This window comes from Gopherus evgoodei, chromosome 1, assembly GCF_007399415.2.
Source record: "Gopherus evgoodei ecotype Sinaloan lineage chromosome 1, rGopEvg1_v1.p, whole genome shotgun sequence".
In the NCBI taxonomy this organism is placed as follows: Eukaryota; Metazoa; Chordata; order Testudines; family Testudinidae; genus Gopherus; species Gopherus evgoodei.
This window is the reverse complement of record NC_044322.1, coordinates 33,017,043-33,141,785: the sequence shown is the minus strand read 5'-3', so window position 1 is coordinate 33,141,785 and position 124,743 is coordinate 33,017,043. Positions and strand designations below refer to the sequence as shown.

The following is a 124,743-nucleotide window of genomic DNA, read 5'->3' as shown; positions in this document are numbered from 1 at the left end:
GGGAAGATTGAAAAAAATGGGTTTGTTTAGTCTGGGAAAGAGAAGACTGAGAGGGGACATGATAACAATTTTCAAGTACATAAAAGGTTGTTACAAGGAAGAGGCAGAAAAATTGTTCTTTTTAACCCCTGAGGATAGGACAAGAAGCAATGGACTTAACTTGCAGCAAGAGAGGTTTAGTTTGGACATTAGGAAAAACTTCCTAACTGTGAGGGTGGTTAAGCACTGAAATAAATTTCTTATGGTGGTTGTGGAATCTCTCCATCATTAGAGATTTTTAAGAGCAGGTTAGCCAAACACCTGCCAGGGATGGTCTAGATCGGGGTGGCCAACCTGAGCCTAAGAAGGAGGCAGAATTTACCAATATACATTTCCAAAGAGCCACAGTAATATGTCAGCAGCCCACTCATCAGCAATCTCCTCCGCTCCCAGAGTCACCCACCCCTCCCAGCCCTGCTGATCAGCGCCTCCCCCTCCGTTCCCACACCTCCTGATCAGCTGTCTCCTGGCGTGCAGGAGGCTCTTCGGGGGTGGCAGGCTCAGGGAAGGGGGCGGGAAGGGATGGAGTGGGGACAGTACCTGTGGCAGAGCCAGGGGCTGAGCAGTGAGCACCCCCCCCGGCACATTGGAAAGTTGGCATCTTTAGTTCCAGTCCTAGAGTCGGTGCCTATACAAGGAGCTGCATATTAACTTCTGAAGAGCCACATGTGGCTTCAGAGCCACAGGTTGGCCACCGCTAGTCTAGACAATGCTTTAGCCCTGCCATGAGTGCAGGGGACTGGACTAGATGACCTCTTGGGGTCACTTCCAGTCCTATGATTCTATGATGACCTCTGAGGATGCTGCTAAAATAGTTTGGATCAGGGTAAATCCTACTTGATAACATATTTTTCTATGGCAGTAACCCTCCTTAACTGTTCAGTTTATAACCTGTATAGTTTTTTATTGCAATTTGAACATAATGGTATAACAAACTCAAATAATGATGTTGCAGTTGTGTACGTGAATCCTGGGATAATTAAATTCTGGTAGTCACAGTAAGTTGCATTTGAAGGGGTAGCAGCTGTATAGTAGGGTAAGACTAATTGTTTACCCTAATATTTTGGACTGATCTATTCCAATATCTTAGGGGCAAATTCTATTGTGGATATATGAGAGTGTGTGTGTGTGTGTGTGTGTGCGCGCAGTTCTAAAGTGAAGCAAATGGAATCTTACCCTCAATATTAATTCAAATTGGCTTGGATCTGAAAAATGACGTTGCTGAAAACTGGCTGAAGAACCATAAATAGAGGGTAGATAATACTTTGTGTGAAGTGTCTAAAGGATCTGTGTCAGGCTCTGTCTTACTCAGTATTTTCACTGATGATTTAGAAGAGGGCATAACTAGCATGTTGCTGAAATTTTCAGATGATGCTTTGGATGAACTGCAAATGCAAGCAAGGACATAAGAAATAATTGAAATGGATCTAGAGAGACTAGAAATATTGCCACCAAAATGAGATTTAACTTGGAACAATGTAAATGATGCAAGCAATCTGAAGAAAATCCTTGAAAACAGTAATGCAGACAGTGATATAAGCAACAGGGGACAGAAAATTAGATATTGGTTTATACTGGAATAATGCTATACAAGTACCATAGTTTCTTATATAGAATTATGTGACATCAAATATCCATGAACTGTCTATTTGTCTTTAAATAATACCTCATGTACACCTGTGTGTTTTACATACACAGGACCTGATCCTCAGCTGTACATCAGTGTAGCTCCATGGCTTCACTATAGCAATGTTGATTTACACCACCTAAGAATCTGGCCTGTATTATTTGTTTAATTGACTAAAAACAGTTCTGCAAAATAAACAAATGATTAAAAAAGGCAACTGTAATTTTGGATTACGTAAGAAGTGGCATCATATAAGGGAGAGAATAGTTTCTATCTTTTGGTACAATCATAAGTCAAATAAATCTTTCATTTTCAGATCTCGTTATTAAAGAGAACCTGATAAACTTGAGGGAGTTCAGAAAACAGCAAAAGAGGTGGGTTGGAGAAAACACATGAGGAAAGATTTTTTAAAAAATGATTTAGATGGGTATAGCTTGATTAAGTGACAGTTAAGGAGGGCAGATATGTGTGGAAATACTGTCTACAAATATTTGAAGAGGTTTAAACTTAAGGACAGCAATTATTTAGAGTAGTGTATTACATGAAAGTATAATTATGAGTGATGAGATAAAATTAAGAAGTAGGAAATTGAGGCTGAAAATCAGGAAAAATCTTCCTAGCACTAAGATCTATTAGGCTGTTGAACAGTCACTCCAAAAAAAGTCATGGAAGACCCCAGACTTGAGATTTTTAAAACTAGACTGAGCAAACACTAGAAAAATACACTTTGGGGAACATTCCAGCATTGGCTGGGAAATGAACTATGACCCAGATCCTCAAAGTTATTTAGGTGCCTAACTCTATTCAACTCAATGGGAGTTAGTCTCCTAAATACCTTTGAGGAGCTGGGCCTCAGTGACTTAGTAGATGCATTTTATCTCTGACTTCAGTGGTGCTCATTCACACTATCCTCTAACATGTAGTGATGAAAGTGCATGGACTAGATGATGCACATTAGGTCTTTCAGCTATAGATTCTATGAAACCATATGAAAGGGCAGAATTTGGTCCTTACTAATATTAAGGGAAAATCTTTCAGTATTTTTCAATGGTATTAAATTTATTTCTCAACTCACTCTGTCCTGCCCAATCTTAAAGGAAAAGAGCTTAATTACATCTCAGACATTCTTCTTGTGCCACCACTGTCTGACCACCATCACAATAATTATGAACAGCATGATGCAGTTCATAAGCAAAACACCCATTGACATCACTAGCAATGTGCAAATAAGTGCTACAATATCAGACCTAAAAGAAGTTTATTGTAAAAGAGAAAATAAAATATATAGTATTTCCCTCTTACTAGATTATTATATTAGAGTCATGATATCACAAAGATTTGCAAAGTGTGAATCAAACCAAGTTTAGGAGAGTTACTAAACTTGAGTCTAAAAATCATTTAGAAAAAACAATGTTATATTTATTCTCTGCTCCATATAAACCAGTTACAGGTTATGAAACCTATGAACCATTTGCACTTTTGCTAATTATAGTAAAACATTCTATCTTCAAAAAAAACAAACAAAAACAACCCCCACCCCCAGATAAACAATGTTAACTAAAGGATATCAGATTATTGAAAGGACTGCTATCATTTCAGATCTGCAACAAGAGAGTTTGTATCAAAGCTATCAATAATACATTTGTAATCTTCATACAACACTTTTCAACAAAAAGGCAGGGTTTTTTTTGACAAAGTTGATCTTTGTTGAACAGAACATATTCAAATAAATCTTAATAAGTCTCTGCCTGTTCAATAGATTAAATAAGGCTACAGCAGATATTAAACCGGAACCAGATGGCTTTGATCCTGAATTCTATAATTACAAAGCCCACAAAATAATTCTATATTCTACAACAGTTTCCTGTTGAAAATGAGATTGCTCTGTCAGAAAATCATGCAGCAAACTGACCCTCCAAAGAATAATAATTTCACACTCTTTTGTTTTAATTGAGAGTATATTGTTGAATGTAGATTCTAAAATGCTTATTGAAATTATGACTTCTCATTTAGAGGAATCCTTCTGTAGGTTAATTAATCCTGATTAAACTAGCTTTAATGAAGGAGGAAATTGTTTACTTCAGACGTGATTTTAGATTAAACTGAGTAATTAGGTTAAAAAATAAGTCCCTGACAGTCATTCGAAATGAAAGCAATGATAAGATATTATTCACTGGACAACTGTTTCTGAAAATAAATTAGAGACTATATGAATCAAATCAAACTGTATTTTTAGAGTGATGCTCATTTTAGAGTGATGCTTATTTAGCCATCAGTTTCTTTCTGATTTTGATCTCACTGATTTTTACTAAAATGAAAGAAACTTTCCAAACTAAAGCTTTACCTTTATCTAATTTAGAAAGAGAATTATTTTTATTCCCAGCCCAAGATATAACACGAATATATATATATATAACCGGATATAACACGAATTCAGATATAAAGCGGTAAAGCACTGCTCCTGGGGGCGCAGGGCTGCGCACTCCAGTGGATCAAAGCAAGTTCGATATAACACGTTTTCACCTCTAATGCAGTAAGATTTTTTAGCTCCCAAGGACAGTGTTATATTGAGGTAGAGGTGTATATTATAATGGAGTTAAATATGAGAGTACATATCAATCAATTAAAAAATTACAGGGATGGTATAATTATTCCAAAACCATGTTTTACAAAGCATAATGCATTAATATAATATCCTGGCTTTGTAATGCATAGTTTTGGGATAATTACAACATCTATGCAATGTTTTTACCCTTAAGCTACTGATATACACTCTCAACCTTATGTGCATCAAAATGTAGTTTTCAGTCTTGGAATTTCCATGGTATTTAAAAGTTATTAAAAATTTCAAACAACATTAAACAAGAAACCTAAAGCAAAATTGACCATGTGAAATTTCTAATGATTTGATGATATGTAATATTAACCGTAAATAATTTAAAAAAATGACCTTTTATGGGCAAATTCACTGGTACATTAGTGCAGAGCAAAACAGCCAGAGTGCACTAGCCAGTTAAGATAGCTGTACAGCTGCTTTGCATCAGAGCAGTGCAAACCAGTCAAACTTCACAGATGACTCTGACCCTTAATTTCTTATTGATGTATGAGTTAGAGGATGGTCTTAATGAGACAGGCAAAATATGAGAGTAGGTTTGGGGAGCCCAGTGCCAGAATCCCAATGACTCTGGGGTTTAAGGGCTCCCCATGCACTCCTCCCTCAGTTTCCCCAGAAGGTCTGGCTTGATGCTTTAGTGGAGCTGAGGCAGCAGTGCTATGGGGAGACTTTCACACAGAGATGCCCAAGCTAGTATGCAGGCAAAGAAACTTTAGGGAGCAGTGATAATTGGGTCAAATAATCAACCAATGAAAATTCTTGACACACTGTCCAGTCTGCTTCATACCACTGGCTCATTACAGCCAATAGACTTATTGCATGCAAATTAGCTGTAGGAGAAGGGTGGTAATTGGTTGATTTACCTCTGTAGTCACAATGGCCCCACTTAAAAGTTACCTGAGCCCGTCTGTAGTCTATATAATCATAATAATTAAATACAACAATCGTGAATAACTTAGTTTAATTTCAATCTATTTTTTTTTCAAATATAGCTTATGCGCAAGATTACAATTCATTTTAATTATATGGAAAGTTGAAGAGTCTGTGTTATTCCATTATTAAGATAATTCAGAATAAAGAAAAGATTGACACTTGCTAAATTTCTTAAAGGACTCAGTTTTTAATTAATTTGAACTCAAACTGATTTACGGATTTACTTATATGTGAATGGAAAATTCATTCTTTACTCATAGAGGCAGTGCTGTGAGTTTGGGGACGATAATCTATTTTGACCCTAACTGCGGAGCCTTTACCGTTACCTCCATAACAAAGGTATAGCCTTTCACACAATTTATATTTAATCTATATTAAAAACTCCATGTATAATTGTAAACATCTGAAAAACTAAGAGCAACAAGGCAAGCTAAATTCAAGTTCAATCTCTGTCTTTAATTCACCCCATGGCATGTATGTCTGCAGCTCATTACATAAGAGTAATCAACGTGGGTTAGCGCCAGGGACGGCTGAAAAAATAATTTAAAGTCCACACTACCTACTCACTACTGAACCAGGCAGGTAATAAGCACTACCCAGTCAAACTGGCAACCAATCCATTCTCTCTTCAATTCTGTCCTGACATTGCCAACGGCAAATTATTTGTTCCTATGAGGTACCTTTGCATTCAGTCATACATAGGAAAAAAACAAATGTGTTAACATGTGAGAAGGTCATGTGAAAAAACTATCCAGTCTGGATTCATGTGAGTTTCACATACAGATTGTTCAAAGTTTCCTCTCACTTAACCTGGAAGTTTATTTTTTTGCTTTAATGTGTAGACAAATATACTACGGTACAGTGTCACTTCAATGAGAACTGAGATTGTTCATCTTCTTTGAAAACCAGGCCATGGTTTTAGTACTTAAAAATGGATTCAGGAGCCTGACTAACTTCAGTCACTCATGTTTGCAAATTTTGTGCAAATAATAAGATCGGCTCCCAATTCAGAATCACATTCTGACTCACCTGTTGGATCTGCTTACCTAAAATCTCCTTCCATAACCAACTTCCTCTCTAGAAGCTCCATGTTGCAGAAACAGAATGCAGAGCTATGAAGAATGTGATAGGAACACGGGGTATGCCATACTGGATTACATCAGTGGTCCATTAGTCTAGTTCCTATCTCTGACGATAGCCAGTATGAGATGCTTCAAAGAAAGGTGCAAGAAACTCTGTGATGGACAACTATGGAAAAAATCTGCCTAGAGGGGAAGTTTTTCCTAACCTGTGTCAATTAGAAGTTAATTTATGAGTTGAAGCATGAAGCTTATATCCTTTATAATGTTTTATCCTATCTGATATTACTATGGATGTTCTTATTAGCCATGTAAATGTCTAATACTTTAAAAAATCTTACCAAGGGCTTGTTTATACAGTTGAAGTGTCCTTAATGTGGACACAGTTATACTGGTAAATGGTGCTAACATTGATATAGCTTATTTGTGTAGGGACGAATAACAAACTATACTGATGTAAGACACCTTTATATCAAAATAGCTTCATCTACACTATGATTTGTACTGATTTAACTAATTTGATTAAAAATATACACCTCTAATCAAAGTACGGTAGTTAAATCAGTACAAAAACTGTTTGCTCACCAAGCCTAAGCACTTGGCTTCAGTGATATCTTGTGACAGTGAGCTACACAGGTTAATTATGCACTGTGTAAAAAAGTATTTATTTTATCAGTTTTAAATGTGACATCTTACAATCTAATTTAATAGCCCTTTGTTCTTGTATTATAAGAGAGTAAATAGGAGTGCCAAATTTACATTCTATTATATAAAGACCATCAAGCCTTGGTGTCTTGTTACTTTTTATCAATATGTCTTAGTGTCTCCTCTTTGACACCTGGATCTCTGTCAGTACCTCTTCTTTATACCTGAAATAAGTAAATCTGGGATGTGTGTCTGTGTCGAAAGAAGAATGCTAACATTAATAAAATGTTCAAAAACCTTCATAAGAGATTAACTATACGAGGGAACTCTGACATCACATTCTACAGGCCATTATCCTCTGATTCCACTGAGGGTTACCAAAATAAACTACACTATCTGCTCAAGAAACTCCCTGAAGAAACACAGGAACAAATCTACACAGACACACCCCTAGAGCCCCGACCAGGAGTATTCTATTTGCTACCCAAGATACATAAACCTGGGAATCCTGGATGCACCATCATCTCAGGCACTGGCATCCTGACAGCAGGTTTGTCTGGCTGTGTAGACTCTCTCCTCAGGCCCTACCCTACCAGCACTCCCAGCTATCTTTAAGACATCACTGACTTCCTGAGGAAACTGTGATGTTGCACCCCGTAATGCTTTACAGAAATATGCTTATGAATGTAAATATGACATAAATGGAATATGTTTTATGCTAAATATGCCACGTAACATATCTTTGCAAAGGTTTTGTTCTACTGAATGTATTCATCCTATTCATATGCATGTATCATTTTTATATCTGAAGTTATGAGTGTTGGCTCTATGCTTGTATTTAAAGTGTTTGCTGTAGGAAGCAACTAAATCTGGTCATATAGTGGGAAGGCGTTATTCAAGTAATTGGGAGTACTTGACTAACAAGGGACCTTGATAGACGCCAATCCACATCTGAGCTTTCCTGGGGACATTCAAACTAGCATGTGGACAATGACATCAGCCTGTAAAGAACTGAGTCATGCATGGATATGTGACTTGCCAATGTGACTCCAAAACTCCATTTTGTAGCTGTAATTCTACCCAGGGGGGAGAGGGGTTTCCACCCACAAGACAGAGGCTATATAAGCCCCTGGGAACCTCCTTCATTTTGTCTTCAGCTGGCTCAAGACATAGCCTCTCCACCCCCAAAGGAAACCTGAAAGAAACTGGAACAAAGGACAGTAACTGCAGGGGTGTGAATGATTGCTGGACCCAGATTAGAAGGAGGCTAGTCTGTCATAGAACCTTATTGGAACATCTCTGAGGGTGAGATTTACCTGCATTTAGTTTCCTACTGTTAGGTTAGACTTGCATGTTTTATTTTATTTTGTTTGGTAATTTACTTTGTTCTGTCTGTTATTACTTGGAAGCACTTAAATCCCACTTTTTGTATTTAATAAAATTACTTTTTACTTGTTAATTAACCCAGAGTAAGTATTAATACCTGTGGGGAGGGCGAACAGCTGTGCATCTCTCTCTATCAGTGTTATAGAGGGCGAACAATTTATGAGTTTACCCTGTATAAGCTTTATACAGGGTAGAATGGATTTATTTAGGGTTTGGACCCCATTAGCAGCTGGGTATCTGAGTGCAGGAGACAGGAGCACTTCTTAAGCTGTTTTCAGTAAGCCTGCAGCTTGTGGGTGACATGGTTCAGACTTGGGTCTGTGTTTGCAGCAGGCAAGTGTGTCTGGCTCAAACAAGGGAAAGTACTGAAGTCCCAAGTTGACAGGGAAAATGGGCTCAGAGGTAGTCTAGGCACATCAGGTGGCAGTCCCAAAGGGGTTTCTGTGATCCAGCCTGTTACAGAAACTACAATCCTTTCATGATTTTCCAGAAAACACCATCCTAGCCACAATGGATGTAGATGCTCTCTACACCAACATTCCACACAAAGATGGACTACAAGCCATCAGAAACAGTATCCCCGATAACGTCACGCCAAACCTGGTGGCTGAACTTTGTGACTTTGTCCTCACCCACAACTATTTCAGATTTGGGGACAATTTATACCTTCAAGTCAGTGGGACTGCTATGGGTACCCGCAGGGCCCCACAGTAGGCTAACATTTTTATGGCTGACTTAGAATTTTTATGGCTGACTCAGCTCTCATCCCCTAATGCCCCTACTCTACCTGCGTTACATTGATGACATCTTCATCATCTGGACCCATGGGAAAGAAGCCCTTGAGGAATTCCACCAGGATTTTAACGATTTCCACCCCAACATCAACCTCAGCCTGGACCAGTCCACCCAAGAGATCCACTTCCTAGACACTACAGTGCTAATAAGCGATGGTCACTTAAACACCAATCTATACCAGAAACCTACTGACCGCTATACTTACCTACATGCCTCCAGCTTCCATTCAGACCATATCATATGATCCATTGTCTACAGCCAAGCTTCAAGGTACAACCGCATTTGCTCCAATCTCTCAGACAGACACAAACACCTACAGAATCTCAATCAAGCGTTCTTAGAACTATAATACCCACCTGGTGAAGTGAAGAAACAGACTGACAGAGCCAGAAGGGTACCCAGAAGTTACGTACTACAGGACAGGCTCAACAAAGAAAGTAACAGAATGCCACTAGCCGCACCTACAGCCTCCAACTAAAACCTCTCCAGCACATCATCAAGGATCTACAACCTATCCTGAAGGATGATCCCTCACTTTCACAGACTTTGGGAGACAGGCCAATCCTCGCTTACAGACAGCACCCCCACCTGAAGCAAATACTTACCAGCAACTACACATCACACAACAAAAACACTAACCCAGGAACCAAACCCTGCAACAAACCACAGTGCCAACTGTTTGCATATTTATTCAAGGGACACCATCATAGGACCTAACCACATCAGCCAAACCATCAGGGGCTCGTTCACCTGCACATGTACCAATGTGATATATGCCATCATGTGCTAGCAATGCTCCTCTGCCATGTACATTGGCCAAAACAGACAGTCTCTACGCAAAAGAATAAATGGACATAAATCTGACATCAGGAATTATAACATTCAAAAACCAGTAGGAGAACACTTCAATCTCCCTGGATACTCAATAACAGATTTAAAAGTGGCAATTCTTCAACAACAAAAACATCAAAAACAGACTCCAATGAGAAACTGCAGAACTTAGAATTAATCTGCAAACTGGACACCATCAAATTAGGCCTGAATAAAGACTGGGAGTGGATGGGTCACTACAAAAACTAATTTTCCCCTGCTGATACTCACACTTTCTAGTCAACTGATTGAAATGGGCCACCTTGCTTACATTGGCCTCATTAGCACTACAAAAGTGATTCCCACCCCTTCTTGTCAATTGTTGAGAACAGTCCACTTTTACCTTAATTGAATTGGCTCGTTAGCACTGGCCCCCCACTTGGTAAGTCAACTCCCATCTTTTCATGTGCTGTGTATTTATATCTCCCTACTGTATGTTCCACTCCATGCATCTGATGAAGTGGGTCTTAGCCCACAAAAGCTTATGACCAAATAAATTTGTTAGTCTATAAGGTGCCACAAGGACTTCTCGTTGTTTTTGCTGATACAGACTAACATGGCTATCACTCTGAAACCTATAAAAGATATGCATTTCAAAAGCTGAGCCAGTGGAGTTCTGGAAGAATAAATGAGGCCAAGGAGAATATGGTTGCCTTTCAGAATCCATAGTCTTCATGTGGCTGTGAACATACTATTCCAAAGCAGTATGACCATTCTGGAACATTAGCACCATTGATCTGAGGTTGTAAACCCCCATTATAAAAAGCACCACCCCTAACAAATCTGGTTTCTCATAGCTTCATCTAGCTCACCAAAAACACGCTACAGAAGTGGAGTCGGTATGGATGGGCATAGGCAAAAAAATTCTGAGAACTGCAGTTACTGGTAAGTAACCCTTTTTCCTCTATCATAAAATTGTCTCTGCAGATCCCTGACATAGTAAATTAGCCCTCCTATTGCAGTTATCTGCTAACGCTTGCTGGTGAATACTTAATTAAATAAAGACAGTAGCAGTGCTCTCTGATCTGGGCATAAGCTGGAGTCTCAGAACCAAGAATAATTTTGTGAATAAACTGAGCAACAAATGGCAGTACCAGAAATCGAAACACTTTATAGGGAAGCTATTGATGTTAACACTCCGGTAGAATGAGCTTTAAAACATCCCACAGTCTCTCTGGTACAAACAATTTGTCATAACAAGCTTGACTATAGGCCATGCTAAATCCCCTTGGATGACCTTTGAGCATAGATCATCTCTCCTTGGACTTTTTCTGAGTCCACGAACAGACTTTCTTAAGCTAGTTTCCCTGGCATAGTGTGAGGCTTAGGCAAAAAGGTAGGCAAAGAAATGAACTAATTTAGGTGAAATCTTATCCTATCTTGGTCAGAAATACACGGTGAATAACCACTTTATATTCATTAAATATAGTCTATCTAGGTTCTTGTCCCACTAGATTGTAAACGCCATAAGGTAGAGATCTTTTTGTTCTCTTTGGACAGCACCTGGCATAACGGGGTCCTGGTCCATGATTGCAGCCCCTTGGTACTACCACAATACAAACAAATTAATAATAATAAAACTGTATCCATCACTGTATTATCTGATCTCAGTATAAGGAGCCATCTAGTGCTTACCCACTTTGCAGAGGTAGTAAAAACCATGCCACTTTAACTGAAAAGTAATACACTCCTCAGCAATGTAAATGGTGTTTACATGAGCCTACTTAGAATCCGATCCCAATCCCAAGACACCAGTGGCAGATACACCCCCAGCCCTCCCCTTTCTCAGAAGTTTTACCATAGGATGTAGAAGAAAGAAAGAGATTTGAAAAGGGTGTCGTGGCAAGTACACCATCAAAACGTACTTTTCTCTGGGGATGTCCCCTAGCCTTGGGACCAGCAGTGGGCTGGCATACAACTACTACGGATTCCCCTCACATAGGGAAATCCTCTGGGAGTGTATTAAGCCAGGCTCAATGTAGCTTTGCACCAGTGGGACACTGCAAAGGAGCTGGAGCAGACTTGAAAAACAGACCTATACACTGCTTGGTCATTTTTATTGTTACAAGAAAAGCATCCTAGTAAGTTAAGAAGACCTTTTGGCATCTTCTAATCTCCCAAAGGTTATAGCTTGATTATGATCTACATTTTTCTTCATTTAACAGAGGACAAATATACAAGTTTCCAACATACTGTTTATATTTTAGTAATCTATTTATAACATGCTTGAATAGATTTAAAAGGCTAAGCACAACAATTGCATTCATAATTTCTATGTATGCCATCTGTCAAGACATGTCTATTAACAAACAAAACACATTTAACAGTATTTCCTCTGGTATCTGCTGGGTATTGGAGAACACATACACTAGTGGGTAAATGTCAAAGCAACGGCATACATGACTCACCATTGGATATCCCCTGAGCATCATCATGTTAAATGATGGCTATTATTTGATTTCAGATGGTATTTTATTCACATCCCTTTGAGTCAACTAACAGTCTTGATTGGATATGTTGGCCCTTTGTCAGCAAAATCAAAACAGAGTGACTACTAGTTATTAGACCTGTATTTATATTTTACATTTGTTTGTAGGAAAACACTAAGAAGCTGAAAAATATTAAGAGGCTGTTGTTATCAGCAGTGAATTCAGCACTAATCTTGGAGAGGCCTGACTCTGCAAAAATATATTTATGCCCTTCCGACTCATGCAAGCCCAGGAAAGTTGCTGGTTAATCTCCAGGGTTGCAGGTTTGTATGATTTTTGGTGGTGCCCACAGGGCCAGTGCATGGAAGTTTCGCGCCCCAGGCGAAACTTCCACCTTGCGCCACCCCCCCAGCTAACCCCGCCCACCACCCCCCATGGCAGCTAACCATGCCCACCCACCCCTCCCACCTGAGACCCCCCCTCCGCAGCAGCTAACCCCACCCGCCGCGGCAGCTAACCCACCCGGGGAGCTCCCCCTCGCAGCAGCTACCCTCCCTTGAAAGCCCCCCCTCCATGGCAGCTAACCTGGCCTGGGGAGCCCCCCCTGCGGAAGCTAACCCCGCCCCCCTCCGCAGCAGCTAACCCTGCCCGCCGCGGCAGCTAGCCCCACCCAGGGAGCCCTCCCCAGCGCTCCTCTGCTGAGCATGCCAGCGCTGCTCTAATTTTCCTCCCCTCCCAGGCTTGCGGCATGAGGGGTTTGGGGTGTGGGAGGGGCTCAGGGCTAGGACAGAGGGTAGGGGTGTAGGGTGAGGGCTGTGGGGTGCAGGTTCTAGGTGGGGCAGGGCTGAGAATGAGGAGTTTGGGGTACAGGCAGGCTGCCTGGGGGCTTGGGCCAGACAGATGGACTCCATAGTCCCCCAGCCCTCTCCCTGCCAGCAGCAGCAAACTCTGAGGACGGGGCCTCCTTAGTCCCTCCAGAAGCACACTCACCCAGCACCATCACTGCATGTGCTCCTAAGGGACAGGCCCCTCTCAGGTCCAGGAAGCCCCCTTGCCTCCCCTGTGGAGGGTGCCAGGGGGGAGGGCTGCCATCACGTGTGCACCTCCTCCCTCCACAGGCAGCAGCTGTGCCGCCACCTCAGCCTGCCGCCCCTGCTGCTCCCTTTTGTAGCTGGCAGCAGCCAATGAAGGAGTGCAGCGTGGAGCGGCAAGGCAGCCGCCCGCAGCCCACGGTGTAGGTAGGGATGCTCCAGGGGAAGTTGTGCGGGGGCGGTAGGCTGGGCCAGGGACAGACTCGGCCTCGAACATTGGAGGATCTGGGCCCCTGGGCCCTGAACTTGTTGGATCACAGGCATCATGGGCCCATACAACTTGCCGCCTTGGTTACTCTGTCTCCCTGTCCAGGGAATAGATTGCCCTGTCAGCTGTAGAGGAACTGTTGATCTGCAAGGGAGGAAGATGGTGTGTGTAAATGAATCTCCTGCAAGGGTCCCTGTCACAATTTAACCCCACCAAGCTCAGGAACATGCTGGAAGCACAGTGGTCATCAAGAGTCTGGTTTAAGGGAGGAGAATGTGCTTTGGGGGAAAGAGAGATGCCTGGCTTTGCCTTCTCCAGAGGGAGGAGAGACAGGAGGGGGGTCTCAGTGGCTGGAATGAGAAGTGTGTGATGAAAGACAGGAGTATGGAGATTGGGGTGGAGGTGAGTTCCTATGGCTACAGGCAGTTCGGGGAGAGAGGGGACCCTAGAAAGCAGTGTCTAGGACGACAGTGTGGTCCCTGGAGTGATGCGGGGGAGTCTGCAGGGGAGGAGCAGCAGGAGGGTGGCCCAGGTGGGATCAGGGTGCGGCAGAGTGTGTCCAAGGTGAGTTGTGGAGACAGGAGGGTGATGGAGGGGTTCCAGGTGTGGGGCTGGTCCTGGGAAGGCACAGGAGTGATTGGGGAAGAGTAGGGGGCAGGCTGGCGGTCCCAGGTGTGGTGCTAGGGTGGCAGGGGGATGGGCGGCGAGGCAGGGGGTCCCAGGGCAGCGTGAGGAGGCAGGGGAGGGGTCCCAGGGCAGCACAGGGATGGGCAGGGAGGCAGGGGGTCCTGGGGCAGCACAGGGAACCAGGAGGGAGGGCCTGGGGCAGCACGGGGAGGGGCGTGGAGGCAGGATCGGGGTCCGGGCCGCGCGGGGATGGGCGGGGAGCCAGGGGGTCCGGACTGCAGGGGGATGGGCGGGGAGGCAGGAGCAGGGTCCAGGCAGCGCGGGGATGGGCGGGGAGGCAGGAGCCGGGTCCGGACCGCAGGGGGATGGGCGGGGAGGCAGGAGCCGGGTCCGGGCCGCGCGGGGATGGGCGGGGAGGCAGGAGCGGGGTCCGGGCCGCGCGGGGAAGGGCGGGGAGGCAGGAGCCGGGTCAGGACCGCAGGGGGATGGGCGGGGAGGCAGGAGCCGGGTCCGGACCGCAGGGGGATGGGCGGGGAGGCAGGAGCAGGGTCCGGGCCGCGCGGGGATGGGCGGGGAGCCAGGGGGTCCGGACCGCAGGGGGATGGGCGGGGAGGCAGGAGCGGGGTCCGGGCCGCGCGGGGATGGGCGGGGAGGCAGAGGCGCTGGGAGGAGGCCGGGAGCGAGACGAGCCGCCTGTACCTGAACCGCTCCTGCCCCGCCGTGTCCCACAGCTGCAGCTTGACCCGCTTGCCGGGCTCGATCTCCACCAGGCGGGAGAAGAAGTCCACCCCCACGGTGGGGTCGCAGTGCAGCGGCCCGGGGAAGCTGCCCTCGGTGAAGCGGTGCAGGAGGCAGGACTTGCCCACGGTGGAGTCGCCCAGCACGATCAGCCGGAACTGATAGATCCAGATCGCTGCGTCCATGGCGGCCCCGGCCTGGCCCGCCTCGGCCTCGGGGTCCTTCCTGGGGCTCCTCCTCGGCCGGTGCCTGCACCGCGCTCCCACTGCCCCTATCCCGGGCATCGGCGCTGCAGGCCGGCTGGGGGGAGGGGACGGCTCGGACCCGAGCAGCTGCACCCTGTGATGCCAGGGAGGGGCGGGGCCCCCGGCTCCCGGTGGCGATGGAGAAGGGCTGGGGTCCCGCCGATCCCCACAGGCAAAGGGCAGGGTTGGGGGTCTCACGGACCCTGTCATGCAGGGGAGAGGGCTGGGTCCCTGAGATCCTGGGGGACTGGAGGAGGTACAGGTGGGGGAGGGAGGGCGCTGTCCCTTCAGCACCTGTTCTGCTCAGGTTGAGCTGAACAGGTCAGCCTGAGCCATTGCATCACACAGCCCGTGCCTTCCCTGCAGGGTTAACTCATGCTCTTCTTGGGATGATGTCACCCCAGCACTCCTCCCATCTACACACACAACCCACTCACTCCAGTGTGGTGATGCTTTCAGTCGTGCTAACTGGCCCAGCTGGGGGTTTACCAAACCACTTTGCAGTGAGGAGGAAGGCTAAGCCACTCAGAGCCCACAGTCCTCCAGTGCCTTCCCACAATTCCCCCCATGTGCCAAAAAGGACTGACAAAATCTCCAGAATTCAGTGGGAAAGACTCATAGAGTGGCTTAGCTTACTGCAGTGTAACCAACTGTGGTATGTTCCCGCACAGGTCCTAGTGACACATATGGGAGCAGGGCCGGCCTTAAGCCGATTCATCCAATCCCCCAAAATCAGGCCCTGCGCCTAAGGGGCCCCCACTCCAGGGGTCTTTGGCAGCATTTTGATGGCTGGGGTACCGCTCCAGGGGTCTTAGGAGGCATTTTGGTGGCTGGGAGGGGGTGTCCTTTGGTGCTGCAGAAAACCTGGAGCAGATCCCCCACCGCCGAAGAGCCGCCAAAGCACTGGATCACCGCCGAATATTCCAATCAGTCTCCGCGGGTCATAAAGCCAGCCCTGCATGGGAGCCCAGCCACAAAGAGGACGTAGTGATTCAGATGTCTTGCTGCAGTGTGGCTGTTCATCCCGCAGCTAGGCTAGTCTGGGTGCTAAGACCTGGGTGCCAGTTACCCAGGCTAACTGCGGGGAAGACATTTCCTTGAAGCAAGAGTTTCCCCTCCATCCCCAACCTCCAATTCACACATGCTAGGCCCTACTCCCCTATTCAACAGCTTGTAACAACTCACAGCAGATCCAACAAGGGCTGCAAGATGGGTGGATAGGGGGGCAAATTGGAGAGGCAGTGGTGGGAGGTGTACAAGCTAGGCACTGAAAAGGATGAGCAGGGAATTGGGGTACAATGTGGGACAGACAATGGACTGTGGGACATGAGATGGGCAAGGGAAGGTGGGAGTAGAGCTGAGAAAAAAGGGGTGTTGCACGTAAGGGTGGCTGCAATAAAGGGTGATGGGCAAGGATGGTGGAAAAAAGATGAGCTATGAAGAGGAAGGGAGGGAGATGAGTAAGGAGTTGCAGAAGGGGTGGGAGTAGAGCTAGGTGACATTTTCTTGTCAAATAGTTTATTCACTGAAAAATGTAGTTTTGGGGCAATCAAAACTAGCTATGAATTTGGTTCCACTTTGGGGAATGGTTGTGATCAAAGAAATGAAAAAAATACATAATTGAAAGGCAAAGCCATTTGTTTTGACATTTTCAAAATGAAGTGCTTTGACCTTTTGCTTCAAAACAATGCTTTGTTTCAAAATTTAGATAGCTTGATTTAAATATTTTTTTAAGTGGTGATCACCCAAAAATGTAACAAATTAAAAAACTGAAAAAAATGTTTTGCATCGAATGTTTTGTTTGACCCAGAATTATTATTGCAATTAATTATTATTATTTATTCATTCTCGTGTTTCACTTTGGTGAGAAAACCTCAAAATTTCCATTTTGGTTTGTCCCAAGAAAATTGGGAAGGATTTTTCACTTCAGCCGCTGAAATTTGCTGAGCTCTAGGTGAGAGACAAACCAGGAAAGGCATGAGACTGATGTGGGGAGCTGTGAGTTGGGAGAGGAACACAAGACAGTCAAGGAGAAGCATGGGTGGGTAAGAGTGAAAGTTAATGAAGAATGGGACCTGGAAAGGGGGAAGGAAAGCATGGAAGAGTCAGATAAAGAGGGTCGGAGGAGAGACTCATGTAAGATGAGTTGAAAAAAGAGCAGTCCAATCCCCTGCTCAAAGCAGGACCAATCCCCAACTAAATCATCCCAGCCAGGGCTTTGTCAAGCCTGACCTTAAAAACCTCTAAGGAAGGAGATTCCATCACCTCCCTAGATAACCCATTCCAGTGCTTCACCACCCTCCTAGTGAAAAAGTTTTCCCTAATATCCAACCTAAACCTCCCCCACTGCAACTTGAGACCATTACTCCTTGTTCTGTCATCTGCTACCACTGAGAACAGTCTAGATCCATCCTCTTTGGAACCCCCTTTCAGGTAGTTCAAAGCAGCTATCAAATCTCCCCTCATTCTTCTCTCCTTCAGACTAAATAATCCCAGTTCCCTCAGCCTCTCCTCATAAATCGTGTGCTCCAGCCCCCTAATCATTTTTGTTGCCCTCTGCTGGATTCTCCAATTTGTCCACAGCTTCTCATCCACTGTAACCCCTAGGTCCTTTTCTGCAGAACTGCTGCCTGGCCATTCAGTCCCCAGCCTGTATCAGTGCATGGGATTCTTCCATCCTAATGCAGGACTCTGCACTTGTCCTTGTTGAACCTCATCAGATTTCTTTTGGCCCAATCCTCTACTTTGTCTAGGTCCCTCTGTATCCTATTCCTACCCTCCAGCATATCTAACACTCCTCCTAGTTTAGTGTCATCTGCAAACTTGCTGAGGATGCAGTCTACACCATCCTCCAGATCATTAATGAAGATATTGAACAAAACCGGCCCCAGGACTGACCCTTGGGGCACTCCGCTGGATACCGGCTGCCAACAAGACATGGAGCCATTGATCACTACCTGCTGAGCCAGCTTTCTATTCACCTTATAGTCCATTCATTCAGCCCATACTTCTTTAACTTGGCGGCAAGAATACTGTGGGAGACTGTACCAAAAGCTTTGCTAAAGTCAAGGAATAACATGTCCACTGCTTTCCCCTCATCCACAGAGCCAGTTATCTGGTCATAGAAGGCAGTTAGGTTAGTCAGGCATGACTTGCCCTTGGTGAATCCATGCTGACTGTTCTTGATCACTTTCCTCTAAGTGCTTCAGAATTGATACCTTGAGGACCTGCTCCATGATTTTTCCAGGGACTGAGGTGAGACTGACTGGCCTGTAGTTCCCTGGACCCTCCTTCTTCACTTTTTTAAAGATGGGCACTACATTAGCCTTTTTCCAGTCATGCGGGACCTCACCCAATCATCATGAGTTTTCAAAGATAATGGCCAATGGCTCTGCAATCACATCTGCCAACTCCTTTAGCACCCTCGGATGCAGCACATCCAGCCCCATGGACTTGTGCTCGTCCAGCTTTTCTAAATAGTCCTGAACCACTTCTTTCTCCACAGAGGGCTGGTCACCTCCTCTCCATGCTGTGCTGCCCTGTGCAGTAGTCTGGGAGCTGACCTGGTTCGTGAAGACAGAGACAAAAAAAGCATTGAGTACATTAGCTTTTTCCATATCCTCTGTCACTAGGTTGCCTCCTTTATTCACTAAGGGGCCCACACTTTCCTTGACCTTCTTCTTATTGCTAACATACCTGAAGAAAGCCTTCTTGTTACTCTTAAATCTCTTGCTAGCTGCAACTCCAAGTGTGATTTGACTTTCCTGATTTTGCTCCTGTATGCCAAAGTAATATTTTTATACTCCTCCCTGGTCCTTTGTCCAGTCTTCCACTTTGTGTAAGCTTCTTTTTTGTGTTTAAGATCAGCAAGGATTTCACTGTTAAGTCAAGCTGGTGACCTGCCATATTTACTATTCTTTCTACACATCAGGATGGTTTGTTCCTGCAACCTCAATAAGGATTCTTTAAAATACAGCCAGATCTCCTGGATTCCTTTCTCCCTCATGTTATTCTCCCAGGGAATCCTGCCCACCAGTTCCCCTAGGGAGTCAAAGTCTGCTTTTCTGAAGTCCAGAGTCTGTATTCTGCTGCTCTCCTTTCTTCTTTGTGTCAGGCTCCTGAACCTGACCATCTCATGGTCACTGCCTCCCAGGTTCCCATCCGCTTTTGCTTCCCCTAGTAATTCTTCCCTGTTTGTGAGAAGAGCTCTGCCCCTACTTGGTTCCTCCAGCACTTGCACCAGGAAATTGTCCCCTACACTTTCCAAAAACTTCCTGGATTGTCTGTGCACTGCTGTATTGCTCTTCCAGCAGATATCAGGGTGACTGAAGTCTCCCATGAGAACCAGGGCCTGTGATCTAGTAACTTCTGTTAGTTGCCTGAAGAAAGCCTCATCCACCTCATCCCACTGATCAGGTTGTCTATAGCAGACTCCCACCACGACATCATCCTTGTTGCGCACTCTTCTAAACTTAGTCTAGAGATTCTCAGGTTTTTCTTCAGTTTCATACTGAAGCCATGAGCAGTCATACTGTTCTCTTACATACAGTGCAACTCCCCCACCTTTTCTGCCCTGCCTTTCCTTCTTGAACAGTTTATATCTATCCATGACAGTACTCCAGTCATGTGAGTTATCCCACCAAGTCTCTATTATTCCAATCACATCATAATTCCTTGACTGTGCCAGGACTTCCAGGTCTCCCTGCTTGTTTCCCAGGCTTCTTGCATTTGTGTATAGGCACTTAAGATAACTCACTGATCGTCTTGCTTTCTCAGTATGAGGCAGGAGTCCTCACTTCTTATGCGCTCCTGCTCGTGCTTCCTCTCGCTATACTTCCCCACTTACCTCAGGGCTTTGATCTCCTTCACCCAGTAAACCTAGTTTAAAGCCCTCCTCACTAGGTTAGCCAGCCTGCTTGCGTAGATGCTCTTCCCTCTCTTTGTTAGGTGGAGCCCATCACTGCCCATCACTCCTCCTTCTTACAACACCATCCTATGGTCGAATCCAAAGCCTTCTCTCTGACACCACCTGCATAGCCATTCGTTGACTTCCGTGATTCAATGGACTTTTCCTTCCACAGGGAGGATGGATGAGAACACCACTTGCACCTCAAACTCCTTTATCCTTCATCCCAGAGCCATATAGTCTCCAGTGATCCACTCAAGGTCATTCTTGGCAGTATCATTGGTGCCCATGTGGAGAAGTAGGAAGGGGTAGTGATCCGAGGGCTTGATGAGTCTCAGCAGTCTCTCAGTCACATCGTGAATTCTAGCTCCTGGAAAGCAGCACGCTTCTTAGTTTTCCCGGTCAGGACGGCAGATAGATGAGATGCACTGTCCCCATGAGGAGGGAGACCCGACTACCATCACCCGCCTCCTTCTCTTGGGAGTGGTGGTCGTGGAACTTCCATCCTTAGGACAGTGCATCTCATGCCTTCCAATCAGTGGAGTCTCCTTCTGCTCCCTTCCCTCAGATGTATCATCTAGTCCACTCTCCGCATTAGTACCTGTGTTGAGAGAGCCAGATAAGGAAAATGTGGAGCTTGGGTGGCAGCTTAAAATAAAATGGTCACTTGAGAAGCAGCAGCTGGAGGATTTGGCTTTTGCAACTGAATGAGACTTCAGTGGCTCCTAGGTGGACCTAGGAGGTGTCATGTTCCATCCAGTGGTGGTTAAGAAAAGGTTGATGTTCTGTCCAAAGTTTCTTCTCTTTTTTCTTTTCACCTTACAGTTAGGCTTCCATCAGTTCTATGTCCATGGCATTTTCAATGGAATTAACCCCATGCTGCAGAAATAACTAGTCACTTTTAGAAGACATTATTGCCGGATTTGGGGCCAAACCTCATTTTGCGTGCAATTACTGCTATTCTCTCAATAAATATCTGTATACAATCCACCCCTTTCCAGAAAGTTAGGATGAAGAGCTTAGTCCTTATGGGAAGAAAACTGGGCTATGATAGGTCAACAATGTCACACTAATGTCTTCACCCGTTCCTTGCTCACTCTTAATAAAAATCATAAATATATTATACTGTTGGATTCCAGCAAAATTCTACTCAACTAAAGTACAGAGTGCAAAATGTTGGAGGTATCAACACTCCCTAGCTTCTCTATCACATATATTCTGGTCCTGTGATAAAATTATCCTAAGTTACTCTATGACACAGCCTCTACAGTGTTACTTATCAGGCTTTTATCATGCTCATTACACTATGGAATAAACTGTGTATATTAGACATAGGTGAAAACACCCCTATTTCAGCATGTCTTAAAAAAAATCACCAGTGATAACCCTCCTTAAAATAATTCCTTGATAATGATGGAAAGATGATAGAGCCCCATTTCTTTAAGCACATAAGTGTTGAAGGAAGTTCCTTCTCTCAACATGGATATTATCTTCTCAAGAAAACCTGGATATTTTTTTCTCCGCTTGAGAGCTTCAGTAAGGTATCATGTTGTGATCAACCCGCTGCACTACAGATTCTTTATTTTTCAAGCCCTAATAATAACTCAGTTGTACATAATTGGTCAACAGGAGAGAAGGCAAGCCTCAAACCAGTCTCCTGGCCAAAAGGTCCAAATGGATGGAAATCCTTAAAAGAGGGTTTGTTCTAGAAATGGAACTTGTTTAGATGGATCTTGCAGCAGCTGCTGCCACCCCAGAGCTGGGACAGGGAGGTGAGGAGCAGGCAGCATAAGAGCTGAAATGAATAGACTAGATGAGAACCAGAAAGCTGAGTTTGGAAGTAGCCAGTTGCTACTTTATTATTGTTTCTCTTATTCTAATAAAGTTCCTTGTTCGGTATTAAAAGAAAATTGATTTTTTTACCCTGTCACATGACACAGGGTAAACTGGAAGTGGAGGATAGCAGGGGAGGCAGAAACTGGAGAAAGGACAGAAGTGATGAGTTGTTGCAGAGTGTGGATGGGCATTAGGTTTGATAATAATAAGAAAAATAGGGTATTTGTGGAGGAGAGGAAGAGAGACTTGATGGAAGAAAAGAGCACAGAGGAGACCAAAAAAATGAAGAAAACACAGAAAAATATATAGGGAAAAAAGAATCTTGTGAGAAAGATATAATTGAAATATATATACAGATAGAATAGAGATAGAAATAGATACAACAGAAATAAAAATATACCGAAGGAAGGAAAATGTCCATTCTAAGGGACAGCTCCTCAATTTTATGAAGAAGGAAAGCAAAGAACTAACAAAAGGCAGGAGACATGGTACTTGTTTCATTTTCTTCAATGTTTCCTGTTTTACATATGCTACATTCATAACATTTATGAAAAATAGTAGTAATGGAAAGCATTTTTAGTTTCTTTTCCATATTATGAGTAAATTGGCACACCTTTGTACATTTTATCCACATTTTGTTATCTCCTGAGTAGAATGCTGGACACTGTCATAACCTCTAGCTTTTTGGAGACCACAGGCTGGTCTCCAATGAATGAGGCATCAGGGAAAAATGAATAAAGGCATCTGTTTATAGGACAGGAGTAGGCAACCTATGGCACGTGTGCCGAAGGCGGCGCATGAGCTGATTTTAAGTGGCACTCACAGTGTCCGGGTCCTGGCTACTGGTCCCCGGGGGCTCTGCATTTTAATTTAATTTTAAATGAAACTTCTTAAACATTTTAAAAACCTCATTTTTTAGACAATATATAACTTAAACAATAGTTTAGTTATATATTATAGACTTGTAGAAAGAGACATTTTAACATTTTAGAAGGTATTACTGGCACTCAAAACCTTAAATTGGAGTGACTAAATGAAGACTCAGCACACCACTGCTGAAAGGATGCCGACCCCTGTTATAGGATAATAAATACATAAATAATAATAATAAATAATAAAAGTTAGCTTAAGTTTGGTTAAGAAAGTAACATTTCCCTTTACACTTTGTGACCAATATGGAAAAGGCTCCAATTAGCAAGTAAATGAAGGCCATGAGAATAGTAAGTAGTGATACTTGTAGTATGAGGATGTATGGTTTTAAAAGTAACTGATAAAGTAAAAACAGCTGCAGTAACAAGACCAAGGGAAATTGTCTCAAAAGAAAAAAACCTAAACCTTCCCACTGTATTGCTGTGCAAGCAAGGATGGCAGGAAGCGGGGAGCAGGTGGGGAAGAAAATAAGGGAAGGTCTTGAAGAAAGAAAAGTAGCAGGGAGAAACTGCTTCAAACTAGCATTTGCTAAAGCTAGTAAATTATCTGAAGTCAATTCTTGGCAATGACATCACTTGTTTGTATAAAAAATAAACTCTTAAAGGGTTCATTACTAATACCTGCCTGATCACGTTGGAGCCAACCAGTATGGGTCTAAGCACCCCTGGTTTAGCCTATTTGTAAGTATACTGATCACATGCTTATAAATATTTTTACTGTATTGAATTTAGTAACTGCTTATTGTAATTGCAAAAATAAAAGTTCAACTCAGACATGGCTATCCAGTGAGAGACAATCACATAAAAGAGAAAATAAATTAGTAGTGTGCAGTTGGGAGCTAATTAATCAGTATAAATGTCTGATCCCTAGTGGTTGAATCTAATGACTGCAATGGATGTTGTGAGGTTGTTATTGGTCTCTTTGCTTATGTCCTTCCTGCTAAGGACACAGTGATCAGAACCTACTTCCTTTGCCATTATTCCCTTTATTCAGGAGCTGCAGCTACCTATTTATTAATTATTATTATTACTACTGCTACTACTATTTAATGACCGCACAAGACACAAAATGAAGACATTCCTAGCTCACAGTTTATAGTCTCAAAGAGACACACAGAAACAAGAGAACTCACTGGGAAGCTCAGAGGAGGGAATAACCTGGATTATTTTCCAGCTTTAACCTTACTGGCTGTAGGCATTCTGGAACAAGTGTGACTTTAGGGAGGGATTTGAATGCAGAAAGGCTGGCAGCTTGCTTTACTGGGAGAGGGAAGCACCTGGCAGCATGGAAAAAGATATGGAAATGGGACTGGGAGCAAATACTAAATATTTAGGGCTTGATCCAAGACCCATTAAGATCAATAGAAAGACTCCGATTACCTTTAATGGAAGTTGGATCACGCTCTTAGCCAGTAAACTCTTCAGGTTAGGGACTGTATCTTTCTGTAAGTATGTACATTGTCTAGCAGAGTGAGTCCCCAGTGCTAACTGGAGCCCCTCGGTGCCACTGTAATACAAAGGGATCATGTGCTTGATTCTTTTAGAGGCACTGTGCACTCATAACTGCAGCTGACGGAACCTGCAGGTGCTGAGCACCTCTGAAAAATTGGGCTCATTAATCATACATTGCAAGGCATCTGTCACCTGTGGTACCTAAGCATCATGTCTAGAAAGACCATTATCCAACTATTCTGTGAATGATCCAGCAAGAAACCTCCATCACTTTTAGATCTGCAGAAAGGGTCAGTGTCATTCTGGGATGCTTACCTAGGGTTCAACTTCTAGGCAAGAGTTAGCTTGACGTAAAACCACACCTCCGTTGCAGTTAAGACACTGCCCAAGAGATATCTTGTCACAGAGCACGGTGGGACAGGATCCTCTCTCAAGAGCCTGAGTGAGATGATATCTGGAAAAATATATATTCTGTCCGGTATCTCATTGTCAGAAAGATGTTGACTAACTGGAAGGAGTTCAATCAATCAGCAGCTGGAGGGATTTTCTTATGAGTAAAGATTGAAAATGTCAGCCTTAAAGGAACCTAAGGGAGTTGGGTGACCATTGAAAATCACAGTAACAGAGTATAAATACTTAAAGCATGCACACACCTAGGAGGCAGATGAATTATTTATCATTAGGGTGGCACATGGGGGTTAATAATTTAGGGAACATACAGCTAGCTCTGGCCCCACATACTATGCATCTTTACTGTTTATAAAAAGCTAGATATAAACAGAAGCAAGTAGTGGGTTCCTATCCGACAGGGAGACACAATGGGGGAAAAGGTTGAAATCATGCATTACACTATGCCCAGACAAAGTGTGATTTGATAGCAGATATTTGTATACATGAAGCACTTGCGCTTTTGAGTTCACTGACCCTATTGCTCATTCTGGTAATAGCTAACAAAATCTGGAAGGACAGTCTGCCTTTATGGCCAGCCTAAACATAGCTCCCTGAAATCCATTTTGTCCTGATAGTGGGATTTGACACTGCCTGACAAATGATAATCAAAAGAGCTGATGGGAAAATCTTGCATTTCTGAACCAGTCTGGCAGAGATTACTGTGAGAAAAAATCCTATGCTGTCTTCTAGAGACAGACATAACAAAGGCAGGAAGCACACAAAGCTTGGAACTACTTAACACACTTTGATTAATAAGAAAAAAATGATCTCCCCGCAGTTACCTTCCAAAATCCAAATGAGGCTGCTTTCTTAACCCTAAAAATATTTTGGCTCCTTCCTTCTGAGTCATACTCTCCTGTGGTTTCAGGGAATCACATATAACGCTCTGGTTTGGGAACATATAACTTACAACATGATCTCCTGTGCAGTTATACAACTTTCGCTGTTTGGGCTCAACACAGTATTGTTTTGGGGACTTTTTTCATTTGACTGCCCCAGTGAATAGTACCATGAAAATAACATTGGAGAAAATCTAGCAAAGCAACTAGAGTTGAAACCTAATGACACCATGATTTTGAAAAACTCCTCTGATAAAAGATGACATACTTAATCATCCAAAGACCTTCACCACACTCCTAAAATATATACAGCTGAGGAACTTACTAACAGAGCAATTTTGATCGAGCAACCAAAGAACACTCTTTTCCATACTTCCTTTTAACATTTCTCAAGAGTTTTGGTATATGTAATGCACCTGCAATGCAGATTTAGCTCTACCTATAGAATGTCTCCATTCCAGGAACAATACCTGGGGGACAGAGGGCACAGTAAGTGAGGCAGAGGCAGCCTGGGGAAAAATCTCATACTGCTACTGCCTTTTAAGGCCCAAGACCAACATTCCATAAACAGAGTGGACTGGAACTCTTCTTAGGGATTGCTGGGAAATGTAGTCTTAAAGGCAAACAGGATTGTAGTTTAGGTTCCTGGCAAGGCCTGGGAGGAAACAAGGGTGGGATATATAAAATGCATCCTTTTCACAGTCCAGAGACAGATCGGTATTTGGTAAGTAGCCATAACTGTCGAGTGTACTTCATTTTATTCCCAAAATCACAGTCACACATATTTGGTGTTCCCTGAGTTTTATTGCTGAAAAATTATTTACATCAGAAACAAAGAATGAATGCACTGCGGCCATTTACACTAATAGAATTAAACCCATAGCATATTAAGTTTCCAACAGGAATAATATTTTTGTGTCTTATTTTGAGCCTTTGTCACACATTGTGTTTCTAATAGAATCAGTCTAAATTTTTCCAACAAAAAGTTTAAGTTTTATTTTTTTACATTGCTGAGGGCCAGTTCCATTGCATGGTCTGTCTCTCCTGCTGCCATTCTGGCATCGCACCCTACCCTCATCCTTCGCCTTGTGGGTGGTGACCCCGCGAAATGGGTCCACATTGTCCTTTTGGGCTGGGTCCGGCTGGGTTATATGGGTAGCCTGACCACCAATGCTCACCTGACACCACCTCCCAGGGGTAGGTTCTGGTATCTCTAGTCCAGGCGAGTTCATGTGGTCATTTTGGGGCTTTCAAGAGGGTCTTGATGCAGATCATTTTTAGTTTAGAACCTCCCCCCAGACCTATTTGCCTAGACTGACCCTACCTGGAGCACTAGGCTCCAGATGATATAGTCCTGGGGTTTGTTGGAACACGCAAGCCCCTCCATCACAACAAGGTAAAAATCCTGAGAGAGTTGGTGTGGCGGCAGCAGTGATGCAGGCACTGTACCAATCCGTGGTGGTGAAGCGGAAGCTGAGTTCTCAGATGAAGCTCTCTGTTTACAGGTCACTCTATGTCCTCATCTTCACCTATGGTTATGAACTCTGGGTAATGATCGAAAGGACAAGATCGCAGGTACAAGCAGTGGAAATAAGGTTTCTCTGCAGGGTGACTGAGCTTACTCTTTGAGATAGGGTGAGGAGCTCGGCTATATGGGAGAGCCTCAGAGTAGAGCTGCTACTCCTCCGGATTGAGAGGCACCAGCTCAGGTGGTTTGGGTACCTGATAAGGATGTCCCCCTGGGAGGCTTCCTTTGGAACTATACTGGGCATGTCTCACTGGGCATAGGCCCTGAGACCGACCCAGGACATACTGGAGAGATTATATCTTATGGCTGGCCTGGGAACGCTGGGGAATCCCCCAGGAGGAGCTGGAACCTGTTGACGAGGAAAAGAAGGTCTGGTCCTCCCTACTCTCCATGCTGTCCTTGTGACCCTCCCCAGGAAAAGAGGCATAAAGGAAAAAGAAGAAGAAGTTTCAGTTTTATTAAAAACCCAATTTTTAAGTGAAAAATTGAAATGGCAAATTTGGAAAAAAATGAACACTTTTATTCTAAAATTGTGGGTCTACCCTCCCTTCACCCTGCTTTTCAAACACTTAGCAACTGTTTTACAATTGGCAAAAGTTGGGAAACCATCAGGAAACTGTGGAGAAAAAACTACTTTTCATGCATTTTTACTGTTTTAATGAAGATTTCCCCACTTTCTCACATTTTGACCTTTACCTCCCTTTTAGCAGAAAAAAGTGTGTGTGCGTGCAGGGGTTGGGAAAGAGAAGTGTAACAAAGAGAAAAAAGGAGGTGGAGGAAACCCAGAAAAGTTTTAAAAAGCCCACAATTTTTGGTCTAAAAACCAGACATTTGAACTAAAAACAAATAAAGTGGAAACTGAATTTTTTCAACTGAAAACTTGATATAAGGCTATTTTTACCCTTCAAAAATTCTGCAGGAAAATTCTACATATATGTACGTTAAACTAAACAAAACCAATTATCTTTATGGATAGCAATCCGGAGTTTCTCATGGAAAGAGAAATATGAATTAAGAAAAAAATGGCATAAATAATGTTTTCGGTTTGAGTTGAACAGCACCATAAACCAGGCGGAAGAGATGGATATTGAGACTCAGATGTCACAGAGACATGTATAGATCATGTGGAACCTCTAGTGGTGAAAATGGTCTCCATTTTACAAAATAATGAAAACCTGCTTCTATGTACTGTCATCATATAGTGTAATCTCTGTTCACATTCAGAAATTGACACTGCATTAATGGGATACAATCTTTCTTGTTTAAAGATAAGAACTGCAGAAAATCTGATCTGTGTTTTGATTGTGTTATATTAATAACATAATGCTATGCTTATGCTTGAGCTGGCAGTCCCATTTTAAGCTCCTATTTCAATTATTGTAACGGGCACCGCCAACGTAAAAATGAGACTTCTGCCTGAATATTGTATTGAGAGAAGCTGAATGGAAAAAAAAAGATTTCTCTTTTTCTCTCATCAAGTTTCTTTCTTTATGCATTTGATAGCACTTGGTGTGTGTAGCCAGTTTCACTGTTGCTCCTTTATTCATTTAGGGCCTCATTCAAAGCTGTTGAAGCTAACTGTTTTTTTTCCTTCTGCTCCTGAAACACTGATGTGAGTAACTTTATGCTAATGAAAATCAGTTTGATCTCAATCGGCCTATTCATGTGAAAAAAAGTTACTCATATTGTGATACAGCATGGCCAGAAGGCAGGAGGACAGTGATCCTATTGGGATCCAGGAAGTGAGTGGGTGCCCACTGCTAAAGGACCTCCCCGCAGCCTAAGGGGAGGATCCACAGGACCTGGAAGCCAAGCGATTATAGGAGATAACTAATGAAATAACAGGAAGAGTGATAGAAGGGAGATATGTAAGCCCCAGGATGATGAGAGCCTTATTTCCTATAGAGGGAAGAGAGGTTGCTATAGATTAATTAGAGCACCTGAAGTCCGTTAGAATGCCTGAAGCCAGTCACCTGATAACCCCCCATCCCCGCTTCAATCAGCCAGGGGAAGGAGTTGAAGCAGAGTGGTTTGGTGTTGGAGTAGAGCAGGGATAGGCAACCTATGGCACGGGTGCCGAAGGCGGCATGTAAGCTGATTTTCAGTGGCACTCACACTGCCTGGGTCCTGGCCACTGGTCTGGGGGGCTCTGCATTTTAATTTAATTTTACATGAAGCTTCTTAAACTTTTTAAAAACCTTATTTACTTTACATACAATAATTTAGTTATATATTATAGACTTATAGAGAGAGACCATCTAAAAAGGTTAAAATGTATTACTGGAGCGTGAAGCCTTAAATTAGAGTGAATAAATGAAGACTTGGCACACTGCTTCTGAAAGGTTGCCGGACCCTGGTGTAGAGAGCAGTTTGAAGGAACTGAAGCAGAGTGGTTTGCTGTTGGAGAAGAGAGCAGTTTGGAGGAAAACAGTTTGGAGAAGTGCTATGGCGGGACAGAAGACCAAGACCCTAGATAAAGGGAAACCCGGCTTGTGCAGAGCAGAGGGTCTCCACAAACACAAGGGGTTGGGAGAAACTTGGCCCAAGTGGAGAGAGGGCAGGAAGCCCCACAAGATGAAGGGTTGGAGAGGGAAGTGGCCCAGGGGAAAGAATTGCTAGTTCAAGTGATTTGCTGCTATCCCTAGGGCCCCTGGGCTGGGACCCTGAGTAGAGGGTGGGCCTGGGTCCCTCCCTCTTGAACTCCCTTCTCTGGGACACTAGTGAGACAGTTGATACCCCAGATCAGGGGCCAAAAAAAGGAGCCCTGAACCCCCCCCCCCGAGGAGAAAGTGCTGGACCCATCATAATGGTGCCGGCAATTTGCCACAATATGCATAAATATTTGAAGTATTAGAGCATGAGTCAGTTTTCCTTATTGTTTTGTGCAGCCTTTCACCCACCAACCAGGGAGGAAAAAATGTTAAAAGGAAAATACCATTGTAAATACACAAAAATTGGCACAGTTATGAAGAGCTGCACGTAAAGAGCTTCACATAAGAAGCCATTTGCAATGAACAACAATAAAAAGCTGTACTGGTCCTACAAAACCCATGAACTATGCTGCATATTCTAGATCACCACCTACTGGCATCTTATTTATCCATCTAGATATACACATAGACACCTCTCTTTTATAGAGCACTCATGTAACAATGGGGATTCAAGGGCAGGTGTCATTTTTTAATTTGCTTTCAACTTCTTTAAAAAAAAATGGCTAGATTTCAAGCTCCCCCTTTCAAACTCCTCCTACTACCCAAAAATGTTATCTTTTGGGCTGATATTTTTTGTTTATTCTCAGCCCTGAAGTAATTGGTTTTGGAAAATATAAGAAAAGCTCATCAGTCTAACTGTGATGTTTTTCAGCCATTATAATTGGTTTTCAACCTTTAAAAAAGAGTGCAGGATCTTGGCTCCTTTTCACTCAAATAGTTTGGATTTAAAACTTCAATTTCGGTATAAACCTAATTCTCGGAAAAGGTCACTAATACTTTGCTAAGATTAATAACTTCTTAACAATTTTTCCAAGTGTTGTTTTTTTCAATGTGTGCAGTGTTAAGTTTGCATTGTTCTAATTTTTTAATCAAAATATAGTGCAGTATCAAATCAAATGCCTCACAGAAGTCTGTTACATCAACACTATTACCTTTATTAATCAAACTTATAATCTCATCAAAAAAAGATACCATATAAGCTTGACAGGATCTATTTTCCATAAACCATGTTGATGGCATTAATTATATTACCTTCCCTTAGTTCTTTATTAATTGAATCACATATCAGCTGCTTTATTATCTTATCATTATGGAGAATGACAGGGCCACCCTGGGGGGGCAAGTGGGGCAATTTGCCCCAGGCCCCGGGCTCCGCAGGGGCCCCCAAGAGAATGGGTGAGGCTCCCACCTCGGCCCCAGCCCAACCCATCTCTGCCCCTCTCCTGGAGCCTCAGCGCATCCAGGAGCATCCCAGAACAGCTGCAGCGTGGCTCCGACGGGGCCCCTGAGCCTCTCTCCGCTCACAGCCGTGTGCTAAGGAGGCGGGGTTGCTAGCTCCAGGCTGAGCGGAGGGAGCTTAGCTCAGCCTGGAGCTCGCAGCCCCGCCCTCTTTCCACACGGCTCTGAGTGGGGAGGGGCTCAGGGGCCCTGCCAGAGCCACGCTGCCTCTGTCGAGGGAAGCTCCTGGAAGCTCTGAGGCTCCGGGTGAGGGGGGAGCCAGAGGTAAGGGGCCAGGGCCAGGGGGGTTGGATAAGGGGCAGGGAGTCCCGGGGACAGGGAGGGGGCAGAGGTTGAGGGGGGCGGTCAGGGGAGAGGGTTTGGGGGGATTGGATTGTGGGCGTTCCAGGGGTCTGTCAGGACTCAGTGGGGGGGTGGATAGGGGTCGGGGCAGTCAGGGCACCCACGAAAGCTCATGCTCCAAAACGTCTGTTAGTCTATAAGGTGCCACAGGACTCTTTGCTGCTTATGTAAATTAAGTTGTCATGGGATAAAAGGGAAGGTCCTTTCATGGATTGAGAACTGGTTAAAAGACAGGTACAAAGGGTAGGAATTAATGGTAAATTCTCAGTATGGAAAGGGATAACTAGTGGTGTTCCCCAAGGGTCAGTCCTCTGACCAATCCTATTCAACTTATTCATAAAAGATCTGGAGAAAAGGGTAAAAAGTGAGGTGGCAAAGTTTGCAGATGATACTAAACTGCTTAAGATAGTTAAGACCAAAGAAGACTGTGAAGAACTTCAAAAAGATCTCACAAAACTAAGTGATTGGGCAACAAAATGGCAACTGAAATTTAATGTGGATAAATGTAAAGTAATACACATTGGAGAAAATAACCCCAACTATACATACAATATGATAGGGGCTAATTTAGCTACAACAAATCAGGAAAAAGATCTTGGAGTCATCATGTATAATTCTCTGAAGATGTCCACGCAGTGTGCAGAGACAGTCAAAAAAGCAAACAGGATGTTAGAAATCATTAAAAAGGGGATAGAGAATAAGATGAAGAATATATTATTGCCCTTATATAAATCAATGGTACGCCCACATCTTGAATACTGTGTACAGATGTAGTCGCCTCATTTCAAAAATGGTATATAGTGGCACTAGAAAAGTTTCAGAGAAGGGCAACTAAAATGATTAGAGGTTTGGAGAGGGTCTCACATTAGGAGAAATTAAAGAGGCTAGGACTTTTCAGCTTGGAAAAGAGGAGACTAAGTGGGGATATGATAGCAGTATATAAAATTATGAGTGATGTGGAGAAGGTAGATAAGGAAAAGTTATTTACTTATTCCTATAATACAAGAACTAGGGGCCACAAAATGAAATTAATAGGCAGCAGGTTTAAAACAAATAAAAGGACATTCTTATTCACACAGCGCACAGTCAACTTGTGGAACTTCTTACCTGAGGAGGTTGTGAAGGCTAGAACTATAACAGCATTTAAAAGAGAACTGGATAAGTTCATAGAGGTTAAGTCCATTAATGGCTATTAGCCAGAATAGGTAAGGAACGGTGTCCCTAGCCTCTGTTTGTTTGTCAGAGGGTGGAGACGGATGGCAGGAGAGAGATGACTTGATCATTACCTGTTAGGTTCACTCCCTCTGGTACACCTGGCATTGGCCACTGTTGGTAGACAGGATACTGAGCTAGATGGACCTTTGGTCTGACCCAGTACGGCTGTTCTTATATTCGTATGTTCTTACGTCCTCCATTCACAGGAGTAATTGGATGAAGTAAGTGGAAAATAATGATTAGCTGTAGATCACTGTTGACTTATGTCCACACTGTGGAATAGTGTTGGCAATCCCGTTTCTGAAGAGTATACTATATGAATGGCAAAATTCTATTTTGGCATCCTACTCCCTAAAGGATGGACTAAATGGGCCTTACTGGTATTGGGTCTCTTCTAGCTTTAACTGCTATAATTCCATATTCTAAAAGAAAGTACTTACTTAATTGTGCTGGCCAATCTTTGGTGAGGGGCTCTCTATTATAGACCCCAATATTCAGGAAAGTATTGGGGACATTGTCACTCATCTTCCCATTCCCCTGCATAAAAGCATTGCTCCACTGGAATAGGACTTTGTCCCACACTGCTTTAGGTGGGTGCGGGGAACTAAGACCCTGACAACAAGCCAAATTGTGTGTCACTTTTTCCACTCCTCAGAAAACCATCCTTGCATAGTCATTGTATGAGGCATGATAAGGGGGCAGTGCAGTGTCTTGGGGCTTGTATTTCTGTTTCCTCGTTAGTGGCACCTACCGCTGTCAGAGAATCTAAATTTTAAATTGCTTGGACAATGAAAGGGGAGACCTGTACTGAGGTGAGCAGGAAGATAAGAATGGAGAGAAAATAGAGGATTGGTTCAAATTTGCCACTTTCATAATGTTTTCTGACATCCTTGGGGACCAGATCCTGCAAAGCACTGAGTGCCCTGACTTTCGGCTGAAGGACAGCACAGGTTTGGAGCCATGACAGTGCACCTAAATCTGACCCTGCAGTACCTTACATTATAGATTGCTTTTTTCATCGTGAAGAATCCACAAATGTTTCACAAACAAAAGCTGATCTACCCACATTGCATTTCATGAGTGAATGAAGCCAACTCTGAGATGAAGTACCCAGTAGCACAGAGATGTGTGTTTGTGTTCCTTACCCCGTGCTGCTGGAAATCACTAGCAACAGAACCTGTGTTCTGCCAGTGATCTGTGTACCTCAGTACAGACCTGTGTAAGTGGATACAGTTAACTGAGATCCTGGCAAAACTCACCCACAAACAGCAAGTGGCTGTCAGAGCATGGGGAATTGTAGGAGGACAAGGAGCATAAAATTCCAATGAGTCTCATTTGGAGGAACTTTCAATCCTGGCCAATGTGAGAGTCCCCAGACTAGAAACACCTGGTAGTTTCTATAATGTGACTGCTAGGTGGCACGTGTAGGCATTTCTCAAGCGGTAGAGCACCCCTGGGTTGCTCTTTGTATGTTTTGATATAAAAGAAGAAACTGTGCTTCCATGTCAAATGATTTATTTTAGATTTAAGAAAAACAACAGGAGTAAAAGCGATGTCTCCGTGAGAGGGCACAGTCCGTATTTCATCAGTTACAAGCTGAGAGTAAGATAGGTGCAGAATCTGTACACGGGACACATATTTGCTAACTCTATGGTTTTATCTATTTACTAACATTTAACCACATATAAAATAATACAATTTGTATTTTGCAGAAGTGGGCTATTTTGTGGCTAATGAGAGGAACCATAACTTTGTGCCTACTGACTTTTATTTGACTAAATTCTTAACCTTAGTGTTGCATTAACCTGGTGTGTGCAGTCATACAGTAATTTCATTCCAACTGCCTAAATGCTCCCCTTAATTTAGTCAAGCTACTCTAGTTTCCTTGTGAGTTATAAATCACTGTTGTTCTCAGGAAACAAATTAATTTACAGATGTTACACATGATAAGATTACCCGGTAGGGTTCCTTTTTTAACACATGCAGCTTATAAACTTTATTAAATGAAAATAATTTCTTCCACCAAGCACTTACATTAAGACAAATTAGAGAGAGTGTTAGCTTTATGCAGCGTTACAGGCTCCTTGCAACTGAATTTGTCAGAGCGCTATTGTGAATAATAAACAATGCTAGTGTATAAAATACACATTCACACCTGTATGTTTTTCAGTATTCACTGACTACTGTTCATGCATGCACAAGACACAAATGTGGTCACTAGAACATACAGGGGCTCTTTTGCAGTTGCTTAGCACTTTTGTCACTCTCACTTTCAGGGCTAACTTTCTAGTTCACTTTCAGCCTGAAGGTTTTTGGAAAACTTGAGCAAAAAGGGTTCCACTGCTTCTAGGATAAAAAGTGAAGAAATATTCTTAAATGCTATAGAATGCATCTGAGCAATTCTTTGCTCTGTGTTATGCAGATCAGATGAGGTGACCCTCCTGGCCTTAAAATCTATGATAAAGTGCACTCTTTACAAAGCCTAATAGCTTACAGAAAGATGGAAAAACTGCTAAAAGGCACAATAGCCTGGTAGTTAAGGAACTGCGCCAGGACTTTAGAACTAGAGGTCCAATGCTCTGATATAGATTTCCTCTGTGACATTAGGCAAGTTACTTAATTTCTCTTTGCTGTAAAATGGGGGTAATATATGCCATGTCTTGTCTACTCAGATTGTAAACTCTTTGGGTGGGGACAGTGTCTCACTGTATGGAGAGGGCCTAGCACAATGGGGCCCTGTTCCTGTCTGAGGCCTCAAGGTGTTGCAAAGAAATAATGATCCATTTAAAATACAAAACTGCTGCTTTAGGGCCTAGTCTTGTACTTCATCAGAATTCATGGCACTTTATGATCTTGCAGGATCAAATCCTTCAATGGCATTTGGGTGACACTGGGAATATTTTTGATGAAAGACTGATGAAATTCTAAAATCTTTAGTTTGACATTCTTCAGAAACTGTTTGTCCCACATTGTTCATAGATCAGCCATGTAGCCTTAGAGCAACTTTTCCTATCAGCAGCAAAGGGTCCTGTGGCACCTTATAGACTAACAGATGTATTGGAGCATTAGCTTTCTTGGGTGAATACCCACTTCATCGGATGCATGACTATCAGATTTCCCAAACTTATTTAAACAGATATTTGCAAGGTGGCAGAGAATTGCATAAACTCTCCAACAATATATAATGCATGCATAAACACCGCTGACAAGAACGGATGTGTTTGTCCTGAACATCACATCATGCAGAACTAAGTGTGTGTCTTATGAGTAAAGGTCATGATTCTTAAAATAGTTAATAGCCAATAGCTCTATTTTCTTCCTCAACTTCCAGTGGAGATAATGTCACACACTCAAACTCTGTTGCACTCACTTTTTTCAGACACATCACAACATTCTAATGCCAGCTAGATTTCTGATGTCTTTGAAACCAAACTCTGGAGTGAGGTAGGCTGTCACTCTCTTTGGTTTGGACACATAGATCCAATTCATCTGAAACATCTGAATTTCTTTCTTTTTTTTTTCAGTACAGTGTTTGCATGCTTAAAAAAGTCTGCCATGTAACTTCTCCCCCAGGCGCTGTATGCTCTTATATGTGATTCATTATCTTGACACTCATTTCCCCAGCAACAGTGAACGTGTGTCACTTGTGTTCTTAAGAGATGCACAAATCCAAGAGGCTCTAGACCTTATTGCTTTCTGATCTGTGCCTTTCCACCACAAAACAAGCCACTGGAAAGGGGAATTGATTGCAGCATTAAAGGGATAAGGAGCCCTTCACCTGTATGTCGCTCACTCAAAACCGGACCAGTCTAACTACACTTTGTGCTTGGACACGATTTATAGATCAGGGATCGGCAACCTCAGGCACGTGGCTCACCAGGGTAAGCACCCTGGTGGGCCGGGTCAGTTTGTTTACCTGCCGCGTTGACAGGTTTGGCGGACTACAGCTCCCAATGGCTGTGGTTTGCCGTCCCAGGCCAATGTGGGAGGCAGGAAGCCGCAGCCAGCACATCCTTGGCGAGCCGCGTGCCAGAGGTGCCGACCCCTGTTCTAGATATATCCTCTCTCACCTCACTGAACACCATAACAACAAAAAGCTATGAGAGGAAGGATGGCCCACTGGTTAGCATGCCTGGATGCTTAGCCTCCTTGTACCTCAGTTTTCCACCTATCAAGTGGGTAATAGCACCTCCTAGCTCATAAGGGTGTTGTGAGGCTAAATGCATTAAAAATTGTATGAGACACTCAGTTACTGCTAAAATGGATGCCTTAGAAGTTCCAAAGGTAAATAGATAGAAAAAAGCATGTAAATCAGTGATATTCAAACCTTGGTGGTTCAGAAGCCAAATTAGCAATCAACATTACCCAAAAGAGCCACAAGTAGTGTGAATTCATTGTTTCATTTACTATGTGTGTGTGTGTGTGTGTGTATACACACACACATACACACTAGAACCTCAGAGTTATGAGCACCTTGGGAATGGGGTTAGTTTGTTACTCTGGGGAATGGGGTTAGTTTGTTACTCTGAAATGTTTGTAACCGAACAAAACATGGTGGTTCTTTCAAAAGTTCACAACTGATCATGGACTTAATACAGTTTTCAAACTTCTCTATACCAAAGAAAAATGCTGCTTTTAACCATCTTAATTTAAATGCAACAAGCACAGAAACAGTTTCCTTACCTTGTCAAATCTCCTTTTAAACTTTCCCTCTATTTTTTAGTAATTTATATTTAACACAGTGCTGTAATGTATTTGCTTTTGTTTGTTTCTGCTGCCTGATTGCGTACTTCCGGTTCCAAATGAGGTGTGTGGTTGATCAGTCAGTTCGTAACTAACTCCGAGGTTCTATTGTGTGTGTATGTATGTGTGTATATATATATATATAATTATTATTCTCACAGCAAAATGAGTGACCAAGTATTATTATTTTATCAACTATAATTGCTTAATAACATAGCAAAATCATTCTGATTAATAAGTTAGAGTGGTTAATAATTAAATTCCAGTGTTTTAATATGTGCTGCAAAGAGCTGCAGGAGACACATTAAAAGGCCACTTGCAGTTCTCCAGTCTCAGTCTGAGTATCACTGATGTAAATAAAATAAGCACGCAGGGCACTGATTATTTTGTCATTTGTGATAAAATGTATAAATTTACTTTTCAATTACTTAGCATATTCTTTTTCATGGACTGAGAAATAAATAGCAGCCCAAACAGATAACAGAGAAAATTCTCAGGGAGCAGTCTCCCCAAACCTGGCAATTTGCAGGTTTAAAATAAAAATCCCAAACAATAATGGAAAAGCTAAATTATCACTGCACCTTCTTTGTTGCTCTGATTTTCACATTGATTCTCCACATCTGATAACAGAACTGGAGCAGAGAGCCTCTGGTTTTGCTGCTGTTTAAGGTTTGTTCACAACTATTGCAATGAACATGGGGCCAGATATGCAGCTGGTATAAACCGACATAGCTTATGTGAAACTATGGTGATTTACAGCAGCTCAGGATCTGACCCCCCAGGAACCTAACTCTGCCAGCATATGTGAAGTGGAATTGCCACAACAATATAGTCTCTGTTGCACTGTAAGTATACGATGACACACCACATCTGCAACTTGCTCATTTTATTTCATCCAAAGAGATGTATCGTTAGACCTGCTTAATCTTAACCAGTATGCAAACTCCATTATTGCACTCTGCTTTAAAAACTTCAGAATAATGAATCTCTTGTAGAAAAACAGCTTGGATGAGAGCCTTGAAGGGACTTAGTCATTGCAGTGCTGAGCATCACAGCACCAACTTTTAGGCGCCTAGAAAAATCACAGGAAAAACACTGCGACCCACAAAATGCAGTGCCCAAGATCCTGTACAATGAATGGGGAGACACAGGCACCTAAGTATGCAATCCACAAAAGCCGGCATGCTGGATGGGGAGCCTCCTGAGCTAGCCAATGGCAGATGGCCACAGGAGGGGTGTGTGCTAAACCCTGCCCCCTCATGAAAATAGGTACCTAGATCGCTTCAGCAATCCAGGAATGGGAACCCCACTGCCTGCAGTCCGGTAGCTCAGGCACCGAGGCTGCTTTTTGAGGGAATGTATTAGGCGCTTGCCTCGCTTCACACAAAATGGTAGGAGGAGGTGATCCCTTTACAAGTTATAGCCAAGTAGTTAAAGTACTTGTCAGGGGTGTGAGAGAGCCAGGTTCAATTCCCCACTTTCTGGGAAGGGGAAGGATTTGAACAGGACTCTTAAACCTTGCAGGAGAATGTGCTACCCACTGAGCTACAGAACATTCTGAGGTGGGGCTCCCATATTTGGCCCTCTTGGAGCTGTTGCAGTTTGGATAAATAATTAAAGAGTGTCTAGGGTAGGGGGACTGGACCCAGGGTCTCCCACTTTGGTGCCCTAACCAGTGGGCTACAGAGTCATTCTCTTACACATGCTCTCTGTCTGCCCAATGACTGTTTCATCCACAGGGAGTCAGAGAGTGAGACAGACAGCATGGGAACCACTCTGTAGTGCAGTGTTTAGGGTATGCACATGGGAGACTCTGCATCTAGTCCCCCACCACCATTTGCTCTTACATCATTTATCCAGAGTGCAACAGCTTCACAAGGAGGGAGGAATTGAACCTGGGCCTCCACATCCCAGGTAAGTGTTGTAACCACTGGACTAAAAGTTATAACATGGGCACCTCCTCTGGCTATCTTCTGAATGGGACCTGATCCAGTGGGCATGCTCACAGGTCACCTACTGGATCAGGTCCTGCATGTGACTTAGGCAGCTAACTCCTGCCTTCCCCAGGTTCATGAATTGCACTGAGGCTTAGGTGTCCAGATGCCTAGAGGGAGGCAGCAGTATGGGTGCCCATAGGCAGGAAGAGAGGTGTCTAGGGATCCTTTAATTTGAAACGTTTAGGTACCTATGGGGTCAGCAGGAGTTTTATGAATCTCAGTGGAGTCTAAAACTGGGACCTAATCCCAAAACCTAGGCACCTAATTCTGGGGTTCGGGCACTTTAATACCTTTTGTGGCTCCCAAAGGATTTGTGCCTGACTGTAATCTCACTCACACCAATTTTACACAGATTTAACTCCAGTAGCTACAAAGCAAATGAAGAGTAGCTGATATTGGGTCCCATCTACTTGCACTCTGAGCAGTAACTAATCTTATATAATATGCAAACAGACTTTTTAGACTTGGAAGCATTCCATTTTGAAGAGTGGCCAGAATTTGAATTTGTGCCCTTATCTGTATATATTCCCAGATAAATATCTACATTCAGATGGCATTAAGGTTGAGTGCATCTCAATAATTTAGGGTAAGTACATTACAGGACTATTGCAATTATCTCAAAAAGAAGCATAAGCCCAGGAAATTCAGATAAGGTTAAAACTAAAAGTAATCCAAGCATGTTAAGCTATGGAAATAAACAATAAATGCATCCTAACAACCTTAATGCTGCCCTGTCATGACACCATGTAATAACCATCTGATTATGATTAAGACATTTTAGTATTTGTTGGACCAGACTACCTGAAAGTCTTTAAAAGTCAGTTATTGTTTATTTCCCTCTTGATGTCAACACATGGCCAAGTTAAAGTTCTTTAATGTTGCCTACACACAACACTAGGTGGGTTTAAACTATAAGGCAAGATTGAAGCATTTGTGTTTACTCTGTAATAATCATTTGGGACAAATAAAACTGAACCAGAGTGCTAAATTTCTTAAAGGAAACATTTTAAAACTTTAATCCCTGGAAGCATTGTGATTTTGGGGAGAATACACTTCCCCTTGCCCCTGTCCCATCGTACATAACAAGTTGAATCCCAGCTTTAAGTGTAAGATTTAATTTAGCATTCACTTTGGAGGTGCAGCTAAAACCTCTACAATATGTAGGAACATTAAATGTTCTAGCTCACCTTTTTTAAGATTTATAGGCATTTCTAGGGTGTTTGCCACTGTAGGTGCATTTGCCTTCCTCACAAATAGGGATTAATTAAACTTCACAAGTGCCTGACAAGCTAGGTAAGTATTGTTATAGCAGGAGACATTAGAGGGCTTTCCTTTCACCCTCTCCTCTGGTTCTTGTCATGCAGACAGAAAGCAGAAGACCATAGAATCATAGACTTTAAGGTCAGAAGGGACCATTATGATCATCTAGTCTGACCTCCTGCACAATGCAGGCCACAGGCCACCAACCCACTCCTGTATCAAACGTGTGTTTGAGACATTGAAGTCCTCAAATCATGGTTTAAAGACTTCAAGAGGCAGAGAATCTTCCAGCAAATGACCCATGCCACACGCTGCAGAGGAAGGTGAAAAACCCCCAGGGCCTCTGCCAATCCGTCCTGGAGGAAAATTCCTTTCTGACCCCAAATATGGTGATTGGCTAAAACCTGAGCAGGTGGGCAAGACTCACCAGCCAGACACCCAGGAAAAAATTCTCTGTAGTAACTCAGATCCCACCTCATCTAACATTACATCACATGTCATTGGGCATATTTATCGCTATTAGTCAAAGACCAATTAATTGCCAAAATTAGGCTATCCCATTATACCATCCCCTCCATAAACTGATCAAGCTTAGTCTTGAAGCCAGATATGTCTTTTGCCCCCACTGCTCCCCTTGGAAACTGTTCCAGAACTTCACTCCTCTGATGGTTAGAAACCTTTGTCTAATTTCAAGTCTAAACTTCTTGATGGTTAGTTTATATCCATTTGTTCTTGTGTCCACATTGGTACTAAGCTTAAATAATTCCTCTCCCTTCCTGGTATTTATTTCTCTGATATATTTATAGAGGGCAATCATATCTCCTCTCAGCCTTCTTTTGGTTAGGCTAAACAAACCAAGCTCTTTGAATCTCCTTTCATAAGACAGGTTTTCCATTCCTTGGATCATCCTAGTAGCCCTTCTCTGTACCTGTTCCAGTTTGAATTCATCCTTCTTAAACATGGGAGACCAGAACTGCACACAGTATTCCAGATGAGGGCTCACCAGTGCCTTGTACAATGGTATTAACACCTCCTTATCTCTACTGGAAATACCTCGCCTGATGCATTCCAAGACCGCATTAGCTTTTTTAATGGCCAGATCACATTGGCGGCTCATAGTCATCCTGTGATCAACCAGTACTCTGAGGTCCTGCTCCTCCTCTGTTACTTCCAACTGATGCGTCCCCAGTTTATAACAATAATTCTTGTTATTAATCCCTAAATGCATGACCTTTCACTTTTCACTATTAAAGGAATCTTTCCCCAACCTCCCCACACTAACTGACAGCTGGAAGCAGAATGACATGGCTGGAGCTGGTGGAGTGTAGAGTGCTTCCTGCCACTGACTGCCTGTTAGGGGGCTGGGGAGTGGTGGATAGAGGTTGGAGCAGTCAGGGAACAGGGGGGTTGGGTAGGGGGTGGGGTCCTGCGGGTGATTAGGGATGGAGGTCTCTGGAGGGGGCAGTCAGGGAACAAGGGGGGGCAAAGCAAGTTTGATATATGGCGGTCTCACCTATAACACGGTGAGATTTTTTGTCTCCCAAGGACCGCGTTATATTGGGGTAAAGGTGTACTTTCTTTTCTTTGTTCTATGATTCAGTCACCACTTGGGTAAAGGAGCACACTATTCTTTTGTGTGTCCTGCTTTAACTAAAATGGCTGTAAGTAAAGACAAAAGAACAGTGCGCTCTTTTCCAAGCAGCACTGCATATGGTACATGTTAACACAGTATGGAATATGACAAACCATGTTGTTATGATATAAACTCTTAGTTTAGAGAATGGTTCTCGTCTCAATGCTCCATCTAGTGCCCACACAAAGTCAATACTAGTACAATATGCCCACGGTATGATGTTAGAGAGACAAGGTGGATGAGGTAATATCTTTTATTAGACCAACTGCCTTTGATGAGAGAAGCAAGCTTTGGAAGAGCTCTGTGTAGTTCAAAAGTGTGTCTTTTTCACAAGTGTGTCTTTTTCACCAACAGAAGTTGGTCCAATAAAATATATTACCTCCCCCACCACGTCTCTCTAATATCCTGGAACCAACATGGCTACAACACTGTAACAGTCTGATCTGTAACTAAGGAATTAGGTTCAGTGTTCTGTACCCTTCACCTATGAATCCTGAGCGGTAGTATTTTGCACTCGTTCTGCACTAGTGCAAATGGTAACACAAGGTGCAAGGCAGCAGAAAATTTGACCCAAAGCTTTTCCCAAAGCATCAGCAGTTCTTCTAATCATTGTCTGTATGGAGTATTCAATGTAAAGGCAATACTGAAGAATAGCCTCCTCACTATGTACTTAATATTTATTTTATGATCTCTAAAGAAAATTGGATAAACCATTTTGCTCAAATAAACTACAACTAACCTATACAAAAAACAATCACATCGTCATTTGATAACCAGTATATTCTAAAGAGGACCATTTACCATTTAAGACAAAACCTATTAGTTTAAAAAATAGTTTGGTCAGTAAAAATCAATACATACAGTCTTTAACAGAAAGTGAAATTCCAACAGGCAAAAACAGAGTGAGAGCCAGATCTTCAGCTGGTATCCACTGACACAGCTTCAGTGGAACTATGCAAATTTACAGCTACAAGTCTGGCCATAGAATGTCTAAACAATCTCAAAACCTCACTTTCATGTAGTGACAGATCAGTTTTAATCACAGATTAGAAATGAAAAAAATGGCACAAATAAAGACAAATGAATTACAAGTCTAGCAACAATACTTAACATTTTGGAGAGCCAGACATTTTTGCTACAAAGAATGGACTGACGTGGGGCGACAGCAGCATCCCCACCCATGTTCACTTAGCTACCTCTCTCCTTTTTAAAAAAAAAAATGTGGACTGCCACTTTTACATGTGGCTCCAGTGAAGGAATGAGGTCCTACATCACTTGGTAGATGTACCTAGGTATTATGAGAGAGAGAGAGTGAGAAGGGGGATGAGGAATATCTTTTATTGGACCAGTTTCTGTTAGTGGAAGGCACAAGCTTTCAAGCTTCACAAAGCGCTTCCTTCCTGAGACCTGAGGAAGCTTGTCCTTTTCACTAATAGAAGCTGGTCCAATAAAAAATATCTCACCCACCTTCTGTGTCTCATATCCTGGGACTAACACAGCTACAACACTGCAAACATATGTGTTATGGCACGTAGAGCTAGATCTTGAAAGGTGCTGAGTGCTCTCAAATCCCACTCATTCCAATGGGAGCAGAGGACACTCCCTTAGCACCTTGCAGGATTGGGCCCTTAATAATTAACACATAACAAAGGATTTCTGCTCCTGCTAGTGACCTGAGAGCTAGATTTGACTTCATCTTTATAAAGCATTTGCTCTTAAATTAATCAAACTTTCTGAACATAAGGTTCTGTCACTTCCCAGAGGCTTCCAAATATTTTTCTATTTCACCTTAAGAGACAGATCTTCATTTGGATTAGATTAACATAGCTTCATTGATTGAGGATCTGGCCTTATCAGCTAAGTGTTTATCCAGTGTACTAAAATAAATGCAGCATGATGTACACCTTTGGCAACAGAGTAGTTCTCCATATCGATACTGAGGGATAAATTTGGCAGTACAAAAGCTTCTTTTAAAATGCTGCTAGTTTTCTAACCCATGTTCACCCGCACATTTTCTTCTTTAGTAAACTGTACGGTAGCAGCCGGAGTTTCCTGGTGGTTCTCCTCAATTTTTAGTCCAAGGTTATCAAACCCAATGCTGGCTGGTTGTGGCAGACTGGTTGTGGCTTCTTCTGCAGTTCGAGTTGGAGTAGAACAGTACAAAACGAAGCCCACCATAATGACACCAAAAGACAGGAGGTAGAGACCTGAAAACTGACAAGGATATGGGGAGGGGAAGGGAAATAGATGTGGTTAGTAATCCTGTCTTATGATTGTGCCTTGCAGCAAGAGCATCCCTTACAGCTACACTCTCTTTATGTCTCAATATTTAGAGTGCATCCATCACCATAATATATGGGGCCCAAAAAACAAAACTCAGAAGTTTAGTCCACTGTCAGACTCAGACTACCTTAATGTTCTTCTCCACTTCCCCTTCTTAACACTTAATACAAGGAATTGTTTTCCTAAGTTTAGACACCCATCCTGACAGATGTGTCCAAGGATAACATGGTTCTAGATATGGTGATGGCAAAGGAATAATTGTTTATGCAAGTGAACACTAACGTAATGTACCACTGAGTGGTTTCAATTTTAAGTGCAACATGGTGAAATTCTGTGATGGATTTGCTCCAGACTTTCACCTGTGAGAAAGAATTTGTCCCGGTTATTGGAATTCTGCAAGTCATTCTATCATATCAAATGGTTCAAAGTGATGGGCTATATACGTGTTATTACTGGGCCAAACTGGTTTTCCTGTCTCCTGATATACAGCAGTTTAATTTCACAGAAGTTATACCAGTGTAAAGAGATAACTGAGACGACTAGGGTGGATCAGGCAAACAGGATTTGGTCCATTATTATCATCCAGTAAACTGTTACCATTCTAAAAAAGGAAGGATTATTACAAACCATCTTGATAGGAAAATAAGAGTCTACTTAAAGTGTTGACTTTATAAAATTGTATTTAAAATGTAAAAGGGTCAAATTACCCTCAGCTGGGAATAGTTTGTCAGCAGACACAAAAAGCTACAGATTTTCTTCCCAACACCATAATTACTGAAGCAGCTGGATGACTGAAATTAAAATATCCCTGCTCCCCAGTAATAATACAGGCATAACATTCTTTTGAGGCCTGATCCTGCTGTCAGTAGAAAGATTCCCATTGGTTTCAACTCATGCAGGATTGTTCCCTACATCTTTGTTATCTGTGCTTATTGTCTTAAGGCTGAGATTTTCAATGATGTCTTATGATTGTTGTCTAATACCATAAATTCTGGTGGAGGTTTGTATTGTTTGATTTATCTGTTAACACTTGTACTGACAGTTCTGATGTCAAGAGGATTCTCTTACCGAATACAATCAATGCTGACAAAGTCAGTGTTGAAAATTATTTTCAGCTGAATCAGAATTCAGTATAGCAACCCAGTTATAAACAAGTTCAGTTGCTTGGTGTATTGGCATTAATACTAGCCAGAACTTTTCAAACATTGTCCTCAATTTTGAAGAAAACAGGTAACTCTTCACAGTCACAAAATGAAGGAAAAATTGGGACTTCAGACTCAAGCCCCTTTGATAGTTGAGCACTTTGAAGGGCACCACATAATACTGCACGTGGAGAGGTGAGCTGGCTCAGAATGGACAGGGGCCTTAGGTTAATGAGGTCACACAGGTACAACTGAAGTTGAACTACTAAGGAAGGATAAATAGCTGCTACAATTCCAACTCCTCTTCAGCTTCTAAATTTAAAGATTTCAGAAATTATGTAAATTGGGCCAGATTCTGCTCTGTTACACTGATGTTAATCTGGAGTAACTCTTACCGGTAATGGAGTTACTCCAGGGTTACAAAAGTTTAAACTGGAGACAGAATTTTGCCCATGGATGTCTAAATTGTATTTATTATTTCCCATGAAGAGGGTCTGTTTTCACAGAGCCTTCGGTTTATGTCCATAGTTATCTTATAAACAGGCAGCTAAATTCTCATCAGGCACACAGACGTAGCAAAGCAGAGTGTACTGGTGCCCATAATCTCTAATAAGCATTCTCATGCACAGCTTCCCCTGCTATGCCTCACCTAAAAGGATTATTCTTCTTAGGATCTGTGGATAAGACTTTCAAAGTGACTGATTTGGGGGCGTGACTTTCAGAAAAAATGAGCACTCAAGCCCTGAAACTCAAGCCCTTTTTGGGATGCAGCCAAAACTTGAGGCACACAAAATAGTCACCTTTGAAAGTCTTAGCTTAGGTGCAGAGCCATTGGCACACAGCCATAAACATGAAGATCATACCTGGACCCACCCAGGAATGCCTCTGTCTCTCAAGGAGGGGTTGTAGGACAGTTTCTTCAGGGATTTAAAGGGAGATAATGAGAACAATGATTGCTCCCTTTTCCTTGTACTTTCACTGCTGAACATGGGATTTCTGGACATACAGCACCTGCTGTGACTTGGAATAAGACAGACAACTCTCATCTCCAATCTGCATTGTGGATTTCTGTGGCCTAACCTTGTACCATGCATGAATCTCCCACTGTCACTGATAGGAGGCCTGACTGCATAACGTACAACAGACAGCTACAATATGGACTGGAGAAAGTTTTGGCCACTGAATAGCTTGCAGCTGTGGCAAGGCACCTTCCTGGTCTCCCCAGCCTCCACTGCTTTTAGCCCTGGCAAGACAGGCTTGGGTAATATAGCCCCCTTGGGGCACAGGGGAATTCCATTCCTTCTCTTCCCCAGTCCTTTTTAGCTTATTTTTATCCCTTGTAGGAGGGAATGCAGCCTCTCCTACTGGTGAGGCTCATTGTCTTGCTGCTCCTAACCCCCTGGCAGCAGGACTCCTTCCCTCTCTCTTCTCTCCTCCTTTCCTTCCCCGACAGGCGAGGGTTTAAAAAGGTCTCAGGCAGCCCTTAGTTGGAATCAGCTGATCCTAATTAACCTCAGGTAGCTCCCTCTCAGCTGATTCTGATACTTTGGTAACCCTTTCTCAGCTGAATCTGATTGACCTGTAGTTACCCTCCAGTTGATAGGGAGGAGGGCCTTTTCATAGAATCATAGAATATCAGGGTTGGAAGGGACCTCAAGAGGTTATCTAGTCCAACCCCCTGCTCAAAGCAGGATCAATTCCCAACTAAATCATCCCAGCCAGGGCTTTGTCAAGCCTGACCTTAAAAACCTCTAAGGAAGGAGATTCCACCACCTCCCTAGGTAACCCATTCCAGTGCTTCAAACCACCTTCCTAGTGAAAAAGTTTTTCCTAATATCCAACCTAAACCTCCCCCACTGCAACTTGAGACCATTATTCCTTGTTCTGTCATCAGCTACCACTGAGAACAGTCTAGATCCATCCTCTTTGGAACTCCCTTTCAGGTAGTTGAAAGCAGCTATCAAATCCCCCCTCATCCTTCTCTTCTGCAGACTAATCAATCCCAGTTCCCTCAGCCTCTCCTCATAAGTCATGTGCTCCAGCCCCCTAATCATTTTTGCTGCCCTCCACTGGACTCTTTCCAATTTTTCCACATCCTTCTTGTAGTGTGGGACCCAAAACTCGACACAGTATTCCAGATGAGGCCTCATCAATGCCAAATAGAGGGGAATGATCACATCCCTCGATCTGCTGGCAATACCCCTACTTATACCGCCCAAAATGCCATTAGCCTTCTTGGCAACAAAGGCACACTGTAGACTCATATCCAGCTTCTCGTCCACTGTAACCACTAGGTCCTTTTCTGCAGAACTGCTGCCTAGCCATTCGGTCCCTAGTCTGTTAACAGTGAATGGGATTCTTCCATCCTAAGTGCAGGACTCTGCACTTGTCCTTGTTGAACCTCATCAGGTTTCTTTTGGCCCAGTCCTCTAACTTGTGTAGGTCCTTCTGTATCCTATCCCTACCCTCTAGCGTATCTACTACTCCTCCAAGTTTAGTGTCATCTGCAAGCTTGCTGAGAGTGCAGTCCACACTATCCTTCAGATCATTAATGAAGATTTTGAACAAAACCGGCCCCAGGACCAACCCTTGGGGCACTCCACTCGAAATCGGCTGCCAACTAGACATGGAGCCGTTGATCACTACCTGTTGAGCCCAATGATCTAGCCAGCTTTCTATCCACCTTATAGTCCAATCATCCAACCCATACTTCTTTAACTTGCTGGAAAGAATACTGTGGGATACCATGTCAAAAGCTTTGCTAAAGTCAAGGAATAACACATCCACTGCTTTCCCCTCATCCACAGAGCCACTTATCTCCTCATAGAAGGCAATTAGGTCAGTCAGGCATGACTTGCCCTTGGTGAATTCATGCTGACTGTTCCTGATCACTTTCTCCCCTCTAAGTGCTTCAGAATTGATTCCTTGAGGACCTGCTCCATGATTTTTCCAGGGACTGAGGTGAGGCTGACTGGCCTGTAGTTCCCCGGATTCTCCTTCTTCCCTTTTTTAAAGATGGGCACTACAGTAGCCTTTTTCCAGTCATCCAGGACCTCTCCCATTTGCCATGAGTTTTCAAAGATAATGGCCAATGGCTCTTTTAACCCTCTGAGACTGATTTCTACACCCCTCCCCTTGCAGCTCTCTGTCCTTGGTTTATCACACGGCATAGGAACTGCACGTAAGCAAAAGGGGTGATTGGAGCCCATCTGTGAGTACCCACAAAATGACTGTTGAAACTTACATTCATCCTGTAATTAGAGATGATGGTTCCCTAAGCTTTCCAATCATATTTATGTTTTACCTAATTTTTTCACTGATGTCTTGTACTGACACCAATTATTCCAGAATATTTACCAGTCACTTTAATGCAAATTCCACTAGGATTTTTTTTCAATAGAATACTGCCAACTGCTTTTGGGGCAGTCTCTCTCTAGAGGTCTTAGCTTCCTCCTAACCTGTCCCCCTCTATTCTTCACATTAGCCCACTCAATCAACTTAGCATAAAACGAGTCACGCAGCCCTTAAACTCTGGTGTGCAGACTTCCTTTGTCTCCCTATCATTTTCTTAGGCCATGTATATACTACTAAATTATGTCAATCTAAATTATGTCAGCAAACAGCTGCTGCAGTAATTTCTTTAACTGTGCATGCCTACACTTTGCTCATGTCAGCAGTGCACATCCTCAACAGAATGGCTTGACTCAATTGTACTGACAGTGTGCAGCATTGTGGGACGGCTTCTGAAAGCCTGTAACGTTTGACCTAAGTAGCATAGTGTCTACACTGACATTACATTGACCTTAGTTCTATGCCTCTTGTGGCAGTGGAGTTATTAAATAGGTGTAGCAGGGTGGTTATGTCAGCAGGAGCAACATTTAAGTGTAGACACTTCCATAGTTAGGTCATCATAAGCTGCTCTGAATCAACTCAACTCTGTAGTGTAGACCAGGCCTTAGAGGTAGCTGGGCATGGTGCTGTTATCCCTACACTCTCCCAAACCTTTCTGCCTCCCCAGCCCTCTCCGTTTTCCTTCCTTCCTTTATATCTGGGCTTGTTTTCCTTTATTGGTCCCAGCTGTGGTGCATGCCTCCATGATTGGCAGTTCCAGCACCTGTGCTAGGGTGTGATCAGCCTGGTCGCCTATAAACCAAGAAAAGTATCCTCCCACTTCTGCCTATGCTCAGTATGGGATTTGCACCATAGACACAGAATCATTTTAGATGCAGGCAACTTAACTTTTTAGAAATGAGTAATTAGGAAAATTAAAAGTGGATTTTCTGATACATAAGTTACCCTAACCATTAGAGCATGTGCTTGAGAATAATAAGGCATGTATCTTAAGCACCAAGGCAGAGATACTTTTCCTGAAATAATAGAATAAAGGCTAAATCCTGGCTCTGAGTACAGGGGGCGTGCAAGGGGGAGGCGGCTCCATCGTGGCTGGAGTCATTCTTCCTGTGTGTAAATCTCAATGCCTGCACAGATAGCACAGCATTAGTTAGCTAGATGGATGGCTGCGGAAGTTGAGAGGAAAGCACTAAAGCAGCATTTGTCAAAAGCTACAGCCAGCATTCCTCCAGCACCGTCCTACTAGCTCTGTGGGGAGAGGTGTAAAGCCAGGGCTACACACCCACCCTGCTTACACAAATGCCTCCTGAAGCATTCCATGCTAAGACTACTGCTGGCTGGCCTCCCTCACTTATGCTCTGAAGGCCAATCTGAATCTGTGTAGACAAAGGCAGTCTTTACAGTGACAGCGATGGGAATCAGACTGGGCCCTAATAACCGAAGTAGCCACACCATGTTTGCTTCCTGCACTGGGGCAGGAAAGGGTCTCCCATTTTCCCTCCCACCACAGACTCATAGGCAGAGACATGTAATTTAACCCTTCCGGTACACGCTGGACTGGGTTCAATTTCTAGCTCTGTCACAGACGTTCCTATGTGACATTAGGCAACTTATTTCACTTATCTGGCCTTCAGATTCTCTATCTGTAAAATGATGATCAAAATCCTTCCTGACCTTGCAGGGATGGTGTGGGGCTAAATGTTTGGAAGAGTGCTCGGATACGATGGGGATGGGGCCAGATAAGTATGGGGGATGGGATTAAAGTAGACAGAAATGCTGCTCAGTAATTTGGTGTCACTAGAACTCATTTGGGTTGAACTCATTAAACTTGGGGGTGGGGAGAAATGTGTGACACTGACTGCAGCCCTTTCCCTTTGGAACTGAAACTGAAAGGGGGTTATTCATCAGACACAAAGTAAGACATTGTTCCATTCTTTGACACTTTTTGCCTTGGTAGCTTCACAGCTCCAGGGTGTTTTATGCCTCACACTGGTGAAGAAATAAACTTGAGTTTTCTCGCATTGTTTTGCTTGCCCTCTGGCTGCTTTGAGGGGAGAAATTTTGTTTCCCCTTCCACCAGGACACCCTCAGCATGTCTTTTAGGCTACTATATGTGGGAACAGGGCTGAGTTCAGAGGACGAAAAGCCCCACTCAAGAACAAGTTTTTATTTATTTATGTTCAGTTTTTTCCTCTGTTCTAAACAGTCAGGCTTTGTTGCACCAATTTAAATCACATAGAAACTAATTTTCGTTAAATCTGTACAATTTTTGTATTTAGACAAGGCACCATCCAGTACCAAGTCTAAGTCTGCTATCAATGTGATTGGTAGTCCGGTAACTCCACCTAGTGCCCAGATTTGCAACAGACTCTTTCCTAGACGTTTATACAACAGAAGCACATTCAGGCCATGTCTACATCTAAAATTTTGCAGCGCTGGTTGTTACAGCTGTATTAGTACAGCTGTATAGGGCCAGCGCTGCAGAGTGGCCACACTTACAGCAACCAGCGCTGCAAGTGGTGTTAGATGTGGCCACACTGCAGCGCTGTTGGGCGGCTTCAAGGGGGGTTCCGGGAGGAGAGAGCAAACCGGGAAAGGAAACCAGCTTCCCCCCGGTTTGCTCTCTCGGTCCCGGAGCCACCCAGCAAACCGCAGGGAAGGAGACCTGCTTGCTCGGGGTTCCGGGACCGAGAGAGCAAACCGGGAACGCCGCGGTTTGCTCTCTCGGTCCCGGAGCCAGCCAGCAAACCGCAGGGAAGGAGACCTGCTTGCTCGGGGTTCCGGGACAGAGAGAGCAAACCGGGAACGCCGCGGTTTGCTCTCTCGGTCCCGGAGCCAGCCAGCAAACCGCAGGGAAGGAGACCTGCTTGCTCGGGGTTCCGGGACAGAGAGAGCAAACCGGGAACGCCGCGGTTTGCTCTCTCGGTCCCGGAGCCAGCCAGCAAACCGCAGGGAAGGAGACCTGCTTGTTCGGGGTTCCGGGACCGAGAGAGCAAACCGGGAACGCCGCGGTTTGCTCTCTCGGTCCCGGAGCCAGCCAGCAAACCGCAGGGAAGGAGACCTGCTTGTTCGGGGTTCCGGGACCGAGAGAGCAAACCGGGAACGCCGCGGTTTGCTCTCTCGGTCCCGGAGCCAGCCAGCAAACCGCAGGGAAGGAGACCTGCTTGCTCGGGGTTCCGGGACCGAGAGAGCAAACTGGGAAAGGAAACCAGCTTCGCCGCGGTTTGCTCTCTCGGTCCCGGAACCCCGAGCAAGCAGGTCTCCTTCCCCGCGGTTTGCTGGCTGGCTCCGGGACCGAGAGAGCAAACCGCGGCGTTCCCGGTTTGCTCTCTCGGTCCCGGAACCCCGAGCAAGCAGGTCTCCTTCCCCGCGGTTTGCTGGCTGGCTCCGGGACCGAGAGAGCAAACCGCGGCGTTCCCGGTTTGCTCTCTCGGTCCCGGAACCCCGAGCAAGCAGGTCTCCTTCCCTGCGGTTTGCTGGCTGGCTCCGGGACCGAGAGAGCAAACCGGGAAAGGAAACCAGCTTGATTACCAGAGGCTTCCTCCTTCCACGGAGGTCAAGAAAAGCGCTGGTGAGTGTCTACATTGCATTACCAGCGCTGGATCACCAGCGCTGGATCCTCTACACCCGAGACAAAACGGGAGTACGGCCAGCGCTGCAAACAGGGAGTTGCAGCGCTGGTGATGCCCTGCAGATGTGGACACTCTCAAAGTTGCAGCGCTGTAACTCCCTCACCAGCGCTGCAACTTTCTGATGTAGACAAGCCCTCAGAAAATATTTGTAGCAAGCAAACTCCCTCCTGTTCAGTCTTTGGAGAGCTCCTGGGGTTTTGGTTTGTTTGATATTTGGCATTGTATTTCAGATCTCAGCTGCAGCTGCATGTAAGACAATGACAGAAGGGGTGAAAATGTAATTCTGAAAGGGAGCGTTGGCCATATGAAGGCCCTCTATGGGCCTCATCCTGTAAGGGGCCAAGTGTCCTCATTCCTATTGATTCCAGTGGTAGGCAAAGGCTCACAGCACCATGCAGGAATAGGAATGGGAACTTTCTCCACCCCAGATACCATTCTGTGATGAGCTTATTCCAAGTGGCAATAATGGCAAAGCTTAACAAAACCATCATGTACTAGAAGACCACAAACAGGAACCCCTGGGGTTAGCAGAAATCAGAAAAGTATAGTAGAATAAAGGCACCCTGTGGCATAAAGCTAAGATGAAGAAAGAGATACTCTAACTTCACCTGCAACAGCCTCGGAGGCAGGGCCAGCTCCAGGCACCAGCATTCCAAGCTGATGCTTGGGGCGGCAATCTGCAAGGGGTGGCAGTCCCTGTTGTTTTGCCCCCAAGCAGTGGTCGAATTGCTGCCGCGGACGGCTTCAGCTAAACATAGAAGCTGCCGCCGAATTGCCGCAGCCGCGGAAACGTGCCTGCCGCCCTAAGGGCACATGGACTGCCCTCGCCGCCCGCGGCGGCAATTCGGTGGGCTGCTTGGGGCAGCGAAAACTGTAGAGCTGGCCATGCTCTGAGAGGCCTTATATGGAATATTATTTGGTGACAAGAGAAAAACTCTTCTTCTTCAGTAAGATGAGGGGTTCCTTGCATTTTTTGTAGTATATTCAATTCCCTATGCCTTTATAATCCATGAAACATCCTTCCTGGTGTCTTTGCGCAACAGCAAAGGAAAGATAACATAACTCTGCTGCTGTTAAATATGCAAAAATTGTGTGTAGTTACCTAGTTCTCCCCTTAGACCTGCTTGTAACTGTAGGCACTGCATTAGTATTGCTCCATTCTCTTGCTGCCTCCCCTTGGCTGTTTTAAATTACTTATAGAAGCGCTCTGATTGTGGAGTTGTCATTCTCCAGACAATTTCATTCCTTGATCATTGTAGGGAGGGGCCCTGGCTCCCCGCTGCGCCTGAGAGGGACGAGCCAGAGCAGGTGCCTCAGTGGGTGGAGTCACTGTCACCTGTCCCCAGCCCCCGGAAGTCAAGGGGCGGGACAGGAAGTATAAAAGCCCGGCCCCAGCGCTCAGTTGGCTGCAGGCTGTCGGAGAGGACAGATGCTGGTGCCCGAGTTCCCGCTGGGCCCAGCCTGCCCCGTGCTCACTACCCAGAGGAGTGCTGGCCTGACCTGCCTCGTGCCCGGTATCTGGAGGAGCGCTCACTACCTGGAGGAGCACTGGCCTGACCTGCCTCGTGCCCGGTATCCGGAGGAGCGCTGGCCTGACCTGCCCTGCGCTCACTACCCGGAGGAGCGCTGGCCTGACCTGCCTCGGGCCCGGTATCCAGAGGAGCTGCCGGAGCTTCCCACCGCCCAGTGTCCAGAGGAACCCATGGTCTGGGACCTGCCGGACAACGCCAGCGGAGGACAGGTACCTAGAGAGGGGGAGACTGGAAGTGGCCCGGGGGTAACCGACCCCAGTCTGGCTCCAGGGGACCCTGTACCAACGTCAGTGTGTTGCGGCCAGGATCCCCACTGACTGCAGCGAACCCTTGCCGCTGCTAGGGCCCCGGGCTGGGACGCAGTGGAGTGGGAGGGCCTGCGTCCCCCCTGCCACCCTTCCAAGAGTGGCAGACTTCCCCCTCTCCCAGGCCTGAGGAGGCCTTCTGTATAGACTTACAGTTTAAACTGCTGCTCAGCCCCTGCCTAAGAGTCTGAGCCTGAACTGCTTACTGCCCCGCCCTGCCCCAGGGCCGGGCTTATAGACTTTGTGTTTGCTCAGCCTGCTGAAAGGCCTGAGCCTGACTGCCTCCTGCCCGCCCTGCCCAAGGTCCTGGGCTTATAAACTTTGTGTGTACCCAACCCTGCTGAAGGGCCGGGATTCTGCCTTGTTTACAGACCCTCTATTCCCTCCGCCCCTGCTGAGGGGTTTGGCCTACACGGACTGCTGCCTGTAGGGAGGCGCCCTGGCTCCACGCCGCGCCTGAGAGGGACGAGCCCCAGCACCGGACCCTTACACGTGGTACCAGAAGTGGGGAGTTCCGCCCAGGATGTGGGCGCGGACTCTTAACTCCGGTGAATGGGGGCCTGCGGGAGAGAGAGCTCCCTCCCCCGAGATGGACATGTCACAACTTGTCGCCGTCCTGACAGAGAACCAGGAGCGGCAGCAAGCGACTTAGTCACAGCAGCAAGAGGAGCAGCAGGTCACCCAGCTCCAGCAGCAGCAGCAGCTCGTCGAGCAGCTGGGGACTCAACAGCACCAGCTGATCCAGGACTTGGTCAAGCAGCAGCAGCAGGAGTTTCAGCTGAAATGCTTCCAGCACCTCGCGGCGGAGCGTGCCCCACGAGATGGGGCCCAATCGGGAGGCCCACCGGCGACGACCCCGAGGCCTTCCTTGTCACCTTCGAGCGGGTGGTGGCCGTTGCGGGGTGGAGCCCAGACCAATGGGCCTCCATCCTGGCCCCATACCTGACAGGAATGGCTCAGGCGGTCTACCGAGGCCTGTCCGCTGAGGCCGCCCGGGACTATAGTCAGGTGAAATCTGCTATCCTGGACGCCCTCGATGTGAGTCCAGAGACTTTCCGGCAGTGGTTCTGGAGCCTGACGTACCCCGCCGGGGCCTGGCCTCGTATGGTGGCCCAGGAACTCCGGGAGACCTGCTGGCGGTGGTTGCAGCCCGAACATCGAACGTCAGAAGACTAGCAGAGCAGGTGATCCTGGAACAGTTCACCCACATCCTTCCATCACGAGGAAGGGCCTGTGTCCTCTGTCATCGACTGGCAACTCTGGCCGCCGCTGTCACCCTGATGGAGGACTTCCTAGCAGCGGAAGCCCCGGTGGGCCCAATTGGTCGAGCAACCCCACCAGGACTGGAACGCCCAAGCCCTGAGAAGAAGGCGACGCCCACCCGGGCTGCAAAACCACCTGCGCGGCTGGCCCAAGCCCCAACTCCCACATCCCGGAAGATGCGCTGGAGCCCTTCTAGGGACTTCCCTAGTATCCGGCCCCGATCGGAACGAACCGAACTGGGGCCTTGTTTCTCTTGTGCCAAAACATGACATCTCCAGAGAGACTGCCCCCGAATGGAGTGCACCTTTGGCCAAGTCTGCTCCGGGGAGGCTCGTGCCTGTCGCCCACAGCCAGCCAAGATTACTGTGCCCGTGGTGGTTGAGGGGTACCTGACTGTGGCCCTCCTCGACTCAGGCTGCGGGCAGACATTGATCTGCGACCACTTACGTCCCCAGGCGGATGCACGCCTGGGGGAAATCCGCCTGCAGTGCATCCATGGTGACATCCAGCCTTATCCCAGCGCCCGGGCCCAACTGACAATCGATGGGGTGACCCGACGGATGGTAGTAGGTCTCGCACCCAGGCTGGCATATCCGGTGATCCTGGGCTGGGACTGGCCCGAGTTCCCGGCCGTCCTATGCCAACATACTGGAGGGGGAGACCCCAGAAGTGAAGGAAGATGAGCGGGAGGTCCCAGAAACAGAGGAGGATGAGCAGGACCCACCCGAGCCCCCCGCTGAGATAAAAGATGGGGAGGATGCTTCCCCGGGGGAGGCAGGGGATCCCTCGGCCCCCACGGACTTCTGCCAAGATCAATGAGCGGACCCCGCCCTCAGCGGGGCATATGAGCAGCTGGCCGCAGTGGATGGGACCATCCTCAATCTGGGTCGAGCAGCCCGGTGGCCGCACTTTGAATTGCGACAGGACCACTTGTATCAGGTCGAGAGGGACCCGCATACCAGGGAGCCCCAAACTCAACTCCTCGTGCCCCGATGCCATCGACGGGCGGTCATGAAACTGGCCCATGATGTCCCGGCTGCCGGACATCTGGGTCTCGAGAAGACCCTAGCCAGAATATTGGGACGCTTCTATTGGCCAGGTATACACCGGGAGGTGACGGACTATTGTACCTCCTGTCTGTATTGCCAGTTGACCGCCCCGGCAAGAACGCCCAAGGCGCCGCTGGTCCCGATGCCACTAATAGAGACCCCTTTCGAGCGTGTGGCCATGGATCTGGTGGGACCCCTCCCTAAGAGTGTTGCGGGGTTCCAGTACATCCTAGTGATGCTGGACTATGCCACCCGGTTCCCCAAAGCGATCCCGCTCCATAACGTTACCGCCTGCACCATCGCAGGCAAACTGGTCAAGGTCTTCGCCCGTGTCGGCTTGCCCCGGGAGATCCTCACAGATCAGGGGACCAACTTCACCTCGCGGTTGTTGCAGCAGGTGTACGGGCTCCTGGGGATCAAGCAACTGCGGACATCGGTGTATCATCCCCAAACCGATGGGTTGGTAGAGAGGTTCAATCGAACCCTGAAGGACATGTTACGGAAGTTTTCCCCGGAGGACCTCCGCCGGTGGGACCAGCTACTCCCGCCCTTGCTCTTGGCGGTGCGAGAGGTCCCCCAGTCATCAACCAAGTTCTCGCCTTTTGAACTACTGTATGGCCGCCGACCCCGGGGCCTCTTGGACCTAATGAGGGAAACCTGGGAGCAAACCCCATCACCCGCCCAGGGTCTCCTAAAATATGTGATCCAGCTCCAGGTGCGTCTCAAACAGGCTGGGACCCTGGTGCGAGCAAATTTGAAAGCCGCCCAAGAAATGCAGGCCCAGACATACAACCGGGATGTGCGCACCCGCGACTTCCAACCTGGAGACCGGGTCTTACTCCTCCTCCCCTCCAGTGAGTCCAAGATCCTGGCTCGATGGCAGAGCCCTTAAGAGGTGGTTCGAAAGGTGGGCCCTGTTACTTATGAGATTCGTCAGCCTGACCGGCGGAAAGAGCTCCAGCGGTATCACGTCAACCTCCTCAAGCCCTGGCGAGAACGAAAGGTTTGTGTATTAATCCCTATCCACCGGAACCCGAGCTAGGGCTCCAGGTACACCCCAATGAAGACTCCGAGGGACCCCAGCTTGGGGAGACGCTGACGGAAGAACAGCTCGAGCAAACCCACTGCCTCCTTCAAGCATTGCCCCGTACTTTTACGGCCCAGCCGGGATACACCTCCATGGTATATCATCGAATTCAGACGGAGCCGGGGGTGGTGATCCGGGCCGCGACCAGACCCCTGCCGTATCACCGAAAGCTTATCATTGACGACGAAGTGCGGGCTATGCTAGACCTAGGAGTAATCGAACCTTCGCAAAGTGAGTGGCGTAGTCCAGTCGTCTTGGTGCCAAAGCCCGATGGCTGCCAGCGATTTTGTATTGACTTTAGGCGCATTAACGCTATCTCCAAGTTTGACGCCTACCCCATGCCCTGAATAGATGAGCTGCTGGCCTGGTTAGGAGAGGCCTGCTATATCACTACCCTGGACTTAAGCAAGGATATTGGCAGATCCCCCTGGAACTGGCCTCCAGGGAGAAGACCGCGTTCGCCACTCCGACCGGCCTGTATCAATTCACGCGGATGCCCTTCAGCCTTCATGGGGCACCCGCCACGTTCCAGTGTTTGATGGACCACCTCCTCCAACCGCATCAGGACTACGCCGCAGCCTATCTAGATGATGTAGTCGTCTACAGTCGGCAGTGGGAAACCCACCTAGAAAAGGTCGCCGCTGTCCTAAGGTCCTTGCGGGCGGCCGGGTTAACGGCCAACCCTAAGAAGTGCCGCATCGGCTGGCGTGTATACCGTCGGAAATGGGCAAATGAAACTTCTCGTGAATAAGGTTCAGGCCATCGCAGCCTGTCCTCCGCCGACCACGAAACGCCAAGTCCGCCAGTTCTTGGGGCTGGCGGGATATTATTGACGGTTCATTCCCCAGTTTGTGGCGATGGCCGCCCCTGACAGGGCTCCTCACCAAGGATAGCCCGCAACAAGTATGCTGGACCTCCGAATGTGACGAGGCTTTCCAGTCACTTAAGGCAAGCCTCTGTAGGTCTTGTTTAGCCCTGACTTCCATCGACCAATCGTCCTGCAGACTGACGTGTCAGAAGTAGGGCTCGGGGCTGTCCTCTCACAGGAGGGGGATGGGGAGGAGCATCTGGTCCTCTACGTCAGCCGGAAGCTGTTCCCCAGAGAGCAAAACTATGCAGTGGTCGAAAAGGAAGTCCTCGCAGCGAAGTGGGCCTGCGATGCCCTGCGTTACTACCTCCTTGGGGCCCCGTTCACCTTGGTCACTGACCACTCTGCCCTTCAATGGTTGTGCCGCATGAAGGATCACAACATGTGACTCCAACGGTGGTACTTGGCTATGCAGCCCTATGCCTTCACCGTCCGTCACAGGGCTGGAAAGGACCACGCCAACGCGGACTTCCTTTCCCGCTTGGGAGGTATGGACGAGCCTGGCCCCATTGCCCAGGAGCCAGCCTTGGAGGTGTGTGTGTGTGTAGGGAGGTGCCCTGGCTCCCCGCCGCGCCTGAGAGGGACGAGCCAGAGCAGGTGCCTCAGTGGGCGGAGTCACTGCCGCCTGTCCCCGCTCCCTGAAAGTCAAGGGGCGGGACAGCCCCTTCCTAAGAGTCTGAGCCTGAACTGCTTACTGCCCCGCCCTGCCCCAGGGCCGGGCTTATAGACTTTGTGTTTGCTCAGTCTGCTGACAGGCCTGAGCCTGAACTGCTTACTGCCCCGCCCTGCCCCAGGGCCGGGATTGCTCAATCTGCTGACAGGCCTGAGCCTGAACTGCTTACTGCCCCGCCCTGCCCCAGGGCCGGGCTTATAGACTTTGTGTTTGCTCAGCCTCCTGACAGGCCTGAGCCTGAACTGTTTACTGCCCCGCCCTGCCCCAGGGCCGGGCTTATAGACCTTGTGTTTGCTCAGCCTGCTGACAGGCCTGAGCCTGAACTGCTTACTGCCCCGCCTTGCCCCAGGGCTGGGTTTATAAACTTTGTGTTTGCTCAGCCTGCTGACAGGCCTGAGCCTGACTGCCTCCTGCCCGCCCTGCCCAAGGGCCTGGGCTTATAAACTTTGTGTGTACCCGACCCTGCTGAAGGGCCGGGATTCTGCTTTGTTTACAGACCCTCTATTCCCTCCGCCCCTGCTGAGGGGTTCGGCCTACACGGACTGCTGCCTGTAGGGAGGCACCCTGGCTCCCCGCCGCGCCTGAGAGGGACGAGCCCCAGCACTGGACCCTTACAATCATTCATAGTGTAATCCAGAGTATGTTACTGCTCCTTTTGCCCAGGAAAAATGTCTGATGGCTTCAAACACCACTCACTCCACCTTGCTTTGCGAAGACACTAGCAAAGAATTAATTTAACCTTCAATAAATTAGTCTTGCCATCTCCTCCACTTCCTATCGTGTCCTTCACTCTTATTTTTATATTGCCTGAAATTCTCTTATAATTTACCCCCAATGCCTTCTGAAATTCACCTTTTTTTTTTTTTTTTTTTAAACCAACATTGGCTGGTACCAGATGCTTCAGAAAGAGATGCAAGAAACTCTGCAGTGGGCAATTATGGGACAATCTGCCTCTAGGGAAAGCTTCCTCCCAACATCCAAAGTAACAAGTTGTCTTAAAGCCTCATGCTTCAGGGTTTATATATGTCCCTTCCAAAATTCTTACTTATTTTAAAAAAATATTTACTATTAGCCATATAAATGTCTAATCCCTTCTTGAATTACGCCATTAGCTGTTTGGTGCCAAGACACATCATTGATAGGTGACTTAGAAATGGATGCAGTAACTGAGCTGCCGATTACAATGCACAGTGCAGACATTTTCAGTCTCTCATATTTACTTAATTTTTAAAATGAACACTGTTGAGCAAGTTAGATCCAAAATTTATTAATGCTCAAAACTGTTGTAATCTGGTGGGAAATGTCAATTGCTAAATATCTCTTCAAAAGGAAACTCTAGCCATTGTGTGTGCTTGACACTACAATACTTCTGCTCTTATGCTTCAGAACTAAAATAAATCATCCTTCACCTTTAGAACCAAATTTGACATAAAAGCTTTTGATTTCTGTATGGCTGAGGGCAAGTGACCTCCTGGAGTAATACAGCTAAGCCTCTTAAGCAAAGTTCTCAAGCTTCTCACTAAGCTTTTCCATCCACTGAGAGGGTCAGTGAATAAAAAGGTGATAGTGAGCTTGGGAATAACTCTGGATACAAAGGATCAATTAGAGTGGAAGGGTTGGTTTTAATAGGACCAGACAGCTACAACAGAATGCAAAAGAAACAAGTCTTACAGAAGCAGTTCCACAGAATGTCCTAGTCAGAGTGTAGAACAGACACATTTGTCTTCATTCTGTTCAGAGCTATAACTGTATAGGCTTGATTCTTCTCTCACAGATGTCTCTAGTAACTAATTAAACATGCAGAAAACATTTACTTTTGAGATCAGTCCAAACCATTGCTTCAGATGTAGACACGCTTGAACTTTTGGATCTGAACTTTTTAATAGCCTTTGAGGGCTGACCAGATCTGAACACTCCCAAAGTTAAGGCAATTCAAAATATGGATTAAGAAAAGAACTCTGGGACTAAAATGAATCACTAATTTATTTACAATTTCTTGCGCTGATTGCAAGACTTTCTGAGGGTTTTGCAATGCTCTTTAGCAACTTAATCCAGAAAGTGTGAAATGAATTTTAAATCACCATCTACCTAACAGTGCAGTATTATGCAATTAAACTTGAGTCTTCTGATTAACTTTTTCATTTCCATGATAAACGAATGATGTAATCTGCACAAACTCACAACTGCGAATAGCTGTTAGAGACAGTTAAGATGGTTATGCTTTGGAATGAAACTTAACTGAAACTATGATTGAATCTTTGCTTACCTGATAGCCAAACAGGAACAGTCCAAAAAAAAGACTGTAGAGATCAGCTGTCAGAATGCCCAAGTTGACAGAAGTAGCGCTAGTAACTTTAATCACTACTGGCATGAAGCTATACAACCCAAACATACAGAGGGCAAAAGCCACGAATAGTAACACTGTAAAACAAGAGAACAATTTACACTAAAAGGAATGAATAATAAGAGAGCAAAAAAGGCTTATGTTCTTCAGACATTGTAAATCTTTGCACATTTTATCAGGTGCTACAGTAATACAAATAATAAATGTTAATTAGACTGAGCACAAGCAAGTTCCTTACGCATAACTCTCGTATGGCAAAAACAAGAAAGAAAGAAAATTACAGTAACAGGGAAAGTCTTGTACAGATTCAGATGCTGTGTGGATGAAAGGTAGGGAGGCGGTACTGAATTTCTATACAGACATTGATCACAGGGAGATGAAGGAGGGGGCCTGTAACATCAAAAAAAGGAAGAATCCTGTTCCTTCAGTCTTCGTTGGATAATACTAGAGCTGGTCAGAGAAATGTTGATGGAATCATATTCCATCAGAATATGCAGTTCCATCTAAAATAAAACACTTCATGAAATCACGTCATTTTTGCTGGAGTTTAATTTCAGAAGAAATCAGAAAAACTGCAACAGGTCGAAACATCCCATTTTGACCCTTTCAAAGCAAAAACTTCTCAAATTTTCATTTTGAAATGACATTTCATTTCAAGTTTTTAAATCTTGTATTATATGACACAAAATAAAAATGCTGGAATTGAAATGAAACATTTTGATTGATCCAAAATGAATTTTAGCTTGGAATTTTCCTTTGCAGAGAATCTCAAGATTTTTGGTTTTCACTCAGATTCGGAATGAAGCCAAATTCTGAAATCTTGATCATTTGCAAAGCTGAATTTCTGTCCTCCAATCAGCTCTAGTTAAGACTAACTTTGCCTAGAGGAGACACCAGCATCTGCCTGAAATATTCTGGCTGAAACAAACCCTGTCAAGACAACAATGATGTTGGTGGCATGAGTAAAATATTATGAAATAGCAGACAATGCCATAATTTCTGTCTTGATTGGGTCTTCTGTACTTTGGCGGTCAATGTGGTTCAGTTCCATGGACCTATGTGGATTTTGGGGTCCAAAACCGGCTCTTTGCTACCCAGAGTTTGCATAGAGTACAGCTTTTTTTTTAAAACACAACATGAATGTTGCTTGTTTTATGCCAGCAAATGAAATAAAGGGAAATGAAGATATCATAGCTCTGATAAATTCAACCAATTATCCATTTTTCTGAGGTTTTTAAATTTATACATAATTTTAATGTACACATACCAATTTTCCAGTTCCACTGAATGTGAGCTATGTCCGTGCGTTCCACAATGGCTCTACATAAGAAAAGACATGGCGAAGTGAAATTACTTTGCATTGTGTTCACTATGTATTCAAATAGTGGATTTAATTATGAGCATGTATAAGAAATGCTTTGACTTTCTTTCTCTCTTATAATAAGGAAAGAATACATAAGAGTTAAATAAAAAGGCTCTTTGCCTTTCATGGGTTCACTTGGTATTTAACATACCATCTGAGAAAATGATTAACTGTGAAGCTGAGAAGTGAGGAACATAAAATTAATTAGTAGGCCTTGTTTGCCTGCTCTCTCTGTCTCTATGTTTGTTTGCAGTAGTAAATGTTGCCTCATTTTTAAATTCAAACTTAAACATCACAAATACCCCTCTTTAATTGTTTCCTTTCTAAATACATTTTAACACTGATTTTTTAGTCACATTAGAAAATCATAGAAGTCAGTGTGCCGGGGCGTAACTCCTGCAGCTTCCCACTGGAAAAACTTTTACAGAAATGCAATCCTATGAGTAGTCTTTTGTCACGAGTGGTCCCATGAAGGTCAATGAGACTATTCACACAAATACAGACTATAGCCCAGATCCTCAGAGGTATTTAGGTACCGCACTCCCATTGAAATCAATGGAAGTTTGGCACCTAAATGCCTTTGAGGATCTGGACCCACACTCAGACAGGTTTGCAGGATTGGGCCTCAAGAGCATGTATGACCTAGGCAGCAGACAGGGACGGCTCCAGGCACCAGTAGAGCAAGCAGGTGCTTAGGGTGGCCAATGGAAAGGGGTGGCACATCCGGCTCTTCGGTGACAATTTGGTGGTGGGTCCCTCAGTCCCTCTCAGAGGGAAGGACCTGCCACCAAATTGCCACCGAAGAATGAAGCGGCGCGGTAGATTGGGGTTTTGGGGGAGGGAGGGAGTGGTTTGCTGCTTGGGGCCCTGGCAGCAGATGTAAAAAGAAAATGAAATGCATGCTGCAGATCAACAAAAAGGACCCCAAATGCCTAGGTAAATGCAGACTTAACAATGAATTAATTTAAAAACAATAGCACCACTTGGTGGTACACAAAGAAATCATTCTGCAGTGTGTTCTTAATTAGGGTTAAAGTAAATATATTAGATCCTTACAGCTGTAGACCGCTGATAAAAGTCCCAAACAAGCCCACCATTCCTAGAAACTCCACTCTGCTCAGATTTTTCACAATGTATTCCTCACTCACATTAGAAACGGCATACAAAGAAGCACCCAGCAGAACTAAGACATCGCCAACCACCACGTCACTTCCTGTACAGAAATATTAATCCACAAAAAGGGAAATACTGTAAACACTTTTTAGCTTTTTTTCTTTTAAAAAAAATAAACAAGTTTATTTCTAATGTCTCTACCTTTCAGGTTAGGAGAGGGGATTGTTTCTGTTCTGCTTGTGACCGATCACTTGCAAACCGAAGACTGACAATACCAAAGGCTCCAGCCGCCCTTGAAAAGTTTGGGACCAGTTTAGCTTTTGGTTTTTATTTTAAAGGTTAAAACACACTTAGTAAGCTCCAGTTCTATCTAGTTCTGCTAGGGTTAAGCACTGTGTGGGCATTCCAGCAGAATCCAGAAGAATCCTACCTTTCAGACCATTGATTCAGTTCTTCTACATTAAGGGCCTGATTCAGCTCCCATTATAGTCAACTTATTGATTTCAGGGGGAGCTGAATTAGGCTCAAAGTCTATGAAAGCTCTTAAGTGAGTGCTACAAGTCTGTGATTGCATGATATGGGCTAAAATAAGCCTTTTATACTATACTAATGGGATTCCCTGTAATGCCAACCGTCTTCAGGTAATGCCCTTATGCATCAGTTCAATAGCCAGATCGTTGCTCTCATTAAAGTCCTTGATTTTGATTTAAAACCTCTTCCCCAAGCAGTTTGATAGTCATTCTTTAGGAAACATGACTGGGAGCTGGGGAAAGGACTAAGACACTTCTTGCAAGAAGTATATCTATGTTGTATCTATGATGGATGAATCATGACAAATCTAGAAATCTCAGGGAAGGAAGATTTTCCCTTTGGACTCTATTCTGTCAAAGGCCAGAAGAGACTATTGTGATCAAGTCTGACCTTCTGTATAACACAGCCCACAGAACTTCCCCAAAATAATTCCTAGAGGAGATCTTTTAGAAAAACATCCAATCTTGATTTTAAAATTGTCAGTGATGAAGAATCCACCACGACCCTTGATAAATTGTTCCAATGGTTAATTACTCTCACCGTTAAAAATTTACACCTCAATTTGTCTAGCTTTAGCTTCCAGCCACTGGATCGTGTTATACCTTTCTTTGCTAGACTGAAGAGCCCATTATCAAACATTAGTCATGCTTACTAATGTCAAGTAGCACTATGACTATGCCTTCACTACAAAACAGATGTCTTTTTACATTGAGATAGCTGTAAAATCCTGGTGGAGACAAGGCAGAAAGGGGTTTTACCTCCATGTAGCTAGTTGAAGTCAAACTACACCTCCCACCTGAGGTTCACCTTGACTCGTTTCTGCTAGGATTTACGTCTGTTAGTCTATAGGGTGCCAGAGGACTCTTTTTTTGTCGCTTTTTACAGATCCAGACTAACACGGCTACCCCTCTGATAACCGAGATAGCTAAAAGCTCGGTAGTGTAGACAAAGCCTAAGTCATATGAAAAGACCCACTGACATCAGTGAGGCTGGTTGTGTAAGTAGGTGCTATTCAGTGTATTTAACAGTTGCAGTTCTGGGCCCATAGTAAGTTTTCTAATTGGACTAAAGACATGTTGATATGTTAGCTCTAGCCAAAGAGAACTCATCCACACGCTCTTTGGTTTGCAACAGTACTAATTACTAGAAGTTTTAATTAACTCCAAAATCTAAAGGGCAAGGTTTTATTTGAGGAGAGGTTAAAAGCGATAAACATAGACATAGGCCACAGTACTCAGCTGCACCCAATAAATGCTGTACACAGCAGGGTTGCCAATGATCTTGTTGTACAGAAATGAAAAAATAAGGGACGTCCCTTATTTTTTCAACTTTGTACAACAAGATCGGGAGTTGCTGAGTGCTGCAAAAAGCAGCAAGAAATACCCCTGGTGAAAGTAGATAAGTACTGCTTATTATTAATAATGATAATTAATAATGATATCGGAAGGAGGGGTGGGGCAGAGGTACTAAGGAAATGGTCCCTTATTCTTGAAATACAATGTTGACAACCCAAGGAAATGGGCAAGCTGCAGAGGATCTCGATGTGGCTCCCTAATGTTGGTGCTGACTCAAGATTGTTTTGGCCCCAGCATAGTTTAGAGCAGCCCTAATCCTGCTCTAATCTATGCCCAGTTGGCCGTTGGCCTCAAGGAGCCAGCCTTCCTGGCCACACTTCCTCCATCCCCAGCATGCCCCTGACACCGACTTCTATGCCACGCAGGGATTCCCCTATACAAGCAGTATCTCCAGCTGCAGAGAGTTGCTAGCCTTCTGGCCCCTTCATGCCTTTGGAATGGTGCAAAAAGATAGGAGCAGGGCTTAATGAACTTGGTCCCAGATCCTCAAAGGTATTTAGATGCCTAGCTCCCAATGAAATCAATGAGAATTAGGCACTTAAATACCTTTGAGAATCTTGGCCTCAGTCTTTGAGGCAGTAGCATTAACCCAGGTCTGCAGGCAAACGGATACCACTATCCCCATAAGTCTGAATACAAGTCCTCAAATACTGTCTTTGGGGAGTGAGGAGCTATTACACTTCAACAAAGAAACCAAAAGTGGGAGTGTTGTTCTCCGGGACAAGTAGAAGAGAATCGTGTAACATATGGCTCCACCTCCATGTCTGCAGTCTGAAAAGACAGAAGTCCTAGAGTTTGGAAGGATGTTAACCTGAAATAGAGGGTGTCACCCTGTAATAGAGCCAAACCCATTCATTTCTCTTCTTTTGTCTCCTCTTTGAAAGTAAGAATGTCATGAAACCCATGTCTCCACACTCCTCCCAGATGATAACCAATTCCTTACCTTCACTGTTCTGCCTCCCAGCTAATATGTCTGCACCAACCATAGCTCCCACACCCAACAGACAGACAGCAACAGCAATGAAATGGATGAGTCTGTATCTTGCACGCAGAATGAACCATGATAGAGCCATCAACACAGGGATCCCAAAGCAGTCCAGCAGCTATGTGTATAGAGAAACACTTTTTAATTAGAAACCTGCCAAAAAAATAATAATCTTGATTTCACCATCCAGAAGGCAAACATGGACTTCATTCTCCACGAGTACATCAAAAGTAAGCCTATGGAAGTCAATGAAGTGACACCAGTGTAAAGCCAGTTTAGGTCAGAGGGGAATTGGGCCCACATTTTGCCATCAAAGCCATTACGTGACTTAGGCAGGTGTGAATGCTACTGAGTGGAAAGTCTCTTGTATCTATAAATTAAGTTATTATATTCACAATGGGTCTGCTCACCCCTACTATCATTAGGAGTGAAAATGTTGCTGCTAAACCCAACTTCCTCCAGGGGCCACTGAACTACTAGAAAGAGGACTTTTGTTTGGATTTCACTTTTTTCTCTTTTTATGTGGTTTTATTTTGCCATACAAAAGTAGCTAAATCTGGTCATGCTCATCCGGGTTTTTTTCTTTTTCCCTTTTTCTACTTTGAAATCTGATCTACGGGCTAGATTCTGATCCCAGTTACACCAGTGAAAATCTGGAGTAAATCCAGTAAAAATAACGGAGTTATTGCAGTTTTGTACTAATGTGACTGAGACCAAAATCTGGCCCTGCATTTTTAAAATGGCTTCTGCTGAAAAAACTATGTTTTGGTTAATTTAGTGCTACTGAAAGGAAAGCTGTAAAGAATTTTTGAGGGAAACAGTTATCCCATAGCCAGTTTCCAAAGCCTCCAGTTTCTTCCAGAAAACATCTACAATACAGCAATGCATTATCATAAACTCTGTAGTATACTCAAAACTGAAAACTGGGTTGCAGTAAAAAACAGATTGAATGTAACAGAAAATTAAGTAACACAAAGAACATTGTGTCAATTGCATTGTTCATTTTTTATATCTAATTCGGTAAAAACAAAAAACACCTTTCCTGTAGGAATTTGCCAGAAACTGATGTTGACTTTCTAGTCTGCCTCAATGGATGCCACAGAAAGTGAGGGTCAAGGGACTACAGCCAAATTTAGGTCCAGCTTCCCACAGAGCCCTGTACATTGTACTTCAAATCACTGAAACTTACCAGAACTAAAACATGCCTATTAAAAACTGATCTCCTGGAGTCACACCCAAACCTAAGTGCCAGATCAATGGAACTTCTCATGTAAGTACCATGACCAAGATTTAGCCCTCCGTCCTTAATGTTCCTGTTACTTTTTGCCTTTCTAAATACACCATTTCAGTGTTTTATTCTGCATACTCCTGTTACTGAAGTGTGATTACCACTTACAAAAGCAAGGCTGCAAAATGACTTTTGTTTACTACCCCATGTTTTCACTTGCTCATATCTATACAGAATATTTCAACTAAAATCAATACAGCAGAAAGAGGAATTGTCACAGGTTAAATCTTAATTGTGCTCCATAAATCACATGCTCCGTCTAATCCTGCTATCAATTTTTTCTTTGTTCCCTGGATTCTCTCCAGTTTGCCCTACTTGAGAAGGCCACAGATGTACAGGGACCTACCAAGGCTGTTATGAGAACATGTTCTGACCAAACATTCCAGTGTGGCATTTGCTTTATCATAAGAATGAAAACATTTACACTTCCTCTGGCACCACTGAATTCTGTGGTTTTGTCTAGTGTTAAACTAAAGTTGTCATTTATCTGCTGGAACAACAATGCACATTGTTCTAGATTTCACAGCTCTGTTACTCCATTACCTGTAATTAAAGGCTAGGTTAAGAGTTTACTTTCAGCCCTGTGTAGGGAGGTTTTTAACTACCCCATCCCAGGAGGAGTTCCAGAAAGGAATGGTGACTCTGAGGCCTGATCTACATCTAAAACAGGTCAACCTAGCCGTGTCACTCAGTGATGTAAAAATACACACCCCTGAGCGATGTAGCTAAGCTGACCTAAGCCCAGGACACCACAAAGTTGATGGAAGAATTCTGCTCTTGACTTAGCTACCCCCTCTTGAGAGAAAAAAATCCTTTTTTCCTTATAGCAAATGTCTACACTACAACGCTGCTGCAGCACCATAGGTGTGCCACTGTAGCACCTGCAGTATAGACATAGCCTGAGATGTCCCTCTGCATCAGTTTCCCTTGAGCTAATACTTTTGGGTGGGTGAAGGGAATTTGTGACAACAGCCCACTTGTACCTTCTTTATATTCCCCCTTCTCATCCAGCCAGTGACATGTAAGAGAGCTTTACCATTGCTCTGTCTAGTCTCTGCCCCCCACTCCAACCCAGCTGCTCAGAGAAATGAGCATCAGACACAAAGCTCCGTCTCTTCCCTCCACCATGCATAGACTCACAAGCCCTGCCCAGCCATACAAGCTATACAGCCTTATGTCCAGTTACTCCCCTGTGCATCTGCTTAGGGATAAATCACAACTAAGCTCTAAGGTGGTTGTCTCGTAGAATGAAGCACTTAAATGTGACCTGCAAAGGATTTTTTAAAACTGTGTTTGTCCCCTTTCTGGTTCTCAGTGATGATAAAGTCAAACGTTGTGGGGAGAGTGTTTAAGGATGTTTGTTTGTTTTCTGCTTTCTTCTTTTTTAACCTTTAGAAATGTCAGGAAGGTAAAATCTTGTCTTCCCTGATTTTGTTGAAAGACCAGCCAGAGATATTAGGGAATCTATCTGAGATTGCTGAATCTTTAACAAAGCCTCCTCTGCATGATATCAAATAGGTTTTACCAGAAAGAAGCAAAAGCAAAGAGTTTTAGACAATCTGTCTAAAAATATCCCTTTCACTACTTATAGATAAATGCAGTCACCATTTCACTAGTTTTCTAATCATCATACAGCCCTCCAGCCCAGACCGAAAAAATCATTTTTAAAATAAAAAACTTTAATAGATTTTTAAGCCCAGAAGGGACCATGAGATGATCTATTCTGACCTCCACAGAATTTCAGCCAGTTATTCCTACATCTAGCCCAATAACGCCAATAACTTGTGGTTGAGCTAGAGCACATCTTTTAGAAAGAGTCCCAATCTTGATTTAAGCATCCAAAGGATGGGTCATTTTTCTTGGTAATCTGTTTCAATGGTTAATCACCCTCAGTTAAAAAAAAAATCTTACTTTCAATTTGAATTTTTCCAACTTCAGCTGGATCCTGTTATGTCTTTATTTGCTAGATCAGTGGTCTCCAAAGTGGGGTGCGCACACCCCAAGGTGATTCTTTGGGGGGGTGCGGCAGGAGCGCTGCCAGAGGGAAAAAAAGGGCGGCTGGAGGAGGGAAGGAGGGAGAGAGAGAGTGGGGAAGCTCCTCCCCCCCAGCCAGGCAGGGCCACCTGGAACGCAGAGGCTTTAGGGGCTGCAGGGCCCTGGACTACGGGGGTTCTGGGGCCCTGGCCTGCAGCTCCAAAGCCCCTTTCAGAATGCGGCCCTGAGTCCTCGGCCCATGGAGGAGCAGGGGCAGCCGCGCAGCCAGGGGCCAGAAAGAAGCAGCACTTTCCCCTTCAAAGCTGGCTGGAGAGAAGTGGTGCTTTGAAGGGGAAAGCGCTGCTTCTCTCTGGCAGCTGGCTGCGCAGCTGCCCCTGCTCCTCCTCAGTCCTCCGGCTCTACAAAATAATAGCTGTACTCAACAGACTTGGGACTGGATACCATGAGCAAATGTTCACTGCTTCCCAGAACTATTACTCATGGCACAGCATACTCCATTCCCAAGACTGCAGAGAGGACTCCATATATTGACAACCTTTTCCATTTTAAAATGGTTCCATATTTGCATTACAAAATCTCATGTTAGCAATGGATTCAAGCGGATTTAAAAGCAGCAAATCAGAAAGGTAAAAGGACCCATACCTGAACGCTGGTTAGGGTTGTGTACTGGTAAGCCTTTACAATTGTGTAATTAGCTTCGACATCCACTAGTGCCAACAGAATATACTTCCACCACTTCCTTTTCAGAATTTGCAAAATGCTGTCACTGCCTGGTTAGAGAAAACTTCAGTCAATATACATTTGTTTCAAAAGGAATGCTGGATATTTATTTCAGAGCTCTTGCTTTTTAAGGTATATCTAATATTACTGTGTTTGGTTCTAGGTGGCCTATCTGAAGAAAGGTAAAGTAGAAACAGAATGCAGCCCACAGACAGGCAATAGAAATGATTAAAGGCACAGAATATCAGGCTTGGAAAGGACTTCAGGAGGTCATCTACTCCAACCCCCTGCTCACAGCAGGGCCAATCCCCTGATAGATTTTCAGCCCAGTTCCTTAAATGGGAATTGAAGGATTGAACTCACAATGCTGGGTTAGCAAGCCAATGCTCAAACCACTGAGCTGTCCCTCCCCCACAGAAAGAGCTTGATTTGAAAAGAAACTGATAAGACTAGGGCTGTTTAAAGAGAAGATGAATAAGAAAAGCAGCAGCCTCAGGATGGCTCTAATTTATCCAAAAGGCTGAGCATAGCATTATATAACCCAGAACATGGGAAGTGCAAAGGTATCTTAAAGCTGCCTTTGCCATCACATCCTCCCCCTCTTCATTCCTGCCAGAAGTACAGGAATTCAGTAACTGAGAATTAGGTCCACAGACTTTAGTGGGGTTCTGTACAAGAAAAGGCGTCCACTCGTGCCTATCTGAAGGCGGGGTCAGGGCCATAAAATTGCCAGCTTCTCACTATGCTATCACTGATCATTTAAAAAAAATTTGTATATATTTTAAAGTAATTATGAAACAAATAAAACCTCCTTTACTCTCCCCACAATGTTCAGGTGCATTCACTCTTCTACGGCCAAATCCTGTTTCTACTGGAGTCATTGGGTGTTTTACCATTGATGTCAGGGGTGCAGGAGTGGACCCCTACTTTTATGATATCTCTCATGGTGTTCAGTTGGCCCATACTTCACAGAGTGCATGTCTCACTGTTTTAGTGCAGTAATCTGAAAAGTATGCAAGGAAAACAGAGTTTTATGAACCAAAATCCCTCCTACAGTATTTCACATACCTCTCCTAAATGCCAACATTGTTGTATAAACTAGAAGAAGCAAACAATAGTTGATAAAACTTTGTAGCATTGGAGTGTTCACTTTGTACTGTTCTGCTAAATACTGGCTTGCAACAGCAGTCCCACAGATAAACAAGGAAAGCACCTGACCCAGCGCAACTGTTTTCAAAATATGACTGTAAAAGGAAAAGAAAAATGTAATTAATTTAGAATTAAACAAAATATTAAGATAATTAATGTTTTACAGAGAAAAATAAGAAGCCATTTCTTAGCTCGGCACCTAGTTCTTTCTTCCATTCCCTTTCATTAGCTCCTCAACTTAAATATGTTGTTGATACCATTTTTTAGCACACCTTCTGCTTAAACCTGCACATGGGGCCTTGTCTACACTGGAAGCATTTTCTAACCTCATACAGTCTTGGAACCCATTCCGTAAAAATAGATCAAGCCAACTTAAATCATCTAAAACTGAGTCCACACTCTCTCTCTAAATAATTTTCAACTCAGTTTAGCTGAAGTAGTTTTAAAACCAATCAGAGAATATCTCCAGTGTATCTAGGTATTCTGATACCCAGGGCTTGTGGTCTATTCCTTGCTCTGCACAGACTTCCTGTGCGACCTAAACTCTCTGTGCCTCAGTCACCCAATCCGTAAAACAGGGATAATACTTATCTAACTCAAGCCTCCTGTGAAGCTCAATTCCTGAGTGACTTGAAGTGAGCTGAGACTTGTGGATGGAAGGTGCTACTGAAATGCAATGTGTTATTATTAACTGTGGATATTTTTGCTATTTTCCATCACACTCCACTGCAGTTGTTGATGGTGATTAGAACGAACACTTCCTGTGCAAGCACTGCTTTAACTCACACATCTCTTCCTATGCCCAGCTAAAAATGGGAAAAGAGTTCCAGCTCCCTTTGGTTTTCAGGCATGTTCTCTATTTAATTCAAAGTAGTTTTGAGCTTTGTTGTATTCCTAGACATTCAAAGTTAATATATCAAATTATATTCCTAGCCTAATTCACAAGCTGGTTATGGGTGCCTTGTTGTGATAAGGGGTTTGTTGTTTGGTTTTGGGAAGGGTGGTGGGGAGCTAATAAATACACCTGTTTATGTTTGAAAAGGCAAGCTCAAAGAAAAGTGCCTTGCACTTGGAGTGGAAGATGGTGAGGTTTGTGATGCTCCTTAGTTTCTGGGGTGTTCATTCCACAATCTCAGATCACACGGTCTCCTGCACAGATGAGTTTTAGTGCTAAGAACTCCCATGTACCAGAGGACTGAAGTTGTCAACCACCATTGATCTTTTAGATATACTGGCCACGGAGTGCTTTCAGCACAAGGACCAAGACCATGAACTTGATTTGAAATTCTATGATCGCTGAATGCTTGGTGCTGGCAATATTGCAAAGATACAACCAGATTTTCATGTACATCACAAAAAACTGTGTCTGTTGAAAACTGTCTGACTATGGGTTTGTCTTCATGGCTAAGCTAACTTGAGTGGTGCCCCAGTAAAGGTACTTCTATAGTCAGAGGTGTGACTGCAGCATGGGTAGACATAGCTAAGCTAGCTTTGATCTAGCTAGTTTGAATCACAAATAACAGTGAAGCTAAAGCAGGTCAGTTGGCAGCACAGGTTGTACAAACCCACCCACGGGGGACCCTGGAACGTAACCATGCAGCTAGCCTATGCTGCCAGTTTCACTGCTCTTGTTATTCAAGCAAGCTACGGCTCAAAGTTATCTCAGCTATGCCTAGCTCTGATTGCACTGGAGACATACCCTACCTCAAGTCTCATCCCCACACTAGGGTAGGTCTATGCTGCAAGTGAAGGTGTGATTGAAGCTTGGGAAGGCCTGTGCCGAAGCCCTGGGCACCATGTCTACACTACTACTGGTAGCTGTGCTAGCTATATTAAAGCTTGCATGGGTATGCTTATCTGTGCTACAATCACATCATCATTTGCTGTGTAGGCATACGAGTACCTCTGAGCTGCAACTGCAGTACATGCAGATGTCCCAGCATTAGCTGTAAGCTAGCTAGCTCACTAAAAACAGCAGTGAGAGCGTGGGCTTCAGCTTGGGCTAGAGTGACCAGACAGCAAGTGTGAAAAATCAGGGCGGGGGTGGGGGGTAATAGGAGCCTATATAAGAAAAAGACCCAAAAATCGGGACTGTTCCTATAAAATCGGGACATCTGGTCACCCTAGCTTGGGCTAGCAATGCAAGTACATACTCGGGGGTCAGACAGCCTTGTGCAGCCCACACTGCCACATCCTCACTGCTGTTTTTAGCGAGTTAGCTAGATTAAAGTTACCAGAGGTATGGCTGCATGAGCTGTAACTCACACTCATGGCTGCACTGTACACTAACCCAAAGGGTATTTCTACACTGCAGTGAGCAGTGTGACTGCAGCACATGTAGACGTATGCCAGCTAGCATTGAACTAGCTAGCTCAAATAATAATAGCAATGAATCCGCAGCAGCATAGGCTAACCGCTCAAATACATACATACCCAGGGTCCTGGATGGGGTTGTGCAGCCCATGTGGCCACTCAATCTGCTGTGACTTCACTGCTATTCTTATTCGAGCTCGCTGAATCAAAACCATCTTGGGTATGTCTACTCTATACACTGTAGTGTGGACATACTCAAGAACCCAAAACTGGACTGCATTGGTGCTTTTAACTCAAGTTGGCTGGCCCATCACGGGGTGTAGGCGACGCTCAAGTTACCAAAACTCCGCTGCTGCTAATACAATCACTAATAAAATTATTTTGTGCTGTTCTAGGGTCATTTTGCAATTGTTTTGCACTCAAACTAAGTTAATTCAAGAGGACTTAACTTGAGTTAACTGCAGTGAAGACAGTTTTAGGGTGTGTCTAAACTGCAGTCAGGAGGTGTAATTCTAGTCTGAGAAGATGTACATGTTCTAGCTCTGAGCACGTAAGTGCAGTAAAAATATAAGGGCCTGTCTATATTTGAAATGCTGCGGGGGCACGATGCCTGGTGGCAGTGAAAGTTGTGGTCTTGTATACTCACAACTCAGAGGCCAATGCCAAACAGAGTAGTCATCATAAATGTATAGCAAGCATCCCAACATTACTAGCTGCAATGTCGGTGACATATGCACAGATGTGCAGCAAGCATCACCCAATTCCTAACAGGCCCCCAAACTGCAGCGCCAGGTTGAGTGCAGTTAAAGTGCTCTTTGAAAGCCTCTTTAAGCCATATAGCTCCTCACTGAGCTTGTCTCATAACCCTTGTGTCTGTGCAGTGTTGTTGTAGCCGTGATGGTCCCAGGAACAGTTAGAGACAGGGTGGGTGGGGAAATATATTTTATTGGACCAACTTCTGTTGGCGAGAGAGACAAGCTTTCGAGCTTACATAGATCTCTTCTTCAGGTCTGGGAACCTGAGTGCCATTGCTAAATTCAAGGTTCAACAGATTGCTTAGTATAAGTAGCACTGGTCTACAATTTTTGAGAAGTCGTCTGCTTCAGAGATAAAATGTGATATTTATTATGTATTTTGATGTGCTGAATTCAAATATGACAATTAAAACAACTGATTGGCTACTGTTTCTAAGATATTTTAAGTTTTTACATTTTATGTCTACGTATACTGTGCAGATAAGTAGAGTTTTAATCATAAATTGTAAACCTAGGTCTTTTCATGTGTTTATGGTTGCTTTACATGTCCTGTTTATGTAACACTTTAAAAATCAGCAAAAGGGTTATATAAATAAAATTTATTATGAAACAAAAGGCAAAAAACTATTATGTACATAGTTTAGTCCTATTCAGTGTCTACTCCGTGCTTCTTGGCTTGTTTCTTGTATTCATTAAATGGAGCATCTCTTGTCACTGTCCAGCAATAGTCTGCAAGCATTGATGGGCTCCATTTGCCCTGATAGCCTGCCAGGAGATTCCACTGCTGTAGTCTGGAGTCCAATAGCTCTGCCTTACTCTTGGGTAGTTCCAAATCCCTGACAAGGTCATTCAGTTCACCTTGTGTTATGAGGTGTGGTTCAGAGGGGGAGGATGGGAGAAAATGTGGGTCCTATGACATTGATGGTTCAGGACCAGAAGTTTCATCCTCTTCCTCTTCCTCGTCTGACTCAAGTGAGAATGATTCTGGTGCATCAGGAACTGGCAGTCCTTCTCCGTGGGGTACTGGGCGTATAGCTGATGGAATGTTTGGATAATGCACAGTCCACTTTTTCTCCTTTGACACACCTTTCCCAACTGGAGGCACCATGCAGAAGTAGCAATTGCTGGTATGATCTGTTGGCTCTCTCCAAATCATTGGCACTGCAAAAGGCATAGATTTTCTTTTCCTGTTCCACCACCGGCGAAGATTTGTTGCACAAGTGTTGCAGCATATGTGTGGGGCCCACCTCTTGTCCTGATCTCCAATTTTGCAGCCAAAATAAAGGTGACAGGCTTTCTTAACCAGAGTGGTTATACTGCGCTTTTGTGATGCAAAAGTCACTTCACCACAAACATAGCAGAAGTTATCTGCACTGTTCACACAAGTACGAGGCATCTCTGCTCGCTTTGGCTAAACAGAAATGTGTCCCTTTGCAAAATCAACACTGACAAATAAGAGAGCACTGACACTGTATGATTTCTAGAGCTGATATAGGGCAATTTGTTCAGCAGAGTGATGTAAGCTTCGTTATGATTGCATCATCCATGACTTCTAGGAATAACATGATGCAATTCATATCATGTATGACGCAGTACCAGCTTCAGATTGCATCACTCATTGTTTTGCCTAAAAGCAAGTACTGTCCAAACCCAGTCATAGATTTATTCATAGATCCAGTCAAAGATGTATTTTAGTCATTTCTGGTTTAAATTGAGATCCCTTCCCTTTATAACTCACTTATCCTCCGCCATTCCCAAGTCAAGGGTCATATATACTGACCCAATAGCATATCTTGAAAACTAGAGCCAATCAACAATTTTAACCATCATTTTCGTTCTCAGTGACCCAGAATTAGTAAAGTTGGACTACACTTATTTCAGAAGCATTTTGGCTGTAGAGCAGTGTAGTTAACACATATTTCAAGGAACCACTCAAGGTGAAATGGCTCATTAAGACCACTCCAGTCACAGGAAGGAAAGGAAGGGAGGGGGAAGCAGCTGGGATGGTTGTTGTAAGTGGGTTATAGATTGTTGTAATAAGCTATAAATCCAGTGTTTCTATTGAGTCCATGATTTTTAGGGCATGTCTACACAGAAAAGTAAAACCTGTAGCTGGCCCCTGCTATCCAACTCAGGCTCAGGCTGTGGGGCTGTTTTATTGTTGTGTAGACTTCTGGGCTCGGGCTGGAGCCCAGGATCTAGGACCCTGCAGGGTGGGGCTATATGGAGGGAGCTAATGAGAAGGAAGCTCACCTTTCAGGAAACAGGCAGGGCTTCTATATATCTGGGAGACTGGAAATAGTGTGGGAAGGCAGCAGGGAGGAAGCCTGAAGTCCCACTCCCTGAGGTAAAGGAGAAGGAAGAGTAGAAGCAGGGAAGAAGTAGTCCAGCAGTGAGATCAGTAAGGTCAGGGAAGCTGCAGACCTTGACTGCTTGGTAAAGGACCCTTGGTAGGTTCCTCTACAAACCACTGCAGAATGGTACTGTTGGGGGCAATGAATTAGAAGACTGCCTGGGTCACTGCAGGAGAGAGGGTCAGGGCAGTGGACGTGAGGACTGCCCGATGCCGCTTGAACAGAAGAGACTTTGAAGGACTTCACCCTGGAAGGGGAAACGGCTGAGTGACCCGGTCGGAGGACCGAGTCACAAAGCAACTCGGACAGCAGGTCCTAGAGCGAGAGAGGGACTGCACACTGGAGAAAGAGACAATGGAAGGAAGGGCATTGGCCTGGCAGAACTAATCGCCAGAACCACCAGGAGGCGGCACCGTTCAGTGGTGAATAGAGCCCACATCACAGGTCCTCACTGAGTGTGGGTTATAGCTCTGGGATGGTGACAACAAGGTGACAATAAAACCCCCTCCGACTACACAACCCTAGTTGTCCCCTCCCACTGTCACTGTCATTCTGCACCTGCTGAGTTGATAGTTAAATCTTCCCCTGGTGCTGTCAAGATGGCTGGCACACAGCTTCATGAGTCAGGGTGTAAGGAGTAGGTTGTGTCCTCCCAAAGATCACTACTGGCAGTTCAACATTGCCAGCGGTAAAATCCACCAGTTAGCAGAGAAGGTCCCTGCTTGTAGCTATCTGAACGATGCAAGCATCATGCAGCTTCCCTGACCAGCCAACATTGATGGCAATGAAGTAAATCCCTCGTGATCTAACGGCACTTGCATAACTGTAGAAAAATAACCTTTTCTGTCGATGTACCCCATGGAAAGGTGCTCTGGGGCCAAACTAGGACTATACGTGCCATCTATTGCTCCATCCACAATGTCCTGAACATTGCTGAAAGTCACCATCCTCCGCAGCAGGAGACTATTAATGGCCCTACACACCTGCATCACAATGGCCTTCACTGTGGATTTTCCACTTGTAGCGAGGTGAGCACGCGCTCTGACCCTGGAGAGGTTGGAAAAGCCCTGCAGAGAGCTGAGGCTGGGCAAGGTAAAACCCAGTCTGACTGAGGGAAGTGGCTGCAGCTGGGGCCATGCCCCAAACTAAGTAACTGGGCCTTATAAGGAGGCCAGGGAAGCCAGAGGGAGCAGTCTCTCTCTGACTGGAGAGGGAGACAGGCCTGGCTGCTGGGGAACTCACCCAGGGGACCTAGAGTGAGGCGGAGCTGGGAAGCCCTAGGCCAGCAACTCTCCAGGCTGCAGGGCCTAGTTCTAGGCCCATCTAGGTATTGGGCGTGCAGAGGGGCAGCCTGAAAGTGGGTATAGGCAGCCACTCCAGACCCCTGGATGATGAGTGGCTGATACTGCAGTCTGCCCCAGTGAATGGGGGCTAGATGGACACTGGGCAGTAGCCAAAAATGAGGCAAAGTGGGGATAGTGGGTTGGGGGTTCCCCAGGGAGAGGAGACCCAGAGTGGTGGGGTACTGCCAGGGAGAAGCACCCCAGTTAAAGGGACACTGGGGTCTAGGGAGGGATATGGGGGCCAGGGGACAGGTGGATCACTGGCCTGCAGAGGGCGCTGTGGAGCTGGAAGTCACCAGCAGGAGGTGCCACAGGGGTGAGTCTGCACATCTATAACTCTCCAAAATGACTCCCACTTAGAGGTAGCAATCCACCATTACAAGTGTCCAGTGTGATTGCCACTTATTTCTGCACGGTCCAAGTTGCTCCCAGTTTGGTGTCCCTGAGTTGGAGGGCTGGGGCAAGCTCAATGCAGAGATCCAGGAAAATGACCTTGCACAGCCAAAGGTTCTGCAGCCACTGCCTACTATCCCAAACCTGCACTACGATGCCATCCCACCAGTCGGTGCTCATTTCTTCAACCTAGAAGTGGCGCTTCACTGTCTGCAGATGCTCTGTGAATGCCACCAACGCCCATGAATTGGTTCTCACTATGTTCCATGGCAATTTGTCCTCCAAGAAGTTGTCATGTTCCCTGCAGTTCTTGCGACTCTACAAATAACAGAGCATTGTGCCTCCTGTGCTTGCAACACTCATGACAATAGTGCAGAGCTGTGCAGGCTCCATGCTTCTGTCAGAGATGGCAGACAGCAACAAGCCCCGCATCGGTTTGTGGGAAATTGGAAACAGGTGTGAAAATTATGGGATTCCAATATTATGGGATGGAGAACATTGCTTTAGGGGAAGTTGAAACCTTGCTCCCAGTCATGCCTGCCCAACTCACTTATGCCCAAGACAGCGTGCTGAACAGTGGTGGGTTGCTCACTAGAATGCCCACGATGCAGCACTGTGCATCGACACAAGCACTCCTGATGCGTGTACACAGTGCCAATGCAAGGAGCCAAGTCTGCACGCACACGAGAAATATGCTAACTGCGGCAGTTGCATTTTAATGTAACTTGCATCAGCCAAACATTGTAGTGTAGACAGATCCTTAAGTGTAGACACATGCACAACTGGGTTGATGCAAGGCATACATCGCCCTAACTTGGTAATGCAGACTAGGCTGAAATGTGGCTGCTGTGGCTCAGATGGTGCCTCAGTTTAGCTGCTCAAGTACATACCTAGGATCTTGGACAGGACTGTAATCTGGACGCTAGCCCAAGCCACTGCTCATGCTGTCATGTCAACACTGCTGTTTTTAGCACACTAGTTCAATCAGAGCTAGGACATGCACATCTACCCAACATGAGAATTACACCTCCTAGCTGCTGTGTAAACGTACCCACAGACTAGCAACTAAGCTTGTGTAACAGCCAGGCAGCTTGTGTAACAGCCAGGCAGCTGTAATTTAAAGTGGTTTTTAGTTGTGTTGTGAGGCTAAATTAATTTAAAAAGTCTACACTGAAGATAAATTATATAAAAATTACATTTTCTTATTCAAGAGCTCTGTACCTATGCATATTTCAGTCAGATCTGCTGACGTGAGTGCTAATAATAAAACTTACTACTTTTAATTTTTGTTAGCCCTGCACAGCTAGTGTGAGCTGGCTTCTATTCCTTCTAGTGACACTTCAACAGAGTTGTTTGGTGTCACCTATGCAAACCTACTGAAAGTTAATGGCATTGCAGAGGAGTCACTGAAGATCTTTGTTACTGCTGGTGATGTATGAAAAAGAAATGGATTGCAGGCTGCAAGTGCAAAGCTGGCAGATAAAAAAAAGTAAGCTGAGCATACTTAACACAAGTCATTAGACACCAGTAAATATGGAGCCCAACAATGCCTTTTTACAGAGATACTTTTCAGAATAGAAGTGCATTTAATATTAGTAATGTGTATTAAGAGCCTTGAGATAAAAGTCCAAAATAGTATATGAATTATTATTACAGTTCCCAAAATGGCTCTGAGAGTAGATGGCTCTGCTGTGTACACTTCAGGGTATATATATATGCTGCCTTTCACAACTTTGGCCAAAATTCATCCATAGGAACAAAGAAAACATTTTTTCCCTCTTTTTGAGATCCCGCTACTTAGCTAGCTCTCAGAGAACAATCCTGCACTGGCAGTGAGATAACCTAGATCAGCGGTGCACAAACTGTGAGGTGCGCCACTCTGAGCACGAAGGAATGTTTGGGGGGTTGAACAGCGATGCCAGACAGCTCATGCCAGTCCCCACAGGGGGTCAGGGATGGAGCACCACCTCCTCCCCCAACTCACCTCAGCAGGCCACCCATGCCGATTTCTGCTCCCACCAGTGTCCACACCCAGCACTGGCTCTGCCCCCCGAGACTATCATACGTGCCCTCCCCCATCCTGAAAACCCAAGAGGAGAGAGACAGATGGGCAGGTATTGGCCTTGCCCTTGCGATGCAGCCTGGCAGCAATATAGAAGCAGCACACATAGATTCCATTAATAGTAAGAGGTGGCCCCATGCGACTGGAAAAGTTTGCACATCACTAGTTCTAACACCCTCCACCCCACTAGTGTAGCCCAGGCCTTAAAGAGTAACATTTGAGCATAAGCTTTTGTGAAACCTAACCTTTGTCCACCTCTAACTAATTCTAAGGCTGGTTAATTTTTTTTCCATATGAAGACTTCGTTTTATTGTTAAAAATTAGTTCTTTACATCAGAATTTTTAGAAAAAACATTTTTTACAAACTTTCTGGGGGCTTTTTAATTTTCACAAAATTGGAAAATGAAAAAATTACTCAGTAATGTTATTTATGATTTTTTTTATTTTCCCCTTCCTTTTCCTTTTTTCTCTTTCTCCCTTTTTCTGTGGAAAATGAAAAAGAGGTACGGGGGGTGATTAAAATGTGAGAAAAGTGGGAAGGGGGGGAGGAAAAAAGAGCCCCAAAACATTCAAAAAATTGTAAACCAACAATTTTTTAAAAATTTGAATGAAAAATTCTGAAGTAATTTTCAGTCCATAGGTTTTGAAAAGGAACTTTTGTTATTCAACATGTTTGTGAATATTTTGAAAGAATAGGAGTTCCTTTTCTAAACCCGTGGAAAGAAAATGACTTCCAAATTTTAGTGATTTTTTTTCCCATTTGTGTTTTCAACCAGATACTAATACTCTCCAATACTAAGTTTGTCTCAGCTGAAGTCAACTCTCCGGACTTTGAGATGCAAAAGAGATTGTAGCCCTGAGTTTTGTCCAATGTTAGACAACAGCTAAAAGGATCCTTACTGAGAGACTTGCCTCTTAGAAACCTCTCTTGTCATCCTGGCCCATGATTCTACAAAACTGTAAAAAATGTTCCTACTATGTTGTGGTTCTAGGCTATAGATCGATAGCTATGGGGATATAGGCCCAATTCTGCAAGGTACAAAGCAGGCAGGCCCCAATCCATCAAAACATATAGGCTAAAATTTTTAAAAGGTATTTAGGCTTTGCTGTACTTAGCATTGCAATGCCTCACTGATTTAAGAGCCTTAAGCACCTACTTAAATGCAAGCATATGAGTAGTTTTTCATTGGGACTACTGGCATGTTTTAAGTTAAACATATGCTCACAGGTTTTGCCGGATCAGGGCCAGCACATTCCACATCTTACAGGACCAAAATCACACAGGGAGAGTTAGAAGCAGCCTTTCATGGTGATTCTTCATTTAAGGAAGTGGTCACCAGCCGGTCAATCCTAGAGGATCTCCCAGTCCATCACAATCTCTGGTGGAGAAGTGGGACTGCCACTTTCACCAGTGGGAGAAGTGGGACTCCCAGAAGCAGCCAGCAAGGCCCTGGGCAAGGGTCTCCCCCTAAATGCTGCTTCTGCCTGCAAGTACCGCCCCGCAGCTCCCATTGTCCCGGAACGGGGAGTTGTGGTGTTTGCAGAGAGGGGCAGCGTGTGACACCACATACTCTCCCCCATGGGCCACAGGGGAGCATTGGCCCCTTCCAGGAGCAACGTGGGGACAGTGTAGGTGGGGAGCCTGACTTAGCGGCAGCTATGCTACACCACAGACCAGGAGCCACCAAGGGTACGTGCTGCCCTGGTGGGAAGCCACCCCAAACCCCAGCCCTGAGCCTCCTCCTAGAGCCAGCAACCCAAACCCCCTCCTGCACCTCAAGCCCCAGCCCTGACCTCATTCCCAAAGCCAGCACCCCACACTCTCTCCTGCACTCCAACACTCCACTCCAGCCCAGAGTCCCCTCCTGCACCCAAACTCCCTCTGAGCCCACACCCTCTCCTGCACCCCAACACTCTGCCCCAGCCCAGAGCCCTCCTGCACCCAAACTCCCTCTGAGCCCACACCCCACACCCTCTCCTGCACCTCAACACTCTGCCCCAGCCCAGAGCCCTCCTGCACCCAAACTCCCTCTGAGCCCACACCCCACACCCTCTCCTGCACCTCAACACTCTGCCCCAGCCCAGAGCCCCCCTGCACCCAAACTCCCTCTGAGCCCACACCCTGCACCCCCTTCTGCACCCCAACACTTTGCCCCAGCCCAGAACCCCCCTACACCCAAACTCCATCTGAGCCCACACCCCACACCCCCTCCTGCACCCCAACACTCTGCCCCACCCCAGAGCCCCATCATGCACCCAAACTTCCTCCCAGAGCTTGCACCCCTCACCCCCTCCTGCACCCCAACCCCATGCTCCAGACTCAGCCAAGAGCCTGCACCCAGTAGCGTAGCTAGTGGGCTGCACGGGAAGCAACTGCTTCCCCTCAGCACATTTTAAAAAAAGCAGCACCTTAGGCGGGGTTGCTAAAGCACCAGGGGCGAGGCCCATGCTCTGCTCTGAAGCTTGTCTTGCCCTTCCCCAGCATGCTGCATACCCTGCCCCTGCTGATCAGCTATGTCTCCCAGCAGGAGGGAGACAGCTGATCATGCGGCAGGGAGGGGAGAGGAAGAACTCAGCTCTAGCAAACTGGGTTCCTACAGGCAAGCTTTGCTGGCTTCCCCTAGTGTGCTGCATAAACCCTGTCCCCTCCCTGATTAGCTGTTTCCCAGCAGGAGGGAGACAGACAGCTAATCAGTGAGGCAATGAGAGAAGGGGGAAAGAACTGAGCTCCAGCAAGCTAGGCTCCTGGGGAGGAGAGGCTGGGGCCTTGGGGAAGGAAGTCATTGACAGGGGCACCCGCCAACTGTTTATGGGGTCCGTGGGGGCCCACGAGCCATCAACTGTTCAGCTGGGGCAGGGGCAGTAGGGTAGCTAGATAGGGGAGTGTGAGTGCTCGCTGCTCAGCTGGTTTTTTGGCCACCAGCTAATCAGCGAGGGGAACTGTTCCTGGAGCAAGGGGCTGAGCTGAGACCCCCCCCCACTTACCTGCTTCTTGTGGCACTGTGGCAGGCATGCTTTCTCTGGCTCTGCAGCAGCAGCTCCTAACCTCTCACTCAACTAAAGGCAGCCAGTAGCAGCAGCTAGTAAGTGTATTTCAAAAAGGGTCTTTCTTGTGGTGAGGGTGGCTTGGGGGGGACTGGAAACCTCCCAGGTGGCTGTGAGAGCCAGCAACCGGCTGCTGGTGGGATGGCCATCTGCATAGTGGGGGGGCAGGAGGCTCAGTCAGAGGCATCTCCAAAAACATCCCCTGCACCTGGGCAGCTGGACCAGGACAGGCATTGGTGGTGGGGAGGCACATCTCCTGGTCTCCTGTGGGGTGTAGTGTCCCTGCTTGTCCTCCCTGCCCAGGCAGAGACACCTGCCTCTCAGAGGCAGTGGCCATGTAGTGTGCTTGGTTCCCCCTCCCTGGCATCCAGGTGACTGCCTCTTAGGGGGTGAGGGTTGGAAGGGAAGAGGCAGTGGGGAAGGGATAGGGGTGGCAGGGAGTCTCAGTTTTCCTCTCCTATCAGGGGAAATCTTCATAGCAGTACAATCTCTGCCTTGGAGGTGTAGATGGAATTGTCTCCCAAGGGAAGGCTGGAACGAACTATCTACTGTTGTAGTATGTGTTTAGTTTAGTCCATGTACTCTGGCAAACACAAGTCCGGGCACCATGATGGTGGGCAGGGAGAGGTAGCCTGATTTTCCCTCTCCTATCAGGGAAACCTGAATTGTCCCCTAAGGGAAGGGCTTGTGATCATGTTGGGAGGAAGGGGAGGCATTTCTGAGTCCCAGGGTTGAGTAATTCTCTGGTGATGGTGGTCATTAAGTTACTTAGGGCTGGTCCACACTACGGGGGGGAAATCGATCTTAGATACGCAACTTCATTGTCATTCACTTGCTGCACACAATGGCTGGTGATGGTTAACATCCACCCAGCCATTTGGTCAATGCCTTGTTTCTTGGGAGTTGCCTTCTGTAACTTCTCTAATTTTATCACACTGTCCTGTGAGTACAAATTCTGGTTCTAAGGACCTGGTGCCTGGATCCCATATTGCCTTGCACTGAGATTGGGAATTAGTGCCCTGACATGCAACTCCTCCTATTGTGCCAGTGTAGATCCTGCTGTTAGTACAGCTATTTGCAGGTGCCCTTGTGTTTAGCTGAAACTTTGGACTTAGTTTAGTGGGGATGGACTGAGACTGAGAGCTAACCTGACACTACTGTCCTGCTGTGTGGATCCCAGTGTGCTTGTACTCTGAATTTTTGGCATGCACATGTGGCTATATTTATCTAATTGGGCTTATAGTGCTACTTCCTCGGTGTGATGATGACATTATGCTAAGATGAATTGTGGAAATAGTGTCCTGATGTGATGGTGGTCACTCTGTGCTGTTCATATGAACCTTGCATTTTTGTATGCTGTGTTGGTGTAGCCCTGTTGTTCCTAGGAAATTAGAGCCACAAGGTGGGTTAGGTGATATCTTTTATTGGAGCAACTTTTGTTGGTGGGAGAGACAGACAGACAGACAAGCTTTGGAGCTTTCATGGAGTTCTTTCTTTTTTTTCAAGAAGAGTTCGGTGAAAGCTCAAAAGCTTGTCTCTCTCACCAACAGAAGCTGGTCCAATAAAATATATTACTTCATCCACCTTGACATATATTACCCTTCCCTCCCCATATTACCTCACCCAGCTTTCCAGGAGTGAGTTTTCATGATGACATGGGAAGTGCTCTGACTGGTTCTGACTTCTCTAGCTTGCACTGTAGCCCAGTACCTGGGGGCTGGGTGCCTGCAGTGCTGAAACTCTGTGAGATCAGGGACTCACCGACCCAGCTGGGAGAGGAAGGGCACTCCTCTTCGGCCTCTCTCTCTTGCTGCCTCCTTTTCCCAAGTGGCCTCATGATCCACAGAGCCAGCGTGGCTAGGTGCTGCATTGGAGAGTCTCCCAGTGCAGCCCCTCGCCTCTCCCCTATGCGAACCCCCAACAGACCCTGCCCACCTCTGTCCAATTGTGTGCTGCCTGCTTCCAGGGGCCACAGACTGCAGAGCAGCCCCCTCAGGAGAGATGAGAGGCTGTCCTATCGGGTGCGTGCACAGCCCCCTGGAGCACTGCTTTGCCGTGTTATATCAGGTCACGTTATATTGGGGTAGAGGTGTAATGTGATATGTCGGGTGGCACTTTTTTTAATGTGTTTGCTCCCCTTGATATTAGAACCTGGCTACACCACTGCCTGCACCCCCTCCTGAACCCCAACCCCCTACCCCAGCTCAGTGAAAATGAGTGAGGGTGGGGGAGAGCAAGTGGGGGGAGTGGAGTGAGCAGGGCGGGGATTTTGAGTGAGCAGGGGCGGGGAGATCCTGGGTTGCCCTTAAATTAAAAAATTATTGTGGGCGTAAAAAGGTTGGTAAGTCAACCACTGACTTAAGCGTATGTGTGACACACCCTACCTAGACTTCACTGCTGCAGGTTTTTAAAAGGCAGAAAGATAGATAGGAGATTACCTCATGCTTCCCTTCCCCCACTTTATCCATAGGACACAAAGCGTGAAATCCTGAGCCCATTAAAATCAATGGGAGTTTTACCAATAATGTAAATGAGGCCAGGACTGCAGCCAAATTGGACAGACTGAATCTCTTCGCTATTCAGGTCACTAGCTCTGCCCTGCCCCTCATTCCCAAAAGACTGATATTACCTTACAGAGACACCAAATAGGGATGAGTGAAGGGATCAGAGGGGACCCATAAAGGGTTGTCACTCAAGCATTCATCCCCCTGATACTGACTTCTTCATGGTAATCCCACAAATTGCAAATTCTGTTCATGAGCCACTAGCAGGCCCTCAACTCAGCTTTAGAGCCTACAGAATATCATCCCACATGCCAGATCCAAGTTCGGTTGCATGGGGCTGTTTTGTTGCAAAAGGATGACAAGGTCCCAAAACAGGATCCTACTGTCCATCCTGTTTGCATGTGGCAACACCAGTTGGGTGCACAATAAAATGGCTGGTAGATCAGGGAAAGGGGGCACGTTTGCTATGAAGCTGGGGACACCGATTTCATTGCAAAAGCTACCTAATACCGTGCTCTCCTGTAGCACCTTCCACCCCGAGATCTCCACGCGTTTTACAACACCCGCCCCCTCGGGAGGTGAGAGGAAGTGTTGTTATCCCTAGTAAGATTAAATGAACTGCCTACAAGCCACACACCAGGTCAGCGGCAGAGCTGAGAACTGGCCTCCTGACCCCTGATCCTGCTGCAATTCACCCTCAGGCTCCTTCTCCACCTCCCAAGCAGTCCTGGAGCTGAGCCGCTATTACCCCTGGTGCCAGGGCTTTCCCAGAGAGCCACGTGTAAACGCCCCACGCAGCTCGCACACGCTGGTAGCTGGGCACAGGCAGGGGGCTGCTCTAAATAGGGTAGCCCTCGGGGGGGTGTGGTGTCTGTGGAGGTTAGGGCATCCCTTCCGGGAAGGGAGCTCCCCGCTTACCCATGTGCTGATCACACGTGGCTCAGCCTCTGCAAGGCTCCTCCGGGTTGCAGCAGGGCAGATACACGCGGCCCTCTGCTCTTTGTACTCACCATGTGCAGAGTTTGCCTTTGATCCCGAGCAAGAGGCTGGGGAACGATCTCGGAGGCGCTGCGGCAGCTCCTGCTGTTTCCGACGGTGCCCGCGGGCAGGGGGCATCCTCGGGACCAGCCGCTTCCATTTGCAGCCAGACGCCGCCGAGTAGCTGCTGTCTAGAGAGCTGGGTGGGAGGCGAGCGCAGACAGGGAGGAAGGAGGTGGGAGGGCGCTGCTAGTGCGCGGCTTCTTTGCTGGCTCAGCTGCTCGGCAAAATCTTTCTCCTGTGCGGGTGGCTTCCGCAGCAAATCATTAACAGTCAGCAGACAAGACTCAAACAATCCAGTCAAGATCACACGCTGGCATCTCTCTCCCGGGCTGTAACCTGCTCCAGGAAGGGAGAGAGACCTCAGCTCTGCTCTCCTGGCTGATCTGGGGAGCTGCCAGCTAGTCACTCATTCCCTCCTTGTCTACCTGCAGGTGAGGTTGCACAATGATGTTAGCTTTCGTCTTTCCCCTCCCAGGTGTCTTTGTGGCAGAGGAGGCCATGCCCCAAATCTCTGGGATTTTCTTACTCAGAATGGATTTGTCCTGCACCCCTATTTGCAAGAGGCAAATACTTAAATCAGATTTTAGAGTGGTAGCCCTGTTAGCCTGTATCAGAAAAAAGAAGGAGAAGTACTTGTGGCACCTTAGAGACTAACATTTATTTGAGCAAATAAATTTTTTCATCTCTACAGTGCCACAAGTACTACTCATTCTTTTTTACTTAAATCATACTTGCAGTGAATCAGAGCTGCTTTCCCAAGGCCTGATTCTCTTCCAATCATACATGAGTTTTACACCAGTGTAACTCTTGACGTCTACAGGGTTTCTTCTGATTTCCATCATTTTAAGTGATGGGAAAGTCAGTCCCTTCATTATTTTGAGCACATAATAGATCTGTGGGTAGTTAGAAACTGCAAACCAGATCTTTAGCTGGCGTCAATCAGCATGGCCCAGAGTTTTCTTTTCAAAATGTTAAACAAATCAGGAAGATCACTGGCTGAATCACATTAATTGACACAATCTGAAAGGGGAACTGCCAAAGAACAAGGAAGACTGTGAATATCTGAAACGTACACATGCCAGAGAGATGCTTCAACATGAATCCAGTCGCCCCGAGAAAAAGTTGAAAGATCCAAAAGGGAGAGTGAATAATTTCTCACTAAGTTTGGTTGACTACTTTCCTTTAGAATGATTTTTAGATAGCCGTTATTACTCCTGAACCAGGGTGAAAGTACCTACTGTGGCTATGTGAATGTTCATGATCTCTGTCAAGGGAGATTAATAGTGCAAAACTATCAATCAATTATTTTACATTTCTTTTCGTTGTAAGATGGTTGGCCTAATTTAATTGTTGATTTGCTATGTCCAGGTTTTTACATTCTCCAGTTACTTCTGTTTCTTTTTAACTTTTGGTAATGATGCTTTACAAGCACAAAATCCACTAACCCCAACAACAAATCAAATTTCAAAAATTAAGTAAACTAAAAAGTGGGATTTTTAGCAAGTTTTCTCAAATGAAAGTGGAACAAAACAACACACTGCAAACCTACTTTATAAGGTTCAAGAAATCTGGTGCTAATGTAACTTTTTGGATCAGATTTTAAAAGTTTGAAAATTCAAGTGACGGTCCCCAGAGTAACTTCAAATTTGGTCCTCTGGCACATATGAGATATTTTGTAACCATACATGATTTTTTTTCTTTACTATATGTATGTCTAGTATAGAAAAAGATGGGCCCAAAATCAAGCCCTGGGCTTTGGGAAACTTCAGATTCAGACCTGACCTTTGCATCTGTATACCTTACCTTTACAGTAAAGGCTGGAATATAATCCTCTTAATTTTTGGGGAGTTCAGATCTTGGATTCAGATGCAAATTTTGCAGCTTGAGCTCATCCCTAATGAAGTGAGTCAGAGTTACTCTGGGAATCATAACTTTTAAACTTCCCAACCTTTATGCCTATAAAAACTCAGTTGTCTCATCCATTCACAAAGCTTCAAATACCATCTTTATGTAAATGACTCACAAATCTAGCTTTCCATTCCTGATTTGTCTCTATCTGTCCACATCCACATCTCAGGTTGTCTCTCGGTGATATCTCCTGAAAGAATTGCTGGTAATTTAAACATAGCCGATGTTTCCTCGCTAATCCTTCCCTCCTGTGCCACATTCTCTGTCACTGTTGACTATCACTATCTTCCCTGTCACTTGGACATATATATTGGGAATATTGGGAATAGCTCAGTGGTTTGAGCATTGGCCTGCTAAACCCAGGGTTGTGAGTTCATCCTTGAGGGGTCCATTTAGGGATTTGGGGCAAAAATCTATCTGGGGATTGGTCCTGCTTTGAGCAGATGACTTCCTGAGGTCCCTTCCAACCCTGATAGTCTGATTCTATGAGTCTATGATACTCTTTCTCCTCTGCTCCTCGCAGCCAGGTTGTGTCCAGGTCCTAATCCTTCTTCCTCCAGGGCTGCCTAGAGGATTCGGGGGCCTGAGGCAAAGCAATTTTGGGGGCCCCTTCCATAAAAAAAATTGCAATACTATATTCTCATGGGGGACCCTGCGCGGCCTGGTGCAAATTGTCCAACTTGCTCCCCTCCCCCCACAGTTGGCCCTGGGAAAAATAAACCTTCCGCATCTCGGCACAAACCCAGTTTTGAGAAAACTTCTTTACAAGGTATCACTGGTTCTCAGCATAAGCTAGTGCTAAAAGGCACTAAAGCTCGTTAAAAGGGTTGGACAAATATTTTCCGTCAAAACTTCTTTTTGGATCGAAAACTAGGGGTTTTTAAAAAGCAGAAAAAAATCACGGACAACCTCTGCTTTGCTTCAAAATTTGTTGTTTTTTTTTTTAATTGAAAAGCTGAAATTAGTCTGCCAAAACCTGAATATGGTTTGGGGTTTCAGAAGTGTGTGGCCAAATATTTGCTGCTTGCTGTGTTTGATAGTTTAAAGAAACAATAAAAAAATTCTGCTTAAAAAATATCCAAAACTTTTGAACCACCTCAGCTTGTGACCAAATGTCTGAGCCCATCCAGTCAGAGATTTTTCCAGGTTTCTGATACTCTGCTGGCTTCCTTGACTCATATCTGTCTCTATAACTTTGGGTTCATTTAGGTTAGAACATAAGAACAGCCATACTGGGTCAAACCAAAGGTCCATCCAGCCCAGTATCCTGTCTACCAACAATGGCCAATACCAAGTGCCCCAGAGGGAGTGAACCTAATGGGTAATGATCAAGTGATCTCTCTCCTGCCATCCATTTCCACCCTCTGGCAAGGGACACCATTCCTTACCCATCCTGGCTAACAGCCATTAATGGACTTAACCTTCATGCATTTATCTGTTTCCTAGAGGCTGGCTCCATGGGGTCCCTCACAAACTGGAGACTGTTACTGTGGGTTTCTCTTTAGTATAGCTTATGTACATACTTCATGAACTGAGCATATGAGCTTGTTTCAGAATCTGGAATGAGCCTATGTTGTGAAAACTGAAATGCTCAAACTAGCATATGCATGTGAATGGACACAGGGTGCTAAAATTAAATTAACCCAGGGATTCTCAAAGTGGAGGTTGGGACCCCTCAGGGGCCACGAGGTTATTACTGGGGGTTGTGAGCTGTCAGCCTCCACCTCAAACCCTGCTTTGCCTCCAGCATTTATAATAGTGTTAAATATATTAAAAAGTGTTTTCAATTTATAAGGGGGGAGAGGAGTCACATTCAGAGGTTTGCTATGTGAAAGGGGTCACCAGGTGTCAAGGTTCCTTCCCCACTCTGAACTTTAGGGTACAGATGTGGGGGACCTGCATGAGAAGCTCGAAGCTTAACTACCAGCTTAGATCTGGTCTTGCTGCCACCATCCAGATTTCTCAGTGTCTGGAACACCCTCTTCCCCCCCCCAAAACCTTCCCCTCCCTGGGTAGCCTTGAGAGACTTCACCAATTTCCTGGTGAACACAGATCCAAACCCCTTGGATCTTAAAACAAGGAGAAATTAACCATTCCCCCTCCTTTCTCCCACCAACTCCTGGTGGATCCAGAATCAACCTCCTTGGATCTAAAAACAAGGAAAAAATCAATCAGGTATTAAGAAAAAGGCTTTTAATTAAAGAAAAGAAAGGTAAAAGAAAACCCTCTGGGAGAGATTAGCATACCAGCTACTCTCACAGACAACAGATTCAAAACACAGGATGTTCCCCTGGGCAAAAACTTAATACACACAAGAATACCCAAATTTGATAATTCCCTTAATAGTACCAAGACAAGTTACAAAGAAAATAAACATAAACCTATTTATCCATTTCTAAAACTTCTCTGATAAGAGGCTGGTTCCTTGATCTTTTTCACTCAGGCTGAAACTGAAACTTATTAAACAAAGGAAACTTCCCTCCTTCCATTTGAAACATCTTATTCCCCCATTGGTTCCTCTGGTCAGGTGTCAGCTAGGCTAGGTGAAGTTCTTAACCCTTTACAGGTAAAAGAGGCATTAACCCTTAACTATCTGTTTATGACACTGAATTAACCCCTCTGGAGCCTCAGGGAATGTGTGTGGGGGGGTCTCCCTTGGTAGGGTTGGGAAGGATATTGCTCTTCTCATGTGATCCCTCCCCCAGTGGCTAATTTTAAATGAAGCTACCCTCCCTTGACATGAATCTCCCTATGGCACTGAAATTAAATATAGACTATAGTTTGGCATTTGAGAAGTGAAAGGGATGGTAGCCCTAATGGAAAAGCTAACAGCTTGGCTCTTCTGCAAGCCTCAAACTGCTGAATGAGCTTTAGGGTAGGGAAGGCTGCGCCTCCCCAAACAGCCTGGCCTTGCCCCTATCCAACCCACACCCACTGCCTGCCCCCGCTCCGAAGCCCCAACCCATCCTGCTACTTGTGACCTCACCATCCCCCAGAGACCCCTCCCCACCACCACCCCAGGATCCCACCCCTGCTTCCTGTGCCCTGACTGCCCCGACCCCTATCCACCCCCCGCTGAGTCCTGACAGACCCCTGGAACGCCCACAATCCAACCCCCCCCCATTCCCTGTCCCCTGACCGCCCCCCTCAACCTCTTCCCCTTCCTTGTCCCCGGGACTCCCTGCCCCTTATCCAACCCCTCTGGCCCTGGCCCCTTACCCCCGGCTCTCCCCTCACCCAGAGCCTCAGCGTATCCAGGAGCTTCCCTTGACAGAGGCAGCATGGCTCCGGCGGGGCCCCTGAGCCCCTCCCTGCTCAGAGCCATGTGGAAAGGGGGTGGGGCTGCGAGCTCCAGGCTGAGCTCAGCTCCCTCCACTCAGTCTGGAGCTCGCAGCCCTGCCCCCTTACCATGCAGCTGTGAGCAGGGAAAGGCTCAGGGGCCCTGCTGGAGCCACGCTGCAGCTGTTCTGGGATGCTCCTGGATGCGCTGAGGCTCCGGGAGAGGGGCAGAGACAGAGTCGGGGTGGGAGCCCCAGCCATTCTCTTGGGGGCCCCGTGGAGCCCGGGGCCTAGGGCAAATTGCCCCACTTGCCCCCCCCCCTCGGGTGGCCCTGTGCTCTGCTCCCCTGTGTTGTATAGTTTCTGAGATGAATCTTCCAGGTGCTGGCAGTGTTACAAAGTCTTCCAATGGGTCTCTGAGTTTGTGTCTCTTGTCATTTGAGTGTCTTGCAAATGGCATAAGCGCTGGAATCAGAGTGCTGCACAATTTTCTTTAAAGTGGTTGGCTATTCAGTTGAGATCAGGATGCTTTACGTTAACTACTGGATCTAAGGTATTAAACAGCTTGACCTGCAGCCTCCGTGCCTAACATTTGTAAGTGTTTGTCCATATGGCAGTGTAGATAGCAGTGGGCTTACTCAAATAAATGCTCACTAACATGAACAAGAGTGGTATAGTCAAGGCCAAGGAGATCTGAGAATTTCAGGTACTGCTTTGCCACCACCTTCTTAATGATGTCCCCTTAAAAAGTTGATCAGAGACCAGGCAACTGTCAACAAATTTGTCAATTATTGCTCCAGCAATGGACCAGTGTCTCACTGAGATTTTATGAGTTGCACATGAGTCCATCATAGATCATGCCCCACAGTTCCCTATGCCCCTCCTGAACACTTGCTAAAATGCTGCAGAGAACTTGGTCTCCTTTTAGCATGCTCACCAACCACTGGCTGAGCAGTCCTGTCCAAAACTAAACAACCTTGTGTGTGAAGTAGATAAGAAGCTCTTATCGGTGAGACACACTTGATACCGTATCCTGGCAGAGACAGACAACCAAGAGCCACGAGGCAGCTCTTCTTCTGAAGCAGTGCCACCACCTGGGATTTTGTGGATGCCAGGGTGGAGGATGAGAACCTGTCCCTTGCTTCCATTACTACAAATATGGCTCCCACCACTCGCACTCTAGCTGCTTTCCTTTGAGCTTTGTCTGGCATAAGCCATCTGGATACCAAACTGGCGACGAGGCTGGCACAAAAGAAAGGGGGCATTTAGGAGTCACCTTTACCATAACTCACCAGGCCATCTTTGATAACACAGTCCACTGGATGAAATGTGAAAGCTGGTTAATATTGTGTAGCTCAGTATAGCCACTGTTAAAAGAAAAGCTCTGACACCACATTGAAATGTAATCCTGCCAGTTTCAGGAATGGGATAAGATGATTAGTAGAGCTAAATATATAATAAATGATCAAGTGCACACTGGGATGACTGTAGCAGGAACAGAGAACTGTCATTGTCATCCCCTTCACAATTGCATTTGCACCAGCTCATGTGGTTCTACACCTGTGCCCTGCTGGTGGTGACCTTGGGTACAGTAGGACACGTTGAGATGTGGTAGCTGAGAGTTCTCACCATCCTAACTAGGTGTTTGTGTGCTCTGATCATCAGTTCAGTAGCAGACTGCTCCAGCGGCAGGAAACTCCCTTAGAAATGAATGAGTGTGAGTATAATGCTGTGAATACAAAGTGGTTTATTGTACCATCTAGTTAATTGTAGTTTTTTAAGCAGAAATACGATGTGGCATGAACTCTAACTCTTTGACCAGGTATTGACATTTTGATTAGTTGCTAAGATAGGAATCTAGGTTAATGGACTGAGTGGTTAGTACAAACGTCCTGCAGTTTTCTGCATATTGGAAATTAGATCCAATAAATAAAAAGTCCGCAGTTCCTTCTGGGAATGTTACTAACCTTCAGTTCAGTTCATATAGCATTTTCTTTGTCTGTAGTGTGGCAGCGCCTCAAAGTCCTGATCTGGGCTCACTTTGCTAGGGCCCAGTGACAGAGCGACTCACCAGCTGGCATGCCACTTGGCAGCGAAGTGCAGTGATGCAGGATTTTTTCTCCATAGACCTGCTGACCCAGTTTGCTGGTGGTCCCCTTCGCCTTGTGACTTGGCCTCCTGGCTGGGTCACATTTAATCTCACCCATTTCTGGGGTTTTAATCCAGGGTTTCAATTCAGTAGTTCCAGAACCTCATGCCAGGTGGACGACCCAGGTCCAGGCCCAGTAGTGTGTCAGGGCCCTTGTGCCTGGGGTCTTCATTTTAGTCTCCTCAGTGAGGCTGTAGTGGAACTCTGAGGACCCCCCTCATTCCCCCGGCTTCTGGCGAGTGGTTAAGATCCATCTTGCCAGGCCTGATGCTTCTTCCCTGAGTTACTTCCTACATCAGCCCACCTTCTCCTCTAGGGGCTTCAGAGCAGTCTGCCCTGGGGTCAAGCCCCGGTCCCAGTTCCCCACATAACAAAAGAAAGAAACTAAATTAACAGCAATAAGGAGCTGCACCAGCATCTCTGTCCTAGCAGGATCCTCCAGCCATCTGTCCGACTGCTCTGTGCTCACAGGCACCGAAAGCAGCTTGGCTCTCTGCTGTGCTCCTCTTTGAGAGCAGGGGATCAGAGGTCTGTTCACCACCCTGTGGTGGGGCCCTCTGGGTATGTCTACACAGCAATTAAACACCCATGGCTGGCCCATGTCAGCTTACTTGGGCTCACTGGACTTGGACTAAGAGGCTGTTTAACTGCTGTGCAGATGTTTGGGCTTGGGTTGGAGCCGGGCTCTGACCCAGCTGCGGGTACACCTCTACCCTGAGATAACACTGTCCTCGGGAGCCAAAAAATCTTACTGCGTTATAGGTGAAACTACATTATATCAAATGTGCTTTGATCTGCCGGAGTGTGCAGCCCCCCCGAGCGCTGCTTTACCGCATTATATCCGAATTCATGTTATATCGGGGTAGAGGTGTATTTAATTGCAGTGTAGAGAGAGCCTCTGAGCTGGGGGTTTATCTTCTCCACCAATGCTGGCTGGCATGTGTTACAGACACAGCCAGGTGGGGCTGCCTGAGCCCTTAGCTAGTCTTTAACCCCTGCTTGTCTAGTGAGGGGTTTTTATCCTTCATCACAGGTCCACTGTATACATCTATTTTAAGACACAGTCCCTACCCTAGAGATCTCACTATGATGTCTGATTTGCATGATAAGGTGGCAGGGCCGGCTCCAGGGGTTTTGCCGCCCCATGCAGCTTGCACACACACACAAAAAAGCCGCGATCGCGATCTGCGGCAATTCAGCAGGAGGTCCTTTGCTCCGACCGGGAGCGAGGGACCCTCCACCGAATTGCTGTCGAATACCTGGACCTGCCGCCCCTCTCTGGAGTGGCCGCCCCAAACACCTGATTGCTAAGCTGATGCCTGGAGCCGGCCCTGTGAGGTGGAAAAGGCAAAAATAATACTACTTTGTACTTCTGTAGCCCTTTCCATCAAAAGATCTCAAAGCACCTTATAAACACTAATGAATTATGTTTCGCAGCAGCTCTGAGGAAACAAAGGGGGAGTTAGGATCCTAATTTTATATAGATTAGTAAACTGAGGTTTAGAGAGGTTAACTATAGACTGTACTATTTAGCCTCTGCCATAAGTAGGGGCTGGCTTCAAAATATACTGCCCCATGGAAGCACAGGAAGGTATTGTGCTTCAGAACATAATCCTTCCCGAGACTTCTGGGTTATAATGGCTCTCCTTGGACCTCTATATGTCTGCCTCTCTGTCTTCATGTCTGGCCTTTGGTAGCATGGGGGTGCAGGTCCATGCAGTCCACCTCATCAGCAGCTTGTGGTTATCTGTTCCAGATCCTGCTAAGCCAGTAGTCTGTGGCAAAAAAAAAAAAAAAATTGAGTGGAAATTTGCTGGTCATGTTAGTCAGTTTTCCTATCCAATGGCCTCTGTTTCAAAATACTGAACCTCCATGTGGAAATGCAAGAAGATTAACAACATGGTCTTTCTTTTGGTTTGGATTTTTATTCATGAACAAGTTATGGAGGGGCACTGCAGGTGTATGAAGCTGATAGGAGAAAGTTTACAGTGAAATCTCCATTTTAGCTGGCACAAGGACTCCCTGAATCCCTTTGAAGTTAGCATTTTACATTCTAGTTTTCCTGCTTAATGGGGGAAGCACATGTTCCAGTTGGCAAATCACACTTGTGTCATGAGGTCTAGCAAGAACTGAGTCTTATCTATTTGTTTTCTAATGCAGTGGTCAATGACTATTTGGCTGCCTAGCAAACGGTACATCATATACCAATGTCCTTCACCATTAATTTAGTTTAAGTTACCGATTTACTAGTTATTAGTGACTAGAGGGCATATTGTGTCGCCAGTTTTTAAGCAGAACTCCCATTATGTTCAAAAAGGAGTTCTGCCTTAGGGGAGCTGATCCTAAACCTGCTGAAGTCAATGGAAACACTTCCATTGGCATCAACTGACTTTGGATCAGGCCCAAAATGTGAGGACAACATAGCCCTTGGAGAAGTGAATGAACTGCAGAGGAACAGTACAACAGGGATGTATAATAACATCACTAATCATTTGCCTCAGACAGCCAGGTGTAGTTATGTCTGAGCTCCCCATTAACTTTGGAGTGTTAACGTTTTTCTAACTCATGAAGATCAGAGCTCACTAACATATGTAGGGCTTCACAGCTTCCATTATGGTTTTGACCATTTACAACAGGGGTCAAGTGAACCCATTTAACATAAGTGTCAGTACACCTGAGCTCCGGAATACCAATGCCCTGCATTTATGTGCAGTACAATATCTGTGCACAGCACATAATAATGCAAACCATATATCCCATACACAGATAAGTAAAACTATTCTGCAGCTGTATTGGAATAACCAGCACTGATGTAATCTATGCATATTGAAAATATAAACTTTAGTCTGTTGGCAATGGCACAAGGGGCTAGGAGACAGGGGCTCCTTTCTGTAGCTGGGCTCTCTTTTATAGGCTAGTAGCTGTTAGCTATTTCTTTTTAACAGGACACTTTTACGTTATACATCTTTATTTTCTGGGTTTACTTTAATACAAGGGTTCTTTTTTTTAACTAGAATACCTAGCATATGATAAATAAGGCTGAGCTACTCAAACCTCACTGAGCGAATAGGCTTCTGCCAACAGTAAGTTGTATAAAAATACTGGTAATGGATAGGATTACAGCAGAAGGCTCCTATCATGCCTTTTTCTAAACGACGAGTGCTCTCAACTTTTATTGAAGTCACTGGGAGTAGAGGGCACTCAGCACCCCAATAAAAGGTTTCAAATCCTGACCAATAAACAAGACCAAACTCTGTTAAAAGATGGATTCTGACTTACAAAGTTGGAACAAGAGTGGTGGGCATTTGTCCTGCTCTCTTTAAAGAATGATAAGGATTGGAAGTGCTTTGAATCCCTTCCCTCACCCCAACATAAGATAATTAAAAAAAAACAAACTTTAAAATTTCACAAAATTTAATCAGAAAAGTTTTGCCACATTTTTCTGAGTTTGAAAAATGTTGACCAGCTCTAATTCACTCCGGTGTCACAACTGACACCAGAAATCTGGATCTTTCTCATTTGCCAACATCCTTTAAATTCATAAGGTCTTCCCAAAAAGAGCAGAATTCTAATAAGGAAAATGACTTATTACATTCTGGGCTCTTCTCAGCACTAAAAGGCAACAGTCCAGTCACGTAAATAAACACTTTTCATATTTACTAGTTTGAAAATAACATTGATATATCTAACCAACATAGAAAACTCAGCTTTTTCCACAATGTTAAGAAATATTGTTTAATAGAGCTGCAAAGCTGCTGTGGCTAGCATCTGTTTCATACCATCTTTATCCATAATGACACATTTCTGGCACCAGCCTTATCATAGAGTACAGTGTTGTAGTCTTTAAATGGCTGACACATTACTTAGTTAAAAACCAGCTAAATGTATTTGCCATTCCTTTTATCATGTGCTTGGTTTTGATCTTCAGTACCCATTCCTAGGAGCACTGCACAGCAGCCAATACACTTTAATTAAAAACCCACAATTGAAAATATGCTTTTCAGCATAAAAGACATTGTCCTATTTTCAAAGCTTTTTGCATCAGGAATAAGATCTTTGCTTGCCTACAGTCAACATCTTTGGAACATCAGAAGCAAAACACAAGCTATCAACAAATTGCATTAATATTAAAAATACATATATTTAATTATTTATGGCACAGCTTTCTTGTATTCTTTTCAAGAAGCTTCAGGGTTAAGGAGTTGTCTTGAGACGCGTTTCTCACTGATCAGTACAGTACCATGGGGAACAATTTATAGGGCTTTTACTTATCAGAGATCACCAGCAACATTCAGCTACCACATTAGAAGTATAATAAAGCCACTTTACACATTATGGGTTACTTTACTGTTTGGTTGTGAATGTAAGATTCAGTGCAGCCTTACTAAGCGTACTGTATACAATCAGGGAACGACTAAGGTGTGTTAAGTGAAGATTATGTATGAGTCATGGAAACAAGTCATTTTGATAAGGCCTCTTGTACAATGCAGTGAAATGTGCACTGAAATAATTCTACCGTCTGGTCAGGTTGTTTTCGTCTGACCATCTTTCAGCAGATAGGACATCAGGATAAGAACGAGGAGACCTAGCTCTGCCACGTCCCTGTTTGACCATGGCAAGTCACTTTGCCTCTCTTTACCTCAAGTTACCCCATTTGTAAAAGAGTCAATGAGGATACCAACCTTCTTTGGTAAATGTGTTTGGAGATACAGATGCAAAGCACCACAAAGGTGAATAATATTATTAATGCTTAGTCAGAAGTGTCTAAAGAATGGGTTTGAAGTGTTAATGAAACTGTTAGTTTCTAAGAGTCAGCTCTATATAGTCATATTATTGTGATGATTCCTCCCATGCAGAACCTATTTATGGGCCCAATTCTCAACTCTGTTACATCCGTTTTATGCTCTTGTAACACCAGCGGCAATGCTAGCCCATTGGAGGACCTAAGCAGGAATATTTTTGTGCCCTCCCCCAACACATAATAAAAAGTGAATAGGGCCCCCCCTTGAGCTGCTCGGGACCCTAAGCTGTTGCTTAGTCTGCTTATGCCTAGTGCCAGCTCTGTGTAACTCCATGGGATACACCAGACTCACGATAGTGTGATGACACAGCGGACCAGACCCTAAACTGTTTACTTAACACTTTGTAACAGGAGCGTTGCCTTCCCTGGGGGAAACTGGACAGGAGGTTGGGGGCTGCAGCCCCTTTTGACCACGTCAAAAAGGAGAAGGGGATACACACGCACACACACACACCCACCCTTGTAGTCTCATGCAAAACAAAATAAAATCAAAAAGTTTTCCCCCAGCTACAGTCCAAATGAAACAAAACAATTGCAAAGCACCCCTTTCTTCAACCTCAGACAATTGGAGAGAACAACCCAAAATAGGTTTTACCATTGTTACAGTGCCAGGCATTTAGTCTGTCTCAATACAATCCAAGCAAATAACTCTCCAGCTCCTCTTCTCACTCAGCCAGGGCCTAGTTGAGCAGTCTCAGGTGTTAGAGAGCAACTAATTCCCTTTTCAGGAATACTACTCTCTTACTAACTAGCCTCTATCACCAATGCCTTTTTATGGCTTCCCACAGTCAGAGGCCCTGCCACCCAGCAGTTTAATAAGTCACACCTGCTAGACTTTCTCCCCTGATCTTCAGCATTAGCTTTCTCCTTTCTGTAAGGGGGATATACAATTCTCCCCACAAGGAGAACAGTCACAAATTTAATTGATGCGTTATTTTTTTAATAAGCATAATCAGTATGGAAGCCTATCCTCTGGAATCATGGCCGAAGCATGAAGGGGCATATGAATGTTTAGCATATCTGGCATGTAAATACCTTGCAATGCCAGCTACAAAAGTGCCATGAGAACACCTGTTCTTACTTTCAGGTGACATTGTAATTAAGAAGCAGGCAGCAGTAGCTCCTGTAAATGTAAACAAACTTGTTTGTCTTAGCAATTGGCAGAATAAGATGTAGGACTGAGTGGACTTGTAGGCTCTAAAGTTTTACACGGTTTTGTTTGCAGTTATGTAACCAAAAAAATCTGCATTTGTAAGTTACACATTCAAGATAAAGAGATTACAGTTCAATACTTGTATGAGGTGAATTGAAAAATACAATTTCTTTTGTTTATTATTTTTACAGTGCATATATTTGTACTCAAAAATAACAATATAAAGTGAGAACTGTGCACTTTGTATTCTGTGTTGTAATTGAAATCAATATTGAAAATGTAGAAAAACATCCAAAAATATTTAATAAATTTAAATTCTATTCTACTGTATTGTTATAAGTGCAATTATTTTTTTGAGTTAATCTTGTTAGTTAACTGTGATTTAATTAATAGCCCTAATTAATACATCTTTTTTTCCTAGTTAGACATGGCCTCAGGGTGAAATTCACTCAGGTGTTGATGACTCACACTAATTAAGCCCTGCAGAATCATGTAATCATACAAATGTAGGGCTGCAAGAGACCTCCAGAAGTCATCAAGTCCAGCTGCCTCTACTGAAGCAGGATCAAGTAAACCTAGACCATCCCTGACAGATGCTTGTCCAATCTGTTCTTTAAAACGTTCAGTGATAGGGATTCCACAACCTTCCTTGGAAGCTTGTTCCAGACCTTAATTATTCTTATAGTTAGAAAGTTTTTCCTAATATTTAATCTAAATCTCCTCTGATGCAGACTAAAGCCATTACTTCTTGTCCTACCTTCTGCTGACATGCAGAACAATTGATCACTGTCTTCTTTATAATATCCCTTAACATATTTGAAGACTGTTATTAGGTACCTCCTCAGTCTTCTTTTCTCAAGACTAAATATGCTCAGTTTTTTAAAAATCTTAGTTCAGATTTTCTAAAACTCTTATCATTTTGTTGCTGTCTTCTGGACTCCCTCCAATTTGTCCACATCTTTTCCAACCTGTGGCACTCAGAACTGGACACAATATTCCAGTTAAGGCCTCATCAGTGTTGAGTAGAGTGGGACATTTATCTCGCATATCTTAGGTACAACAATCCTGCTAATATATCCCAGAATATTAGCCTTTTTCACAACTGCATCACATCATTGAATGATATAACTCCCAAGCCTTTTAATCAGCATAAAAACCTAGCCCGTTATTCCCCTTTTTGTAGTTGTGCATGTGACATTGCATGCCATATACTTTATGAAAATATGCTTATGAATGTGAATATGATGTAACTGGAATATTCTTTGTGCAAAATGTCTCTTGTAAGGTATGATTACAAAGCTTATAATCTGAGTGTGGTCATCCTATTTGTTTGCATGTATTTTCTCTACGTCTGAAGTTAGGAGAATAAGATATAAACTTGTATTATTGATGTAAACATATTAAGTGGAAGCCATGAAGGGTGCTTCAGAATCAATGAACTATAAATGGCTCTGTTTACTTCCTGTGTAGTGTGGGTCAGGAAGAATGGAGGCTGGGGTCTCGCAGGACATGTGATCATGTCACCTGATACTGGAATCCATCTTAATCCTTTTACTTTTCCATTCAGAAGGAGGCGTGGGAGCCAAGCACAGACAAAGGATGCCTGCCTTGTGCAAAAGCTATAAAAAGGGGGTGGAGCAAAACAAATGGGCTGCCTGTAATTACCTGTAATCAGTTTTTTAATGTATTAGGCTTAGACCTGCATGTTTTTGCTTTATTTTGCTTGGTTTGACTTCTTTTGTTCTATTTGTTATTACCAAAAACCACTTAAATCCTACTTTTTATACTTAATAAAATCACTTTTGTTTATTGATGAACCCAGAGTAATGATTAATACCTAGGGGAGCAAACAGTCATGCATCTCTCTCTATCAGCGTTATAGAGGGTGGACAATTTATATTGTGAGAGGGATGCTTCTGTTCCCAGGAGCTCCATGGACACAACAAAGTTAGAGTGAAAAGAATGTACAGACAACAGTAAGTTAAAATATACAATTGCTTTTTCCTTAAAAATTTAAGACCACCTTGGACTTTGGGGGTGGGAGGGAAAGAGGGGACCAGGGAGGGCACTACTTACTACCTGAGCTTTCTCTGGCCTTTCAGTCATTCAACATTCTGGAGGACATAACTGTTCTGGAGGTTCTCGAAAGGCAAAGAGACATTTTATTCCAAACCGCTGGGGGCAACCCAGCTGTGTATGCTACAGAAGTTTTCAAACTTATGGTGACTGAACAGCACATGTGAGTGGAGTGGGCTGGTGACCTACACTGATAGGCCTAGAAAATATGCCCATCATCCCAATTTGACTACCTATCTAGAGTTCCTACTATGGGAAAGGCTTGAAGCTATCAGCAGCTGGGATTGGGTCAAAATTCATGAGGGGAAACCAACAGGATGCTGCGCCAGCATCCATATGGTTTACTGCCTCCCTGTGGTTTCTGATTCAGCCTGCTGTGACTGCATGCAAACACACATGATAAACATATTGATAAACTAGGCAAATACAATTTAGATGGGGCTACTATAAAGTGGGTGCATAACTGGCTGGATAACCGTATTCAGAGAGTAGTTATTAATGGCTCCCAATCCTGCTGGAAAGGTATAACAAGTGGAGTTCCGCAGGGGTCTGTTTTGGGACTGGCTCTGTTCAATATCTTCATCAACTACTTAGATGTTGGCATAGAAAGTACGCTTATTAAGTTTGCAGGCGATACCAAACTGGGAGGGATTGCAACTGCTTTGGAGGACAGGGTCAAAATTCAAAATGATCTGGACAAATTGGAGAAATGGTCTGAGGTAAACCGGATGAAGTTCAATAAAGACAAATGCAAAGTGCTCCACTTAGGAAGGAACAATCAGTTTCACAAATAAAGAATGGGAAGAGACTGTCTAGGAAGGAGTATGGCAGAAAGAGATCTAGGGGTCATAGTGGACCACAAGCTAAATATGAGTCAACAGTGTGATACTGTTGCAAAAAAAGCAAACGTGATTCTGGGATACATTAACAGGTGTTTTGTAAACAAGACATGAGAAGTAATTCTTCCGCTCTTCTCTGCGCTGGTTAGGCCTCAACTGGAGTATTGTGTCCAGTTCTGGGCACTGCATTTCAAGAAAGATGTGGAGAAATTGGAGAGGGTGCAGAGAAGAGCAACAAGAATGATTAAAGGTCTCGAGAACATGACCTATGAAGGAAGGCTGAAAGAATTGGGTTTATTTAGTTTGGAAAAGAGAAGACTGAGGGGGGACATGATAGCAGTTTTCAGGTATCTAAAAGGGTGTCATCAGGAGGAGGGAGAAAACTTGTTCACCTTAGCCTCTAATGATAGAACAAGAAGCAATGGGCTTAAACTGCAGCAAGGGAGATTTAGGTTGGACATTAGGAAAAAGATCCTAACTGTCAGGGTAGTTAAACACTGGAATAAATTGCCTAGGGTGTCATAAACAGATAGCTAAGGGTTAATGTCTCTTTCACCTGAAGCACCTGACCAGAGGACCAATCAGGAAACCGGATTTTTTCAACTTTGGGTGGAGGGAATTTTGTGTCTGAGGTCTTTGTCTGTCTGTTTGTTTTCTCTGAGCTTTGGAGAAGTAGTTTCTGCTTCCTAATCTTCTGTTTCTAAGTGTAAGGACAAAGAGATCAGATAGTAAGTTATATGGTTTCTTTTCTTTGGTATTTGCATGAATATAAGTGCTGGAGTGCTTTGATTTGTATTCTTTTTGAATAAGGCTGTTTATTCATATTTCTTTTAAGCAATTAACCCTGTATTTGTCACCTTAATACAGAGAGACCATTTGTATGTATTTTTCTTTCTTTTTTATATAAAGCTTTCTTTTTAAAACCTGTTAAAGTTTTCTTTACTGGGAAATTTCAGGGAAATTGAGTCTGTACTCACCAGGGAATTGGTGGGAGGAAGAAATCAGGGGGAGATCTGTGTGTGTTGGATTTGCTAGCCTGATTTTGCATTCCCTCTGGGTGAAGAGGAAAGTGCTTTTGTTTCCAGGACTGGGAACGGAGAGGGGGAGTCACTCTGTTTGGATTCACAGAGCTTGTGTCTGTGTATCTCTCCAGGAGCACCTGGAGGGGGGAAGGGAAAAAGGATTATTTCCCTTTGTTGTGAGACTCAAGGGATTTGGGTCTTGGGGTCCCCAGGGAAGGTTTTTCAGGGGGACCAGAGTGCCCCAAAACACTCTAATTTTTTGGGTGGTGGCAGCAAGTACCAGGTCCAAGCTGGTAACTAAGCTTGGAGGTTTTCATGCTAACTCCCATATTTTGGACGCTAAGGTCCAAATCTGGGACTAGAGTTATGGAATCTCCATCTCTGGAGATATTTAAGAGTAGGTTAGATAAATGTCTATCAGGGATGGTCTAGACAGTATTTGGTCCTGCCATGAGGGCAGGGGACTGGACTCAATGACCTCTCGAGGTCCCTTCCAGTCCTAGAGTCTATGAATCTATGAATCCATGATGATACGGACTCTGAAAGATCTACACAGCCATCTCTCCCTTCCCTCTGGCATATTTCTGGACTACAGACAAACCCCTAACCTACTTAGCACATTGATATTGTCACCCATGGACTACATTTAACCTACCTCCTGTAAAGTTTACTGTTTGCAGGTGATTTGTTATGCTGTCGTTTGGTTGATTTGTATGGCAGGACGTACTAAAAAGGAAGGCAATACAAGGTTCTCACTTTTAACACCTCAGCACATCTTTGTAGGAATGTGAGAGTTTCTATTAAAAATTTAATTTTGAATACTTGTTTCACTGTTGTTTGTGCTTCCATTATGAATTCCACAAGGTGAGGATGAGGACGGGGTGCAGTTCCTAGGGCGTTGGCATGAAAATCCACCATTAGCGGATACATTTTGCTGCTGTAATAAATTTGCATTGGAGCATAAGCCAGAAATCCCTCCCATCCGTTATTAATAAGAAAAGCCATGGAGCCAGAAATGTACCAGACTATGGGACTAATTATGCCTCTTGTGTTTATGTTGCCAGTTCCATGTAGCGGGCTGCTCCTTTGGTGGATGGGGGCATCTAAAAGCTCCTCTGAGTAGGGACCCAGGATTGCTGCAGCTGCTCTAGTGGCAAAGCCTCCTCGGCAATCAGAATGAGCAGTAGAGTCACTTCGGTAGCCTGATCCATCACCTACTGGCTCCTGTCCAGTCCCAAACTGGATTCTGGGGTCAGAAGATTGCAGTTCAGGCTGGTGTGAGCCACTGGGGGCTCCTGAATCTTGTCAAATTCCTCATAAGGGAGGCACATGACAAGGAGTTCCCAGAAGTGCAGTTCTCATCCCTGGCTTTCTGGTAATTGGTCTTGAGCCACTTTAATCCAGTGAATCCCCAATATGGCCAGCTTGTCTATTTCTTGGTACACATGGTCATTTTGGGTACTCTAGCACTGCAGTCAAATGTCTTGCTCACCTCACACCACATATTTACCAGATTCTGACTGTAGTTTTGTGAGAGGTAGCAGCATGCTTGGCAAAGGCCTTTTTGTTGATGGCCATAGTTAATGCAGGAGAGAAGTCCCTCTGTGATCAGAATAAAATGGAAGGGTTAAATTTCGAGCAGCTGTATTTGAACCAGGGGGTTCCTGCTGTTTCCAGAGCATCTATTGGCTGGTCTTGAGATAGAATGGCTGGGAGCACTGGGCCATGGGATTGTGGGATAGCACAGGCATAGTTATATGGGCCCATGGTGCCCGTGCTCCACCAATATTCAGGAACATGGGCCTGGCTCCACCTATGTTTGGGCTTATATTTTCAGAGCTGTCACGTCCATAGGATGGACCGAGGCAACTGCCCTGGGCCCTGCACTTTGGGCAGCCATGAGCTTCAGGGGGACATGAGGTCCAGGGCAGTCTGGGGGGTTAGATGAGGGCCTGGCACTGGCAGAAGCAAGTGACCTGGCCCCAGGCTGCCCAGTGATGCTGGGAGCCGGTGGAGCGGAATGTGGCTGGCTGGGGCCTGGTCACTTGCTGCTGCTGGCCCCAACCCTCCCCCCTGCCACTGCTACCCCAGCAGGCCACTCTGGACCGCAAAGTATGGGGCCTGGGGTGGTTACCCTGGTCTGTCCTATGGATGGGATGGCTCTGCTTGGACCCATTCTGGGCACCACCAAAAATGATACAAACCTGGTGCCCATGAGCACAGGACCTGAGTCTGGGGGACCTGGGCCTCAGCTGTGTCCACACTGCAGAATGGCAATGCCAATCTGCCTAGGAAACTTTAAAACGTTTAAAAACAAATAGTGCCTGATGCTGTTCCCACTGAAGCCAAAGGGAAAAATCCCATTGATGTCAATGGGAGCAAGTTTGAGCCTGAATCTGACAGCACCAGTGATAAAGGGTGGGACACAGAGACTGTTTTAATCACTATAAGTACTTTCACATACAAACAGAATATTGGTCTTTGGACCTATAGCCAAACTCTGCCTCTGAAGTATTCTCAGAACTGCCACTGTTCCTCTTAGCCGCATGCTAAGCCATTTTCCAGGTCCTGACCAGTCACAGAATTACTTCAGCATGGGAATATTTAAACTAACAGCATAAAAAGGAAAATAAGAGCAAACCCCTCCATCTTCTAAAATTACAGAGGCTGAAACCCACTGGAAGTTAAAAGCCTCTATACTTTTGAGGATCTGGGCCTAAGTGTTACTAACAAACCTGGAAATACAGGCCTTGCAGAGTATCAAGGGCTTATCAAGATTAATGTACAGCATCTGCTGATGCCTATTAAATAAGGCCTGATAGCTTAACTACCTAGCTGATCTCAATTACAAATTCTCTCTTTTGTGCTGCAAATAAATAAATGAACTAGGAGCAATAAATTTGAACCATACACAATCCAAATTCATTCTCCATCCAATTATTCTGATTCTAATAGTCCTTTAGAGGCACTGGCAAGAAAGGGAGCTCATATTTTTAAAAAACTGTCTATAAATGCAAATTATCCATCAATAGAATGTGATGTGTTAATGTGTGATATTTATTCATATTAAAGTTAGTATATTTATTAAAGTATTTGTTATTCCCAGTTGATTGACTGTGCAATTATTTTTTGCAAAACAATTTTTGTTAGTATTTGCGCTTCATGATTTGCAATTTTTGCCATATCATAGCTCATCTGAATCAGATATGCTTCTCTCTCTTTTCTGACTGGATGACTTCAGTGTTAAAACTAGGAGTCCCTTTTCCAGTTCATAATTTATCTGCAAACAAGGTGTGATTTTTACAAAGGTATCCATTATTAGTAAATGTCTGATGAATCTTTTTGTGACTAAATCATAAGTTTTCATTATGCTGGAAATTATTTTGAGCCATTAACGTTCTTGCAAATATTTCCTATTATTATTTATTTGTGTTATGGCAGCACCTAGAGGCAAGGCCCCATTGTGCTAGCAACCAAGATGGAGCTTGATAAATTTATGAATGGAATTATAAAACAGAATTGTTTGTGATAGCAGGGGACTGGTTTCAATGACCCAAGAGGTCCCTTCCAGTTCTATGTTCTTATGATCTTAAACTAGGCACTGAATGAATATATACTAAAGGGAGAGTCCCTGCTCTAAAGAACTTGTTGTCTAAATATAAGACTATCGGCCATGGATGAAAAAAGCAGACAGGGAAGTACAAGGAAACAATGAGGCCATGTCTACATCTAAAATTTTGCAGCGCTGGTTGTTACAGCTGTATTAGTACAGCTGTATAGGGCCAGCGCTGCAGAGTGGCCACACTTACAGCAACCAGCGCTGCAAGTGGTGTTAGATGTGGCCACACTGCAGCGCTGTTGGGCAGCTTCAAGGGGGGTTCCGGGAACAAGAGAGCAAACCGGGAAAGGAGACCAGCTTCGCCGCGGTTTGCTCTCGCGTTCCCGGAGCCACCCAGCAAACCGCAGGGAAGGAGACCTGGTTGCTCGGGGTTCCGGGAACAAGAGAGCAAACCGGGAAAGGAGACCAGCTTCGCCGCGGTTTGCTCTCGCGTTCCCGGAGCCACCCAGCAAACTGCAGGGAAGGAGACCTGCTTGCTCGGGGTTCCGGGAACGAGAGAGCAAACTGGGAAAGGAGACCAGCTTCGCCGCGGTTTGCTCTCGCGTTCCCGGAGCCACCCAGCAAACCGCAGGGAAGGAGACCTGCTTGCTCGGGGTTCCGGGAACGAGAGAGCAAACCGGGAAAGGAGACCAGCTTGATTACCAGAGGCTTCCTCCTTCCACGGAGGTCAAGAAAAGCGCTGGTAAGTGTCTACATTGGATTACCAGCGCTGGATCACCAGCACTGGATCCTCTACACCCGAGACAAAACGGGAGTACGGCCAGCGCTGCAAACAGGGAGTTGCAGCGCTGGTGATGCCCTGCAGATGTGTACACCTTCAAAGTTGCAGCGCTGTAACTCCCTCACCAGCGCTGCAACTTTCTGATGTAGACAAGCCCTGAGACAATACTGATCAGCCGGACAATTCAGTGACCCAGCAGTGTTCATACTGTTGTTGCTTTCCTTAAATATTCTTGCAACTCAAACCTTGCTCACCCAAGTATTTGTGAAATAAAAGGGAGGCCTGGTTAGCAGTGAAGTGAATCACTAGATTTCATTCTCAAGAATACTCTCAAATACTTTTTTGTTGTATTTACTCTGTTCTAGTCTCAGCCCTCTGTAGGACAAATAGCCTAATTCAGCATTCATGAATTTCCTTGCTCTGTTGCTGAGTCTAACAATAGTACTAGTTGTGGTGTGGACACCTGGCTCAAATCATTTATATTTTACTGATTTTTTTCAATCTATTTTTTTGGAATCTGGGAGACAAGAACTGCACATACTGGAGTAGATCCTTGGGACAAGTCAGAGTCCACACAGTGCAGGAAGAGACTGAAAGGGCTGCATCTTTATCTCTTCCCTTCCCTGATCTCACTGGCAGCCATTCCCACCCCCGTGCTAGATAGAGCAGCCTCAGGGCTGCAAGGGAGTGGAAAATTCAAGGGCTATGATCTGTAGAGAGTAATACACAACACAGGACATCTTGATAGCAAGCAGAGGGTTACATGTAATACAGATCCTCCTTTTCCACAGAAGCTAGTGAATTCTCCATTCAAACTGGCAAACATCTCTTTTAGGCAGTCAAAATGTTACTAATCTACTTCAGAATGTGTATTTACTTTAGCAAAACTACATCTGCAAAAAGGAGGGAGGACCTTAAAACTGAGGACAGCTGCTCTGCTTTTTCTTAATGATTAATATGGGGCTCAGTAACCAAAATCACAAACGGGCTTGGAAATTAAGATAATGCATGCCAATTAAATCATGCAAACTATTTTTAATGGAAAAATGTAATTGCTTATTAAAATCCAGTCTGCCCGGTTCACATTCATGTTTTTAATCAGACTAATTGCTCTTGCCTCTGAAATTTATGGAAAAGGCAGAGATGTGAGCAATTGTCATCGCAGTTTAAAACTAATTTATAACCTCCACATTTGCACCATGCTCTGTGGCAGCTTAGCTGAGGCTGTAAATACCTTCTAGTTTGACTAGATTCAGGGAGACAACAGTGTCTTGTAAGAATGGTGAAGTGTGGTAGTGCTAATGCTCTTGCTTCCTTCTGTAAATGATAATCTGGTTTACCAGAGATACATGTGACAAAGAGGTGACAAATAAATGTCCCCAAGAATTGAGGTTTTTTTCATATTTGAGTATGCATGTGTGTGTGTACACACACACACACACACACACACACACACACACACACACACACACACACACACACACATCCCCATCTTCTGCTAAATAATAGTGTAAAACCAGAAGTTTGGGCCCTTGCAGTTAAGACTTCATGCCACATATTCATTCTCTTCTCTTCCTTATGCTAATGAGCTGCCCACCTAGGCAGCAGTGACCATGAGATGGTTGAGTTCGGCATCCTGAAAAAAGGAAGAAAGGAGAGTAGCAAAACACGGACCCTGGACTTCAGAAAAGCAGACTTAGAGTCCCTTAGGAACTGATGGGCAGGATCCCCTGGGAGGCTAATATGAGGGGGGGAAGGAGTCCAGGAGAGCTGGCTGTATTTTAAAGAAGCCTTTTTGAGGGCGCAGGAACAAACCATCCCGAAGTGCAGAAAGAATAGCAAATATGGCAGGCGACCAACTTGGCTTAACAGTGAAATCTTCGGTGAGCTTAAACTCAGAAAAGAAGCTTACAAGAAGTGGAAATTTGAACAGACCACTAGGGGGGAGTATAAAAATGTTGCTGGAGCATGCAGGAGTGTAATCAGGAAGGCCAAGGCACAACTGGAATTGCAGCTAGCAAGGGATGTGAAGGGTTACAAGAAGGGTTTCTACATGTAACGGAGGAATGGTCCCGCTATTGTGGGGAACTTTCCTGGCTTCTGCACTACCCCAGTGAAGTGGGTTGGCAAAAGGATCTGAGTCCTCGCTCCCATTTCCTTTACCCAGAGGCCTCCTTGCCCTTGAGGACTCCCCTTCCACTCTCCTGTCGGGCAGAGTCCTCGTAACCCCAACAAGGCTGGGCCCAGGATTTCTGAGGGGCTCAACCCCCAGCCCTGCTGTGGTCACCTAGGACAGGGGCTAGGGTGTCCCCACTCCGGGGTACTCTCTTTGCACTGCACACCTCCCTGACCCACTGATCACATCATACAATTTAAAGCAAATACAAGTTATTTAATTAACAACTAATTAAAAAAAAGAATAAGGAAAAATGGAAAAGGTTAAAGGAAAACACATCACCCTGCTCTGTGGCAGAGAACATCACAAACAGTGTCTCTGGAATGTCAGGGCAGTTCACAGTCTGTTCCTTGTAGGTCCCAGGCCTCCTTCTCAGGCCCTGGCTGTGCTGCAGGGACGCTGCGGGTTGGACACTTGCTCTGGTGGTGGCCACACTTTCTCAGGCTCTGGGTTGCAGGACCCTTCTCCCCAGCGTCACCCCCGCCCTGTCAGGGTTATGATCCCCCTCCAAGTCTGGCCTGCAGAGCCTCTTGGCTGAGGCATCTCCCTGTGCTGGGCCCACTGCCCAGGGTCCCCCTCGCTCTTCCCAGCTGCTCACTGCACCCAGCTCTGGACTGCTCCAGCCCCAGCTCCACACTGCCTCAGCATGGCTGCTGCTGCTGCGCTGCCTTCAGCTCCCTGGGCTGCTTCTCTGGCCTCTCTGGCTCCAGTTGCTACAGCTCTGCTCCCAGGGCAGGGCTGCTCTGCAGGCTGCTTCTGTGTCTCTCTCAGCTCTCACCTGCTTCCTGGGCTGCTTGTCTGGCCCCTCTGGCTCTGGTTGCTGCAGCTCTCCTGCCAGGGCAGGTCTGCTCTCTCTGAGCTGTGCTCTGGCTTTTTGGGCTGCAGCTCTGCTCCCAACAGCTTAGCTTGGGCCCCTGCTCTCGCCTTAGCTCGGCCCCACTCTGTCTGACCCAGGCAATTTCAGCTCACAGGGAGGACGGGACCCACCCTGGCCTTCTGTCTCTTTGGTTAGCCTGCCCGCCCTGTCAATCAGACTGACCTGGAGCATTGGCCTCTCCCCATTGTTCCTGGGAACTGTCAGTCTCAGGGTCCTGGTTTGCCATCGATCCCTCCCCTTTTAGTGCTGGGAGCTAGCAACCAAACAAATGTCAGGGAAAGTGTGGTACCCTTACTGAAGGGGGGAGGCAACCTAGTGACAGATGATGTGGAAAAAGCTGAAGTACTCAATGCTTTTTTTTGCCTTAGTCTTCACAGACAAGGTCAGCTCCCAGACTGCTGCACTGGGCAGTACAGCATGGGGAGTAGGTGAGCAGCCCTCAGTGGTGAAAGAACAGGTTAAGGACTATTTAGAAAAGCTGGACATGCACAAGTCCATGTGCCCAGATCTAATGCTTCCAAGGGTGCTGAGGGAGTTGGCTGATGTGATTGCAGAGTTATTGGCCATTATCTTTGAAAATTCTTGCTGATCGGAGGAGGTCTCAGATGACTGGAAAAAGGCAAATATAGTGCCCATATTTAAAAGAGGGAAAAAAGAGAACCCGGGGAATTACAAACCAATCAGCCTCACTTCAGTTCCCGGCAAAATCATGGAGCAGGTCCTCAAGGAATCCATTTTGAAGCACTTGGAGGAGAGGAAGGTGATCAGGAACAGTCAACATGGATTCAACAAGGGCAGGTTGTGCCTGACCAACCCGATTGCCTTCTATGATGAGATAACTGGCTCTGTGGATATGGGGAAAGTGTTGGATGTGATATATCTGGACTTTAGCAAAGCTTTTTTTATGGTCTACAATATTCTTGCCAGCAAGTTAAAGAAGTATGGATTGGATGAATGGACTATAAGGTGGATAGAAAGCTGGCTAGATTGTTAGGCTCAATAGGTAGTGATCAACAGCTTGATGTCTAGTTGGCAGCCGATATCAAGCGGAGTGCCCCAGGGGTCGGTCCTGGGGCCAGTTTTTTTCAACATTTTTATTAATGATCTGGATGATGGGATTAATTGCACCCTCAGAAAGTTCTCAGATGACACTGAGCTGGGGGGGAGAGGTAGATAGGCTGGAGGGTAGGGATAGGGTCCAGAGTAACCTAGACAAATTGGAGGATTGGGCCTAAAGAAATCTGATGAGGTTCAACAAGGACAAGTGCAGAGTTCTGCACTTAGTAAGGAAGAATCCCGTGCACAGCTACAGGCTGGGGACCGACTGGCTAAGCAGCAGCTCTGCAGAAAAGGACCTGAGGATTACAGTGGACAAGAAGTTGGATATGAGTCAGCAGTGTGCACTTGTTGCCAAGAAGGCCAATAGCATCTTGGGCTGTATTAGTAAGAGCATTGCCAGCAGATCAAGGGAAGTGATTATTCCCTTCTATTTGGCACTGGTGAGGCCATACTTTGAGTATTGCGTACAGTTTTTGTCCCCCCACTGCAGAAGGGATGTGGACAAATTGGAGAGAGTCCAGCAGAGGGCAACAAAAATGATTAAGGGGCTGGGGCACATGACTTATGAGGAGAGGCTGAGGGAACTGGGGTTATTTAGTCTTCAGAAGAGAAGAGTGAGGGGGAATTTTATAGCCACCTTCCATTACCTGAAGGGGGGTTACAAAGAGGATGGAGCTAGGCTGTACACAGTAGTGGCAGATGACAGAACAAGAAGCAATGTCTCAAGCTGCAGTGGGGGAGGTTGGATATTAGGAAACACTATCTCACTAGAAGTGAAGCACTGGAATGGGTTACCCAGGGAGGTGGTGGAATCTCTGTACTTGGAGGTTTTTAAGGCCCGGCTTGACAAAGCCTTGGCTAGGATAATTTACTTGGTGTTGGTCCTGCTTTGACCTGGAGGTTGGACTAGATGACCTCCTGAGGTCTCTTCCAACCCTAATATTCTATGATTCTATGCTTGGGAACTGCTCTGTATATTCAGCAGATGTAAATTCAAAGAAATGTGCCTGCCTTTCTAAGGCCTTATCTACATGGGGAAAAATGACCTTGATCTGGAACTCTCAGGGAGCTATTCCAGGAATCGGGACCCCCATGCCAGTCTGCAATCAAAGACAGCACAACAGCTGTTCTGGAGACACCAAATTCCTCCTGTCCTGTGCAAAGAGAATGTCTTTTTTTTTTTTACAGGAACTCAGTTTCATTCATTGGAAATCATCTTCTGAGGCAGGAACTCCCACGTAGAATGAGTGGAATTGGAACACCCCCGAACAGTAATTCTTTGCTCTAATTCTGTTTCACTATTTTCATACGTGGGAAGTGGTTTTTCACCTTTGGGACCAGTGGCCTACATTTAAAAATTTAAATCAGTTTTTGAGGGTCAGGGGACCAAAAAAAAAAAGAATCTCTCTGATATGGTACATGTGGTTCACCATACCTGTACTTCACAATAAAGAATAAAATGGATTCACTGGCCTATCTGCAGGGCACTCCCTGGGAGTCCTTTCAAGCTGTCACAGTCAGACCTACGGAGACCATTGGTTCCTTCTTTTTCGTTTCACTTTAAAATAAAAGTCATTGTCATAAACAGATAGCTAAGAGTTAATGTCTCTTTCACCTGGAAAGAAGTAACCTGAAACACCTGACCAGAGGACCAATCAGGAAACAAGACTTTTTCAAATCTGGGTGGAGGGAAGTTTGTGTGTGAGTCCTTTGTTCTGGTCTTCTGCCTGTATGCTCTCTTGGCTATGAGAGGATTTCTATCTCCTGCCTTTCTAATCTTCTGTTTCCCAGTTGTAAGTGCAAAAGAAGAGATAGTGATTTATAGGTTTTTTTTTGTATTTACATGTGTGTAGTTGCTGGAATGTGTTAAATTGTATTCTTTTTTAATAAGGCTGTTTATTCATATTTCTTTTAAGCAATTGACCCTGTATTTGTCACCTTGATACAGAGGGCTTGTCTACATCAGAAAGTTGCAGCGCTGGTGAGGGAGTTACAGCGCTGCAACTTAGGAGGTGTACACATCTGCAGGGCACCACCAGCGCTGCAACTCCCTGTTTGCAGCGCTGGCCGTACTCCCGTTTTGTCTCGGGTGTAGAGGATCCAGCGCTGGTGATCCAGCGCTGGTAATCAAGTATAGACACTTACCAGCGCTTTTCTTGACCTCCGTGGAATAAGCAGGTATCCCAGCATACCTGAGGAAGCCTCTGGTAATCAAGCTGGTCTCCTTACCCGGCTTGCTCTCGCGTTCCCCGAACCCCGAGCAAGCAGGTCTCCTTCCCTGCGGTTTGCAGGGTGGTTCGGGGAACGCGAGAGCAAACCGCAGCGAAGCTGGTCTCCTTTCCCGGTTTGCTCTCTCGTTCCCGACCCCCCGAGCAAGCAGGTCTCCTTCCCTGCGGTTTGCAGGGGGGTTCGGGGAACGCGAGAGCAAACCGCAGCGAAGCTGGTCTCCTTTCCCGGTTTGCTCTCTTGTTCCCCGAACCCCCGAGCAAGCAGGTCTCCTTCCCTGCGGTTTGCAGGGTGGTTCGGGGAACGCGAGAGCAAACCACAGCGAAGCTGGTCTCCTTTCCCGGTTTGCTCTCGCGTTCCCCGAACCCCCCTTGAAGCCGCCCAACAGCGCTGCAGTGTGGCCACGTCTAACACCACTTGCAGCGCTGGTTGCTGTAAGTGTGGCCACTCTGCAGCGCTGGCCCTATACAGCTGTACTAATACAGCTGTAACAACCAGCGCTGCAAAATTTTAGATGTAGACATGGCCAGAGAGACCATTTTTAGGTATTTTTTCTTTCTTTTTATATAAAGCTTTTTTTTTAAGACCTGTTGGAGTTTTTCTTTAGTGGGGAACTCCAGGGAATTGAGTCTGTGCTCACCAGGGAATTGGTGGGAGGAAGAAGTCAGGGGGAAATCTGTGTGTGTTAGATTTACTAGCCTGACTTTGCATACCCTCAGGGTGAAGAGGGAAGAACTTCTGTTTCCAGGACTGGAAATAGAGAGGGTGGAATCCCTCTGTTTAGATTCACAGAGCTTGCTTCTGTGTATCTCTCCAGGAACACCTGGAGGGGGGAAGGGAAAAGGTTTATTTTCCTTTGTTGTGAGACTCAAGGGATTTGGGTCTTGGGGTCCCCAGGGAAGGTTTTTGGGGGGACCAGAGTGCTCCAAAACACTCTAATTTTTTGGGTAGTGGCAGCTTTACCAGGTCCAAGCTGGTAACTAAGCTTGGAGGTTTTCATGCTAACCCCCATATTTTGGACGCTAAGGTCCAAATCTGGGACTAGGTTATGACATGGTGTGCAGTGGTGAGATAGATAGAATCCAGAAGCCAGTAGGAATATTATATTTTTCTTTTCTCTGCTAGGGGCTTTTAAGCAGAGAGAAATAGTTTGGTTTTAAAAGGAACCAGAGAGAATTTTTTTCTCTCTGCTCTCTCTTGCAGTTTCTGGCTTGCATATTAAGCAAGCAACCATTAAGTAGTTATTACGGGTCTTTTGTCACACAATAGCACTCCCATTAGGAGTCAAGTACCAGCACTATACACATGCAAATAAAGTGGTTTTTCTGGTTTACTTTACATTGAAAAAATTAGCTAGAGGAAGAAAGGGAAAAAGGCACTGTTGCTCGGCAGACCCCAGGAGGCAACAGAGAACCTGCAGTTCAGAAGATAAACACCGGAGGGCACCCCAACACAAGAAAACAGGAACCATGCCTAACAAGACAAAAATGGAGGCCGAAGAACAAATCAAAGACGACGAGCACGGGCGAGATATGGAAAAAAAACTACAAGAGATGGAGCTAAGGGAAAGAGAAAAAGAGGCTACCCACAGGAGAGAGCTGGAACTCCTGAGGGAAACCCAGTGACAGGCCATGGAATTAGAAAAGGCTAAGCAACAAAACCCAGCCAATCCTAACAACCCTTTGCCAATTATGGTTCCACATCACAGGAAATTTCCCACCTACAAGGCAGGTGATGACACTGAGGCCTTCTTGAAAAATTTTGAAAGAGCCTGTCTTGGGTACAGCATCCCTGAAAACCAGTACATGGTAGAATTGAGGCCACAGCTCAGTGGACCTTTAGCAGAGGTGGCAGCTGAAATGCCTAAGAAGAACATGAACGACTATAAACTTTTTCAAACCAAGGCCAGATACAGAATGGGGATAACCCTGGATCATGCCCGTCGGCGTTTCAGAACCCAAAAGTGGAAACCAGATGTGTCATTTCCCAAACACGCCTACTACATTGGGAAAAATTATGAGGCCTGGATATCAGGACACAATGTTAAATCCTTGGAAGAACTGCACCTCCTCATACAAATGGAGCAGTTCTTGGATGGTGTTCCTGAGGACATAATACGGTACATACAAGATGGAAAACCCAAAAATCTCGCTGAGGCGGGGGAGATTGGAGCCAGATGGATGGAAGTGGCAGAAAGCAAGAAAGCTACTGTCAAGGGGAACGAATACCCCAGAGGGCATACCGACCATAAACCCTACAACCGAGGACAACCAAAGACCCCACCTACAACCCAAGGAAAGCCACAGACACACTATTCTTCCACCTCAACCAGTCTCCAGTAACCCCCCTCGGCCCAGTGACCAGTCAGATGGAAGATGCTTCAAGTGTAATGAACTGGGACATATCAAGGCCAACTGCCCAAAGACGACCAACCGAGTGCAGTTCATTACACCTCCATCACACCAAAGATCCCCAGGCCCAGATGCCTCTCAAATACCCTTGGAGCGAAGGGAAAATTTGAGAGTGGGCGGAAAGAAGGTTACTGCGTGGAGAGACACGGGGGCACAAGTGTCAGCTATCCACCAATCCTTCGTAGACCCCAAATTCATCAACCCAAAGGCCCAAGTGACAATTTACCCCTTCATGTCACAAGCTGTAGACTTGCCTACAGCTAAACTGCCTGTCCAGTACAAAGGCTGGTCAGGAATGTGGACTTTTGCAGTCTATGACAACTATCCCATCTCCATGCTACTGGGGGAAGACTTGTCCAACCAGGTGAAATGGGCCAAGAAAGTGGGAATGGTTACACGTAGCCAAACCAGGCAAGCTTCCAGACCCATTCCTGTTCCTGAGCCGTCCACAGGGGCCCCGTCTGTGTTACCAGAGACCCAGACAGAGGTAGTGGACCCAGATTCCATGCCAACCACTGAAACAGCCACAGCACCTCCAGTCCCAGGCCCGGAACTGGAACAGCAACCAGCACCAGCAATTGCAACCACATCTTCAAACTCAACGCCAGAGGGAGCCAGCGAGCCAAAACTGGCAGAAGCAACAGACAGCCATACCCAAAAGGCTCAGCCAGAGCCTGAAATACCCTCAGGTGCACCAGCGGAGAGCGGTTCACCAGCAATGGAAACAACCCCATCATCTACATCGCTTCCAGAGGGACCAAGCCCAAGTCCACAGTCGGAGGAAGAACTGGTGACCCCAGCCTCAAGGGAACAGTTCCAGACTGAGCAGGAAGTAGATGATAGCCTTCAGAAAGCTTGGGCGGTTGCACGGAGCATCCCACCGCCTCTCAGCTCTTCTAATCGATCCCAATTTGTTATAGATCAAGGACTTTTATACAAGGAGATTCTTTCTGGTGGACACCGGGAAGAATGGCAGCCGCAAAAACAGTTGGTGGTTCCAACTAAGTACCGGGGGAAGCTCTTAAGCTTAGCCCATGATCATCCTAGTGGCCATGCTGGGGTGAACAGAACCAAGGACCGGTTGGGGAAGTCCTTCCACTGGGAGGGGATGGGCAAGGACGTTGCCAAGTATGTCTGGTCTTGTGAGGTATGCCAAAGAGTGGGAAAACCCCAAGACCAGGTCAAGGCCCCTCTCCAGCCACTCCCCATAATTGAGGTCCCATTTCAGCGAGTAGCTGTGGATATTCTGGTTCCTTTCCCAAAAAAGACGCCCAGAGGAAAGCAGTATGTACTGACTTTCGTGAGCTTTGCTACCCGATGGCCGGAAGCTGTAGCTCTAGGCAACACCAGGGCTAACACTGTGTGCCTGGCCCTCACAGACATTTTTGCCAGGGTAGGTTGTCCCTCCGACATCCTTACAGATTCAGGATCTAATTTCCTGGCAGGGACCATGAAAGAACTGTGGGAAACTCATGGGGTGAACCACTTGGTTGCCACCCCGTACCACCATCAAACCAGTGGCCTGGTGAAAAGGTTTAATGGAACTTTGGGGGCCATGATACGTAAATTTGTCAACGAACACTCCAATAATTGGGACCTAGTGTTGCAGCAGTTGCTGTTTGCCTACAGGGCTGTACCACATCCCAGTTTAGGGTTTTCACCGTTTGAACTTGTGTATGGTCACGAGGTTAAGAGGCCATTACAGCTGGTGAAGCAGCAATAGGAGGGGTTTACGCCTTCTCCAGGAACTTACATTCTGGACTTTGTAAGCAACCTATAAAGCACCCTCCGACACTTCTTAGCCTTGCTAAAGAGAACCTAAAGGATGCTCAGGAAGAGCAAAAGGCCTGGTATGACAAACATACCAGAGAACGTTCCTTCAAGGTAGGAGACCAGGTCATGGTCTTGAAGGCGCAACAGGCCCATAAGATGGAAGCATCATGGGAAGGGCCATTCACAGTCCAAGAGCGCCTGGGAACTGTGAACTACCTCATAGCATTTCCCAATTCCTCACTAAAGCCCAGAGTGTACCATGTTAATTCTCTCAAGCCTTTCTATTCCAGAGACTTACAGGTTTGTCAGTTTACAGTCCAGGGAGATGATGCTGAGTGGCCTTGATGGTGTCTACTACGAAGGGAAAAAAGACGGTGGCGTGAAAGAGGTGAACCTCTCAACCACCCTAGAACGTCTGCAGTGGCGACAAATCAAGGAGCTGTGCACTAGCTTCGCCCCATTGTTCTCAGCCACCCCAGGACGGACTGAACGGGCATACCACTCCATTGACACAGGTAATGCTCACCCAATCAGAACCCCACCCTACCGGGTGTCTCCTCATGCCCAAGCTGCTATAGAACGGGAAATCCAGAACATGCTACAGATGGGTATAATACGCTCATCTACCAGTGCATGGGCATCTCCAGTGGTTCTGGTACCCAAACCAGATGGGGAAATACGCTTTTGCGTGGACTACCGTAAGCTAAATGCGGTAACTTGTCCAGACAACTATCCAATGCCACGCACCGATGAGCTATTGGAGAAGTTGGGATGTGCCCAGTTCATCTCTACAATAGACTTAACCAAGGGGTACTGGCAAGTACCGCTAGATGAACCTGCCAAGGAAAGGTCAGCATTCGTCACCCATGCGGGGTGTATGAATTCAATGTCCTTCCTTTCGGGCTTCGAAATGCACCCGCCACCTTCCAGAGGCTGGTAGATGGTCTACTAGCAGGACTGGGAGAATATGCAGTTGCCTACCTCGATGATGTGGCCATTTTTTCGGACTCCTGGCCCGAACACCTACTACACCTGGAAAAGGTCTTTGAGCGCATCAGGCAGGCCGGACTAACTGTTAAGGCCAAAAAGTATCAAATAGGCCAAAACAGAGTGACTTACCTGGGGCACCAGGTGGGTCGAGGAACCATAAACCCCCTACAGGCCAAGGTGGATGCTATCCAAAAGTGGCCTGTCCCAAAGTCAAAGAAACAGGTCCAATCCTTTTTAGGCTTGGCCGGGTACTACAGGCGATTTGTACCACACTACAGCCAAATCGCTGCCCCACTCACTGACCTGACCAAAAAGACCCAGCCAAATGCAGTTAAGTGGACTGATGAGTGTCAAAAGGCCTTTACCCAACTTAAGGCAACGCTTATGTCTGACCCTGTGCTCAGGGCCCCGGACTTTGACAAGCTATTCCTAGTAACCACGGATGCATCTGAGCGTGGTATAGGAGCAGTTCTCATGCAGGAAGCAACAGATCACAACTTCCATCCTGTCGTGTTTCTCAGCAAGAAACTGTCTGAGAGGGAAAGTCACTGGTCAGTCAGTGAAAAGGAATGCTACGCCATTGTGTACGCCCTGGAAAAGGTACGCCCATATGTTTGGGGACGGCGGTTCCAGCTACAAACTGACCATGCTGCACTAAAGTGGCTTCATACTGCCAAGGGGAACAACAAGAAACTTCTTCGTTGGAGTTTAGCTCTCCAAGATTTTGATTTTGAAATTCAGCACCTCTCAGGTGCTTCTAACAAAGTAGCTGATGCTCTCTCCCATGAGAGTTTCCCAGAATCCAGTAGTTAGAAAACTGTTCTTAAATTGTACAAGTCTGTTAGTTATATACTTAGTGGTATATGTAAAGGTGCATGTTTTGTATTAATCTGTTTATTTTAAAGTTTTAGGAGGAAATCGCCGCCAGTGAACTTCCCCACTGTCTGCAATTTGAGGGGCGTCATAAACAGATAGCTAAGGGTTAATGTCTCTTTCACCTGGAAAGAAATAACCTGAACCACCTGACCAGAGGACCAATCAGGAAACAAGACTTTTTCAAATCTGGGTGGAGGGAAGTTTGTGTGTGAGTCCTTTGTTCTGGTCTTCTGCCTGTACGCTCTCTTGGCTATGAGAGGATTTCTATCTCCTGCCTTTCTAATCTTCTGTTTCCCAGTTGTAAGTACAAAAGATCAGATAGTGATTTATATGTTTTTTTTTGTATTTACATGTGTGTGGTTGCTGGAATGTGTTACATTGTATTCTTTTTGAATAAGGCTGTTTATTCATATTTCTTTTAAGCAATTGACCCTGTATTTGTCACCTTGATACAGAGAGACCATTTTTAGGTATTTTTTCTTTCTTTTTATATAAAGCTTTCTTTTTAAGACCTGTTGGAGTTTTTCTTTAGTGGGGAACTCCAGGGAATTGAGTCTGTACTCACCAGGGAATTGGTGGGAGGAAGAAGTCGGGGAAATCTGTGTGTGTTAGATTTACTAGCCTAACTTTGCATACCCTCAGGGTGAAGAGGGAAGTACTTCTGTTTCCAGGACTGGAAATAGAGAGGGTGGAATCCCTTTGTTTAGATTCACAGAGCTTGCTTCTGTGTATCTCTCCAGGAACACCTGGAGGAGGGAAGGGAAAAGGTTTATTTTCCTTTGTTGTGAGACCCAAGGGATTTGGGTCTTGGGATCCCCAGGGAAGGTTTTTGGGGGGACCAGAGTGCCCCAAAACACTCTAATTTTTTGGGTAGTGGCAGCTTTACCAGGTCCAAGCTGGTAACTAAGCTTGAAGGTTTTCATGCTAACCCCCATATTTTGGACGCTAAGGTCCAAATCTGAGACTAGGTTATGACAGTCATCCAAACTGAAAGTATGTGTTTGTGCTTTGTTTCTGGAAAACCAATCACATTTTTAAAGCACAATATAAAAAAAAACTTGACAGCCTTTAGGCTAATGGTGCACTGAGGCACAGCCTATCATGCTGAGTAGTTCTGTCTCTGAGTTTCCTTGTACTACACCTATCTGTCTGTTGTCTCTTGCCTTATACTTAGATCATAAGCTAAGAGACTGTCTATATTGTTCTGTGTTTGTTCAGCACCTAGCATAATGGGGTCTGGTTCACGACATGGGCATGTAGGTGCTACAGTAATATAAATACATAATAATAATAATAATTATTATTATTTTCTAGTCATAGATTTTTTTAAAGCACAAGAGATGCTCAGAGAACCTCAGCTGGAAGATGCCATATGTGCCAAAAGGCAGAAAAAAATAAACATTGTAACTAAAAAGTAGGCAAATGTAATTTCTTTAGTTGTCACCAGAAAACCTAAAGTGTGATTTCTTTCAGGGCAAATGTTTGTTGCAGCTGAGTTAAAAAAAATAAAAATTATGGAAAGACAGGTGCAAAATTTGGGCCAGATGTCACTTCTGTTGAAGTCAGTGAAAATCTTTCCAGTGCAGGGCTACCAGAGGATTCAGAGGGCCTGGGGCAAAGCAATTTCAGGGGCCCCTTCCATTAAAAAAAGTTGCAATACTATAGAATACTATATTCTCGTGGGGGCCCCAGTGGGGCTAGAGGCCTGGGGCAAATTGCACCACTTGCCCCCCCTCTCTGGGCAGCCCTATTCCAATGACTTCAATGATGGTTGGATCATGGACTATATCTGTAATGTAGGTGTAGTAATGGGTTAAAATTTATAGATCAGTGCTCTAATGACAAGATGAACAGGAATTGAAACCAAAAGCTGCTGCAGGTTGTGAGGTATGGTGGCTTGCACACAAAAGAATGATGTAAATGTTGATTTCTCTAATCCAAATCTCATATGAGCTTTATTTTTCTGTGCTGCAGTCTTTGTTGCAGGTGGTCCTGCGCTAAAGAGAAGGGAGATGACAAAGAACAGAAATTAATTGAGGTATATGAGATGAGGTTTGATTTTACATTCAGCGTATATGCATATATACTGCCACACAAGCCTTGAGCAATCAGGAATGTCATCTGTATGTTTGTGAAGCTTCCTGAATGCTATATAAGGGAGGTGGCGATGTGAAGAGACACACCGAGCATCCATTTGATTTTAATAAAACATTTCTTATGTTCCAGGGAAGCTTTACTGCATACAGATGCTTAGCTGCTTCTATGAAAAATCTATTATTTTTCCAGTGTGGGGGGAAAGGGTATGACAGAGAACACATACAGACATACATAAGCACAGACCCAGATACCCACACACACTTTTTGCCTGTCCAAGAAGGCAAATTTATATTCAACAGAGGGGTGAGGAGAGAGGCATGGGGCACAGTCATCTGTCTGAAGAAGTGGAGCTGATAGAGGAGTCCCATAAATTTAAAAATGGTGAGGAAATAGAAGAGGAAGTCACCTTCTTCATAGTTTCTCTCTTGCTGTCTCTCCCTTTTTTTT

General features: G+C 45.2%; 2 protein-coding genes across 13 annotated transcripts in view; both read right to left on the bottom strand.

Moving 5' to 3' along the window:
* RAB39A (RAB39A, member RAS oncogene family) overlaps window positions 1-15,365 on the bottom strand; it is a 21,570-nt gene extending 6,205 nt beyond the window's left edge. The window contains exon 1 of the mRNA XM_030560949.1: window positions 15,043-15,365. Coding sequence (XP_030416809.1) covers window positions 15,043-15,365 — 323 coding nt within the window. The remainder of the gene's footprint in view (window positions 1-15,042) is intronic.
* A 27,700-nt stretch (window positions 15,366-43,065) lies between these two features.
* On the bottom strand, window positions 43,066-93,410 carry SLC35F2 (solute carrier family 35 member F2). 12 transcript variants are annotated; one of them, XM_030560858.1, is made up of 10 exons: window positions 93,390-93,408; window positions 90,268-90,342; window positions 88,214-88,794; window positions 72,354-72,529; window positions 71,208-71,335; window positions 67,241-67,400; window positions 64,355-64,511; window positions 63,203-63,255; window positions 61,858-62,012; window positions 43,066-44,620 (listed from the first exon to the last, which is right to left on the bottom strand). In XM_030560858.1, the coding sequence occupies exons 3-10, from the start codon at window positions 88,339-88,341 to the stop codon at window positions 44,396-44,398; spliced, it is 1,182 nt and encodes a 393-aa protein (XP_030416718.1). In that variant the 5' UTR covers window positions 88,342-88,794; window positions 90,268-90,342; window positions 93,390-93,408; the 3' UTR covers window positions 43,066-44,395. The 12 variants fall into 12 exon arrangements, with proteins under 12 accessions (XP_030416718.1, XP_030416793.1, XP_030416727.1 ...); XM_030560933.1 differs by lacking the exon at window positions 90,268-90,342 and having other exon boundaries at window positions 88,214-88,580; window positions 93,390-93,410; XM_030560867.1 differs by lacking the exon at window positions 90,268-90,342 and having other exon boundaries at window positions 93,390-93,409.
* Between the last annotated feature and the right edge of the window lie 31,333 nt (window positions 93,411-124,743).

Coding starts and splice junctions, on each gene's coding strand:
- SLC35F2 (XM_030560933.1), bottom strand. CDS start 88,341: ATGGAAGCGGCTGGTCCCGAGGATGCCCCCTGCCCGCGGGCACCGTCG. Junction 67,401..71,207: donor CAACCCTAACCAGCGTTCAG/GTATGGGTCCTT, acceptor CTATACACATAG/CTGCTGGACTGCTTTGGGAT. Junction 44,621..61,857: donor TGTTCCTGTTTGGCTATCAG/GTAAGCAAAGAT, acceptor TATCCTTGTCAG/TTTTCAGGTCTCTACCTCCT.